This window comes from Paramormyrops kingsleyae, chromosome 3, assembly GCF_048594095.1.
Source record: "Paramormyrops kingsleyae isolate MSU_618 chromosome 3, PKINGS_0.4, whole genome shotgun sequence".
NCBI lineage: Eukaryota > Metazoa > Chordata > Actinopteri > Osteoglossiformes > Mormyridae > Paramormyrops > Paramormyrops kingsleyae.
This window is the reverse complement of record NC_132799.1, coordinates 25,707,191-25,851,369: the sequence shown is the minus strand read 5'-3', so window position 1 is coordinate 25,851,369 and position 144,179 is coordinate 25,707,191. Positions and strand designations below refer to the sequence as shown.

The following is a 144,179-nucleotide window of genomic DNA, read 5'->3' as shown; positions in this document are numbered from 1 at the left end:
TAGCAAGGAACCAAAACAAACCACAAACTCACAGGGACTAGAAACTGATAAATGAAACACTAGGGAACAAAATACAAAAACAGAGGAGGCAGGAGTTGCACACGCGACTGAGGGGATTACAGGTAGCCACATGCTTAGCTCATTGAGCTAAAGACTGACAACGGGGATGACAGGATGGCCAGCGACACCTGCTGGCCAAATGGGGAGATGACATGAAAGACTCGGACAGACGGGTGCAGACCCTGCCACATGTCTTACAGTCCCATGATCCTGTATTGGGTATTAGGTTATGGGGAAAGGGTGACGGATGCGCAGGGCCTGGATATATGTCTGGTTTGGAGTCTTGGGGGGGTAAATTGACCCAGTTATAAGAGGTGTTGGGGTAGTGGATGGGTAATGCTCCACAGATACCAAACCACATACCACAGGGTGACGCCACCGTGGTTTGGGTCCGGATGCTGCCACGATCTACTATTAAGTACCCAACACACGAAAAACACTCACTGGCCACAGTTTATAAATGGCTGCACGTCAGCAGCTCGGATTTTCTCTACAACAAATATTCAAGTAGCATGGTCTTCTGTGTATCTCCACTTGTGTTTAATAAGCTGCTTCCCCATTGATTTCACTGTGTAATTGTGTGTTTGGACTTCAAATTGTACTAAATCAAACAGAAAAAGGTGAAAGGTTCTCTATTTCGTAATGATATAGAGATTTGTGTGGTAAGGACCGAAAAACACTGTAGTTTAAGGGGGAAAACGGTGGTAAAGTGCATTTGTAATATGCATTAATCATGTTTATGTATATTGTGTTTTTTCACCGAAAGATCTCGAAGTTCTTTTGATAGGCAATTATATAAAGCCCTCCTGTCGATATCTGAACACATTAGTGTGCCCAGGTATCACCATGGCGACCGTCCGTGGCTCGAGCTCACGGCGCATGCGGCAGCCGGCTCCATCAGATTGTCTTACTCGTGTTATTTATGATTTCTCGTGAAGACAGTTAATTTAATGAGCAACTAATGGGAAATATAATTAGTCAGATGAAGAAGATTATTTCTGCATAATTAGCCGTATCTGTCTTCTTCGATTAAAATGATGTAAATTGGGAGTTTATCGTCCGGTTGTTGACGAGAGCGGACTTCTGGGTCTAAACCGTAATGAGATTTTGATCAGTTTACCGGGTCCAGATGAATCTGCGAAAACCTCAGCTGAGAACCGTCTTGTTTCCCAGCTGGGGTTTTGCCCGACCGGAAACACCTCGCAGGAACTTATTAAATGTGAATCATTCACGAATTTTTATTTTTAATATGTTTCGTAATTTAGAACTGCGATCCCAGATTATTTTCTTATCATATTACGAACTGAAGATCGCTCATAATACAAAGCAATAAATCCAAGACTGACAGAAAACCTTAATTACACATTCAACAAACAAATCAAGCTAATCCTAAAACGGAAAACTTGGATTTCAGTGCTGAAACCTTAAAAGGCAGAATCCCTTCCATTCGCCACCTCCCAAAATAGCTGCGCTAAAAAACTACGCTCCGCTTTAATAATGAAGGAAGAGATGAAAACCGCAAAACTTGTGCATACATTTTGCTTCTGTCCTTGGTTAATTATACCCTTAAATATCTTCAAAGACAATCTGCAGCCAAACGAGTCCTGTGAGGTGCTGATTACTTACACATGGTTAGTGTAGCATCCTATAACTCATCATGGGATGGCGATTCCCCCCCCCCCCGCGTCTGCTGTTCATCCATGACGAGATTTTTATAGCAGATTTTAAAAAATCTGTAATTGCGTAATTACTCGCTTTCAGGTTGGTAATTGCTGTCCGTGTGAAAGTGAATAAAGTTGAGAGGATAATGACTGTAGTACAAAGTGACTTGTTAAAAATGAACTGGTTCTTTCCTTCTTATCCCTCTTGTAAGGCCTATCCTCTGGGATTCAGGGACATCTTCATCCATCGGGTCAGCTGCACATTGCTCCAGCTTGCGCAGACTGTGTCCTTCTCAAGTGCCAGTAGAAACTTCTGACCGCTTTGGAAACTCAGGCAGGGGTGCCGTAGAAGTGGGTGGAGGGGCTGCTGAGAACCATTCCCCGAGCCCCTGAGTGACAGGGGCCCTCAGAACATTGGAACATAATATGATTGGTCTGCGTTGTGGGTCCAATATGATATGCTTTCATGGGGCCCAAAATCTCTAGCGGTGACCCTGACTCAGGGACAGCAGTCGTGTTTGCCACCATTCAAATTATACATTTGCCTGGGGCCTCTGAGGTTTGAGCCGCCCTGCTGGCCACAAACAGTCACTACACTAAATATTAAATAAACACCCTCCATATTTAGGAGAGGCTGAAGCAGCATGTTCTGTGAACCAACTAGCAATAATCTTCTAACTCTACTTGCTGGGTATTCATTTAGTTTTTGGAACATCTAGTAGGGGGTGAGTTTTTGAGTGAGACCCCAGAAACAACAAAGCCGCCTACGGCTGCACTAAGGCCCACAGCTGTGACGTTTCCCCATCAGCCCCAGAAAAGCCCCCATTATTGCCCAATCAGAAATGTAGACAGTGTGATCAGTATCCCGAACCTCCGGTAGCTTTGCCATAGCACTTTACCACAATTGCATTGCTGTCAGGTGAGTTGTTGCTCTGGGTCGAACTCCACAAAAGCCCGGAACATTCCAGCCCATTTGGGTGTCCGTTCGGACTCCGCCCCTCGTGAGCCCCCTTCATTCTCATGGTGCCAGAGTGGGCATTTTTGCCAGTGCTGGTCGTTGTTTTTGGCTCACTGGGTTTTATGTTCATTTTGTGGTATAATCTTATTGCGGTTGTACCAGTTCACAAAATTAACAGTTTGGTACAAGCCTCAGTTTTGGGTTCGCAGTTCGGTGCAATTTTGGTGCAGTAGGGAAAACGGATTTATTATTTATTATTAAAACTGCAAACATAATTAGAAACAGTTGTAAACCACAGACAATGTGCCTGTTGAGGTATCTGAATAACACAACCTTAGAGATGTTTATTTGCACATCCATCCATCTATCCATCCTCTGTACCTGCTTGTTCTATTCAGGGTCATGGGGCGTCTAGAAGCTTTGGGGGCAAAGCAGGGGACAACCCAGGATGGGGCACCAATGGGGGGAACGTGCAAACACACATGGAACCCTGGCGGAGACCCTAACCCTGGTTCTAGAGGTGTGAGATAGTCTTGGCCTAATCTGCTACTCTCTCATTTATTGGGAAATCAAAATACTGTCAAACTGCCAATTATGACTGACCATAACCAGTGTTAGTCATACTTAGATCACCACAGTCAAAATGACCATATTTTGATTTTAGGTTCTGCCCATGTCAGGAGATGTAGTCATTAGTTTCATTGCGCGTTCCACACCGTGTATACTGGTGTAACCGAATGCTGCGTGATTGATATGTGTACAGTTACGACCCTCATCTTATACTTTTAGACGCCATGCAGCACAGAGGGGCATTGAGGCCCTTCGTCCCTCTTCAAATCCTCTAGATTCAGCGTTTCGTGTTTTGACAAAATGAGTTTGTCAGTATTTATCCATACATTCATCCATCCATCTTCCCGCTGTTTATCCTGCTTACGGTTGTGGGCGGGTCTGCATGCTACCCCTGGCTGGGGTACACCCTGGACGGCACGGTCTGTGTTACTGCCAGGGGCAAATAAATACTTTTATTTATTTAATGTAATTATGTGTTTGTGCATATGGAAATGGGGGTGTTGAGACTGCCCCCCCAGGCTGTATGATTATCCCTCTGTGGATGGTGGTCTTTTACTGTCTGTCCTTTGCATGTTTGTGGCTGGCAGGGCTACTGGTGTGTGTGTGTGTGTGTATGCACATGGGTTATGTATTTCATTGTGGGGACCTTTCTTTTCCAGCCCCCCGAACAGGGAAACTCAATTTTATAAAAATCTGTGACTAAAAATGCCCAAAGTCTTGTATTTTGTTTGGTTACTTATGGTTAAGGTTAGGGCTGGGTAGGGGTTAAGGTTGTCATTACTGGGATTAGGGTTATGCCCATAGGGGGGCTGCATAGAGAGACAGAGACAGAGAGTGAGAAAGAGAGAGAGAGAGACAGAGCAAGAGAGAGAGAGAGAGAGAGAGCTCCACAGGACTGGTGGATTACCCTAGTCCTTGAGATGCTTGAGGACAAAGCAGTCAATACACACTGATTAATGGTAATGACATGCAAACTGGGCAGCTAATCTTAAAGCTCTTTTATCTCGAGAACAATTGACTTAAAAAAGGGGGGACAAAAGCAGAATCCTCTAGCAAACAGAAAGCCAGCGTTTTAAATTTTAATAAATGTGCATTGTGACGAGTCAACGTAGAGCGTCAGGCATTAACGTGGAGTCACGAACGAGGCGGAGAGTGGACGTCTATCAGCGGGGAGGCTCTCGTTTACTTACAGCGAGATGTTTGAGGAAAGTCGGCTCTTTGACAGCAGGTCCGCTTGTAATGTGCCGTTTGCCTCACTTGTGTGTCGCTTGTATGTCTGCTAAATTAAAGTAAATGTGAATGAATGAATGAAGTGGTTTGAGTGGCAAACACTGCGGCTGAGCTAAGCTCAGAGGGAAGCTGGAGCAGGTGGAGTTCCTCACTTCCAGTTACATAAATGTAACTCGAGTGACAGCGTGATGAATGGATGAATGAAGTGTTGGTGAACTGGTGTTTGGCCTCGAACACACACAGATAATCTCTCCCCCATACGTACACGCTGCTCTTTTATCACTTTCAGTGTCATCATTAACTGCTGCTATGTTCTGCTCTAGGTTACTGCACAACTGGGAAGGTCACTTAGAAATATGAGCTTCTACATATTTTCTCTGGCAGTAGAGAACAGTACTTGGTAGTTCAATGGCATCCCTGATTGGACAGCTTTAAGACGGGCTCTTCCACACCCACAGATGTTTTGGTCATAAGCTGTAAAAGCCCTTTGGTTGAATCTCATACTCTGTAATCACATTGGTTTGAACACTGTGTCACTGGCCCAAGTCCCAGCATCAACCCCCTGGTGGGGCCAGTGCTTATTCCTAAAGGGGACCACCCACCCCACACACACATTTTTCAAAATAACAGTGAAATCATGCACCTTTGTATAACCAGTCAGACCTTGCGCCCCCTGCAGGTTGAGTGTGTAATGCAGGCGCCCTTCATTGCCGAGGTCAGTGCCCCAATCTCGTGGCTTGTCCTTTAATGGCACGTCTGCTGTTAATACCCTTTCAGAGAGACACGGATTTGCACCTGGTCAGCACCCCTCCCCCTTCCCTCCCAACTTTGGGGTTAATTGTTTAATTAATTTAGGAACACAAAAGACATCTCGTTGACTTATTGAATCCTGAGCAGCGTACAAGTCCGATCGATGGGCCCGGAGGGTATTTGTGCAGCGATCGCTGGGGGGGATTTGACTCGTTGTCGTGGCTGGATCAATGACAGCATTGCTGAACCAAGATAAGGCAGGTGGGGGGGGCATGTTTTTCGTGGATGTCTCATCTGAAGACGCCTTTGTTTTCACTGTGAAAGAACCCCCCCCCCCACCGACACACATACCCCCGGGCAGGCAGGGACAGTGCTGGGAGTCACGCACACGTATCTTGACGTGCTAGTGGGCTCGAGTGGGACCGCTCTGAAACCCCGACGGGGTCCCTTATCACAAGGCTGTCTAACCCGCCGTCTTTCAGACCAGTAATAGACACCAGCAGTGACAGAGACACTATCTCATCATTCATAATAATAATTATTATTAATTGCAATGGCATGTATCAGAATGCAGATGCTCACACTGCTGTCTGTCCCGTATCTCGCTGCTGTCTGTATATTGTCCCCCCGCACCTGTCCCCTCCCTTACAACTCTGGCATAAGGGTTTCACTGTCTTCCGCTGAACCCATGTGATAATAAAACTTGAAACCCCTAAGTGAGTGAAACAAAATGCAACATCTCGAAAAAAGTAAAAAAACTGCGTGGATGCTGAAGACCCTGAACCTCTCACAGACCCTGAACCTCTCACAGACCCTGAACCTCTCACAGATCCTGAACCTCTCACAGACCCTGAACCTCGCACAGATCCTGAACATCTCACAGACCCTGCACATGCGCCTTTTCTGCCTCTGCTCCAGCCCCAGCTCCTCCCTCACTTGCCAGTTGACTATGTGCCATACCAGGCCCCGGGGGTAGTGTTACTGTTGCTCGGTGCCATCGCATCATCAATGGCATGGATACCACCGCCACACCCCCCGGACCCGCATGACCTGCACACACGCAGCCGGCGGGAGAATCCTCGGCTCAAATTAGGCGAACGTGGAACTGTCAGCGGAGGCGGCGTTACAGTAGGAGCTGAAAGGTCAGCGAGTGTGCAGTGCTGCTCTCCACTCGGCGCGGGTGCGAGCGCAAAAGATTAATTATGTCCCAGAGAAAACGACTGACGAGGCCTCGCACGGGGAGCAGTCCATCTGGCTGACCTCGCCCGGGGTGGAGGGGTGGGGGGGCTGCAGTCACCTGACCTTGATCCAAATGCAGCCCGTTTAGCTGAGAAGCCCGCCGAGACCGTGCAAGAACACGGTGTTATTACAATGAAGCATCTGTGCGAAGAGAGAACTGCATAACAAGGACATCGCGCGGCCAGTCGCTCCATGAAAAGCCAGGCTATTGTTTATTCCTCGCTCGTGTGCTGACCCGCGCGGATCCGAATTACTCTGCAGAAACTCCACCTCGCGGAAGGGCAGAGAACGCTCCAGTTCCCAGGATAAAGGCTGTCTAACAATAAAACCACGGAGTTCTCAAAAAACTGGGAAACGCTAAATTAGTGAATGTTCATTAAATATTTATAATTACTATTTTAAAATATTGCAAAATACAGTTATATACAATTTCCAAAGTATATAATTTATAATAAAGATGTTAGGTATTTCCTGATGGTTTTCCCTAACTGAGGATGTCATCATGACAGGAATAAACGATTTCGAGTGTATTCACACCTTCTGCTGGACTGGGGGTGCAGCTCTGGTGTGTCTGTATCCCACACGGCCTACTCTCTCTCCGGAGAGCCTTTTCATGCCTTTCCAAATGTCATGCCGCAATGTGGCGTCCACTGCGGGCCCGGGGGGGTTGGCCGCGGCCTTCCCCCAGCCCCCAGCGGCTGCCCAGCACAGATGGGGCACGCTCTCTTATTTATGCGCGGTGAAAACTTTGATCCTCCTCCAGACGGCCCCCGGCCCCTTTGACGAGCCTTTATTCCTTTCCATCTCCCCCTCATTGCCTCCCTTCCTTGTCTGATTCTTCCTCATCTTTTATTTATTCCATCCATCCATCCTCTAACTCCTCGCCCTGGTCAGCATGGCTGAATCCTATCCCAGGGGCTGGATCCTATCCCAGGGGCTGGATCCTATCCCAGGCCACACAGAGCATGAGGTTGGGGTACAACCTGGACCAGTCCATTGCAGTGCACACAAGAGCACACACAACCTCTTGCTACCAGCAATTCAGATACAGTGATTCACCAAACTGTACATCTCTGCAATGCAGGAGGAAGCCAAAGTACTGGGATAAATCCACATGGCAGGGAGAACATGCAAACTATACACCTACAGAAGGGGGGTTCGAACCTGTAACTCGGGAGGTGTGCAGGGACGGTGCCACCCACTGACCCCCCCTGTCTGCCTGTCTGCTTATTTATTGGTTGATCATTTTGTTTTCATACATGCCTTGTCCTGAGTGTGGATTCAGCGGGCGTCGCTCGTAAGCAAATTGCGATTTATACGAAGCACCGATGGTCACTGAAGAATTCCATCTTCCCCGAAATTGCAACGTAGGTAACAACAATTATGAGCTGAAGAAGACCCCTAAAATCTGGGATCAGAGACATGGCCCCACCCGCCGTCCCCCTCCCCAGGAGGGGAAGTGGAGGTTTGACTGACAGCTTCCATTACTCCATCTGTGGGGGGATTGGGACAGGCGCAGAGGATGAAGCACTGAGTTGTTTGTGACTCATCAATCTTACTTGTGCTCTTAAGGTCTGCCTGTGATTGAGATAGCCGGCGTTTCCCTGACACACAACACCTGCCCCCCCCCCATAATCCCTCATCTTCCCCAGCTTGACATAGACAAAATTAATTGCTCGCCCACTGACACATTGTGCTTTTTTTATTGTCTCATTCCAGGAACTCCATACGCTCCCGAAGATACCGGTTCATAACCTCATTCCAAAGGGTGTCAGAAGAGGTTGTGCGCTGTGCCTTTATATTAACCCTATCCACACAAGTGTGAAACCAGCGATCAGATGGAGTCATTCTGGGCACTATGTGCAAGTGGTCTGCGCGGAGGTGTCACGCACAAACTCCCCAGAAAGCTTTGAGTGGTTTTTGAGAATAAAACTGGGGGTTGCCGTGTGGCTCAATGTATTAGGCTTCTGTGCTTATGACCAGAAGGTTGCTAGTTCAAAACCCACACCGGGCACTGATGTCACCATTGGACCCTTAACCCCCAAATGCTCTAGGGACTATCTGACCCTGTCATCAAAAAATGTACATTGTTTTGGTTAAAAGAATCTGCTCAATCAGAATTGTGTAAGTTCACATCATGGGGGGGTGGGCAATGCACAGAAGCAGAATTTGATGTTTGCACTTGGGGGCAAAAAAAAGACATCTTACCTTATGCATTAACTTGGGTATCTGATGCACACATAGCCTATTACTTTCTCTGCTATAGGGTACCGACAAACCGCTTATGCAAAGGTACAAAGTGCCAACGCAGAACACAATTATATCCTCACAACACACTGAATTCACTGAGCAGTGATGGTAAACAACTGCATTTGAACAACTAACCAAAACAAACAACTGCTAAATCCGTGCATAATCCCCTCTGTTAGCTAGCCAGGTAGAAGACATACAGTAAAAGGCGATGCAGTGTTGCTGATCACTGCAATGCTGGTCTTGCCAACTAATTCCAGTGTCAACTCAGGAGACTAGGGGGAGCTCAGCCAGCCCCCCCCCACAAACTGCAGTTTCTTCCTCAAAGTCACATGACTTTTATACTCTGGCCAAACTCGTAACTCACATGTTATCTCGCAGAAGTAATAGGCATTACTCTCCCATAAGTTTGGCTGCCTGGTGTATGGGCAGAGGGCATCCATACGAAACTAACAGTGCTGGTCCTGTCCTTCTGGCAACAGGAAAATGTGTCCTTAACTCGTGATGGAGTCGGGGGAGCAGACGAATGCTGCCCGGCGGTGTCATCGCGTGTGGCGTTGCATGGGAGGGATCGTTGCTGTCACCAACGTCCCCTTGTGACAGATCGGCCGGGGGTGGGGACCTCGTCCGTTCCAGTCCGTTCACGTCAAATGAAACCTTGACATTTTTATTCTGACTGCTAAGTATGAAGCCTCTTGTATCTGCGGAGAGAGCGATGAGCCGGCCCTCATCCGTTGCTAAAGGGTACGGCCGTGTTAATTCCTCCGTACACACGGAACAGCGCTTAAACGGCTTTTGATCTCATTATGCGTAATATAATAAGGGTAATCAGAGTGACATATTCCTGCGGTTCGAGCGGCACTAAGGTAGGAAGAGCACAATGGCCCTCGCCCCATTTAACAGAAGCTCCTTCGTTAAGCATGTTTATCATTCACGTTGACCTGGGTTAAATGTCTCGTGGATTATATTTAAAGCCAAAGGCCTTGGCAGGTAATTAACAACAATTCATTAGGGCTGACAGGGCCCTATAGGGGGAGAAGGAGCAGGGAGGCAGAGATTTCACGGAGATTAGCCAGTAATTAATCGGTCGCACGTGGCGCCTCTCGGCTCTGCTGGCTAACAGCCCCGTTTAAACGCTGCGGCCGCGGTGATGCCGCTTTCAGGCGTATCGCCGGCGTGACCATGGCTGGTTTTTATGTTTTCGTGCTGTTTTCCCACAATGCCACTTAAAAGGCTATGCGGGCCCTTCATCTCAGAAGCTGTCAAAGCTTTTGCTCGATTTCCTTCGACGTCGCCTGGATACGAAGTGCTGGTGGCGATTTTGAATTGTGCTTTTTCTTGTGTAGTTTTCTCTCTCCCTGACGTCGATTAGAGAGTAGAAAGCAGACAGATATTGCTGCCTGTTGCTTCTCTACCCCTCTACTCTCCTGTGTGTGTTTGCTGAGCTGAAATCAGCTGGCCTCCCTTGCTTCTCGACTGCTTTGCACCTGCGATTCCTGCCGGACGCGGCTCCTGTTCTCTGACTCGTAATGGAGGCCTGTCCGTTGAGAATGCCCAGGCAGATGCCAGCCCTGCCCTCTCCGTTGGAGCACCACCCTGTCTCAGTCAGTGATTTTGATAAAGTGCATTGCTGTAAATGTTACCCCCGATCTCCGGCGAACTGGTCGACATGCCCTCCCTGCTGCTGGGTTTGCTGACGGCCTCATACCACAGCAGGATCGCTTAATCTGATGGCCCCATGTCTAAACACATCTAACCGCTGATTCCCTGTCTTGTCTGAAGCTGTAATGCCCTGTTTATATCGATCATTTAGCCTTTGAGAGAGAGGTACCATGCTCGAATGTCGTTTGAAGGAAGAACTCTCCTAACGGTGGAAATGACTCTTGGGCAAGATGGACTGATGGGGAGGTCTACATGAGCTGTAAGGAGGCAGTGTGTGGCTCAGGTGGGTTACAATGCTGTACCTGTGATTGGATGGCTGCTGCTTCAAATTTTTAATTGCCATTGGGCCCCTCATCAAAGCAATCTAAGAAAAGTATGTAGTTTTGGATAGAAGTGTCTGCTAGATAAATAAAATGGAAATACTGAAACTATTTGATTCTCCCAGTTTCTTGGTCTGAATAAACACTAGTGATTAACAAAATGATGCTAACCAAGCAAACCAAGAACACCGTCTAGTGGGGTCAGAAAATATAGCAAATGGTTCATGAAGCATCATTTTATCGAGCACTAGTGAACATTTCACCTGGGCTCCGGTCTTCATAGAGGAAACATACCTACATTTGAATGCATCGCTGCCAGATCTCTCCTAGAATGGCCCCTCCTCGCAGAATAGTGGCCCCTCCTCGGTCAGTGTGGGACTTGGGCTTCCTGTATGACTAACGCTATGCAGTGCAGACACATGAACATGCAGAACATAGAACCTTCTCCGTTTTTGCAGAAACAAAACATTGCATGTGTCGCAGTTAAATCAGTGACCAAAACCTCTTTTGGTCCTCGTTGTTTTACACGTGAAGCCGAGAGTTTTGGTTACTCCAGGCATGTTTAACTGCATGTATGAGTGCTGGAATTACAGCCTCAGTTTCAGTTCAGAGCTGTGTTCACTGAGGCGCAGATGGCGCTCTGGAACGCGGTGCCTGGCTAATGCTTCTGTTACAGCAAGGATGGTGGGAGTCTCCGTAGGAAGAGTGTGATCGTAATTGATTACTCAGTTGAGGAAGAAAGTGAACTGCCCCCCCCCCCCAATGCCCCAGCTGTATGAAATTAAATGAAAAATTGTTGAGTGAGTCACACAGATTATCAGTAAAGGTCAGCCTGTTGCTGAAGGTCTGTATCTATCTGACAGGCCTTTTAAATGACGAATAAAGTGAGAAAATGAGGGTGAGGGAATTTATTTAATTATTTTTCATTGTCATTTGCCGTGATGCTGAGTCGATGCCACTGGTCCTTTCTGAGGCTAACGGCTTCATTACAGCCTGGGGGGGGGGGTTATATGGAAAGTGACAGGTCAATGCAGGAATATTAAATGTGAGTTAGGAGGCCCACGGATCTGCTTGTCTGAAGGTGTCGCTCAGCCCCGTCTGAAGGGATGTCTTAGGACCTGCGTCACTTGGGAAAAGCTGGGGGGGGGGGGGGGTGGTGGCTGAACAGGATGGCACCACACGAAATACTGCCAAACAAGATACTAGCAAATGAAAGCCAAACGAAAAGGCCACCAAACAAAACACTGCCAAACAAAACACCAGTAAATGAAATACCACCAAACAAAAGATCAGACATGTGACCTCTGACTTTGTTTATATGAGGTTTGGGGGACCAGTGTTCCGGTCTGTGTGGGACATCTTGAATAAAAGTTTTGCTGCATCCTGATATTTTGAAGCACATGTGTCATCCCATTCAAAGGCACTGTGGTCCGTCAATGTGTCACATCTCACAACCAAGGCAAATGTTTTGGAATGCTGCTCTCTGGCCGCGCCGTTAATCCTTCTTGCTTGGAGGATTGTTAGCGCGTGAGCATGGAACGGAAAGCAAAGCGCAGCTTCAGCACTTACACCGTAAATTAAAGCAGCTGTGCTCCTGTTACCTTCCCCAGGAAAATCAGGCTGTTAATAATTGATCGTAATCCTTCGGACGGGGACAATCGCGTGATATTTAAATCTCTGTCTTTATTCGTTCAGATAGAGGTCAGTCTACCCAGCTGCGTCCCACCTACAATTACACGGCGCCTCAGACCTTGTCGTAATTTAAGTGGGACGAATCGTAAATCGAGGGGGAGGGCACTTTGCTGTGGAACGGGCGTTGAACCAGACATGAAGAGCATACAATCTAATGCCTGAATATTTGTCCATAAAGGCAAAAGCTCACAGATGCATTCAATCATTGTACTACTTGAATTTTATGGGATTTTTCTTGTTAAAGTCAGAGGGTGCAGGGATTTGGTGATTGCAGTGATGCCATTCCACCTGAGACGCTGTCCTAGTGACCATCTTTCCTGTGTGGTTAGTGTTTAGGCAAATTCGTATAGTAAGTGCTCATATTGATGGGTCTGATACGGAATCATTTGACTCCGTGTGGGAACATGGGAATCGGAGAACAGTATTGGGAATGGTGCGACAGGTTGAGCATACAGGAGTGAGAGCAAGACAGGTGTCATGGTGCACAAAAATCCAGAGGGTTGTGGGGTCACGACAAGGCTAGAGAGGTGAGATTGCCTGGGTGTTAATGAAAGCTAAAATTATAAGGAAACATTTTCATTAAATAACATACAAAACAGAAAAATTAAATAATAAACTAACTTAACTGAAGCGGAAGTAATAATTTGTCTCTCTTTAATTACCATTAATAACACCTGGAGCATGTTTTGCCTATTTTGAGGACATTAGTAATAATGAGCACCACGTATTCATGTAGCATATTCTAAACATCAGACAGATTCAACTTTCAGTCTATCCCTAGAAATAAAGTCATAAGATATATAAAAACTGAATAGAAATATAGTTTTACAACAAAAACAAGTAAAACCACACAGCGATGACCTCACAGGCAGCCTGCTACTCTGTAACGTTTCCAGTGGTCATGTGACTTAGCGTCGACGGCTGGATGCATAAATGTGGGAGCTGCCCACCCGGGGGACTGGGGTCGGCCTGTCCAAACCTTGACGACCATTTTGAGCAAAAACTATAAATACAGTATACTATGGTGACCCCCCCACCCATAACAGCCTGCCTGCAGACCAGTCGTGTCAGACCTAATTAGCGTGGGCTATGCTAATTTGATTCTGTACCACCTGACAGATATTCGATTTTAATTCTGTTCTGTGTGCAGCGTAACATTTTTCCTCCTATGTAAACACAGAAGCTAATCAATTCTCATATAGCATGTGCCGTGGTTGCAGGAACGCACTCTCCGCACGGTGCCTCTTCATAAATGGGACGAAACGGTGTTGACAATTAAAACGGAAGAGCAATAGAGAGGTCAGGACACAGACATCCCGTGTGAGTACTCAGTCTTCACGTATCGTTAGAGATACTATTGTTAATTAAAAGTACCCGGACAAGTGAAGCAGGCTTTATATAGTCACACATGCCTGCTTGTATCGAGCATTATGATGCTCTCGGCTGCCCTGTTTAATTGAAGTGTTACTGTTAAAAACGCCCTTGTGTGGTGTCCGTTTGCACCGGTCTGCCAGGCAATGTATATTTCTGACTTCAGCACGGCTCCTTGGCAAAGCCCCAAGGGGACAGGATTCTGGTGACAGTCCACCATGCTGCCCTTCCAGTAAGTTCGCCCCCCCCCCCCCGGCTCACCTTTCACCTTAGAACTACTCAGGTCATTCTATGGTACCAAGGTTCCAAGTTTTAAACAAATGAAATGCATTGCTATTTTTTAAATAATATACTAAAACTCTGTGATTTCTGTTTTTAGTGTCCCACACAAGGCCAATGTCCAATATGTACCCTGATACAGATTCAAGCTTGTATGCACGCATACAGACCTGCTCAAATTAACATGACACGGTTTTTAATGAGGAGGGAGATCAAAGCTGCCTTTCCAGAAGGTTCCGTGGCGCCTTCTTCGTGCATTCAGTCTCCCGTGTACAGTAAACAGTCCTATCCACCCATCAAATAGGAAAATTAACAATGCAGATGAAAACGAGGTCATCCCCCCCACCAGCAGACACGATCCCCCATTTAAAGCGTAGATGCAAACCCTGGATTCCGCTTACGATTAATCAGCCGTTCAGGAGATTTTTACGGCTCTGTAGCGGACGCTATGTTGGGCTGACCTATGACACCCATGCTAGCGGAGTGTGTGATCATCGCCAGGGTGCGCTTAGATAAACCCGCAGCAACATCGCATCGCAGTCGCTTCTAATCGGCGCCGCCACGGCCGAGGGGCACGCCCGTTGCTTTTCCAATTCAGAACTCAGCATGCGGCTGAGTCACCCCTGCAGCCAAGGTGCATAAAAACGATTATGTCGCGGTGATCAGTCTCTATCAGTTGGTGAGTTATAATTAAGCCAACACCTTGTACTGGGTTTAGACAAACCTGACAACGCATCTGTCAACGCGAGAGTTCAGTGGAGAGGGACCCTGGGCCTTTTCGCTTCGTAATGCGGATGCATGTAATGCTCTTCTGTAATTTAGCTAATTGCAACCCCTGCCCCTGGACTGGGGCCAGAAGACTACAGACTGAAAGGCTTCCTACGGCTGCGGTGACGGACGGAAAGGATAGATGGTTTGCAGTGTTAGAAATGTTGTCGTAGCTAGTAGCTTGTCTCCAGTGCCGTGTTGAGTGCGGATAGGGGCCTAAACGGCTTCTCGCCGTGCTTTTATCGCCTTGATTCTTGGTCCCTCCCTTCCAGATGTTCCAGCAGCAGCATGTACCAAACCTTGCTCTCTGCCCAAGAGGTCTGCGGCTCCCCTGGAGCTGAAGAAATACTTTAAAAAAATCTGCTTTTCACGTACAGGAGCCCCTGAATCCCACTGGTCAGTCTGCATGTGATAATAGGCTATGCGCTAATAGTTAGCGACCTAAGAGCATATGGCTACTTAAAAGCCGCACACATTCTGTTCTCGCAAATCTATATTCCCTCCTTCAAAAAAATAATAAAAAATCACACGCCCCGAGGACACAGGTGAATTTGTTATGTTTGATATCGTCAGCTGAGATTTTTCAGGGCCCAGCGAACTGAGAGAAAACGACGTTTAATTACTAGCGAGCAGTCACGCAGTTCTGCTAATTACACTCCCCCGAGTTCAGTCATCATACCTAATTAACGTCTGCGCTGCTGAAAGCTCGGCGCTGTTCTGCGGCGCCCCCTGTTCCACCCTTCAGGAATATTGACAGTGTTCACATATTTACTCCCAAAGAATTGTTTATTTCTTTCTTTTGTCTCCCCTGAAAACCCACTAGCCACGTAGCTCACAGCAGAGGACACGAGGTCAGCTGATCAGATTAATCTCTTTCATGTTCCCTTCAATGACACAAAAGAGTGAGGCTGTCGTTTGGTTGTTGTTGGTAGCAATTACGTTTGTCTGTTATGATCTTGTAAGGTACGAACAACAGATACAGGGCAAGTTTTTTCTTATCTGGAGCTGAGCTCAGTATGATGCTTTAGGGATCACTGCAGAGCATTGAATTCTTCTGCATTAAAAGGTCATCTTCTGGTTTGGGTTTAACATCTCAAGATCTTTAGAATAAAATTAAATGAGTCCAGGCAACACAATGCAAGAGTTTACAAACAGACAGGGGAAAAAATAATGATAAAAATAAGAATAAACAAAAAAGGAAACAATCAGAGTCTAAAAGCAGAATTACGTTATTGCAGTGTGTTCATAAGATTTATTGCCTTAGGAATGCAAGATTCTTTATACACTGCTTTATTTACGAGAACTATTCTTTCACCTTCTTCAGAATGTTTATCAAGCAACAGGAACGGTTACCCAACCCAGAGCTGGGCAGGAGGCCCAAACAAAGTTTGTTTGTCACAAAGCTCAAGAATGAATACCAAGGCTGCTTCGAAGGTGGGCCTGCTGATGTGAGCGTTTTTTCCAGGGAGGGGGGATCGATCGGCGTTCCGCTGGGATTCCACGTCTCCCCGCAATAGACTGGACTATTTGTTGATTGAACGTCCTCGTCGGGCCTGGTCTGCTTAAAGGTCACTCGTTGTCGTTGGATGGGACGCCCTCTTTTAAATACTAAAAGGCTTTCAGTGCTTGTCAATGTGCTGGTCAGTCAGGCTCAGGGCCGAGGGAATTCAGTCCTGTGATCTTCACAGGTATGAACGTAGAATAAAGTAATACAATAAAATAAAATACTTGGCATGATGTGGCGCTGTCATATGGAAGGGAGCAGGTTTGGGCTCGTCATTGGTGGGAACCAAGTCAGCCGAGTTTCAGGCTTGCTGAACATAGATAGATCACTAATGCACAAGCTGACTTACAGATGTTTTCTTGCGGGCTGAAGTTTCGACATGAGCCGACTACAAAGGTGATGGTGAAGCGAGACTTAATTACCAAACTGAGAAGGTAAAATGGCCCGGAAGCTTCTTGTCAGACAGCTGGCATTCAGCAAGAGCGACCAGAACTTACGGACCAAGTACTTGCTTCATGTACGTGACCCTTTTCAGCTCCAGCTAGCTGCTGAAACAAGGACCTGTATGGACCAGGAGATCCTGAAGGAACTGGGCATCCCCAAAAATCCACCCTCCCCTGCTACTTTGCCCACTCACACTGTACAGTCTTACTCTCTGTAAAATGCTGCTTAAGTGAAACTCATCTAATTTCTATTTTTTTTTTATGCTGGCTACAGTCTTGGTGTCCTTTGCTTGTTATGTCCTTGTGAAGTATGTGATTTCATGCACATACGGAGGGGTAAAATACATTATGATCTGTATGTTTGGGGGTCCATGCCTCCCGTCGGCCTATCAATCTGTTAGCGCGGTGCTATGGGGGGGCAATGAACAGCCAATAGTGTGCCCCACTAGTGAGCAGCCAATAGCGTACCCCGTGACTGAGCAGCCAATAGCGTGCCCCGTGAGTGGGGGACACGGCATCTTTCGCTACCTCAGCACCCATCGATCATCCTGAGGAGTCGGAGATGGATGGGGTGCCACCCATCTGTCAGGACCTGCCCTACCCGCCCCCGGCGATGCGAGGAGGTCGACTCGATTTAGCGGCGTGCTCGTAATTACCGCCAGGACGGAATCGGCCTCGTCAGGCCGCTGGTCCCTAATGAGCCATCCGCCATGAAGAGGGTCTATGCAAATGATGGGGAAGGAGTGAGTTGAGATTTAATGCGGCCCTCGATCTAATTAACGCTAATTAAGCTGCCCCGTTTCAACAGCGATCCATGACTGAAGCGAAGGCGCATCCTCACTCAGTCAAGTCAGGTGACACTAGCGGGCATCTCCCATCTGGACTGAGGCTCTCAGCATTTCCATAATTTGATAACGATAACTTCGGGTATGCAAATCCACGTTGAGGTGAATTAAATTGTCTACATGTGGTAATGAGTCGAAGCGGGACGAGGGGGGGCGCCGTGGAATTGCGACGTTGGCCACCAAGCGATCTTTTATGCTGTAATTATAGCTCTAGATTATGGGTGTGCATGCTTTGTGTGATGGGATCCTATCAGATGAGGATATCGTGTGTCAAACGTCTCGCGGGTGCTGGTCCACGCACGGCGGCTCGTTAGACAGCAGTCGGCCACCATATATCACTGGCGTGGGAGGGAAGTTACAAAAACCTCTCACAGATAGAGGGAGCGGATCAAGGAAGGGAGAAAACAAGGCCGGGTCAGTAAATGGTCGGAGAGAAACCGATGAAGATTGACACAGGAGGGAGGTTTGGAAGCTTCGTACAGCTTCGGATGGCAAGGAGAGATACGTTAGAAAAAAGACCAGCAACCACCTTGCACACTCAGAAGTCCTCTGCTTCTACGCTGAGGTACACAAATCATGCAAGATTTGCACTCGTAAAATTTTTATGAAAGCTGTAAAAATTATGCTCAAGTAAAACAGCGATGGGGTAAACTGCAGCCCGAGGACAGCTTTAGCATGGCGGTCACGTTCTCCGCTTTGTCTCCTTCATTTGATCTCTCATCCTTTCTTTCCGCTCTTTCGCTCTCTTCTCTTTCTTGTACCGAGTTCATTTCCTACCCACGTCGTATCTGCAGAGTTTCCTCAGTCTCTGTCAGGTTGATCGGAAACGTTGCAGATTCCACAGCGTTCGTTAAATGCTCGATGTCGGAGTGGCGCCTTCAGAGCCCCGGATGTCGAGGTTCTCGTGGTTCTTCTTCACGGGCCTCCAAATAAGGGATTTTTATTTTAACAATGACAGTGATGAAGAATCCTATTGTTGGCGAGGGGGAGAGATTACATGACTGAATTACATTATAACCCAACTGGAAATTTAAGATGAGACACAAACCTTCTGGAAATGAGATCTCTGAAAGTCATGGACATCGTGAGAATTCAGTCCCAGCTCGTAATGGTCTTGAATCGGAACATCTAAATGAACCATTTACTTTCATGGCTTTTAATCTTTAATACTTATCACACTTTCTGGCACAAATGAAATGTGATCTGTCTGGTTATACCTGTGCCTGAGAAAGTAACGTTTTCTATTACCTCAGCTGGGTGCAGGCAATCTTAATAACTTCTTGGTTAATTTCGGTTTAAATTGGCTGAATGGCAAGGCATTACAATAGATGCCTTCAAAGCCGAGATTCCTGCTCTGGGTTTTATTTCAGACTGGCACCACTTAGCTCTGTCAGGCCCCCTTGCCTCGTGCAGGATAAAGGTCAAGTAATCAGGCATCTGGAAGGACAGCTCATTTGTCATCGCCTGATAAATGCTTCAGTGGCTAATCTTGTGCGCGGGATGATACCGCCACCCAGAGAAAAGGTTAAAAGATTCAAAATGCTGGATGTAACCACAACAGGGGCATAATGATCCCACAGAGCAGAAAATTACATTTTTATTCAATTGTTTGGAAGGATATTTGTGGTTTTTTGGGGGTCTAATTGCCAATGCTTTTTGCTGTTCACCTTGCTAAATGACATTGCGCCAGGGCCCGAAATCAACTCGCACGAGAAACCACGACGTGCTGCGACACGGTCCCCCTCGGCGCCACACGGTCCCCCTCAATGCCACACGGTCCCCCTCGGCGCCACACGGTCCCCCTCAATGCCACACGGTCCCCCTCGGCGCCACACGGTCCCCCTCAATGCCACACGGTCCCCCTCAATGCCACACGGTCCCCCTCAATGCCACACGGTCCCCCTCGGCGCCACACGGTCCCCCTCAATGCCACACGGTCCCCCTCGGCGCCACACGGTCCCCCTCAATGCCACACGGTCCCCCTCGGCGCCACACGGTCCCCCTCAATGCCACACGGTCCCCCTCGGCACGGTGGCTCCAACAGGCCTCTGTAAATGTTCCGGGTCCCAAACAGGACTCTGCTTCGCCCTGGAAGGTTGTTTGGTGACTGTCGCACCTGGGGCTGCAGGTGTGCAGTCAAGTGGGCTCTGGCTGTGAAGGCCTCACACTCTGGAGGGTGCCCCCCCCCCCCACATTGTTTCCCTGACTCAGCTGTATCTCTTTGGGCTGTCTGACCCCTCTAGACACACCTGGACAGTTCTTTCCGTGCTTCTGCCATTTTAACCAGCCTCGTCTTAAATGGTAACGTGACTCTATTTCCAGGTGGCACATTGACTCAGACCCACAGGGTTGTGGGCTGGAGTCCCCCCTCTGCTCTGTGAGGAGTTTGCATGTTTTCTCAGTGTTGAGTTCGGTTCCTCCCGGTTCTCCGGTTCCCTCCTGCACTCCAAGCGCGGCCTCTCAGGCTTACTAGGTGCTCTAGGCTGCCCAAATGATTGCGTGTGTGTATCTGCCCAGTGATGGACTGGCATCTCGTTTAGGGCATACCCCAACCTCATGTCCTGGGATAGGATACAGCCCCCCCCCACCTGAGCAGGGCACTGAGACTGAGCTGGAGAAACAGTTCAGAAGTACATAGGTAATGTTACATGTTATGCATTTATTCTTTTTCTCTTGTTTGACTGCATTCGTTCTTTACAGGCGTGACTGTGTGATATGCCGTCTGGTTTTTGTAACACAAAAAATAATGTTAATTTCCCATCTGAAGAGTCCCTGATTAAAATTTCACCCAATCAGCTGCTTGGCTCAGCTGTCTCCGACTCCCAGAATGCCCACACGCAGAGCACGTGCGGGCTGCCGCTTCTGGGGTCATGACCCCGATCATCACGACGCAGCAGGTACTCATGCTGCAGGCTCTGCATGAACTCCTTTCCGGAAGCTCTGCCATCCATATATCCGGAGCGGAGAAGCTGTTTTAGACTATTAAAGGAGGAGAAGGTGAGTGTTACAGAACAAGGAGTTCGACACCATCAGGAGGGGGGTTTGAGGGCACGGTAAAGCCCAACCCCCCCCCCCCCCCCCCCAGGACCTGCATCGCGTCCTGCATAAGCACTAACCTCGATTGTCTGTTCCCATTGTGTTGCGCTGCCTCACAGCCCAGGCTCCTGTCATTCACCTCCCCCCCACTGTCGCTTCATTTCACACCCCCTCCGGCCCCCCCTGTGGGCTGATGACGGCGAGCGGGATTGACAGGGGCGCGGTGGAGACGCTGACATCCGTGGTGGCCCAGGCTGCGCCGGCGTGCTGCGTTCCTGGCTCGCGTCCCGACCGCCGGGCTGTCCATAAACCCGCCGCGTCCGGCCGTTTAACAAAAAGCACTGCCTCCTTTCATTAGGGCTCTGGGAACCGGGTTCTGCTCAGCATTTGGCGTCAGGAGATGGATGGGGATGGGGGGGGCGGGTGGTTCTCGAGGGACAAGGAGCCGTCGAAAGTGCAAATGAGTGCTGTGTCACGTACAGGAGGATGGGGCCCGAGGAAGAGGGGAGGGACCCAGCAGTAATAAACTGAAACTCCTGCAGAATTGTGTGTTCTCGGTGGAAAGTACATTTAATATAAGCTGCGTGTCCAGTACAGCGCAGTCTCGCCGCGTTTTTCATGGTGCTAAATCAGAATTTGGCTTATTATTCCCGGTACAACTCGGCGGTTGGACTTCACTTCCTACTTATAATGGCTCCAGAGCTGCTTCTCCGCAAAGCCGGACTCTGCTGGCGCTAATTAAACCTCCCTTTAAGCATGCCGGTCAGGTACAGGGGTCCAGCCGTCTCAGTCCACTGAAGATGAACAATAATCAGGTTACGCCGATGGCATGGCACACCCCAGGCGGGCACCTCTGCTCCTCAGAGGCGGAGGTTCCAGAGGTGAGGCACAGATGGAGGTCTCTGATTTAAGGAGAGAAGGGCTGTGAGAGGCGGGAATGGGCCAAATCAGACCCCACAATGGGTTATGTTTGGGTTATGTTCTGTCATTGGGAAAATAACAGTGTGTGTGATATACACGCGAGTCGGCAGAAGAAGGCCCTTCTCTTCAGCTCATTCGTCCCCCTAAACTTCAGCCGTGCTCAGTAGTCTTATGGGGGTGGGGGTGATAGAGAGAATGGGGAGATACTGGAGCTCAGCTAAGTGTGAAATGAGTGCAGTGATTGGACCAGGCGGGATGTTCTAGTACATTCCAAAGGCTGTCATCAGCTAATAAGGAGGGCCAGGTACCGGCGAGGCTTCTGTCCTCACGCTCATCATGCTATATATAGGTGTTATTTATATATTAATGTCATTGTGTTTTTACATTGCAGATTTTTTAATGGAATATCCTGGTAAGATCAAAACAATATGAAATACAATACAATTTGAAATGGGGGGGTGGGGTTAGGTCTTTGTGATCAGAAGGTCCTTGGTTCCAATCCCGTCGGACCGTTGAGTAAGGTTCCTAACCCCCAGCCCCCCCAGTGTACCTCTTTACGTACAAATAGCAAATAAATCATTTTATTTTTCAAATCATTGCGTTATTAGATCATAGTTTTGTCACAATACTTTTATATTGTTTTTGTATACCATGGGGAGAGAAAAGCACTATGAAATGCAGAGGACAGGTGACTAAAATGTACCTCACGCATCAGCAGTTTGATTTGGAGGGGGAGCGAGTTCAGAGCCGATGGCGCAGGGCTGGAGTTCCTGTGTCCGCGCTGCTCCGTCTCCGCTGTTGCCGCTTCTTGCTTTGTTTGTATCTGTCGTCTAAAAGCACCGTCCTGCTCTAAAAGTCCTTCAGTCATTAGCGGTTTCCCTAGTCAGTGACGGTCAGCTCATTAGGCGAAGGGGTGTCGACTTAGCAAGCCAATTTCACTTTGTCTCGGACGGCGTGGTGGCGAAGCTCGTCTATCGCTCCACATCGACTGGCACTGCACCGAGTCACAGCCTTTTGATGATATGAAAACCATCTTGTCCTAGGGGCACAATCTTTTCACAAATTTACACGGGTATAATAAGCTTGTACATTAAACATTTGACATTAAATCAATGTCTGAGTGAATCGGAATGACGTTCCTCTTGAAGGGCATTGCCACGTTACTCGACGATGCTTCCTGCAGAGCGTAGATTAAATCCGTGGAAGACGGGAGGTCTTTGATGTGTGAAGTAAATAAAGCTGACTTTAAAAGCACTACCCCAAGGCCTAATTGGTAGTACCTCAACGCTGATATTTTTTCATTTTCTGATTTTTAAATTGTATAATTCATCGTGGAAGTAATCTGTCATGAAATGGACCCCATCCTCCCGCAGAAATTTCAGAAGCAAAGCTCTAATGATTTCAATTATGAGAATATTTCTCCGCCACGCTTGGCACGATTGTGTCAAGAAACTGTAGTTTGATATCCTGAAGGTTTGCACGTATCTGGTAATGGTGCCTAGGGAGCGCCATTAGACACCTGGAAATTTTCTGCGGGGTGCGGGGCAAAAGAGAGCAAAACAAGCTGAACCCACTGACAGCAGTGGTACAGCCAATAGGGGCAGAGCAGGGTGGCTCCGTCCCCCGGGTGCCCCCCCCCCCATTTTCATTGGCTCTTGGAAATACAGGTCATAGAACATGTAAAGCAGTTTTATCAAACTCACGTATGTAAAATAACTGTTGTGTGTGTGTGTGTAATGTAGTGATGACGGTTTAGTGATCAACCGCTGACATGAATCAAAAAGCTTGGAATAGGATCATTCCTGTACAAATACTGTTTAAAAAATGTCCGCATACAGTGTTAATTTGTGATCTTTTTATAGGCTACATGATGTCATACGGGAAAAAATGAGAACTATGCTAATTCTTTTTTTTCTTAACTTTACAGTGGTACCTTGGAATACGTCCGCTTTGGAATAAGTCCAACTTGGTATACGTCCTGTTTGGACGCGAAAAATCTTGCTTGGTATATGACCTTGGTTTGGAATACGACTCACGTGCTAGAACTTGTATGGGTCAAAATGAGTCACGACACCGCGCGCTACCCTTGTTTACCTCTGGAGACAAAGCCACGACTGCCCACGAACATCAGTACGCCAGTAGCTACCATTTAGTGAACAGCCCGCGCTATAGCTCTTCATTTATTTCATCTAATTGCTTTTGTATTTATGTATTTTAGTATTAAGCAGTGTTTAAATTATTTTACACAACCCCATCAATGTATAATATGCCAATAAAAATATATTTTTTTTCTTGGGAACGGATTAATCATTTTCCCTTTATTTCTTAATGGAAAAATCATTTGGTATACGTCCAAGTATCTGGAACGGATTAAGGACGTATACCGAGGTACCACTGTACTTCACTTTGATCGTCTACTTTGCATTGCAGTTACTTCTCTGCTTCTGGCTAGCTACCTGATGCTAATGCTGCGCGCACAGAAAATATTACGGGAAAAAGAAAGTAATTTTCTCTCAATTACAAATATACAGACTCATCAAAGCTTATAAGCCGCCAAAAACAAGCCACCGAGTTGCAGCAGCAAAACCACAATAATCTATTTTTATTGTACAATATTGTACTGTATCCAAGCGCCGCGCAGACCGAGGGGTCGCTGCGGCGGCGAATAAAAACGACGTGATAAAGAGAAAGAAAAAATCAGTTATAATAATCATTCGCTTATAGTAATCAGTTTCACCCAGACAGATGTGATCAATATAAGTGGATTCCACTGTATATACACAGTGTGTGTGTGTATAATGTACAAATCATTGTAGCACAATTTAGAAAAAACGTTCTTTTGTTTTTCACTTGACATACTTCATATTTCATCTTAGGATGCCCCCTCCGAGCCTCAGTCACTGACAGAGAGAACATTTTTGCTGCAATGTGACATCTATATTTTAATTTTTTTTTGCAGCTGTTGGCTTTTTCAAAAGGGTCCTGCTCTCTTACATTCGCGAGCCAAAGCCAGGTGAGCGCTGTGATTAGCGAGCAGCTAACCAGGGAACGCAGCCCTTGTGATTTCCCCAGCTCTGATTCACGCCGTCCCTTTGTTCCATACTGAGAACGGGAAATTTTCGCTCCTGAGATATTCTTCTGTGGTGTTCACTGTTTGCTTTCAGGAAAATCGCAGACTCCCTGTTTGAATTCATACTGTTTAAAAAAATAATAAAAAAAAACTGCTCTAGAAAACATTTTCAAAGACAAGACTCCAGTGTCTCCAACCGAGCCGAAAGGGACCAAGAATAGTTTGTGAGAAACGGAGTCTGAACAGGAAATTTACACTTAAAAAATAAAATTTAAAGGGTAACATGAAAGCCGTACTCCCCACTGCCCCAAAGCAGGGAGTGTCCCTATCTCTGTCCGCTCCAGCTGAAATTAAATCATCGCAGAAGGTTCCAGTTGTCAAAAACCTTCATGCATTCAGAAAGCAGCTTTCAAGGAAATGAGCAAGCCAAGCGATGGCGCCATCCATTTATCGCTACTTAATTAGCGAGCTTTCTAAACGAATGTTTATCGTTTTGTGTGCCCGAGGTTGGCTTCATGAGGGGTGAAACAGCCCAGCTTCTAACCTGCCATAAAATGGATGATAAATCTGAAGCAGGCCCTGTGCATTATTCACATTATGCTGAATTACTTTAGAGCCGTTTGATTCCCTTTTTTAATTATTCGTCGTTGTCTTGTTTAGGGGGTTTTGGCACGTAGAGGCTTGTGGTCACGCTTGCATGAAAAGGGGACTTTGTGTTTGGAGACAGTGATTAAAGGCCAGGATGGCCATTGTGTCCTTGTGTCCTTGTGCTCTACAGCGCAGTCTTTTAAGTTTCAAGTTAGTGCCGCCTTTCCGCAATTCCCTGATACAGGCCTCAATGTTTATAAGGGCCTTCGAAGCGCGTGACGGTGTTTTTCCTCACCGGTTTTCCTCGATCGCGCTGCGGATAGGAAATGCGTGAGGTGTACGTCTCCGCTGTCTCACGTCTCCGCTGTTTCACCTGCGTGATTTGTGTGAAGGCCCCTTCTGATGGACCTCAGTCACCTGCCCCGGACTTTGGACATCATGAGGCAGATTGTGAAAATTAAAACATAATGGTAAATATATTAGTTGGTGCTTTGCGGCTGTGCCAGCAGTTATAGAAGTACGAAACGCACCGAATTAAAATAGGCATCGGTTATTAATTGGATGATATAGCCATGAACGGCAGCTAAGACTCAGGCTAGTGGCTCCGGCCCAGACCCCCACATGCATGGTCAGCAGCCACAAGCACATTCCTGCGGTTGTTAATGGGATGCGGATGGGCGAGGAGGCATGGCGACCAGTGAGGTTCCCTCTACCAGATGAGTCTATGCCGAGGTTGGCAGCAATCACAGCAGGGGATACTGCCACATCTCATTTACCCCAAATGTCGCCGTTACCAGGGGAAGAGACGGCCTGGTGACTTGCTGGCCACGACCCCCAGGGTTTTTCTTCAGTTGACGCTTGTTCTTCATCATTTACAGTGAGGCGCATTCATCTCCCTGCCGCCCGACTCAATATATTAATTTTTTATGACTACGGCAAATGACAGCAATGATAGGTTCAACAACAAGTCGCATCGACCTTGGCAGCAGACCCATTATTCTCAGCGTTGGCCTGAAGGAGGACAGTTAATCTCCGCTCGGCTCCAGCTGGGGCCAGTTTGAGTTGGACTCAGCACCACCGGTCAGAAACCCTCTCCATGACGCTCTAGGGGGTTTCCATTGGGATGCCACCCTTCACTGAATCTAGAAAGTCCAGCCGGGTATCTTCTCAAGATGGAGCTGTCTGGTCTATCACTTCAGCAAACACTCAGTACTGGTGTGGGCAGCCCAAAGGTGTAGCAGTCAGTGTGAAGTGTCATCGTGGCTGAAAGTCATCACCAAGGTTAGTCTCATGCACTGAAGATGCAGAAGAGATTGCTTGTGTTGTTTGACAGGTATTAATCTCGGTCACCCAGTCCACCTACACCATGGATCATCCCTGCTCACCAGTTTTTTAGCTTGTTCTTCCAAGTTCCTATCTAAATGGCCTTCATGATGTACACTAGGGGGCAGTAGAGACTAAAAACAGTGGAAAACTGCTGTATTTCCCAAAAAAGCATATTAAAAAAAATACTATTATTGTTTTGCTGGCAGTTCCAAAAAGCACTGATTCAATTATGTAATTATTGTGAGACAATTTTTGTTTGAATTTAGCAATTTGTGTGAATGGTCAGATCCCCTTCTACAGAAAAAGCTCAGCCTGTGGATGTTTACGCAAGAAAATCTTATATAACAGATACTAAACAAAGAAAATATTACACTTATAGACAGACCCCAAGAGGCACCAAAGAACCATTTGTAATATTTTTTAAATAAAATAGAAATCCAAAAAATAAAATATAAATGTATCGTCCCTGCAGGTCGTCTTATATTATTATAGTTTGATCAGTTATGCGTATTGACGGCTGATTTTGTCTACTTTCTGTTTTTACATTCGCAGTATGATTTTTCTGTGCCTCCGAAGCTGTCCTTCCTGTCCCAGTGCACTCTGGGTATTGGTAAACCTCTAGGTTATCCCGGAAAGCTAAAAATTGAATCGTGGCAAAATCCTCTGTGTGGAAAAGTCCACAGCAGGCTACTTCAGAGCAAGAAAGCCGCTGCACATCTCAAGCAGCAGGACGGTTCCTGGGCTCACAGCGGTCTTCGGATTCTTACTGTTAGGCTACGTCAACGGGCTCTTTTCATGTTTATGGCATGTGTGTATACGCACAGAGTAACCCAAAGCCATTGTGAGCACCGATTGAGCCCTGGAATCACATTCCCGCCTCTCACATCCCTCCTCTCCTTAAATCAAAGACAGCTCTGTCCGTTCCTCACCTCTGGAATCTCCGGCTCTGAGGAGCAGAGCTGATTACTCTTCATCTTCAGTGGACTGAGATGGCCTCTACCTGTCCAGCCTGTTCAGACAGCTGAATTCGGCTCTGGTATCACCATGTAAAGGTGTATAAATCTAGGCGTGGATCTTTCTGCTGAGTTTAGTTCCTTTTCTTCATCTTTCATGTGTAGCAATGTAGAGTACTACTGACCTCAGAACATCATGGCTATGCAGTACTGACCTCAGAACATCAACTATGGTCTGGGGTCACATTTGGCTATGCAGTACTGACCTGAGAACATCAACTGTGCTCTGGGGTAACGTCTGGCTGTGCAGTTATAAGGAGTGAGGAAATGTCTGTCTTTGATGTGAAGTCCGAACGTTGTCATATTTAACAACGTTAGGTAGCATGTCAAATGTATGACACTAAATCCCACTGTCTTCACATAACACATTAACCTGTGCAGGCCAACCTGTTAGTGGCCATGGTTACCATTCTAGTTCTGATGAATATCTGCTTTATCCCCCCCCCCCCCCCATACACTCACTAACACACACTGACTCACACAGAAACATACACCCCATACAGCTCTCTGAAAAAGCTAATCTTAAGAATACAGAGAAGCAAAGCGTAATCAGCCCGCATGGTGTGATCTCTTTCAGGTTCATTACCTGCTGTGCTCCTTAGAGCAAAACAACGCCCCCCCCCCCCCAATCTAACGGCACATCCACCCATGACATGTGTTTTGATAGTGAAAGAATCGTGTTTCTTATTCCACTGTGTGTAAATATTGCCTTTCTCGCCAGAATCACTCACTGCCTTTTCATTAATTGTGAAAATTAAAACATAATGGTAAATATATTAGTTGGTGCTTTGCGGCTGTGCCAGCAGTTATAGAAGTACGAAACGCACCGAATTAAAATAGGCATCGGTTATTAATTGGATGATATAGCCATGAACGGCGGCTATAAAAAGCCACAGTCTGAGCGAATATTTATGAAGCCCATTAAAGAAACAGGAGAAGGCCTATTTACCGCTAATGAGCATAAACACTATGGAAATAAAGGCTGCACTATGTTATGTTCCATGCCTGAGAGTGACAGGCCTATTAAAGGGCTTATTGGACTTGGGCGAGATGATCTTTGATGGGTGGAGTGTCCACAACCTTCACTACTGTCTCAGGTAATGACTTCTTTTTTGGCTGAGCCAAAAACCTAACTCCGTGTTGATTTGTTCAGTCAAGGGCATATACTTTTGTGCTTTTTTTTTATTATTGTTTTTTTTAAACCATCATTCTTGCCCACAGAGAGGCTTAATTTGTGCTCCCGGGGGTTACAGGGGATCTGGATTGCTCCTGCTGTGATCTCAGTGCATTTTCTTAATGGGACATAATTGCACATATCGTGTCTTGCTATAGAAAGATTTTCATGTTTTTTAGTACTGAAGCTTTCAGCTAATCTAGTCCCAAAGAATTACAGGTGGAATCGTAATGGCCCCAGAAGATAGCTATTGGTTACGTGTGTGTGGAACAAAATTACAGGGAAGACCAAATTGGTGTTTACACCAAGCCTCAACTGACGGGTATGTACTCAACCTCTTCATATACAGGCTTCCAGTGCTAACAATCAATCTTACTAAATTGCTGAATTTAAATGATTGTTACTAATAATTAAAATGGAAATTTCAGTAGCAAACAAAGTTGCACACTGTTAAATATCTTCAGCAGCACATACTGGTTAGAAGTGGATGGCAGGTATGCAGCAGAAGACCTTGGTCTCAATACCAAGAAAACAGAGATCGTACTCAGGGTCTTGGCAAGAGCGGTCTAGGTACCTTGCCTTCCAAGAATGAACTTGGGGTGCAATGAATCATGGGATTGGTCTCGTTCAGCTAGGATGCAACAGATGTATCCTTGATATTTGGGAAGGGGCAAGAACGACATCCAGGGATTTTTACCACCCTTTGTGTTCCTAGTATTGGGACTGGTCTTCGGCAGTGGGAGATGACGTAAAACAGGTACGCAAAAACACAAGTACGGCCAAGTATACGTATTGAGAAACTATTAAAGATTTTGTTACAGCCTTTATAACGGTGCCCTACCCCGGAAGTTGATGTTCATATCTACATGCCCGTGGGTGTCACAAATCTAGATTATGACCATTCCCCCCCCCCCCCCATTTTAATTACAACAGTAAATTGGAAAAACAAAATTACACTGAGAAAATCAGTCACTTTGATTTTTATTCTTCCATCTTTCAAATGATATTTGAGACCCAATTATCACTTTGGGGAATTTAGAGAAAGTTAGAGAAGAACTTTGGAAATACCTTTATCCCTGGAACCCGGAAGCCAGAAATAAATGAGAGCCATTAATCAATACATCCTCTTATAAGTTAGTGAAATGTTATGGCACATTTTCTCCAGGGAATACTGTAAGTCACTAGGTGGCCACTGAAATATTCTTGCCAGCATTCCTGAGTGTTTGTTAAAATGCGAGTGACTTGAGTGAGTGATGATCTGTTACAATCTGAACAACTGTGGCTGAGCTACAACAACAAAAAAGACTTTAATAAAACATCAGACCCGGCGGAACAATTTCTTAAACTGCCAGAAGAGAACCGTGTTAAATCTCACGATGTTATTTTACTAGAGCGTAACAGTTTGAAAACAGAGAAATCTGGCAGGGCACATTGGCAGGGAGAACAGCAGCCTTCCAATAAAATAACAGAACCCTAAAACAAATCTGTGCAAGTGGTCTGTCTGCTGGGAAATTTAAAAAAAATCCAAATAACAGGTTCCATAATGTCAGTCGCAGAAATTGGTACCAAAATACTGTGCTCTCCTTTGAAGTTCTGTACGTGTGTGTGTGTGTGTGTGTGTGTGCACTTTTCCTACCTCTGAAGACAGCCCTGCACAGCAACTCAAGGATACCTTGTCTCTGTAACACAGAGATACCTGGTCTGTGCAGTAGCACAGAGATTACTGGTCTCTGCATTTACACTGAAATATCTGGTCTCTGCAGTAGTACAGCTCTAGATTCCTGGTCTCTACAGTAACCTAGAGGTACTGGGTCTGTACAGTTATACACAGATATACCATTGATCTAGAGTAACACAGAGATAGTGGGTCGCTATAGTAACCCAGGCATATCTGTTCCTTACTGTAACCTAGAGATATGGGGCCTTATAATTTCCCAGACACATCCGGCATGAAAAGTGTGCAGAATGTAAGACTCGTGCTGGCTTTGCAAAAAGGGGTGTGGTGGAGGTGTGGAGATAAGCGACAGACCCCTTCGCTGGATCCGCAATACGCACCCCCACCCACCCGTCTGGCCCGCCATGTCCTTATCGCTCACAAGGACAATAACTTTCCCCCCGCAGCGATTAATCCTCACCAGCTGACTCTAATCACTGCTTAATTAATAGGATTGGTGGCATCCAAAAACGCCGCCGTCATTAACCTGAGCCCTATTGAGTTTTATTATTTTTAAATTATTATTATTTCTCGGTGATACACGCACACACCACACAGTGGCTCGTAAAATCACATGGCGCTCATTCAGACTCAGTTATGATTTCAGAAATATCAGTTAAAATGATCATTTCTGCTGACTGTAGCAGTACAGGTGCGAGTGTGTCACCATGTGTGTTAACTGGGACCCACTTTATCTTCTGGATAAGTTAAGGTACAAAGGAAGGGCCTTTGAAAAATGCTGGCCACAGCTGGATTTGACTGCCGGTGTCCCCTCTTTATCTCCAAGCCCTGCCACTCCCTACCTGCCTGACTTTTCTCTCATGCACGTTTTATGCCCGATTGGCTTTGGGGGTATCTCAGAGTCACACGAACTTTCAATGTGAGGAACGTGAACAATGCGGCGAAGCGGAAGGTGTGAAAAATCGCCGTTTTGTCATGAGTCACCGGCAAAGAAAGCATGGCAACATTGTCATCAGTGTAATCCCACCGCAGGGAAACTACACAAGCGGCGCATGCAGTTACGCGCCCTATCATAATATTTTGAAGTCGGGTTAAGAAAGTTGAAATTTGATTTTAAAAAATATGCGCCGTGTTCAGTCTGCTGGGCATGACTATCTTTAATATTTATCTCTGGGGTTGGATATCCTTCGTTTTAATCTATAAAAAATGGCATATATATATATATATTTTTAATATATATATATATATATACATACATATTAGTTATATATGTACAGACACACACACACAAATATAAATATATATATATATATATATATATATATATATATATATATATATATATATATATATATAGGTGGTGCATACACATAAAAAAATTTTAAGCGGCTTTTCTGCTTACTCATAAGAAAAAAAATGCAAGGCACGATGATTTCTCAGTTTTTATATGCTGCTCTGTCATGCAGTAAGACCGCAGGAGTGGACACTTGATTTGCACTCGTGAATAATCATGTCTTTTCCAGCCGCCTTCATCACAGGAGCCACAGGCACTGGGAGATTATTTGCCCCCATCAGCTGCTTCTTTTTCGAAATCAATCTCGTCGCGTCTCCAGCTACGTCGAAATCAGTCCCTCGCCTTTACACAAAGTCCCGATAGCAGCCGCAGACTTTGAGAAGCAGAACGTGTTTGTCGTGGGTGAGTTTGATCTGCGGACTAAATGGCCAATGGGGGCTTTGGCTCCAGTGGGGGCCGGCAGGCAGCTGGTGCCGGTGAAGGACGTACAGCGGCGAGCTTATGGTGGGTCTTAGGCTTGGGGTCAGCCCTGACGTCAAGGGTCGATTTGAGTCTCGGCCAGCTTTGGTTGTGGGAGACCCCGCGATTTGTTGGGGCACCAGGACACACACATCGTCATCAGCATCGTGAAGATGTTCATTCTCTCTCCCATCCAGCGACCGTGGGGGCGATCGCTTCTTAGTGCCTAGGTTTACGTAGCTGTTTGTCCGACGGCCCTCCAACTCGAAAGCTACCATGCAACACGTGTGTCGAGGCCTCCCCATGAAGAAAAAAAATATCCCCTATTTAGTGGGTTTAGTGTTTCCAGGGCACAACAAAATCACTTATGGACCTCTCCCCCAGTGCAGTGATAGTTTGTGGCCAATAGGGGGCAGCATACAAATGGATGATTTTAGTGGCGGTAAACACCAACGCTGCTATTCAGTCACGTAGGCGAGGGTCGTATGAATTTTAAGCGCCAGTCTCTGCGGCTGTACTTCAGGAGTGTATCTGTGTGTCCAACTTAATTTTCCATTTTCCATTAAGGCTCTGAAATAAACCAGTTTGATATTTATTCCTAGATCATTGTAGTTAACTGTTCTTGATGCACACAGATACATACAATTACTATTCGAATTCCCTGGGTGCATAGTATGACTGTATTCATTTGTACGATTATGTTGAAGTGAGATTTTCAGACCAAAGAGTCCATAGCTATTAAATTCTCTGTCCATCCATGTTCTATACCCACTTATCCTATGCAGGGTCACGTGGCTCTGGAGCCCATCCCAGAGGCTGCAGGGAACAACTCAGCATGGGGTGCCAGCCCATCGCAGGGCAAACTCACACCATTAGCAATTAAATTCTTAAAGTAGAATTCATTCATAATTCATTCATGACATATTCTTATAAATAAGGACTTTGCTCTTCTGGTTCATGGTATATATTTTAATGTCACATTGAACCCTTTTGCTGGGTGATGAATCAAATGAATGGAAGTTTCAAAATTTAAATCCACTAAACCACTTTGTCGGTTTGTGGTCATGTGACTTGATCCCATAGATGACGACCATCACCTATGGTGGCTTTTGAATTTTGCAGTGAGGTACGAGACATGGTCTGGTTTGTAGTCAGAGATACGACAGGATGTGAGCTATCTCCGAAAAACATTGGAAGGAAACAGCGAAGAAGATGGAAATGCTGAGTGCTGGATTTATACGGTATTAAGAAACGGTAACAAAAACACCATAACTTACAGGGTTTGAACTAAATCTGTCTTCGTGTTCATTGGCTGCTGGTGGTTGATCTTGATGACTGATGCCTTTAATTGAAGATTGATAATGGAAGCAACACCGGGTGGTGGGGGGGGAATATGAATTTAATAATGAATAATTACCAAATGTTATCCAATTATTTTAAACTTTTTTACTTTATTCTCTCCTTCTTGCTTTTTTTTTTTTAATCTGACAAATAGTTTTGTCAATTTTATGATAATTTATCATGAAAGTTCAATCACACTCAGACGTGTGATGTCGGTCTGGAATATTGAGCGCAAAATGAAAAAGCGTTTTGTGTTTTAACGCCGTCTCCATTTGAAAAGTGTTAACCTTCATTTGGGGGTCATCAAAACATTATCGGGGCAGTAGCTCTCGTCGTGCGTCGGGGCGTGATGAATGAGCTGTCAGACGAGCGAGCAGATGTTAGCGACGTGACCTCGCTGGTGACGAAGCGCTAGCGGCGCTAAAGACAGGCCCCACCGTCGGCTGGAAATTGGGTGTCATCGTCCGTAAACTTTAGCATTTAGCGTTCTCCTGTTTGGCAGGTTGGCTTATTCATTTATATTTATTTATTTTCTTATTGTTTACATGTCTGAGCAGTCTGAGAGTTTATTTCTGAAATGTAATCTCTAATTAGAATCAGTCACAAATTTCGCACTGACTTTAGAATTGTATGTGATAATTACGCTTTATGTAACTTTCAGTTTCGGGTAGCTGAGGAGTGTGTTCACTCTGGATAGGAGTGATTGAGTCTGCTTTTCCCACAGCATTGCAGACTATAGCTGTTGTAAAATGATCACCGTTCACAGCTGGTAACCGTGGTTTGACAGTACAGCACCTTCCTCTTGGCATCAGGGCTGAACCTTGTCTGTCCTTTACTTTAAAAACTCGAGAAACGGTCACTCTATTCCTCGATTGCTGTTAACTAATCTAGGGTCTGTTTTTCATCCATTCAACTTCTAAGCACTTATCCTGTTCAGCGTCATCCAGGCACCAGGGGGCACAGTGCTGGGTGCACCCTGGATAGGAAGCCAGTCACTGTTCTTCACGCCAAGCATTTATTCTTGTGACACGGGATAGAATCCCAGCTATGCTGCCTTACCGTCAAACTATTTGCATCTGTGCCGAAATTATCTTGCCGGTGAGAGCAGATAACTTGGCACCCCATAACAAGCCATCAAACGCTATGTAAATAAATCCCCTACTTCGGTCACATGTGTCTGGTTGATGGGTTACGGTTTACAATGTGTTGAAATGGGCCTTTCCAAGGTAGGGAATGAGCCTTGGGTCATTATCATCGCAAGGCGTTGAGGTGATATGAAGCTGAAGAGGCCCAGATGGGCAGGATCCTAGGGGCAAGAACGATCTCTTAGCGGTACATCATACCATCGTTATCAAAGACGTTAGATTTTCACTCAGACACATTAGTCACACTCGACACACACTTACCAATTAGTAACTTAAACGATGAGGCGTATGTCATGATGCATTCTAGTTTGTAGATTTTGGAGCGCTTGCTACGTCTTTGATCTCTGACTGAGTCTGCGGAGGAGTTATGGCCTTCTGGGTATAGTGTGAGAGAAAATGTTCATGAATCTCATCGAGAATTAGCTTGACGTGCTGTGTGGTCCGAGCATGTCATCAAAATGAGTCAAATTGGTGTACAAGCAAGAACCCTGCCTTTCGGTAATTGTAAATCTGTTTTTCAGATTGCCGTAACATGGTGTGCATTACTTTTTTCCCTCCTCATATTTGCCCAGTCTGGAGGGGCTAATTACTCACATCATAGGACTCCACCCCTAAGAGCGCCGACCGTAGCGGCAGTGAGCGCTGCGTGGATCTGTGAGGGCTGTCAGGCGCTCGCTTAATTTCCCTCTACGGGAGGTGGACTTCATCAGGAAGCGTGCAGCTGTTTGCGGACGGTGCGGTTCGCTAAGTTCTTGTCATGGCCCTGTCAGCGTCAAAACTACCCAAAAAGCCGCCAGATGTCTGACTGAGGGAAGGCAGCGCATCCTGGGTCACCTCTGGTTCTCCTCACCCTGGATCACTAAGGTGACACATTCAGATCAAACCAGGCTACCTAACTGTGACCAGAACTCCACCGTGCAAAAATCAGGACTTTAATTGAACAGCAGAGACATACTAGTGCCTAGGTTTATGTGGATGTAAGTGAAGTCTAATTTCTTCATCTTGCATGTGTTAAAACTACGATTGTTAAGCAGAGCTAATTTAATTCATTTGATTGAGTTACTCGTATATTATTTATAATTACTAACTTGTACTAAATTAAGGGAGATTTTAATTTGTCCCCTTTCCTCAGGTCGATCTCAGGAAAATGCAGGAGTGGAGAAACCTTCTGTCTTGGTCCTCAGTCGAGCAGAACATCCGGCGAGGTCTGGGGTTTCAGAGACAGCTGGGATGCCTGACAGAGCATCCTATTAACTACAGATTAGCGGTCACTGACCTTTCTGCAGCTCCACGCCGGCCCGCCGCTCCACTGTCACTCAGAAAGCGCGCGGGCCGTGACGAGCGTGTCGTTCCTGTACCGCGGTCATTAGGAGCTCATGCTCGGTTACGGCTGGGGGGACAGCAGAGCCACTGAGGAGGACGTCACAGCCGGGTGCGCAGTGTCGCCGGAGCAGAAAACTGGGGTGGTCAAGACTCCTATATGTAGCTGTCATCTCACAAGTGAGTAGGTTTGCTCAAAACCGGCTTTTGTAATGCAGTTTTAATGGAAGCCCACCGAGATACATCTGTTAACGGCAGTTTTTGCTGATTTATCATTTTTTAGCCTGTTAGTTCATGATTTAACTATGACAATAAGTCTCCTTTTAATGTCTGGTGGATGAAGTTGGAGGTAGAGACAGCTGGGGATGCCTGGGGAGTTAACATCTACACCACCTTCTCCTGAGAGGGGAGAGATCACGCTCCCTGGTTCCCAGCTTTGTTTCCTGATTTTTACTAATGTGCCGACATCCAGAATATTAATTGAGCATCTCTGACTGACATGGGAAACTGTACCTCCATCCGTCAATGTCGCTCAGGCCTATCGCAGCTCCTCGCTAATTATCCGGTAATTGGAACGACACTGAAGCCAGACTTTGAACTAGACATGTCTGGTAGAAACATGAACATATTCCATGCATTACTTACGTTCCTTTGATTTGGGGAGTTGAACTGTATTATTCTCTCCTATCAAGACCAGAGATTGATCAGCTGTCAGTGAGCCGTTTCGGCCTTGACAGAGTGGTGGCACTTTCCCCCGAGCTTGTCATCACGTACCTGTGGTTGCAAGCCTTCTATTTGGGTCATAGACCTTCAAAGTGCAACGTCTTCTGGCTCTCGTTTATTGAACAGATTGCGTGGGGATTTTGACAGAACGCCTATTTGGCAGTACAGATTAGGCAATTAACCTTGATGTCACTGTAATTATTAAGACACTTCAGTGAAAATGAATAAATTTCCCTAAAGGTGGTGGAGACAAGATCACCCCCAATCCACATTGTCCACCGCAGAAGCCGAAAGCCGGAATTGGAGAGGGCGGGACAAGGACTCATACTTCACTAGGGTATATCAGTGTGTACGAGGGACCCTGGTTTCATTGTAAATTTCATATCTCTTGTCAAAATTCTGCCTTTTGAAACACAAAACACGGCCCTGTAGGTTAAGAGTCATTTTATAAATCAGGATTGGCTGATAAAGCATTGCAAATTTACAGGGGACAAAAGTATTATCACGGTGTGACCAGTCTAGTGGACGTGAAGGTAGTAATGTACCCTCCAAGAAAATGGTACATTTAGTGTCAGGTAAACAGCACGTGTCCTGGGCCACTGAGATTCGCTTCACGGAGTCACGGGTTCTCTCTTCCTCACAGTCCTCAGATCATCTTCCTACGACGTGCAGCCTTGGAGCTACCTGGCCGCTCCTGTTGTTCCGGGAAGCTGACTGGCCGAGCCGAATGCGACGCTCCCAGCTTCCCGAGCCGAATGCGACGCTCCCAGCTTCCCGAGCCGAATGCGACGCTCCCAGCTTCCCGAGCCGAATGTGACGCTCCCAGCTTCCATCAACACTAAAGTTCGCTGAGTTTAGGGGGTGGGCAGTGTTAGGTGTTGGTGACCAATGAATATGTCTTAAGCTATACAGTTATCTGCCCTGTGTAACCCCTCCCGCCTGGGCCGTCTCCCGTGCCGCCCCTGGTCAGAGACAGCAGGACCAATGAGTGCTGTTCTCAGACCTCCTCTGCTTAATTCAAGTAAACATACTCATTTAGCGATGGACGCTAAGAGTGTTCGTGTCGGCCATCGTGCGATAACCGGGATGGCTGTTTTTCCCGCGTATTCGTTATCAGGACGCTGCTGGGGAGGAGGGAAGCTTGTCTCATAATTGCGCGTAGTTTCAATTAGTATGCAAATTTCACACGGTGACTGTTTTCCACAAAGTATTTCTCCTGTGGCATCACCATTAAGCCAAGCAATTTTATTATGAATTTAAGAGACATAGACGTATGATATGATGTAGTGGTGCAAGAGTGTTAATTAAATGTAGTGCCCCCCCATTGGGGCTGATTAAATCCTTTAAGGTGTTCACGCTTAAGGATGCTGGCCTTCAGTGCAACTCAACTGTTATAATGCCCTCAGTTCCTCTTACCCCCCCCCCCAAAAATGTCGCATGTCTCAGACTGTGGGTACAGACTGTTATGTTTGTCCTTTTTTGGGCTCTGTCGCCCCGCCGCCCACGCCTCTTAATAACCGTCTCCGTGTGGCCTTGCTACCCGGGATTTAAATGTAAATAATTCCAGACGGCTCCCTTAGCCGGGATATCAATTTAGCCCGACAGGCCGCAAATGAAATTACAATAAGCTGAAATATCATTATATCGACTTCATTAAAATATTTTCGAGGGTGCAGTGCAGGGCCTGTAAATGAAAGCTAGCTGCACGGTATTGACACTGATTAAGGGGAATGTGCTGCAGCACCATTAGGGTGTACGGCTGTGGCGACAGACTCCGGGTTCGGACTGTCGGTCTGGGGGGGGGGAGGAGGACAGATGGGGAGCGGCGGACCTACTGGCGTCGTCGCAAAGTGTCTTTGCAGATTTACTCATGGTTTGTGTGTCGGCCTCTTTCCCAGGAAGAGCCCATCTGCCGGGGCTCTCCATCGCTCCTGTTTATCTCCCACGCTCCCTTATTCGTTGTATGTAGTAGGTAGATGCTCTCGGAGCAAATGGAGAGGGCGAAGAGAGGAACGTAGCAAGAGACACGTTGAGTCTAGTGTTCAGTCGCTTGGTAGGTGTCTTCATCCGCAGTGGTTCACCATTTTTACTTTAACCCTTTGTGCAAGTAGCCACTAAGTGGCCATGTCTAGCCCCTTGTCCTAAATTAACGTGGCAAGGTGACATCTTATCATCGTCGGGAGCCTTCGGATCGTGTGACAATCCCAATACTTCTGGTGAAAATCCCAGCATTGCCTGTCTTGTGTGACATCACAATTCATCTCGAATTGTGACACTTTGATGCCATCATTCTGTTGCGCATCAGATCTGACAAAACAAACAGCTTCTCCATTAGTAACTGTCACTGGTATTTTTACAAACCAGGTTTAGACACCAACAAGCTGTAATTAGTGCTGAAAAAATACTGTCGGCAACCATATTGGAAAAACTGAAAAGCCGTATTGCAAAATACGTATCAAATGGAAGTGAATACGAAAGTTCAAACAAGGAGACCTAATGAACGCCAGCGTGTCCAATCACAGCGGTCCAGGTTTTATATAAAGATTAAGTCTAACCCACTTCTTTGCCGTTATTCGTTCTCCCACCTCCTCCCCTCCACTCCCCGTCCTGGTCCGGGATTGGCTCCTTCGCCTCCTGCCTGGTCGCCCAGCCAGATCTGTCAGCTTCAGAGTCGATGGAACCAACGACCAAGAGACGGGCTTCGCCAAATCACTGTTCACATACTCATTTAAATTTGTTCAACAAATAAACACTTGTCAACTATCTATTGAGGTCTCCTTCGTTGAATTACGTTTTTTTGTAAGTATATGGAGGGGGAGATCAACTTATCTGGGGGCCCTAGGCTGACATCACGGTCATTCAGGTGTTGCTGATTTAACTAACCGTTCCAATTTTCCTGAGTTGCCTGTGCAATACTTCCACCCTGAGTACATGTGTGTCAGGAGGAGGGAATTGGGAGATTTTCTTTTTATTCAAGTATGGGTGGATGTTAGGGGTACAATCTGCAACATTAGTGGGCCTTACAGAGTGCAGACGCTGTGAAGGAGCCCAGCACCCCCTGCAGGCAGGGAGGAGTTCCTGCATCGCAGCGCTGGACGGGATGAGCTGAGAGAGTGTTGTTGGTTTTTATCGCCAACCGCGATCCTGGGTGATTCCCCGTGCCCTGCGGAGAGGGGCGGGGTAGACAGGGCGGGGTAGTGCTGTAAACAGGGTACCTTGGGGGCTTCAAAGGTGCCCCGGAGACCATCTTAGACCGCAAGGGTGGGAGTCTTGGACCAAATCGACATGCCAGATGGGTGGAAGGGGAGGCAGAGAGACGCTGGACGGGGATCAGACTAATGCAGTGTATAGGGGGCGCTCTGCAGTGATTCATCATTCATTATAATCTTCCAGCGGAGCAGGCCGGCAGGTGGCTCTGATTTTCTATGCATGATTTGTAGTGGCACTCGTCGTGAGATAATAAAGGCCTCGTTAACAGCGGGAATTTGTTCATTAAACACAATGGGTACTTCTGAAGCATGACAGAGGGAAGAAAAACAGGATCTGATGACAGGAAGATGTGGCCACCTTTAAACCTCTGTCTCCATCGCCGTCCTCGCAGTGCAGCCCAGTGCCCGACCCGTGCACCTTTATTTGACTAATTGCTCCATAAATTGGCTCATCCACAGAGAGCCCACATCCCGTCCCAGTGAGACCCCGGCTTGGGGTCACCTGACCATTACCACCTAGCAGTATGATATGCTAGCTGGTGTGGGTAGCGCCCCCTGCAGGTCAGCACTCGCCTTCTGGCACACACGAAACCCCTAGCTGGGCCTGGTTTCGAAAAATGCGGTTTGGAAACCCATGAACCAGATTTTAGTCGGAGGACAATATTTTCGTCTAAACATGTTTCCATGCCGAAAGCGTCAATTTGGCGGGAAAGCAGCCCTCGGTGGACAGAGAGAGAGGCGAGAGAGAGGGGTTTCTGACAGCGTCTGCCGTCGTGACCAGCAGCTGCCTGGAGACGGGCAAATGGACACATCTCCGTGTTCTTTTCCAGCTCACCTCTTCGTTCACGACTGCATATCCACCTTGGGACAAACGGACACCTACATGGTCATATTTACCGCTAAGCATCTCCGGTTCGCTTGACCACTGAGGTGTGCTCCTTTTTTTTTCTGGTGACTTATAATTTGTTTATTTATAATTGTTTATTCATTTATTTTGATCTCTTTATATTTACCGTTCATATAGCTCCCCGTCTGTTTGTTTTGCCTGGCAGGAAATAATCTGATAACCTTGCGTTCTGTTTTAACAGGCATTAATTAGCATGACTAATAAGGGCCGGATAAAGAGAGGCGGCCGGAGGCTATGGCATTTCTGAAATTCAAATAAAAGTTCCCAAGATGCCGTGTGAGATTGGACCTGCCCACGCTCACTTTTCCAGTGAGCTTCACTTTAATATTTACATTCATTATAATCTTTATTTTCCAAAACACTTGGTTAAGCTTCCTGTTAGCAAAGCAAGACGCCTGTAGGCTTGTAAACAGTACAACTGAAGGAATGTCGCCGGTCTCCGAACTAAACGGCTGCGTAGTGCCCAGCCGACACTCGGGGCCCCCTCCCTACCCGTATGTGTGTGTAACGACATGGGGACCCAATTCAAATCTTGCTCAGGGCCCTGAAAAGCGTTGGGAAAACCAAGGCTTGGCAAAAGAAAGCATGTTTCGGGTGTCAGAGCGTTTGAATGTTGATGAATGCCTCTCAGGGAACCATGGATGCTATGAGCTCAGCTTGTCTCTATCCTTGTCTCTCGAAGGGGGACCCCCCCACACACACACACGCACCTGCCCCTCCCCCACATACATCTTGCTGCTTACAGGTCAACAGAGTGCAATCTAAGTGCAATCTGAGCGTCTGTTCGTCTTGTATTAATCGCCAATTACTCGCTAAAGACGGAGAGGTGCATGTTGCTAGATGTAGCTGCTCTGATAGCTGCTAATTATGGGCTGTTCTGTCGTCCTGGGTGATACAATAGCACTCGTAATGACAGTGTTTTTCCAAATGCAATTACTTAGAGTAATAACTGCCCTCCTGTGAAATGACTTACGATAAACCTTATTTTACGAACGGCGCTCTCAGGCATGTAAGGGTGGCAACGGGACCCGCATCCCCACCGGGAAACTTCATGTTTTTATATTACATTATGTTTTATAACCATGCTTTATAGTAGTTTTTATAATTATTGCAGGGAAAAGCGTGCCGGGTTTATTTCGTATTTTTTTTCTATGTCAGATGAAGTTGGCTGTAAAGTTTGATGCTGCATTGTTCTACTGACAGGTATTTTTGAAATTATTCTCTTAACAAAGGCTGAAACAAAAACGGGCGTGAAATGATGAAATGTTCAGAGGGTCAACTGTTTAGTTCAGCTGAACATGTGAGCAACATTTTATGCCACCTAATGAGAGCGCGCAATTCTGCATTTCCAAAAAAGGAAAAAAAAAAAAAAACATTCGAAATAAACGATTTCCTTTTTATTTGATTAACTGAAATAGCCTTTTGGACCGTCGGCATGAAAAGGAATAAATGAATATAATTATTAGAACAAAGACTGTGGCTGCAAATGCTTATTTTTTTCAGAAATAGCTTGATTAAAAAGAAAGAGGAATGATAGATGATTCTGCCACATTATTCAGATGGGTAATGGTGGGTGCGGGGGGGTAGGTGGCAAAGCCAAATTCCTCCGCTTTATTTTTCAGCATGAATGCGTCTCTAAAACTCAGACAGATTGGCTGATTTATTTGCTGGGCCGTGAACCAGATGGGACTGCGTCACGCAAAACGTGCGACCCCCCCCCCCGCCCAGCCTGAGGTCCATCGCGGATTCCTTGGGGGGGGGGCCGCCCTTCCTCCTCTATCAAATACGCTTGTAGCAGGCAGCATGCTTATCCATAATGTTTACATTTAACATATTAATTATCAGAGGCGAGCTGTACAGGCTGGAAGCTAATGTAACGTGACGCCTCATGACGACGGCCTGTTCCACTGCAATGGTCCCCCCCCCCCCCCAACTGCATCTGACAGACTAACATAAGGGGCTTCCTTTCCTTTCCTACGACCAGGTCCATAAGTGAGAAGCTGCCCCTTACTGGTATTTCAAATGGCAGATTCAGGGGGCCACTGTATAGGGGCCCCAGAATCGACTGTGGGGGCCGCCACGCTCAGCAAAATCTACCGAGGCAAATTCCATCTGCTGTGGGCCTCATGTCTTTGGACTGAAAGGGCTAACCCAAGCAAGGGGGTGGGGCGGGGGGGGGGGAGCAAGGTGACATTTTGTCAGGGGCCCAGAAGTTCTAGCTGCGCCCCTGATGACATGCCCCCCCTGGAAAAAAGAGGACCCCCCTGCCCCGGTGGTACGGCCCCGTGTCCCGTCTGCTCCCAGTGTAACGCGCCTGCTGATTTCACCCGCTACCTCCTCCCTGCCTGTTTGGCTGATTGGTGGGTGGCGGTAACACATGGGGGACGGTTTCGGGCTGTTCCATGTCTGCTTTGGGGGTGGCTGAGCTGTGAAGCAGCTCGCTTCCTCCACTTCACTGGCGTCATCCGCAGGACAGTTGCCAGCTGTTGTGGATCACCAGGCTACGTGAAGCGTCTCTCGTTGCGGACTCGTGATGCCGGAAATTAGCACGGTGACCATGACACCGGCGCCGTAGCCTGTGAGAATGAGGCAGTGGAGTGTGTGCGTGGGGCAGCGAGCTGCATATGGTCCCACACACGGCGCCCACCATAACAGATTGCAGCCTCTTTTCACACGCCGACGTGCGCTCGGCGATTAAAAGCCGCCGTTTCCCTTTTTCGGTCCCAGCGCCGTGAACACAAGCTGGGGGACTGGAGAAAATCAGCCCATCCCCACCCAAAAAGGCAAATCTATTAGGACAGAGGCCACCAAAATGATTTGCCACCCAGAACTCTCTCCCCTCCCCCCGGAAAGACTTCACAAAGTGGTAATCCGGACCGCGTGATTATTTTTAGCCGTTTGCGATGTTTGTCATCGTCTCTTAATGAAAATGGCGCCTCACGCATGGAGATGAAAAGATTACCCAGTGAATGTCGAACATTTCCATATCTCCGACGCGTCCGTGTTAATTAAAAAGCGGATAATGTGTGGAATTCCCATGATTTTTCTTAGAGTACGACAAGCTTAAGAGGACTCAGTCTCGTTGTGCTGACTCATAATTTAATGACCACTCATATTATTGCCTTTTAAAATTAATGTTCAAAATCCATTTAATCTTTCTTAACACGGCGCAGTAACAGGATGCTAATTGATATTAGCGGGAAAACACGTGTGAGTAACTCGACTGGTTTGGGAACGTCTAGTATGCGCACGGCTAATGTGGATCCAGGCATGGGCTTGACTGGCATTGTCTGTGTGTGTCGTTCATCTTCTAGAATTCAATTGTCCAAAGAATGTGTGCTTCCTTTTGGGACACTTACGGCAGGCACTGGATTAGGATTCTGTACCTATGATTGGTAGGTCGCTGATTCAAATTCCCAGGCCTGGCAAAGTGACTGCCCCATTGGGCCCGAGTCCCTAAGCAAGGCCCTTAACCCCCCACTGCCAAAGGAACTGCCGCCTCAGTTGTGCGTCACTTTGGATAAAGGCATCTACTGAACAAATAAAATGTGTCGTAGAGTGAAGGCCACCTGCTGGTGGACCTGAGAATTGCATCCACTGGGTGGGCAGAAGCTGGTCAGAATGGAGTTAGTTCACCTTGGATTCATGATGAACCACAGCTAAACCTTTTCAAGTGAGAGGGGAGGACTTCAGATGTTGATCTGCTAGCCGCTAATTATATTCCACCTTGTAATTCAGCATAATGGAAGTTGTAATAAGAGAGCTCTTCCAAATATCATCACATAGAGTGATGACAGGCCTGCTGTAAAATGGTCTTTCAGGCCTTGTGCTTATATACTGGAGTCTGTTATTGATTTGTACCTAGAGTTTAAAAAAACCTACACAGTCTATTATTTTTATGGCTTCACTGCCTATGGAATATATTGCAGCCCTGTAGAGGTGTTCTTTTATCTGTGGCTGGTTTTATTTGTATTCTTCTGGACCTGCTGCCAAATCCTGCCCCCCCCTGTTTCTGGGCTGCTGGCTTCCATTCCACACCTGAGACGCCTGGATTCAGCCACAGCTCCTCCTTCTCTTCCTCCTCCTCGTCATCCTCGACAGCCGCCGCGAGTCCGTCACGCTGAGCCCGCACAATGACACGCTCCTCGCTGGCCCGCCTGCCAGCCCCCTACCATCCTGTTCCTTCTCCAGCCTGTATCCCAGGGAGCTTGATTAAAAAGGCCGGGGGCGGGGGGGGCACATTTCTTCTGTGCTTCATCTCCGCTTGACTCTGCAGACCTTTTCATGCCATGTGAGCACAGGAAGGTTCTTTAACTAATATTGAGTAACCCGCTTTCATGGAAGTGGACTCGCACGGTTAAAGGACCTGGAGTTTGTGGCTTGTGAGGTGTTTCTCTGGCGTGAGGGGCGCTGGGGGCATCTTTTGAATTTAAATTGCCGGGTCTACGTCAAGATGAAGCATTTCAGGTTTACCTAAAAAGATTCAATAATAATGGGTGCTGATCCGGATTCCTGATACATGGAGAACGATACATCCCGATTTGATTCCGGAATAGACTCCCTGATAAGAGAACATTCAGTCCTTTTGAAGGACTGAGCATGCTCCAAACTGCCGGATAACGAAAGTGTGGCCGCTTAAGGACCTCATTATCGCATCAGCACCGTTTCTCTGCATCCACTGATCGCTGTTGGATGGTAACCAGGGCGACGATGTATTTCCTTCCGTGGTCTGTCACGTGTGGGAGGAGCTTGTGGGCCGGTGCCGTACCTCGGGCAGTAATTAGCGTCACGGCCTGGGTGGGTAACGTGTGCCAGTTGCCCCCCGGTCGACCGGCGAGTCGTGATGGACGCCGCAGGGCCCAGCATCTGCTACTCCGCTCGCTATCACTGAGATGTCCTGCAGGGGGCAGACACGCATCCTGTCCCCCCATTAAGCTAACGAGGTCGCCAGCTGAGATGAGGCAACAGTTAAAATAACTGTTTGCGAGGTTAAAAAAGAAAACAGATTCAGCATTCTCCCTGACCAGTACAGGTGTACGGAACACGAGAGAAACGGAGCAGGGTCCCAGAAAATGACCTTCGCAATACAGGGCTTAAGGCTCAAAATGAAACCAAGCTGAAAATGTTAGAATTCCCAAGGTTTCTGACGCCTCTGACAAGCACTGTGCTTGCAGACACGGCCATCAAAGGCCTCTCTGCAGCTGTACATGGTCAACTCCCTGGTGAGACCTCCAGCAACACATTCTTCCAACTTAAAAAAAACATCAAGTGCAGGTATTTTGGTCCAAGCAAGGGCCCCGAATCTGGGACAGTAACATCTCCTGGTTAGGTGTCATGGACTGACACTGAGAATGACATGCGGACACATTTTAACCTGTGAAATTAATCCTCAGAGAGGCAAATGAAAATGAATGTGATGTTCCTCAGGTGGCTCCATGGTCAGCACCGGGCTGTGTTGGGCTGTGTTGGGTTGTGTTGGGCTGTGTTGTGGCGCCTCCTTTGTGTGTTAAGGTGTATGTGAACTGAGCGATGGATCTCCTTCCCGTTTGCCACGTGCCCAGGACGTCCTGGGATAGCCCCCGTATCTCTGCACTTCTGAAAATGAATGGGTAATCCTGAGAGAACAACTATGGAGAAGATTCTCTGTTTGCTCTCCATCTCTCAAACATGGGATTTTTAAAATTACACAAGTTATTTTTATTTCTTAGATGAAATACAAGTGTATAAGTTCAAACTAAATAATTACATTGAGAAAGGATGCGGACTAGATGTCCTCTAATGTTCCACAGCTTCTGAAGAGGTTACATGTGTTCAGTCTGGTATCACCTTTTCTTAGCACGAAGTACAATGAGCACACAGTGCCCTGCCTGTCATGAAAATGAAGAAGATCTTGACCTTTATCTAAATTGGTATAATTATATATTTAACGATCTGCTTTGTCAGTCTTTCCTTTTTGGTGCAGCGGCGAATGGAGGTTAATGAGCCGCACTTCCCGCTTTTCTCACGGGATTAATCTTCAGTCTTCGCCGGCGGTTGTGACAGGCTTCCGCGTCTCACTAAAGGCCCCGCCAGTCTGTGTCACTAATGATGCACGGCTGATGCTGAATCCCTCCACTGCTGTAGAGGATGGAGGAGACAGAGGAAAAGACAAGCCAACCATGGGGCATCGATCTTCAGGGTCGCTCTGCGTGGATCAGAACATCAGTGCTGTTTGCAGACAGGAACTATTCCTCAAGTTCACTTCTATCCTTTACTTGGTCTAGGTCAGTTTTCTCATCACACAGCATCCATCCATCCATCTTCCATACCTGCTTGGACAGTCGAGGGTCGCGGTGAGCCTTTCTGGGTAGCTTAGGGCATAGACAGGGGGTGCCATTGATGGGATGCCAATCCATACATATGCAATAATATACCAAGAGCAATTTAAAGATGTGAATTCATGTGTTTTTCAGCTGCCAAATAATAGGAGGAAACTCACGCATGGGGAGAAGATGAAAGCCCCCCCCACACCTTCAGGCCTGGTGGTGTGACCCTGTGCAGCTGGTCTCAGCACCTCACTTCACAAAACGTAGAATTAGTTTGAGGGCTCAAGGTTTTCTTGTGCTTAAGTGTTGATAAGTGGGTTAGTTTAATATTTTTCTCCCTCCTTTTATTGATTTGTAGTCTGGACCGTTTTACGAAAAACAAAAGTAAAACGTACGCCGGAGTGGAAATATGATTTCCGACTGTTGCAGCATATTAATATCATGCAATAATTGAACTGGATTGCTTGTTGTGTTCATTTTCTCTTATCTCGGAGAAGGACCACTTCTAAATAATTCCGGGACCTCCGTTGGCGCTGGTTCAGTCGTTACCGATCCCATATGGAGATTTTATTAACGGCGTGATGAATGTTTCTGTAACTCTCAGCCGAAGGTCGGAGATTAACCGCCGTTCATCAGGCTCCCGGCTAATCCCGAAAGGGGTTGCGAAAATGTGCTTCCAGGCAACAAAATGCATATAACTAATGTGGCTCTTTGTAAGTGTGATAATTTATAAAACCACACACAAAAATGGCGCCGTAACCTGTCTCCTTATTCCTAAACATCGCAGTTTGTCAAACGGGGGCCGATTTTCATCTGCATAATTCTGGCCCCGGGGATAAACTATTCTGTTATTTGACAGCAGTTCATAGTTGGGTAGAGTAATTGTGTAAAAATTAAACCGAAGCTACTGGTGAGTATGTGGAATGGTCCCTTTTGCATTGTGGTAATACGGTAAACGACTCCCCAGTTGAATTCCTTTTCCACACTTGTGAGGAGGTATCTTTACACTGACAATCGCTTAATGTCATCCCTTCTGTACCATTTACTAATATTTAATTCATAGTCATGACTGAAAGGGGTGTCATGGCAGATTGTACCTCAGAATTCACAGACTGAAGAGTTTATGCTTTGAAAGCGGATTCAGGCTTTTGTCAGCTGGTTTTAAATTAATCTGAATGTTAAATGGTTGAGCCCTTATCAGTGCACTAAGCAGAGGCTTGGCGGGGCCTAGTCTGCGAGCGGCAGGGAGAGGATCCTGATGCAACATGCGGGAAACACAGCATGCTGGAGCCTCTCGATGCCCCCCATGCACAGTGTTTAGTGATTTTTTTTTCGATGCAGGTGTGTGTGTGTGTGTGTGTGTGTGTGTGTGTGTATGTGGTGGGTAACAACCTAAGACTTACAGAGCCTGTTAATACCGTATGTGTGTATGTGCCGCCACGCTTGCTAACTCTCACACAATAGCGGGGGAGGGCCGGCAGGCTGTTGATCATCTTATTTATCAGATGTTTTTATCTAAAGTGATGTACATTTTTGAAATAGCAGGGGTCAGACAGTCCTTGGGGTTAAGGGTGACATCACTCTGCTGACCTGGGGATTCAAACTGGTAGCAAGTCTGATCACAAGCATGGTGCTCTAACCCACTGAGCCATATAATCTAATCAGACCTCTCTAGAAAAGCCCCAAATCTTTAATAACCACACAGACGTTTCCAGCTTTCCTTTCCAGTTTGCTTATTTTCTTTTAATTTCCCCCATATTTTTCTGTGTGTGTGTGTGTGTGGGGGGGGGGGGGGGTGGTTGGCAGTCTGAATCACCTGCTGTAACTGCAGTGATAGTAATGATATCAGAGATTCGGTTTTGCAGACGCACCTGGGTGGGGAATTGAATTCCCCGTATTAACATTTGGCGGCATCTCCACTAAAACAGCGATAAACAGACCCGGGGGCTGGTTTTAATAATCTGTGCCCCGAGCATTGTGATATTTAGACAAAACAAAGCTGTTCCTCTGATCTGATTGGGCGGGCCGGTCCTGTCAGAGCCCGTCTGCTCTCCGCTGTGCTCTGTCGGTTGTTTTCAGCCGCATTATGTCTCCTTAAGCACACACCCTTCTCACTCCCCTGTCATAGACCCCCCCCCATTATTAATATATATAATTGCTAAAGGGATAAACTAAAACTCAGCCTCCCTGCCGCCCCCCCACCTCATTTGTGAGGTACAGAGAGATGCTCAGGATGTTTATACTTTAGCTGCCAGCATCCCCCCCTCTGTCCCTATATCCCCCCCGGCCGATGATGGCATAGCTTAGGGACAGCGGGGGGAATAATTACCAGTCCAACCACAAAGCGCAGTTTGTAAGATCAGAGGCAGACTCCCTTGCACTGTGTTTTGCTGCATGAATACGTCACAGATGCAGAGCTGAGAACGGGACGAGGGTGGGGGGTGGCGGAGGGCAGCAGGCGTTTTCAGACGGGACAGGATCAGCCTGGCTGACAACGGCACGCCAGAACATCCACGCCCCCCAGCACAGCTGGAGCCCCCGAAAGAACAGAGGCGGAAACATGGGCCTCTTTAGTCAGGAGAATAAAATTGCTCGTTCAGGTCTTTTCAAATTCATTCCTTGGACAGAAACAAGCGGCTGAATGTGAAAAAGAGTCTGATACACAGAAATATCAAGGGAGCGGCAGTTAAAGAAGGAATGTGATGAATCAAGTACACAGCTGGCTAAGGCGCGTTACCCGCATTCGCCTGTAGGGGGTGCCACCACCAGCTTTACCACTTGTTTCTCCATCCAAACTGTTTCCGTGCCAACCAGCCGCCTGTCCTTCACTCTCGGATGGAAGGAACCTAACCTTACCTCTCGTAAAGCTGAACGTTAACATCGGATCAGTGTCAGTTCCAGTGTTTTGTTCGGTCTGCTCTGTCTTGTCGTCGTGGAAACGCACGTGGACGCCACGATGTGGAAGACGAGGGAGAGAAACGGCGGCCGGCCACGCAGGCGTGTGAAAAGTCACAGTGTGAACGCCACCCTGTTAGCGACTTGTTTGGTGTAGCAGTAGAAGGTTCTTGGGGACAGTGGGACACCGGTGGCCGAAAAAATGACAAAAAAAAACTCCCCGCTGCCAAGAGGCTGGAGAATGCGGGGGAGCTGATGGGGGTGTTGAGTAAGGGTCTGTACCCCCCCATGCACCGTGAACAGAAAAACGGCAGCTACGCTCTGCCTGTCGGTCACAGGGCCTGCTGATTGGCCCACAGCTTGTGTGTCTGATTAGACCAATCAGAGCGTCTCCAGCAGCCACCTCCCCTGTCAGCAAAGTGACAGTATAGATCAGACAGCTGGAATCCCTCCACCTGCTGAAGGCGTCCCCGGGCTCTTATTAGAGCGGCCCCCGCCTGTCTGTGGCCCTCACAGGGGGGGGGGGCGGCTCCTGTCTGTGCAGTCTGTGAACTCCAGGCTTCACCGGGGGCGGTACATTCAGCGTGTCTCGTCTGTGCCCCCGCTGTGTCTTGGTAGCTAAAAAGGGGTTTACGTAATACCTCAGGCATTGGCTGCGGGGGGAGGGGGGGCCAAGACTGATCTTAAGAACAGCAGAAAATGAGGTGACTGATCTGCGACTTTCACGTCCTCATTGGGGGGGGGGGGGGGGGCGGCGGGGGGGCTACCTCCTCTCGTGACATTTAACTGGACGGTTTTGATAAATGTCACACGGCGTACGCGAGCCTGCCCACTGGATGTTTCATCAGCCGCATAATAACCTTTATAAATATCCTCCCACAAATTCAAATCACATGTTTTTTTTTTTTATTCAAACAAGTAGACACGAAAACACATGAGCGCCCCTCGGGGTCGGCTTTGGGCCCCCCCGGAGTATGCCATGTCCTCCTGACCTGCGACCTCACAGAAATACGATGCCCCCGCCCCTTAGTAAGGAGGAGTGTGACGCCCCCCAGTGGATGTGGAGTGCCAACCTTAAGGAGGCGCTGATGCTCCCTGTGGAACCATGTGCATCACGGAGGGTTAGCAGATGTCCTCTCAAGTCCCCACAGGCGTACGGTGCCACATGTTCAGCAATGGCCGCCTGCCTGAAGCGTTCACACCAGGATTTACAGTGTGCAACACCTTCTAATCGTGACCCAGGCGCATGTGGAGGATCAGAGTCACATCCGAGGGCCCTTGAGCATTATTGCCACGATGATCGATCTCTGAACACTTAGCCTGTCACCCAGCCGTTGGCTCGTAGGTGCGATGCACCCCGGGACCGTTAGCGTGGCCGTTAGCGGAGCCGCGCTGGAGTGGATTATGCTGAAGGAAGCTCCAGATCGCTCCAGTCAGCAGAAAGAGGGAGGCGGAGACACCTTCGGGGTGCCAAGGGCCAGCGCCTCTCACACAGGGTGGAATCGTTATCGACAAGCCACCGAATACGTGCCGGAGTCCTGTGATTTGCATCGCAAGAATGTTTGGGCGAAAACGCCAGTCCCATGCAAGTCTACTTTTAAACCCAGGACTACATTTTTAACTTTTAATATTTTATATATATTATATATATATATATAAAATATATATTTCATTTGTTCTACTTGCTGGACATGCTTGGTAAAGTATGTCAGGCTACTGCTGACTCTCTGAAGGTATGAAATTCTCACATGGTGCAGGATTTTATGGAGAAACTCCACAACCACAGAAGATATAAAAGTGTGGGGGGGGGGGGTAAAAGAGGGAAACCAGTATCAATGTTACATCAAAACAGACAAAAGCGAAGCAGCACTGATTATTGATGAGATGTTAATCCGGTTAAGTGTTCATGAGGACTGAGAGCAGCATGTAGCTTATTTTATTGATTACTGATTATTACAGTTCACACCAGGTGGGTCGTTGCAGTTGCAAAGCCAGAGCACATAAGTAGATTCATGCTGCCCCGTGTTTGCCTGCCTTTCTGTGATTCAGCCGGATCGGCGAGTCCAAATTGCCTGCTGCTTGTCCCATGAAAAAGCAAGGTTCACCGGGGTAATTCTGCCACTGATTGTTAATTGACCATTAATCAGGACAAAAAGCAGTCTGTCAGTGAAAACCTGGTTCACCCGGCAAATTTCGGTCCTAATTCAATGATGCAAGAGATTTATATTTTATTTCACAAATTGGAATCAGTGTTTGATCTTCTCTTTTGTATGTAATAAATTGTATGAATTTCTCTTGACAGTTTAATGGCGTTAGGTAAACGTGGCACTGCTGAGATTAGTGTATGTGCAGGTGTACCTCCACCCGCGGGGGCCGGGTGACCGAGCGCCCGCTCCGTGCGGAATCCATCCGGCTCCTCTCCACGTTCCGCCTAATTGCCTCTCCTGAGGAATTCGTGGGGGACAGAATGAGCCCGCAGGCTCCGGACTTCACTGGGATGGTCGCTGCTCTGCTTTCCTCCCCTCGGCTGACGATACAATCCAGCTTCTCCTTTCTGCTGGCTAATCGCCTCCTCTATTTATTTTCTGGACTTCCTGAGAGTGGAATGGCTCAGCCTGGTCCCCAGAGGGGGGATTTGATTCGTGCACTTTGTCCATTGCCTTGTATTTGTACCAACAAAAGCTAAAACAGTAAAAGACTTTAGTTTACTATTTTATCTGCACATATAATGTCCAATAACGTGTATGCAGCCACCTTCTGTCAGCCGTTGTAGGAACCCTTGAGTAAGCAGGTACTGGGGCTAAGGATACCAGGATTATTTATGTCTCAGCAGATCATGTCCTACTTTAACAAGACTCAGGACACGAAACCATTCCGTGTTTCTGCAGTAGAGGACACGCGTGACTTTAACATGCTCTCCCGGTCGTGTTGTGTCATGCAGCTCTTTCAGCTGCTGGGATCGGTGAGTGGGGAGCGGGGCATTGCAGAGGATTCTGGGATATTTCGAGGGAGATAGAGGCCTGCTTTCTCTGGGGGCGTGTGCCCGGCGTTACAGTGACACCGCTGACCCCCACACGTTCCTGTGAATGGTGTGTCTCTATTGTATGCTAATCAGTAGCTTAGCATGCACACACGGGACTGGGTACCCCCACTGGAACGCAGGTGAGTCTGCTGGCATCACGCGAGGTTTCGGCTAAGAACACTGCAGTCCTCTGTCCCCAGAGACGCCCCCCCCCCCCCCCCCCCGCCCCCTCACTGGGACCTATGATAGATGCACACTCTGAGCACTCTGTCTGTCTCAGGGGTGGCTGCAACGTGTCAGGGGTTAAACTGTGCTCAATAATCCCCCCCTTCACCATCCACATGTCTTCGTGAAGGATCACATGGGCTGTAAAAAGTGCAGTCCATTTCCTTTCAGCAGAGGGTTGCTAAGAGATTATTCCAAAGCACGTAGGTTAGTGCCTGAAATCTGGCGCATTTCCTCACATGACGTGTAACGTGATCAGCCACCAGTCAAATGACAGGGCAGTACAGCAACCTGCTCAGATTTTAATGCACTTCTAAGATACCAAGTTCCTTAAACATCGCCGTCCCTCTCAGTGGTTAGGAGGATGGATGAGGCTGAATATATTGTACATTTAACTTTACTTTTTGAAATTTCAATGTGATGCTGATGTTCTGAGTCATCACCAGTACCTAGACCAGCATACAGAGACACAGAGATGCAGAGACACAGAGATACAGAGACAAATAGACGAAGAGACGCCGAAACACAGTGACTCGGAGACACAGCCCCCAGCAGTGATGATTGGTAAATGCTGCTTGGTCTGCCGCTGTATTTTGGTGAAGTGACATGTGGTTCAGTTCCACAGCCTCCATAGTCTTTCCTTTTTTAAACTTTAGTCAGTATCACCCTTCCAGCTCTTTCTGAATGAATCTTGTCATTCATCTACCAGTATGTGTTCCCAGTTCTCAACTCACAATATAAAGCAAAACAGACATGGTCTGCCATTTCCTGCCCCGTGGCTACCTGTCCCCTCCTTTACTGTTCCATGGTTTCCTGCCCCCAGTCTTCCTCCCCTTTTGTTTCCAGTTCCCTGGTTTGCTGGTTTCCTGCCCTCAGACTTCCTCCTTTTTTGTTTGCAGCTCCCTGGTATCCTGCCTCCTGGCTTCCTTGCCCCTACTTCCCTGTCCCACAGCCTCCTCTTCTGTCTCCTCCTGACCGTTCCCTGGTTTCCTGCCCCCTGCCTTCACCCACCCTGCTGGTTTTTCTACAGCTATTTTTTTGTTCCCTGTCTCCCCATTCCCTGCTTTCCTCTCCACATCCTGCCCTCACCTGCTTTCAGTCTGCTGAGTACAAGGCAGACTCTCTCCGAGGTCAGGAAAATTAATGAAATCAGAGAATTCACACTCCCACATGTGACACTGATGCAGATGTATGAAAAACACACGCCACAGTCTCTCTGCTATAAATAGGTACACGGCTCTGTCTGAAGGCGGCTCTCTCCCAGCCGTCGGGCTTGCGGTGCAAACAGGCCGCCTGCCCAGAGGTCACACTGCTCTCTGTCTGAAGGCGGCTCTCTCCCAGCCGTCGGGCTTGCGGTGCAAACAGGCCGCCTGCCCAGAGGTCACACTGCTCTCTGTCTGAAGGCGGCTCTCTCCCAGCCGTCGGGCTTGCGGTGCAAACAGGCCGCCTGCCCAGAGGTCACACTGCTCTCTGTCTGAAGGCGGCTCTCTCCCAGCCGTCGGGCTTGCGGTGCAAACAGGCCGCCTGCCCAGAGGTCACACTGCTCTCTGTCTGAAGGCGGCTCTCTCCCAGCCGTCGGGCTTGCGGTGCAAACAGGCCGCCTGCCCAGAGGTCACACTGCTCTCTGTTTGAAAGGCACAAAAACTGGGGCCTTAATGAAATGTAAAAGTGAGCCGCTCATGCAAGAGGCCTCTAATTGGGCCTGGGCTGCTGCAGGGGAAGAAAAGCGGCGCAAAAGTAGGCAGAGGCATGGGGTAGCCAGGAGCGCCCAGAATGTCTATATGGACATTCAACAGGATCTTTCCTACAATAATGCCAAGTGTAATAAGAAGTCTTCAGCATTTGTATCTGTTGCATCTTTGTGTAGTCAAATGTAGTTTTCAGAATGTCAGCATGGGACTTCATTTGGTGACGTACCGTCCTGCAACCTGACAGAAGGCTGAAATGCGCACGTTGGCACGGTTCACCTTGAATCCCTGAAATACAAGATCTCCCACCTGGTTCACTTTTCGGAGTGTCAGATCCGACGTCGACATGTCTCTCGCGTTCGGCTCTGGTGCACTCACAGATCCCAGCACGATTACCGGAAATGTACGGCCTCGGACGACTGCGATTCTCCGGCTCACTGCAGAGAGACACGGGAAGGCATTTATTACGCTGATGGATGGAGAGAAGTGGACAGGAGCTGGAAACCGTCAATACAAGAGCACCTGCGCGTTAGCATTCTGCCAGAGTACAGCAGTGTTAATGAATTATGGGAATTTTAGTATCTTACATAGTTATTGAGGCAGCATTCAATGAGTAGGAGTCTAATGAGAAGTAGCCTTAGTTAAAATATCATATTTTGCTTGCATGTACAGATTGTCCCCGTATTACAAACTATGCAGCTTGAAGCCGTCACACATATGACCAAAATAAATAATTAATTTAAAAAAAAGAGGAAAAAAAGGTAAATGTACATAAAAATAAATTGCGGGCAGCCATGTGCCCGTCAGAGCCCAGCACCCAGTATGATAGGGAAGTGCAGCATATGGCACAAGTGGTGCATTGTAATAAAAATGATTAAGAGAAACTGCAGAATCATATATATATCAAAAAGTCTAGAGCGTCTGACATGTTTGCTGGGTTCCACCAGTGGTAGGGTATGCATTGAGGGGGGGTTTATGGAGGAAGGTATGTAATCAGACACTCCTCGCCATCCCAGAACACCATCAAGACCACCCAGCCCGACAAGAAGAAAACGGAAAGGATCTTAGCAATATGAATGAACTCAGAGCAGTGTGGGCTTGTAATGTCATTTCAACAAACAACATGTGTGTGGACCCCAGTCAAAAGTCAGTGACTTTTTCGTGTGTTGATAGTAACATAAGAGATCTCTCCACCTATGGTAACCTAAAGGAAAACCTGATAATGAGGTCCAAGTGACCCTGACTAGATTAAAAATCTAATAAGGGCAGAGGAGGAATGTCACAAGTAACGTCTCTGTGTTCGCTATATGTGTGGAGTTATACTTGTGTTGGTTTTATTTTGGGTTTCAGATGTAGGGTTACTCTTTTTCAATTTGCAGGTCTTGATTGAAATACTGGTATTTATTAGTAAGAAATAAAATGATCCGAGTCTCAGAATTGTTAAGTTAATGCTTAAATAGATGCCGTCTGACGTTGTGTGTATCATGTTTGTACCTGGGAGGTCTCAGTCGGTATGATTAAGAGGCAGTGCAGTGAATCCAGTCGAGTCTTTATCGTTATCGGGCCGTGGGGATACCGTGTGATGCCGTATGGTCTCCGGATTTCCATACAGGCTGCTGCTCATCCTGTCATCCTCTGAGGGCTGGCTTTGTTTCATTTTTTCAAAGAGAAGTGACACATTTATTCACTAAACATCCATCTGCTCTATGGAGCCACGGCGAAAAATTCCTGTGAAAGTGGGCATCACGTGTGAGTTTGTTTTCGGGGGGGGGGGCTCGCTAACAGGCCGAAAGGCCACACGCCATTTTTCTTTTACGGCTGGTTTTGAAGCAATTCGTTAAATCAGCCGGCAGGGTGTGAGGCAGGTCATTTCAAAGCGGAAAAGTGCCCTGGTCTGGTGCTCTGAGGCAAAGCCAGGCCTTCGTGACCCAAGCAGGGCTCTGCTTTCCAAACCCACACTTGCTGTGCATTGATTTCTGCAGGCTGGCATGAAATGGAAACTTTGGGTTTAAAATCGCATCTGTTGATCCAAGGCAGAGCAGAGCACCCTTAGTGAAGGCCGATTCACCACCTCTCCTTATGCTGTAAATGTTATGTGGTACAGTCATGTGAGGCCGCAGTCAAACCAGATGTAAAGGAGGAATGTACTCGTGGACTGTCATTGGTGTCTGTATGAAACATACATGTTTGTGCAAAAACACGTTTGCAAGGGCTCTCTCCTCCACCACATCTCGCCCTCACTGCGGGGGCCCAGAATGCGGCCGACCGACTGCTTTGTTTGGGGGAATCGCAGCCATCGACTTCCCAGTCTCCAATTTGTCCGCATCGGTTTGACGTCGCCACTCCGGAGAGCGTCGGAGCAGTCCCAGCAGGAAACAGGGTGTACAGGTGCCGTGTGGGATTTAATCAATGGAAAACATGCCGCAGCGGGCCGAAAGATAATATACGTCTGGAAAGACCCCAGGCCCTGAACATATGTTAGCATGTGTTACGGTGCAGGTATACTCGCATCACATGATGTCGCATCTCCCCCAGGAGAGGGGCTGGCTTGCCTATTAATTATTATTTTCACACTGGTAATTCAGTAGGCGTGTGTATGCGCTCTGACACCGTTCAAGAGCGTGTCTTGCATATTTTTGTTTTCATGCAATACTGCAGTAGGTGCTGCGACGGATAAATGATTCGGACCACGTGCCAGAACGTGAAGTCTTGTAGTCCATCTGCAAAAAATGCGCAGCTCTGATCTGTGCCGCTGCAGATGAAAACACGGGGTTTAAAATGAAACTGGGAGTAAATGAAAATGCACTCTGACGACCAGCACGGCGAGACTCGGCGCGGTTGGCAGTTTTGTTTCCCGTGGAGCCAGCGCTCTGGAACCGGAATAGAGTAGACCTCAGCATGTGTAGCCAGAGCTACACACTGGACCCAGAACCCAAACACTGCACCTTTCATATGTAAATATCTAGCACACCGGACTCACATAACCAGGGGCGGGACTACAAGGGTACTGGCCTCATCTGAAAGTTGATTGGCCCCATAGTGCGTCCTCCCCTGTCACTCGCCGATTCAAAACACATCATTGGCTAATGATAAGGTTGGCCCTTCTGTGTGAATTAAGGCCCCCCACGTTAAAAGAATCCTGGAATCGCCCCTGCACATAGATGTATAGATGGGCTATGTACGCCATTACAGGTAGTGAATGGGAATTATGGCGCCCCGTGTGGTGGGAATGCAGTGACCGTTATGGGGGGGCTTCTAGCTGAATCCCCCCCCCCCCACCACCACCAACTTATAACAACCCATAAAAAATATGATAAATAACATGTGGATAACCCCCCCCATCTATTGTTAGCTTTCCCGCTGCAGTGCATCCCTGACCGCCAGGCATCTAATCTGCAGGGGAGGAGCAGCAATGATTCTCCATGCCGATCCAGCAGCATCTGGGGGTGGGGGGGGGGGGGGGGGGCGCTGTTACCATAGCAGTGGCCTACTCTATCCTATACTGCTCGATGAAGCAAGTTTGGTACTGCAAGGAAGGTGGAACTTGGGCAGAGAATGATGGGTAATACATAGCAGAGAATGATGGGTAATACATAGCAGAGAATGATCAGTAATACAACTGAGAATGACGGGTAACAGACAGCAGAGAATGATGGGTAATACGCAGAGAATGATGGGTAATACACTGCGGAGCATGACGGGTAACAGACAGCAGAGAATGATGGGTAATACGCAGAGAATGATGGGTAATACACTGCGGAGCATGACGGGTAACAGGCAGCAGAGAATGATGGGTAATACATAGAGAATGATGGGTAATACACAGCTGAGAATGATGGGTAGTAAATGGAGGTCTGCGATGAGAACTTTAAACCGTGCTAAAGATGAATAAATCCAGAAATCTGGACTGACATGTGACCCACACAAAAATGGGAAGAAGTGGTCTTTAATTTCTCGGGAGAAAGATCAGACCTAGCATTTAAATTCATAAAGTGTCTTTGTTCTCCGTCCTGCTATTGCTGCTGGACCAATAAATATCATGAAAAAGTGATTTAAAATGATATATCAAGGAGTCACATGAGAAGTAATTGAGATTTTAGATATATGATGAATGGAAGACAGGAGAATTAATGCCTGAGATCTTTGCTAATCTCATCTGCGGTGGAGATAAAATGAGAGTCTTCTCATCTCTGGCGATCTTCTTTTATCTGGGTGTGATGGAGCTGAATCTCTCTTTACATGTTTCTCCATCTGTTCAAAAACCAATGTTAGAAATACAGAAGTCAGGCAAGATACTATATTAGGCTTTCGGCTGAATCTACGAGTGTAAGTGCTGTTGATTGGTTGTGAGTGAGGTGCTGGGAGGTGACGCCGTGACTCGGTGGCAGTGCTGTGGTCTCAGGTCTCCAGCTTTGGGGCTGTGAACCCATCCCACCCCAGTTCGCATTTATTGCATGTTTTTGTGGGTTTTCTCCAGGAGCTCTGGTTTGCAATCAAAGACACGTGGCTAGGCTAGCATGTGCAACCAGAGACGCATGGTTGGCTGTGTGACAACAGCTTAGTTCTCCCCAGTTCTGTGTTTGATTGTGGGGGTCTGTAGTCTGTGCCCATGAAGTCTTAAGCCTGGGCAGCTGGGGTAAGTCCTGGATTTTTTAAGGCGGGGGCATAAGAGGGGCCAAAAGTTATATGGAAGGGCCAGCCTTACCATTAGCCAATGATTGTCATGGATGGCACCGGAGAACCCCCATCGGCATCTCAGCCACGCCCCCCTGGGGATTCCGGTCGATAGGGCTTCCCCGAGGTTTTCGCACCCTGTCGTCCAGTCTCTTGTTTTACCAGTTGCTCCCATCTCGGACACTCCTCTCCCAGCTGTTCCTAGTTTTCCCCGGTTTCGGTATTCTATATCTGGCAGCTCGGTTTTCCGATCCGTGCGAGATCATCATGGTGTGCCCAGAGTTCGAGCCGTTTCTCCTGTGTCGGATTACTGGTGTTCTGACTTCTGCTATAATTCCTAGACTTCAAGTTCTTGCCTGCCCCCTTCTGTACCGACGCCGATCGCCCGACCCCTGCCTTTAATAAAGGGAAAGACCTGAAGCAGATCCGCGTCAGTGTCCGTCTTCTTGTCCATACAACAATGATATGTTTTGAACCAATGAGTGACGAGGAGGGAGCACTCCAGTAACCAATCAGCTTTTAATTTGGCCCTGCCCCTCCTAGCCAGGGCACCAATCCTCTCTCTCAAATTAATTTTGTTTCTTTTATCTGACACTTTTCTCCAAGGCGTCTTTCAGTAGGGAAGGGTTACAGGTTACATATGCTCCTTGGGATTCGAACCCACACCCTCCATGTTGTTAGTATAGCTCCAGGACATCAAGTCACATGAACGTATGAGGGACAGCTGAACCCGGCCCACACAGCCGCGTTACCACAGTGGGCCCCGGGGCCAATGCTGACTAGGGCCCCCTGACACCGTTCCTCTGCCACTGGAGGTAAATGAAAGTCTGGATCTGGGAGAAACTCTAACAAAGGGGGCTTTAATCAGCCCCGTGTCTCCCTGACCCCCCCTCCGGACAGCCTGTCCTTTTAATGACATTCCCTGATCAATTCTTTTTAATCACGGTGTGCGGCTGCTGGAGAAGCTGCTCATTAATTGATTGGAAAAATATTTGAATATGGGGAAAAGGGAAAACCTGTCGAGGGAAGGTTTGTCTCTCCCTCCCCCACCTCAGAAGGGCTGCAGGGACGACATGCTGATAAGGGTAATTTGTCTTGCGAAGGGGCCCGGTGAGAGCCCCCCACCCGGGACGCCGCTCCGTGCCACCGCCTGTGCCAGCGACAGATTCAGGCACTGCAGACGAGGATCTACGCAAATTCAGCGTACCTTTGGAAAGCGGGTTATCCTGGTGAATGACCCTGGAGCTTCCGGCAGAAGAACAGCGACCGTGAAGGCCTGGAGAGTTACCCAAGGCGAGGACACACTGGTAGTGTTCATCGAGCGCAAACAAGCTACTCAATCATGCCTAACACCACCTAAATGTAGAGAGGAGTAATCACACATCTTATGATCACTGATTGTAAAAGAAGTTGATCGGGTTGGGGCAGACACTGAGGTCATAACTGGTGTGCGTTTCTAGTGATTCTCCTGCAGTATCAAACAAACAATCTGGTTTATGAGCCAGCGAACCTCATTCCCACATTCTGCGGTCACTTGAGCTTGAGGACGTCGGAGTCCCATCCCGCCCCCGGGCTCGGATCATGAAGCTAGCTGCAGGTCGACACGCCCATGCATGCTGGCATTCCGGGTGCCTGAGGTCTACGCTGCTCCCCAGAACCAAACATCATCAGTCTCTTTCACTACCCCGCTATCAGGAATATTAATACGCTGCGCCATTTAAATCAGTGAAATACAGAAAATTGGTAGGGCTCATTTTTTCAAGTTGTCTGAAAGTACTTTACAGTAGATTTCTCTTAGAGGAAATAATGAAAAAAAACACACACACAATGCACAATATAGGAAAAACTGAAAATTGTATCTGGACCCCATTCAAAGTGAGCAATCGAGCAAAAAAAAAAAATCGTCTTTATCTATAACCATACAAATCGCAAGTATAATTTCCAAAGACACGTGATGCTGGTCATGTGATCAAGTATCTAGGCTGGGTTCTGAGCTGACTGAGGCCGTTTCTCTCTGTGTGGGTCCAGTTGGTGATCTGTGAGCTCGGGGCCAGATGGACCTGAGCAGGAGGGGGAGGCTTGTTTTGTTGATAAATAGCGTGATTATAAAATGTGGGCCGCAGAGACCATGGAGAGCAGAGCAGGACTACATCAGCTACGGAGAAATGACATCATCTGCATGGTTTGAATCATTCACATGCAAACACACACATTCAGTGTATGCAAGCCATACATAACAGCTGAGTTTAGTCCATGACTCATTCTGATGGATCTTTTCTGATGGGTTATTTTACAGACAGTGACACAGGCTAGCGTGCAGATGCTATTAAAGGCATGCGAGTGTTGTTTGGTAACCTTTTTATTCAGTGAGACTTTTCCTGTAAATGTTTGTTAAGCACACAGTCCTCAGGCCTCAAGTTCCGCTTAAGTGACTCACCCCGTCAGCGTGGCAAAATCTCTTTGCTGTGTCTTATTCATCGTTTGCACGTTAATCTGCATCTGGAAAGTTGCAAAAGCCATCCCCCCCCCCCGGTGATAACTGGGTCTAACCCCCTGGGTTTCTCATTAATTTAGACAGTTAAAACTACAAAAAGAACAAAAAACATTTGCATAACGACATTGTGGTTTTAATGGAGTTACCAAGCACGTGCTGAATTAGCGCTCTGCAAATGACTTGTTCAGAAACACTGTACACTTTTTTATCCTGTTCAGTCGGTGTCTATCCTACAGATTCCGGATAGTTCTGTTTATCTCCGTAATTAATGCTGTGAGATGGACTCTGCCTGCGCGTCCTGCTTCTGCTCAGCCCTCTTTGTGTGGTTTGCTGATTAAGTGCTAATCCTAGAAGAAAAGACTCATTTAGCTTGATTTCCTTCATTCATTACTGCAGGATTGTTATATTGTTACATGGCCAATGAGACCGCAGTTCTTTCCACACATTTTTACTGAATTCTTTTGCGAAAGATGTTCTACTAGAATTGAAGAATTTATGGAAGAAATAATGAGATCTTTGTGGCCTCTTATGTGAAGCTGAAATCTTCTGGTTTATTGTCTCACTGTTATTTTTTTTCACAATGTATTCAAATTCAGGTCAAACGATGGTGAGTCAAGCGTGCTGAACAGGACGGGTCATTTCTGTGCCGTCTCAGTCCAGCGTGGCGTGTTTGCCGAGTCCTCCGCCCTCAGACGCCTAAATGCTCTCTCAGTTCACACTCATAGTGAAGAGGGACATTTATCTCTGCAGCAACGATGATATGCAAAGTGCATTCTGTCTCGGCCAGCTGTGGGGCCTTCTAAATATGCGGTATGGACTCCTCAAGGAGCTGGCCTGTGGAAATCGAGTGACGGATTTATCAAGCTTTCATCTCTGACACGTGTGGCAACAAGATTTATTGAGATCTGGCCGTCTCGTAAAAAAGAAGCCGTCGTCTCCCCCATCCCAATGTCGAAGCAGCTTCGTTGCTGTCGCCCATTACAGGCTCACGGCCCGTTTCCCGTCAGCACCCAAATGATAATCAAAATAGAAAAAAAGAGGGGAAAAAATGATAAACACTTCTGCCAAGGAGAAAAATAAAGTGCTCCCTGCGATAGCGAGGTTATGGATACAGAGTGACAGGCTGTTGAGAGAGACATCAGCAGTAAAACACAGGAAAATAACCTCATCAAGCAAATAATTGCTCTGAGGGGGATTGCACACGTGCGAGCTAGGATCCCTCTTCACAGATTTGTACTTATTCCAAAGGTTCCTTATTGACAACAGGGTGTGTGGATTAGAAATCTGTTCTGTGATCGGAAGGTTGTTGGTTCAAATCCCCTCGTCAGCAGAGTGCTTTCTTTAATGAGTGTTACTTCAGATAAAAGTGTCTGATAAATAGACGCGATGATCAAAGATGCCCAGTCTTAGGCAAATGAAATACATTTTTGACAATCAATTATGAAAATCATGAGGATCCTAATAGATCTGTTTTTCAAAATCACATTATGCACCAATTGTCCAAAGAGCGGAACGTTTGGGGACAGAACAGGTCTGTAGGTTTGCTTTCAACATTGAAAAGGACCCTGAACCCCCCACCCCCTGAAACACACATGGTGCTCCCACAGTATTGGCAGGGATGTGTCCCAACTCCCCAGACCCAAATCTACACCCTTAAATCAGAGAGCAGAACCAGGGTCCAGCACCCCTGCCACAGTTAAGGGCCTTAATCCAGAGTCAGACACTGATACATTTACTGTATGGGTCACGGGATTCAAACCCACAACACAGCCTAACACTCTGGGTTATGCACCATTCCTTTTACAAAGATTATAATTCTGCTCCGGATATGAAAATAATAATGGAATCTTGATTTTTAAACCACAGGGGTCTTGTCTTATTTCATTACTTTGCACACTGTACACGGTGTGCTCCATCCAGTTTTTTCATTTTTAATTTTGCATGCTATATCAGTTCAGTTTAGCTTCACCGGGATGAATAAATCCTCGCCGTCACACCAGGCTCATTCATTAGCCCCAGCATTTCTGTAACGCCAGGCCCCGCGCTGGTGTGCTAATAGCAGAAAGCACATGCCCGGTCCTGTTAGCGCTGATCAGCACGGTCACTGTGCCTCCCCGCTGTGCCCTGATCCTGTTGTCAGTACACGTGTTCATCTGCGGATTAAGCTGCTGAACCATTTGGTGTTCTTTGCAGTTTTTTTGTTTTCAGAAGTCACTCTGCACTAAGACCCCTAAGAAGAGCGATTAGGGTAAAAGTTTCCCCCGTTGCTGGTTATTTGATCGGAATCAGCTCCTGCATTATTTCTGGTTTTCCTTGTTAGCTTGCGTCAACGTCGGACAAAAAAATAGTAATTAAATTCTTTAATGTCTAAAGGCGTGCATGTGCATGGTTGGCGATGGGTTGGTGCCCCTTCCTGGGTTGTTCCCTGCCTTGCGCCTGTACCCACCGGGATGGGCTCCGGACCCCCTGCAGCCCTGAAATAAGATAAGCGGGTACAGAAGATGGATGAATAAATGAATGAATTTTTAAAGGTGCTATTTTTGTTTTTGTTGTGCTGTTGCTTGTTGAGTGTCAACAGTTCGATTTGTTTGAAAGTGACAAAATGTGATTATGGTGTTTGTACGCGATGAGGGGGGGGGAAGCTTTTGGTTCATCTCACCCATCACAGGGACCATGGCAGCTGAATTCCTGCGTGGAGATCTCCAGGGGAAGCCCTGTCAGATGTTCCACTCTGCGGATCAATCAGCCTGACCACATGATGTTTATAGTCTTAGAGAAAATCACGGAAGATGCATTGATTTTTTTTGTGGCTTGTGGGATGTTGATGTTGCTTCTGTCTTGTATGGCCTGCAAGCTCAGATCAGCTGGAGATCCTGATCTAAGCATGTCTGAGCCGTTCCTGGAAATCTGTGGGATGACTCCGTTCAAGAGGTAGCACTGATTTCGGAGAAGCTGAATATTTATTTCCATTGTCCACGAAATGGCCATGGATGCAGGTTCACCCGATACGTGCTCGATAGTGCTCTTGTAAGAAGCTGCCACTCTTGCAGAACGCCGTAAATGGACATGGCTATTTTGGTTTGCATTGGTATTTCTGTGTGCATGTGTGTAGGGGGCGGAGGTTGTAATTAGTCATATTCAAGCCCCTTCATCGGTAACATACTTCTATCGGTTATATCTGCTTATTTGTTTGATTGTTGTGTGTGGGGGTGTCGGATGCAGTCTGTGAGCTGACCACTTTCTGGGTACATGTCCAAATTTTTTATTTTTAAATAAATTAAAACTCAGCAAAAGGCCTTAATACTGACACACACTCAGCACTAAAGGACATTTTCGACTCTAGTGATGGCTTTGTTTTGAAGCCTTTTTTTGTGTGTGATGAAACATTAAAAATGTATACGCCTGTCTCTTGTTCTGGTGAAAGACATGTACACACATAATTGAATAATTTTGGTTTTTCCAAAGTGCTTTTTACTGCTGGTGACTTGGTCAGATCGATGTATTTCAGCGTGAGACGGCTGCATGGATTAGGGAGGGTTTATATAAACAGACCAGGCACGGCTGAAGGTCGAGCAGGCGGCTGTGGAGATTTCAGGAGCTCGTGCTGGTGGGTTTCAGAGATGCCTGAAGATGAGAGGCACAGGGCACACATTCCTCTGACCCCCCCATGTTTGGTGCTGAGGACGCCTGACCTTGAGCAGGCGGAGAGTTTGGCTAACCAGGCCAGAGATGAGCAGAGGTCCTTACGGTGTTCCAGAAACTCAACGATGTTTGGGGGTCACTCTACAGCCACGTTGACTTCTGGGGAGCCTAGGGGCTGGATTCACAGCTGGATGTGGGCAGCAATGTTAAGGAGCTCCCAGCGGACGGCGTGACCGGGGAAGGAGAGGGCCAGGGGGTTGTTGGTGCTCCGAAGTTCCCCAGGCGACGGGGAAGATCAGAGCGAGATGATTAATGACTGCATGACAAGTTCCGTGACCTAACTGAAGGACACGTTACGATTACACACACAGCAGGGGCTAAATAACAGCACAGAGCTTGGAGGGGCCACCTGTTGCTTGTACATGTGGGCCTGCAGCACGTCCTTAACTGATAAAACAACCCGGAGGCACTGACCAAAGGAAGAAAGGAAGTCTCGCCCACTTTTTAAAAATAAACTCTATTGGTGTTGGCACTCCACAGATCGGTGAAATTTCAGGCCAGAACATTATACATACGCCAAGGCAGAAAGAACATTCTCTCTTCATTAGATTTCACCTCCAAGATTAGATTCGAAATGCCTTTAGACTTCGTTTTCCTTACCCTGGCCTTTCACATCTGCTGAATTCTCTTTTGTGTCCAAACATGTATGATTGTAAAGGATTTTACAGTACAAGGCAGAAATTGCGCAGATTTAACGTACTTAGGGAAACAGTGAGCAGTGTTAGCAGTGTAAAGTTTGTAGGAGCATTTGGATTATAATACATTAGATTTTCTGCTTAATTTTCATGGAAAAACGCTGAATAACTAGGAATGCCATTATACCATTAAGCTGAACCAAAACATGGAGGAAAAAAGCGGGAAAATCACATTTTTGGTCACGATTGAAAGCAGGCGGCATCGTGGAACAGTGGGTGGTCTCCTGCCTCCAGGGTTGCCAGTGCATTTTGGGAGTTTCACTTCCTGCCTGTGTCTGCGTGGGTTGCCCTCCCACCGTCCTGCGGCAGAATACGCCGTTCAGATGAATCCGTGCTGCAGGATTGTCCTTGATGTGCGACCGCATGCTGACACCCTGCCGCGGACCAACGTAGACCTCCTCTTTGCTCCCTAAGGAGGTCAGTTCCAGATTCACCATGACCACCACTGGATTTAGGACAGCAACGCAATAGGCAGAGAGCCACATACACTGTACAGCAAACTGCCAAAGAGAACCGTGTACTGGAGAAGCATGATGTTTGAGAAACACAATAATTACTCTCATCTCTCAGTATTTACAAACAGGGAAGGCAGTAATCACGCACCACGTTTCCGTTTCTGTGGATTAACTAGACTCTCTCTTTAGGTCACTGGATAAAAGGAGGTGACAGTGGACTGTCTCCTTCCGTTATGGTGTCCATCATAAACAAGCTCAGGAGTGTGAGAAACTGGTGTTCTACAGGGGCAAGTTTGTCGTTTCAGGGGCCACACTCAAGAAGTCTCTTTGCGCCCCCCCCCCCCCCAAGTCTAGTGACAATTTGTGGCCTACAGGGGTCTCTCAAACCTCAGGGGGCCCAAGCAAATGTGTGGTTTGAGTGGTTTTTTAGAAGCCTACCAGTAGAACCTCGTTCTTGAATGGCACTTAGGGGATCTCCAACCTGGAATCATCAGAAAGGACCATCGAACACGTCAAGATTAGCATGGGGTCGTCGGCATCTCTGTGACAACTGGGCGCCGGCAGATTGATGGACGTGCTCGCCAGAGTTATGCCTGGTGCCAGGACGGGGGCAGTACACGTTGTGGAAGGTGTCGTGTCCTGTGTGGAATATGGGGGGTGGTCGTATCTGCTTTGGAGTGGTCTGGCTGCCCCTGCTGACCGCAGTTAGCGGCGAGAGGTCTGTGAAGTCAGGGCTGCGCCCGGTGGCTTTCTGGGCGGAGAGGACCACAGCGAGATGATCAAGTGAACAGGAAATCAAAGCTCGTTATTGGCCGTCAGAATCTCCAGGCCAAGGAAAAAATAGAGACAAACAAAGGAGAGACAAAAGGAAAGCGAATAAAATGAGCGCAGAGAAGCGGCAGTCTGACACCAGCCCAGGGGGGGTGCAGAGGCTGACTCTGGGGGGGTTCAGTCACTTTGCTCTCTTTTACCTCTAGTTTTTTTTATTGTTTGTGGTAAAGTTCAACTTATTTTATTAAAGTTAAATTTATCTGAGCAGGCTTAAATCTTTTCTTGGCAGACGTGTGCCCTGTTTACATTAAATTTTGGTTATAATGTACATTTTTATTTATATTTTTTTTATTTATCTTCATAAAAATCTGTTATTTTATGTGGATTGTATAATCAGTTATTTTGAAAAAGGTGTAGTGTTTATGTGAGAAAGCAGAGTCTGTTTCTGGATCAATTGGGGGTTAAGGGCCTTGATCAGGAACTCAGTGGTGATGTCACTCTACCAACCCCGGGATTTGAGTTGACGACTTTCTGATTCCAGGCACGGCCTTCGAACCCGCTGAGCCACACATGGGAGGTACCATGTGCTTGTGCGATTAGCAGTTAGCGTTGCATTTAAATTAAATAGAAGCATCAAATGGACAAACATATTCATCCTGGGGAGGAAATAAGCTGCGATTTACACTCACTGAGTGTCCCCCCCCCTCCCTCCCTGCCAGAAGGTAGGAGCTGGCTGCAAAAACAGAGACATGGTCACCATAGTCCGTGGCTGCACTATTACCTGCTAACATCTAGAGGGCGATATACTTCACTGCATACAACCTTTATTTCAAACTGCTGGATAGACTCTTCTTACATTCATAATCGCAGAAATAACTCTGTGCTGTACGGGGTCACACTGACCCGGAACCTGTCCCCGGAAGGGAAGCGGGCGAGGCAGGGGGGGCCCTGGACACAGAGGTACAGGAGACAGACACAGCAGTGCCAGACTCCCCTTCCTGAGTAATTCCCCTGAAAACCACATGCAAGGCCATCCAGGGACGAGGCTGCTGCAGGTCATGGGGTCGAATGCCAGCAGGGGAAGCCACATGGCACCGTTGATTATGCCAGCTCAGTAATTACCCCGTTGTCTAAAAGGATTATGGGTATAAGGCTCACCGTGTTCACACACCACCGCATAACACTGTCTGACGGCTAATTGCTCCGTGTTTCTTGAGCACCGTAACACTGAGGTCCCCAATTCCGATCTGCGGAACTTCTCCAGGTGTCTCCTGACCGCTAACAACTTCCGCGCCGTGACAGAGGGTGAATTTAATGCAAATATTGTTCGTCTACATGACTAATTAGCTAAAGTGGACACTCTGGCACTTGACGAGTGGCACGAGCAGTAATTAAAACTTGTATGCGAGGTGGCCTGTTGGGGCAGAGGATAAGGTACACCCCTACGTGACATGGGGATGAGAGCCAGCGTGTCGGAGGGGAAGCAGGCCGAAAGCTTCTGTCCTTGAAGCATCCTTTCAGAGAGCGCGCTCTCTGCATTTCACAGGAGTACAAGGCACAACCTTGACAAGTTCAATTTTTTAGGTTCTGGGTAAATGACCTCACAGGAAGTCAATCATGCCAGCAAGAAATGAAGGGGCAATTGTACTCCCTATCTTCATTTCAGACTAGAGACAATTAAACGACTCTGCCTCTGCTTTCAGTGGAGAAAGTGGTATTTTCGCTTGAGACTCTTCGTGATTAACCTCGCCCCACTCTTATACCCAAATAGCATCCCTCTTCCTTCTTCCTGCCCTTGTGATATGTGGAACTATTCGGCATCCTGCCGGAGTGTCTTCAGACTGAAAAACAATACTTTCACTTGAAGACCCAAAGATTTGACCGTAGACCCTGAGGTTTGACTTTGGATCCCCAGAGATTTGTCCTTGCCCCCCCCCCCAGAGATTTGACCTTGAATACTCAGAGATTCTTTGTTAATTGCTTTAGGGCAAGCATGCTAGAGAGAGGTGATATGCAAAAATAAATTCTTCATTGTTTGTTTCATGTGGAATTAAAAAAGTGTTCCAGCACTGCTGTTCAGATACATTTTATTGACTGACAGATAATTACCATTTTGGCCTTTTATCCAAATTGCTTATAATTGTACCAGTTGTACAGTGGATATATTATTGCAGGGTAGGTACCTCCAGTGAGCAAGGTTGAAATGGTTAAAACCCACCATTCACCCCACAGCTGAAATTTCCATATGAAAGATTGCTCACAAAACAAACACACACACACATCTGTGTATATAATGCTATGCAGACACACACGTATATAAATGTGTGTGTCTGTGTATTTGTGTATAATGCTATGCAGACATTCATAAATTACTGTAGCCACAAAAAGCAGCCCTGAAGCATAGTATTTCTTGTCCCTTGTGGACTGTAATAAGGACAATTTTCATCATTTTTCCCCTTACATTTTAAAAACTGCGGCATAATGATGAAAACGAGTGAAAAAGGGAGCGAGCGCAGCAGACGAACGAGGTCAATCTCCCATTGCTCTCATTATGAAAACGCTACACTTAGAGACTCATTGCTCACACACATTAAAGGCGCCCCCACCCCGCATTTAAAGTGCACAATGAGCCGCTCGCCTTCAAACGGGCTGCTCTGATGGCCACTAAGGCGCGCGCGTGCCCTGCTCCTTTCCGCAGGCGTCGCGCGACGCCGGCACCAGCTGTGACAGTCGGATCCTTTCGCCCCCCACACAAGTTTGCTATTTACGATCAGGTTCGTGCCGGAATGACGCGACTCGGCGGGGACTTGCAAACAAATTTTCCAACTAACACACGCGTGCATGAAGGACGCAGCCAGTACTGAAGGAATAGTTTTTCTGTCCTCGGGGGTTAAGGGGCTTTCATACTCCATGAATCAGGATGCTTAAATTGGCCTCGATTGCGAACTCGACGGAATGCTGTTCCCCATGATCTTTCTGCTCCCCAGGGTGCTTGTAATGCCCCTATCGTCCCGACCCTTCTGTGTGATAGCCCCCCCAATGTCTCACTCGCTGGGTACGTAGCTGGGTACGTAGCCGGGAAGCAGACACGGTAGTCGGAGAATTCGGGTGAACACGGGCTTCAGGAGCAACACACTTACTTAGGCACACGAACTGACATCAATGACGCTAAAGACTGGACTAGGGAAACAGACTCTGGCACGGACTTATATACACCACAGTAATCACAGGACTCGAAACAGCTGGGAACACGAGGATTTCACACGAGGTAGAGAGGGGGGCGTGGCACACAGAAGGGTTAGGACGATCGGGGCATGACAATGCTCCTTGCTGCCAGTCATGCCCGTTTATATGTTATCATCTGGAGACATCCACCTGAGGAGACTTTAAAAGATTTTCTAATATGACATGATCACGTCACATCTGAAACGATACTTAGTGTTTGTACATACATGATGCATATATGGTGTTGCATATATATTAACTCATTATTTAATGAAACAGTCAATTATCATGTTACAAATATTATTATTTTTTTTTTTGCTTCTTTTCCATGTGAAAATCACAATTCCCCATGCTCACTATCATTAGGCTCGGCAGGTAGAAGCAGGATTTAAAACTTCAGTCCGAGTGTTCCTTTTAGGACAGCCTTTGGTCATTAGAAAAATCGTTACTGTCTTCGATCTGATCTTATGTTATGGTTGAAGGACACACTGTATTGTTATTCAGTCTGATGTCTTTATAATGCTATTCAGATTTTATATACAGTAGCAACATGTCGTCTATGCCATATATTAAAATAAGATCATTCAAAAGATCAATAATTATGGAGATCAGCCCTTGGCATGTGGGGTGCGGGTGACGTCAGGTGACAAGTTCATTCATTCTCCACACCTGTGACTCATTACTAGTCATGGAGCATCTGGCTTTGGTTTCTCCTCTCAGCCACAGCAAACTCATGAGGAAGAGCCTTTTTCCCCAGGCCATTTGGATCATTAATGAGCACAGTGTTAAGGACCTGCACACCGACATGTACACAGTGCTTAGGACCTGCACGCTAATGTGTTCATGGTGTTTAGGACCTGCATACCAACATGTTCACAGCGTTTAAGACCTGCACACCAACATGTTCCCGGTGTTTCAGACCTGTGTACCGACGTGTTCACAGTGTGTAGGACTTGCGCACCAACGCATTGACAGTGTGTAGGACCTGCACACCGACATGTTCACAGTGTGTAGGACCTGCATATCAATGTGTTCACAGTGCGTAGGATCTGCACATCGATGTGTTCAGTGTGTAGGACCTGCACACCGACATGTTCACAGTGTGTAGGACCTGCATATCAATGTGTTCACAGTGCGTAGGATCTGCACATCGATGTGTTCAGTGTGTAGGACCTGCACACCGACATGTTCACCGTGTTTAGGACCCGTGTACCGACATTCACAGTGTTTCGGACTTGTGTACCAAAGCACTGACAGTGTTCAGGACCTGCACACCAATGTTCTCAACAGCCTACTCAACTTACACAGGTATGCTTACATATGTAAATGCTTATTTATGCTTAGATTCTCTGCACTACCACCTGTCACTTTACTACCAGTTGCACACTATGGATATTTGTAATTATTGTTTAATGTCTACTGTTTAATGTCTGGTCTCTTCATACTTGTTTCACTGGGCTCGAGCTGGGCAGTCAGGCATTTCACTGCACATTGTACTGTATAACTGTCTGTGACAAATAAAACTCTGACTTTGTGCTGTCCCTGAAATGGCTCTCTGCTGTGTTCTGTCCGTCCCCCATCTCTACCCAAATAGAGTGTCTCTTCCATCTCCCCCGTCCCTGTGTCACATGGTTCGGCACCCCATCTTGCTGGGTGTGACCCTACAGCCTCCAGACTGAGTTTGTGTCATTCTCTCATGATACTTTCAGTTCACTCACTGCACAGAACTAACAGAAAAAAAACTGCGTCATAAAACTTAGGGCACTGTATTTGTGACCTGAAGCTTGTCAATTCGAATGCCATCCTTGGCAGGTTAGGTGGATGACTCTTTTAGGCCCTTGAGCAAGACTCCTAACCCCCCGAAATGTGTCACTCTCGCCTGAGTATGTATGTATGTCTTAAAAAGGAGAGCATGATGGGATATGTGAAAACGAAAGAATTCCAATCTGTACTCGCACTAGCAGAAATGGCAAATAAAGTTTTGTTTGATTTCATTTCAGTTTTGTGGTACGTAGTGGGACATATTTGTATTTAAAGTCCTTTAAAAAGTGGCCCAGATGACGTGTTACAAGACAACTTAAACTTATCAGTCCGAGGACGTCACTCCATGGAAACCAACCCCCGCCCTCCCCCCCAGGAACTGTGAATATGGCCAACTTCTGAGAAATTTCCCAGTGGCATGCTGATATACTAATTAACAGGTACGATCGCAAACATTTAAAACATTATCCAGCCAACTGAGAAGCAGATCTGGTATCCTGTGGCAGCCAATTGGGGTCCAGTAGATAGTGAAGCACCCAAACGCTGCCCCCTACTGACGTGTGTGGGGTGTTGGGGTATGGTGCGGGGGATGGCTTCGCCCAGATCACGGACAGAGATTATAGATTCTGATTAAACAGCCGGGTCAGTTCTGCTGCAAGCACTGCGTGGCCCCTAAAATAGTTTCCTGAAAAAATCTGAGCGTGCTCGCGGAGAGTTCAATCAGGCCTGTCATCGCCTCCTCCAGCGCTGACAAGCTGTCCATCACCCGTCCCCCGCTGTCCCCATCGTCTCGGTGAGTCTGCCGAAATCCTCTCATCCCTGGAACTGCAGGTTTCATTATGGTAACACACACCACTCGGGCTAAATGAACGATAATGGGCATATCTGATTGAGATACTCTGTAAAAGAAATTAGGACTATAGAATGGGATATGCTCACCATTATACGTGTGCAGCATTCTGCTTCTGTTCTCCTTGTTCGTTTTTGATAAATTTATTGCTCAGATTCATCTGAGACCCAGCAATTTAGTTTGACATTGTAGGGACACGACAATGAGGCTCAGTAATTGTTGTGCAATTAAGGGCCTTCTAATTGTTGCCGATTTGAATTGCAAATTCCATTAGAACTCTTTAAATGGCCTTTGGCAGCCAGGAGCCTCTGATGATTGACAAGTGACAGCATAATTGGAAACCCAGCCGACTTCAGGTTTCTGATTGATTCACGGTAATGACATGCAAATAGAGATAAATATTTACTAACACCAAGTCAGATGTTCATTATAGGACTGTAGTGAGAGTATTGGAACAATAACAAACATACATAAATTCAGTTTTAAGTACATTTAAAAATGCATTAACCAGGTTGGGGAAATAATTACAAGGTATTTATTTTGGGGGGAAAAATTAAGTAACCATATTGTTTGCATTCACTTATGATTCATTTTCTACTGGAAATGAAGAAAATAAAAAGTATCATGGGAGCTGCTACAGAGTGTTCTATATATTGTAATTATTTTTAAAATGTTAGTTTATAAAGCATATTTAAATTGGTAATTGAATTGGGAAAATCTGTGCTTTGTGGTAACTGCTAATGTTTTGAATAGAGTGTCAAACTGGGCCTGATATTAACGATACGCTGCGCTGTTGCTGCCTGCGCTTAGACGATATTCACCCTTGTGAAGAGTTTACGGTACGCTGCATTGTTGCTGCCTGCACTCAGACACAAAGAGGTGTTTGTAACAGAGGCCTTGGAAATGCACCCGCCGCTGGATGGTGCTGTGCTCACTGTCCCTCGACGAGGCTACCTGCCCAGGATTCGGCATGTCACCCCCCCCCCGACTGCTGGGGGTTGTTTGGAGGTGCATGCAGTCTCCTGTCCACATGGACTGTCCCCATCCCTAATAGAATCTGACAGGATGTAAATGAGTATTTAAAAGGACTGGCGAAGATGGTCATTTTCTCTACATTTACTGGCCAGATGAACTGGAGATTAGCAGCTGTGCAGGTTCTCCAGACTGGGTTGGGGGCTGGATGCGATTTGTGCCCCTCTGTCTGTGTACCTATGTGTGGTACTGCAGGTGTTTTGTGTAGAAAGGGCAGCTTGTGATTTCAGTCAGCACCGTTTTTGCCAAAATGTACTGTTTCCCATCAGACAAGAATAAAACTCATTAAATAAAACCACATGACTCATTAGATAATAGCGGCCTTTGTGTGAACCGAAGTTTTATACAGGATCCTGCTGTTTACAAGAATAGACATCTAAGAAAATCTGTAATTCACTGCAGGTTGTGAATTGAAAGTGAGTTTTGATTATATTAAGAGAGCTGGATTTCTTGAGGTGATGTGGCTCTTTTTTACTTAGAAACATGCTCAGATCCTAATAAAATTGGCCCTGACATGTAATCCTGCTGCAGAAAAACAGAACTAAGCCTAATCTTCCCTCTTTGCCAGCGCGGCTCGTGGTGCTGGGCTTGATTGGCAGTACTGTCATGACGACACAGAGTCCTGACAGCTGCTATAACACTGTACAGAAGTTTTCAATTTTCTTTTATTAGTCTGCCGTTCTAATCATTCTCATTTACAATTTATTTAACTTTTAATGGGTTATTATATAGCATGCAGCATATTTTGGGATTAAATGGTTCATGATATTCGCTATTGAACTGATATCACTGAACTGATATTCCCAAAAACAATGGATGTAAAAATTATCATATCAAATTTAAGAAAAAATGCTAATTAGTTACAAGCTTCCAGTATTATCCTCCTGTCAGCTTCAACTCCACTCTTCTGTCACTTCTTTTCATTGGTAGTACATGCAATTACGCAGACAGTATTATATATATATATATATATATATAAAAGACATTCATGTTATTACAATGTAACAGTAAAATGATATTTCTGTATACTAGTGATTTAGGCCTGTAATGTATGGGATGATGAATTGAGTGAAAAAGGGAGCCCATAAAGGCTGGGGGGGGGGGGGGGGGGGGTTAGGCTTAGCGTTAGGGTTAGGCTAAAGGCTAGGCTTAGGGTTAGGCTTAGGGCTAGGCTTATAGTTAGGTTTAGGATTAGACTTAGGAAGAAAATGGCTACCCCCCCCATAAAATGAAAGGTGACAGCCCCTGACGAGGACAAGGTACACAGGCCATCATGTCTGCTTGCAGGTTTTCAGATTTAGTCAGCCTTTATTTTAATAAGTTGATAATTAGGACTAGGGCAATGATTTTGATTGGGTTCAGGTTTGAGGATGGGATTACAATTATGGTTAATTTTGTAAATGATCGGTTTACCGTCAGGGCTGGAGCTTGCATCTGGGTTGACATTGGGGTCAGGAGTATGGTTAGAGGTAGCACCATACACGTGTTAACATTCATATTTTTTAATTGCTTGGGTGACGTTTTTGGTCAAGGTGACCAAAGTGGCTATAATGCTGAAGTTCCTGTTAACTACGATTCTCAGTACCCCCCGGTGACATGAACCCTTCTACTGACAACGATTAAATGTCACAGCTTCTAAGCCACTACCTCACCTACTGCCCTGCCTTCTGCTCACACACGGATGATCACATTACGCCATGTGAATTCCTTCAGTGGCATCCTTCTCCCCCATGAGATTTGCGCACTAGGGTCCTGTTGTTTTGAAGGGTTACTACTGTCACCTGGAGATTATTGGATTTCAGTTCTAAGGAAGCAAAAAGTGTTGCTTGTGCCATTTCCGGCCGCAGCAGTGCAGCTGGGCCCCTTCACTGAGCCGAACAAAGGCGCTCAGCTGTCAGTCAGGGTTGTACAGTAAGTACATTCAGCGTTAAAACAATTAGCCCACAAAGCATTTACCTCCTGCCGAATGGCAACGCTGGAGTGTTCATCATATAGTAAAATGATGAAAATGTATTTCCAGCATAAGAAACACAAACGATAAAAAACAAATACGATAAATAGCTTAATGGACGTATGATGTCACCAGTAAAAGATAAACAGTCAAAGACAAAGGCGGTCCTGTGGCATGTATGATCTGAGGTTTGGTCCTTGGTGGGGAGTTTGAGTTGGAAAAGCATCTTATCTCCACTGCATTGCTCATTTTATTTATTACCCTGTTTCCTGCTTTTAATATGCTGTTGGGAGGCCTGAGGACCCAGATTGAACATTTGGGAGAAATTCCCCCTTATCCTTGCTGTCAGGCGACAACATCGGCTAGATGTCCCCGATAGTAAAAATGAATTCCCCTCATACACAGCTGGGCATTCAACCTCTGAAGGTTGACCACCTAAACCAGCAAGATCTCTAGAAAACTAGTATCATTAACGTTGCGGCACTGCAACTTAAAGTAATCCTCGGTCCATAGCGGTACCTAGGCAACGCTAACATGCTCCTGCTAAAGATGGATTTTAATGACTGCTATTCCCTCGTGACTCTTATTCCGCGATGTGATTTTAGGGCTTTTTTGAACCCAAACAAAGAGCTGCAAGGTTTCCTTCTGGCTCCGTAATTAATCGGCCCCTCCCTCCAGCAGGAATGAGGCTGGGTCTGCGTAACTCTCAGCTCGGAGGGGGGGGGGGGGCATTTTCCTCAGTGACCCTTACACTTTATATCCATCACCGCTGCCCCCGTGGGAGCCCCCCCCCCCATCTAGGGCCTTATGGGCATCAGACACGGGTTCCAGCACCAACACTGACAAGGAGGGAAAAGCAGAGACAGCATGTTCACTGGATGCACAGTGTAAAAGACCAGTGCCCCCCCCCCCCCCCCCCACCAAGAGAAAAAAAAAATCTGATCACCTACACAAATTCCAAAAGGTCACAAATTAATCCGACGCCATTTCTGCAGACAGGTTTGTAATAAGAGCTTAACTTTTTATTACAGATAAAATGCTTATATCTATATGTCAATAGCCTTCATGTATAAAAGTACTGGAATATTAGATATTTGCATATCAGTCTCTGTATAGACTACCATATTTATATATTTATTATGCAATTTAGCCTGCCAACCTTGCATGGCAAAAAAAAATAAAATAAAATAAAACAGCAGCTAAAAATAAACACTCCTTTGAGACGGCTAATGCTTCGGGACGTTTCACCTCAAATTAAAAAGCAGATACAGCACAAAAATTAACCAAAAAAAAAAAACAATAACCTTCAAGCCAGACACAGATCGAATATTTTAATGAGGAACCCTCAATACCGGCTTAGTGACTCTCTGAAATATGCGCTCAGTGTATTTCCTTTATTTGATGAGAAACTTCTGTGCGACCGTGTCCCTCCCGTCGGCTGCTGCTGCTCTGAGGCCGGCGCTGTGCAAGAGAAAGAGAGTCGAGCTAATTTAACGCAAAGTCGAAAAGCTTGGCACTTCACACTGATATATAATACAACAGCAAACATCCGACAGGGCCAGCGCTATGAGACACACAGACTAGTCACTGCAGGCTTTTAGCCTCGCTGCGTTCGTCCCGTTTAACGTCTGCTATGTGGGCTGGTCATGAGTCGCACTTTAAAAAGCGTCAACGGACGTTGAAAAATATACTTCAAGAAAGCTGAGGTGACGTAAAAGCGGGGAAGCAGAGCGGTGTGTCCGTGGGCCAGGCGTCTCCCAGAAGCCCGTCACGGGTGGCGTGACGGCACCATCTCTGTTAAATAAGGGTCTCTACAAATGTACCACATATAAAACTGTTAAATATATAAGTTTAGGCCTTTTTTGTTTAAAATACATTTAATGATATTTTTCCAAAACCAGAATCACCATTTCCTTGTCTGCCCGTAAATCGTTTGCTGTCTGCATGCTTATTGCAAATTGTCCAAATACAGCGTTTGAAAAAAATGCAATGTTGATTATTATATATATTACGCAGGAATATATATAATATCTGCACAGAGTACAGTGGTGCCTTGGAGCCCAGGAGTGATGACATCACCGCCTTGGCCTCTCCCTGCTCAGTGTGAGCATCCCTGACGATGAATTCCTGTCCCCTTGTGTGTCCGTCCTGTCCACCCAGAAAAGTACGGTCCTCTTTGGTCTATTGAATGGAAAAAATGCTTCAGGCACCAAACATCGGCGCTGGCAGAGGCCCAGTGGACGAAGCTGGGACGGTCGGTCTGTTTCTCCACAGTAACCGGGTCGGGTCAGAGTTACGGGGGCAGAATGCCGCCACGCGGGGTCGGAGTCCTGCCCGTTCCCGGGCTTCGGAGAAGCATGGAGAACCACCCTCTGTGGTCCGTATCACGATGCACGGAGATGGATGGGCGGACAAGTCAAGCCGATGACAGATGACGGATGATTCGACGGTGGCGACCACGGAGTGCGGGAAGCAGCGAATCGCGATCCACATCCCCTGCTGGGAGGCCCTGTTGCTACACTAGTCAGGAGACCTGGCAACCAATAAGAAGACAGTACCTGTTAGAGGGCAACCAACAAAAGGACAGCACCTGTTAGTGGGCAACCATTAAGAAGACAGCACTTTTTAGTAGGACAGCATGCAAATTACATCAGGTGACATGGCACCATGCAAAAAATGCATTATATTGTGCAGGAAGGTTTTAACATTCAACAATAAAGGTAACTGATCATCTCCAGATGACTTACAGTGTGCATATAACAACCACTGATTTCAATTTCAATAGCATTTTAAATTAAATAAGCTTTACATGTGATAAAAACCTTGTAAACGCACAATGGTTAAGCCATAAAATTTAAGCACTATACTTAAATTTGTCAGTCTGCGAAAATAATTATTCTGACTGAACAAGACTTCAGGCAAAACGATCAACCTTCTCATGTGTATTTCATTACTATAACAGTCTCAGATTCATTGGTCCTGTAGAAAAGTAACTTACACTGACGTTGCGATATATTCGTATACAAGTACTGAACTCACGTGACCACTTCAAAACTCTTAGATGTGATGGTAGAAACTATACTGCCCTCTAGTGACTCAGTGGTAATCATTTGAATTAGCAAGAAAAAAATAACATCTTCCCAGATGCCTCACTCACAGTCTTCAGGGAATTAAAATGTAAATCTGTAGGGGGCACGAGAAACTCTTATCTCATCTCCCTTGATCTCAAATGCAGCACAAGTCTTGGTGGTAAACCTTATCTGATATGAGAATGAATAGTGATTTATCTAATCAGGCTTCCACAATTACAGTCGTGATTTGACGCTCCATTAACATCCTCGTTAATTTGGAAGCGCTTTTTTAGACTAAGAAGCAGCTCTCTGTTAATTTATTATCTAGCTCTCCCTCTGACCGTTCAGCCTACGTTATATAATGAAAGGCAGACAAAACAATGCAAATACATTTAAATGTTACTCTTGCTAGAGCCGTATCCCCACGTTCTAGGATACTGATATCGTTCACATTTGCTGTACACCTCTCTAACCCTCAGGAAATCCCAGGATGTACAAGGTTCTGCTCAACCAAACAGGCCAGACGAGAAGCCCGTTTCAGAAAGCGTCCAAGGCAGCCTTGGTTCAGCTAATGAGGGGGCAGGGGGCATTACCAGTGCTGGCCAGGCAGGGGGGTCCGTGGGGGCCCCTTCCAGCTGGGATATGGATACGAGCAGCCGCACCAGCAGCAGCAAAGACCTAGAGGAGCTACTCCGGGTGCTGGGCTTGGGCAGCCAGGTTCAGGAGGTGAACCACACGTGCAGAACAGGCGCTAATGAGCTGGACAACGAATCTACTGCTTTTTCTTACTTTCGTGTCTTTCTTGGAAAATCTCATGGGCTGAGTCTGCCCGTCCAGCTAAGGGGAACCTGCAGGGGCTGTATAACAGCCATGTAAATGTGTGGTATTCAAATACAGGCACTCTCAGCCGCCTCCGAATGAGAAACACACTCGCGTGTCTCGCAGCTAGGGGGCCTTAATCAACCTGCTGAGGCCCAGATAAGAGATGTGGTCCACGGTGGGCACCTCAGCCCGGTGAGGGCTGGTCAATAAGTCCACTGAATAATACAAATATCTTATTAACTTACTGAAACGGAACACAGCTGAAAAATGACTCCTGGAGCCGATCCTTTAATTACATCCTAACAAAGTCATCAAGACTGACTCCCTGTAAATGCGGCTAAGCTGATTAACAGCGGTGTAACGGCCCAGAATGAACAAAAAGCTCAGCCAGTGTGAATGCATGTGACTACACATTAGTGAAGGTGGTTTGAAGATGACATGAATGAAGTACAGGTACGTAGGGCACCCAACTAGCGTGAAGACAGCCTGACAGGCTGTGAGAAGATGGTCAAAGACGTCATGAATGAATGTCAGGGTTCAGCCTGGCACCAAGCGTCTGCCCTGCCTCTGCTAAACCCTGCCCTGCATGCATGTGCTATGGGGTCAGAGTTGATCATCATTAAATCAGCGTGAGATCCGGCATACCGAGACCCTCTGTGGCCTGTATCTGATTGCCAGGGGCTTCTACACGACCCCCTGTGGACAGTAGCAGTATCGGAAATGGCGGAGAAGACGCAAACATGAATGCCCAGACACACATACACACACGCACACACACACGCGTGCATACGCACACACCGCACCATATGTCCATATACGAAAATGGCCAGTCACCGACTGTGATACACACCCACAGATGCCGTATCGATCTCAGACGCCACTTTCGCCCGAGTTCACGGGCCATCTGAAATGGATTGCTCTTACAAATAAGCTGCTTGCTTACCCAGACTCTCTATAACAGAATAATCAATTACGTTCATTAGGACATTAAGTATGTGAGCCTAAAGGCTGATTAAAATGCTGTTTTCTTATTTCGAGGAAAATAGGCCCTTACAAGAAATTCACTTCATTACAGCACAGAGGCTGCAGCGGTTAGCACCCGCCAGCCCCGAGCTTAACCGGTCAGGCGAGGCCATCGCCAAGGAGAAATGCTGAACGGGGAAAGAAAACGGAGGGTGTTCAAATGGGAATTAATTCCGGACTGTCCCCTCAGGTGAGCGACAGCTCTTAGAAGCGTGTTCAATGAAACATAGCCTCTATTTAAGCCTAAAACTAATTATTCTCGCTGGGTTGCAATTGCATGTTGAGCAGAAGTAGTAACTGTGTGTTAATTAAAAAAAATAAATCTGAGGCCACTACTTTAGCTTTTTTTAGCAGGGATCAGAACATTAGGTCCAAAATGCCATCCAATTAAACCACAGGGAGCGCAGAAGCCATCCCAAGGTGACTTGGCGGTTCAGACAGCTGTCGCTTTTATTGTCCTCCCGCGTGACACCCTTGAAGCTTCCGGAGACGGCGGCGGCGGGGGCAGAGCGCTTTTAAAGCGGCGTAATGTGGCAGCGGGCTCGCGGCAGTAACAATCAGACGCACGTACCTCGGTCACTGGTGGGAAAACAGCGAGATACGTAATTACGCGAGAACAGGAGCTCGCCATTTAAGCAGCTAAAGCGGGACAGCCAGGAAACATGATGGTTCCCAAGCTGTACGGCATGTGAACGGCAGCGGGGAGCGGCCTGATTCGCCCCAGCCGCTATTCCGGGGGAAGCTAAACGTGGCTTGGGAAGCGATCCAGTCGGTTCACCTGTGGGACCAATGCAGGGAAATGAAGAGAGCCAGGCCGAGGACTACGGCGGCTGGGTGGAGGCGTCTCCAGCTGGGAGAGGCTTATTCTCCACATCATGCTGGCTATCATGCGTCTAGCCCGGATCTATCACAAAGTGGGCCCAAAACACGTCTCAGAAGCACTGCACACGCATCCATTACGGATGCCGGGCATCAGCGGCGACTCATCGTCTTGAGTGTTTGCGTGCCGTCGCCCCTCCCCTCCCCTCCCCTCGCCGCCGTGAGCCTGCTTTACAGCACACGGCCGCTTTGTGGTCCCCGTCCAGGTTTGACAGGTGGCGGATTGCAAAGCAGTGCCAGCAAAGCAGGCCGACTGGCGAAGCTCTGAGCGACTGAACTGCGCTCCTGTGACGGGCTGCCGGGAGGCGTGTCTCCACGTCTGCCTGCCAGGCCTGCCGATCGGCCGCTCCCTTCGGAAACTTTGGAGGAGCGGGAAGAGAGGTGATAGGCTGGGGGTGGAGGGGGGAGTGAAAGGGAAGTGTGGGGAGTGAGGAGCTGGACAGGGGAGGAGCAGGGAGTGAGGAGCCAGGTGGGGTGGGCAGGGAAGGAGCAAGTAAATTGCCACATGGGGGACGTGTAGGGAGCAAAAGGCTGGATGGGAGAGGAGTGGGGAGCGAGAAGTTGGATGGGGTAGGAATGGAAAGCTTGGGGCAATCGGGCCGAGGAGGAGGTAGTGAAAGGGAGGAGCAGGGAGCAAGGGGCCAGATGGAGGAGGATGGGTGAGCAAGGGGCTGTGGGCAGGGAACAAGTGAGAGGTAGGGGAGGAGTGGAGAGTGAGTTGCAGAGCAGGGGAGGAATGAGGAGCGAGAAGCTGGACAGGGGAGGAGTGGGGAGTGAAAGGGAGGAGTGGGGAGTGAGGGGCTGGGGAGCGAAGGGGAAGAATGGGAAGCAAGGGGTAGGACAGGGAAGGAATGGGGTCTTTCCCCGTGAAGGAGCCTCTGCCTGATGGAGGGACCTTTGCCAAAAGCTATGTGGTCAGTGTCTCTGGACACACAGAGCAGTTACGTGTCAGGCTACCCATCTGCTTTGAGAGCCTGGGCACTGTCTCACAGACGATGGCTCGGAGGCCGCAGCACACACCCTGGTATAAGATCGATGCCGTCTGGGCACTGCATGACTGTTCCCCCTAGAAGAGCCCAGGCTGGGTCAGCAAATTAAGGAATACGATGCCCTTTGTCACTCAGGTCTCCACATGCCCCACACCTAGCACAATGGCATCCAAAGATGCCCCTCTCAAGGCAAGAACTCAAAAAAATACAAAACCCAGCAGCCTGGCAGCAGATTGAGTACAGAACCTGTGTGAAGCTTGGTTCCTCACATGTCCATCTCGCAGGCTAGATAACCCAGCATGTCAAAAGAGGCCAGAGGTCTATAAACTGCATGGACGGGATCTGCACTCTTCGTCTTACGCAGCAAGGGGGCGAACGTCCCCCGTGAAATCATACTGTAGGTAATTTAATTCCTGCTGTAACCTGACAAGAATTCACTGACGATGCTTCAGATTTTCATGCTCCGGAGGCACGAGTTGAGGAGGAGGGCGTCGTTCGTTGGCTGATGACTGAAACGCAGGCATTGAATTAATGATTATTTACACTTAACGAAACTCAATCAATGACATCCGGTTATGCGAGAGTGGAAGCTAAGGAGCAATCTGTGACGAATCTCCTAAAATGATGCGCTTTATTCGCTGATGGCAATGGGCTTTGCTGGGTGTGGATGCCATGAGGGCGATTAGGGGTAAGGGAGGAACACAGGGTCACTTCGCCCCCCGCAGGTCTAAACCCTACCTTGCCAATTTAACAACAAATTGCAAGCACCGGGGCCTGACAGACCTGCCCCAGCACAGTCACCTTTCTCCCTCATCCCAGCAGTTATTTTTCTCCCTTTTCCCTTTTCTCCCAAGTCACCTTTCTTCTTCCTCCCTTTCTCCCAGCACAGTTGCCTTTGTCCCTCATCTCAGAAGTTGCCTTTCTCCCTCCTCTCAGAACAGTCACCTTTCTCCCTCCTCCCTTTCTCCGACCAGTTGCCTTTCTCGCTTCTCCTTTTCTCCCAGCAGTCACCTTTCTCCCTTCTCCCATTTGCCCAGCAGTCTCTTTCTCCCTCATTCTATCAGTCTCCTTTCTCCCAGCAGTCATCTTTCACCCTCCTTTTCTCCCAACAGTCTCCTTTCTCCCTCCTCCCTTTCTCCCAGCAGAGCTGCCTTTCTCCCTCCTCCCTTTCTCCCAGCAGTCACCTTGCTCCCTCCATTTCTAATAGCAAGTCACCTTTCTCTCTCCTCCCTTTCTCCAAGCAGTTGCCTTTCTCTCTCCTCCCTTTCTCCTAGCAAGTTGCCTTTCTTTCTCCTCACTTTTTCCCAGCAGTCACGTTTTCCCACCTCCCTTTCTCCTAATAGAGTCGCTTTCTCCTAGCAATTCGCCTATCACCCTCCTCCCTTTCTCCTAGCAGAGTCACTTTTCTCACTCCTCCCTTTCTCCTAGCAATTTGCCTTTCCCTCCTCACTTTCTCCCAGCACATCTGACTTTTTCCAAACTCTTTCTCCTAGCAGTTGCCTTTCTCCCTCCTCCCTTTCTCCTAGCAGTCGCCTTTCTCCCTCCTCCCTTTCTTCTAGCAGTTGCCTTTCTCCCTCTTCCTTTTCTTCTAGCAGTCGCCTTTCTCCCTCCTCCCTTTCTCCTAGCAGTCGCCTTTCTCCCTCCTCCTTTTCTTCTAGCAGTTGCCTTTCTCCCTCCTCCCTTTCTCCTAGCAGTCGCCTTTCTCCCTCCTCCCTTTCTTCTAGCAGTTGCCCTCCTCTCTTTCTCCTAGCAGTCGCCTTTCTCCCTCCTCCCTTTCTCCTAGCAGTCGCCTTTCTCCCTCCTCCCTTTCTTCTAGCAGTCGCCTTTCTCCCTCCTCCCTTTCTCCTAGCAGTTGCCTTTCTCCCTCCTCCCTTTCTTCTAGCAGTTGCCTTTCTCCCTCCTCCCTTTCTCCTAGCACAGTCACGTTTCTCCTTCTTCCCCTCCAGAAGACTTCAAGATTCAGCAACAGCTTCCTACAGAGGTAATACAAATGTTAAATACACGCTGAAACCTCGCACTGTTATCCCAATCACCACTGTCATTTATTAACCACTGTCACTGTAACCTCAGCACCTTGCTGTCCTAATGCATATTACTTGTATATTGTATGTATGTTATTGTTTTCAGTATTCTGTTACTTGCTATCTATTGTTTTTCATTGTTATATGTTTAAGTTTACAGTGAGGCACACAAGAAAGTATTTCATCCTACTACAAATTACAATAAAGCTTTTGAATCCTTGAATCCTTTGAATCTTGTTTGAATCAGGGCTGCTCTCTGCTGCGCCAGAGCATAGTTGGACTCATTCCAGCCTGGAGAGAGAGAGCGATCCAAGTTGGCAGTGGTACGAGGCCGTCCCGGAGACCGCCTAGGTTCCTGCGGAGATGGCGACCTCATAGCCACCACGGAGCAGTGGACCACCGCTCTGAGATCCGGCCGAAAATGGATCCGGCCGCTTATGCTGGGGAGGAAATGAGAGACTTCCGGGTGGCCCAGAGGGCCATGAAACTGAGAGAGACGGAGGACGCGGGAAGCAAGAAGCAGGGACCAGAACTTACCGTGGTGGTCTTAACTCTGCCCCCGGGTTGAGTACAGGTCCAGCCCGACTTGTTCACCAGCAGGTTACAGCCTTCATTATCCAGGCAGGGAAGCATCTCACACCACTGCTTGGCCCGGACGATGCGAGCTGCAGGTGATGAGGAGACAGGGAACGTCACAGCTGAGGTGGGACAGACAGGTCAGGCCGTCCATCTGCAGCTTATGACCTAGGGGGCATCTTCAGATCCCGAGGTCCTGCCTTTCTGAATCTCCATATCGCTATTCCGGATCTAACGCTTAGTTACTCCCATGGCCTCTCACTTAATACCTTACCTTTGAAGTGGAATCAGATGGAATATTAGATAAATGGGAGAAAGGCTTTAATTTCAATGCAGTCATGAAGCTTCTGTGGCTTGGGGGGAGGGGGTGTCTGCGTGGTCGGGAGGAGAATCATGCTAAGGTGCTGGTGGATGGCCAACCCCCCCCCATCACTCCCCCCTATCTCCTGGATGGGAGTAAAGAGACTGAGCAGGGCATCTGCTCCATGCTGGCACTGGAGCAAAGCATGCACGCACACACACACGCGTAGACACACACATGGCATACATGCACACTAACACCACACACACACACACACACACACACACACACACACACACGCGTAGACACACACATGGCATACATGCACACAAACACCACACACACACACACACACACACACACACACACACACGCATGGCATAAACACACACAAACTCATACAAACACACACACACACACTTGCTCACACACAAACACTAACTCTCACTGAACCAGGTAGATATGAACCACAACTGGGATATAACAGGAACGAGAATATTAACTATGGGTTCAAAGTCCAATAAGAGTCTCTTAGACCAGGGTGGAGCTCTGCTTTAACATCAACATCCTCAACACTCAAATACCTATTTATAAATATCTAGGGCATTCACTCAGTTGAGTTTGGTTGCACATCAGGAGAGTTGGTGGGGACTTTTATTACAAGGCTTCATTTTTTTTTTGTTTTGAGGGCGCAAGCTGTTGCCAAGGGTGGGGCAAATGTTGCTGGGGGTGGGGCTAGTATTCACTGGGGGCGGAGCTAGCTGTTGCCAGGAACAGGGTGTTTATACACATGCACAGGATGCCGTTGCTTCTATTCAACTACTGTGGCATCGCTGTCCTGAATGGCACGCTAAGAGGGACGTCACCCACACCGAGAAATGTACTTCTGTGGGACACGGGTGCCTTGGGATCACTAGAGACCCCAAACTCCATGCAATCGCACACCCACAATAAATCTGCATGTCAAGCAAATGTCGTCTACTCTGCGATAAAATGAGATGTCATTATGCCTCCATATTTTGTGTTTTGCCCCCTAATTTACTTTAAAAATACAACATTTGTGAGGCATCTGAAACCGTGCCAAAGGACACAGTATCACATTAGACAGCCTCCGGTACGTTCCATGGAGGAACAGCTGAGAATTAGTACAATGGAGATTAAAGCACAACAGAGAGCGTTTTTTGAAGGGAATTAAGTCTGTTTCTACTGCTATCAGACACCATTTCAATGTTAATTAAACTGACAACATGAAATACAGCCCTCTTATGGAGACTCAATGCCATGCAGGACGGAGATCGTTGCACATTTTAAAAAGGCTCTTTAAAAATATATTTAAATCAAAATATGTCACTGAGACTAACGAATAACTAAAAAGATGTGGTATAATAATAACGTATCACTCCTAATTATCCTTAGGCCCAAAGGCTGTTTAATGGCTCGAAACGAAACGTGCGTAACGTCACAGCGCGTCCTTCCCCAACATCTCCCGGGATGCTGCACACAACTAGACATGCTGCTTAACATGGGTCTTGAGGGCGTGTTGAGTTAATTCCTCCTCAGCATTAGGAGGCCTAATATCCAACCAGCAGCGTAGTGCATAACTTAGTTAGCGTACAGCCATTTCAGAAAATAAATTCAGCCCAGCGTGCATCTCATGTCACGGTTCAGAAATGTCTGTATTAGGAGAAATTTAAGCCAATATAGAAATACCACCAGGGAAAGAAACAGGTGACGTGGAACAAACCGAGGGGATTGTTGCACAAGCATGTGTTTATATACACGTTTCACAGCTGAATATAGCTGGCTAAGAAAACACCCCCTTACCTGCTTTTATCTGCCGACTGACATATACTCCAGCGTCAGGCAGTCTAAAAATTGTGCGAAGCCATATTTCTTCGCTAATTTGATCCTGCAGGTTACTCCTCTCACATTTAATGGCATGGAGCCGATTGGTATTCACGCTCGGAACGTTACCCCTTTGAAAACCACCGCCATCGCCCTAAATGATTATTAATGCGTGTCCTTGACTCGTAATACCGTGCACCTCTTCCGACGGACAGAACGTCTCCACAAATGATCCTTTTATAAAGTCTTAACATCTCCTCGCCTTCACAGGTTTTTTTTTCCTTATTATTGAGCTCAGCCAGTTCTGCCTGTAAAATCACATATTGTGTAATTATGCAAATAACCATCCATTTGTCTCTCGCTCTGCCAGATTAGATACGTGCGTGTACCTCAATATATTTCGACCAGACGGGAGATGCGAACATCACTGAGATATCGTGGCTCGATCTGGCAAATCAGACGCACTCGTACTTATTTTAGATATTGATTGAAACTGACGGCCGCGTAAACATTCCAGAGTAGCCCACACCCCCACAGTTACACCCCCTGCTAATTGGAAGCTCGTTGTACATCAGAAAGATTTAAAACCATGAATAACACTCTCATCACGACCTTAATGTTGATTTCCGTTATTTCCCGGGGAACAGCAGCGGCAAAGCCTTGACAGGCTGAGTTATTGCCATCCTGATGTCCACCGGGATGGGGTCTCCCTGGTCTGATGAGTCTGAGGGATAAATCATTCCAGCTCAGCAGACAGCTTCATTTCCCCAGCATGAAGTCGGCGTTTTTAACATTGCTTGGCACGGAAGACTTTTCTGGCTAGAAAGAGGAGTTTTGGATCCCCTGAAACAAACGATAGTTTAATTGGCAGGTTTTTGACAAACGGTGTCAAAGAAGATGCCGTCTCGGTCCCCAATCCCTACTTGATGTCTATGGGCCCTGATGGTTACAGGACATCAACCACACGATGTTTCAATCTTTGCTTGGTTTACCTTTGTTCATGGTATTCATCTCCGTTAAACTGCACAGGGTCAGTACTAGTGTATGAACCAACGTGGCTTCATTTAAACGCGCATAAAAGCGTATTAACAGACGAAAAGCTTGAAAATTCTGCCATTGTTAGACAAACCACTATCATCTGATTGGCCTGTATTCTCCGGATTATTTTTAAATGTTACTTTTTTCAGCTCCTCTGTGTTTCTTTTTTGAGACAGATAAGCTGGACTCCTTTTCTTTTTTTGTTTTGTTTTTATTTTTACTACATCGATGCACTTTTGGTTGCTGTTGATAAACTTTTTGCTTATTTCTGCTTTCAAACTATTGACCTACTAAAAGGCAAACTCTGGATTTTAAAAATACTTTTTGAAACACTGTATTAGGCACGATTAACTCGTCAGCCTGCTAGAGACGGCTTGGCCAGCTCCCCAGTGAGCCACACTTCCCCTGGTCGTCATTTGTACTTAACCGCGCATCAACAGTCAAACAAACGAGCATAAGCGTAACAGCTGCCACCTGAGCAGGCAGTAGGGGGCCCTCCAGAAGCTGGCAGCAGAGCCAGCTGGCTGTGCCGTCCACCTCTGTCTGTACTACAGAGCCAGCTGGCCCTCTGAAGTGTTTGGAGGCTTCTCTGACAGGTAACGGCTAAAAAAAGGTTCACCGTCGGCTCCCAGACTGTCCCCTTCCCCCCGCTGGAAGAACCCAAAGGTTTATTTTGATTGATTTTTCAAAGCCCAAGTAAGTCCGAGCAGGATCTATAAAGAGAAGGCTGAATCATTTCCTGCCTTAATTGGCCTCCAAAGTCTTGAGCCTAATTATGGTTTGATACGAAAGCAGAGGACAATAAAGAGAATTAAATGTTATACGGCAGATTAATGAGTTAATGTGTCCTTCTAGGCTGTTTTGCAGGCGTCAGTGTGATTGTGCAAGCCTGTTGGTTATTAATCCAATTTACCATAAAGCAGGACTAAGGATTGTGTTTCAGGGCCCAGAAATCGGATTAATTCATACATCTGGCTCACGATGCACGTGGAAGGGGCCTGCGGCGTTAGCCCTCGAGGCTAATGACGTTAGCGCTACATGAGGCCCGTGAAGACCCTGCAGATACCACCGGCAGCCATGTTGAGATGGTACGAAATGACACGGAAGCTAAAATTTCACGAGTTCTTCGGGATCACAATAAAAGTCGCCTGATTTTAATGCACCTCTAGGAAGGTAACTGCGCGCGGGTCATCCTGCAGGTGTGGGTGAGGAACATGACTGTCACACGCTGAGTGGGACTCTGTGAGATACTACATCAGCAGCTGGGAGGCCCGGGTAATACCGGCAGCGTAGCGTAGCGCGGCGTAGGTGGCAGGCTCCGCTGCACGCGACTGGGCTTGAAAACCGCTGACTCTTATGGGCTGAGGCCTCCTTAGCAACCGCCTTCCATATGCCTGCTTCATCACAGGCACATGACAATACTCACAATCAGGTTCTAGATGCATCTAGTTCAGAACTATAAGTTAAACATAAAATACTACTATACATTGTTCAAATTTCAAAATAATCTCAACCTGAAATGTCCCTGTTGCCTCTACACTTCTTTTTGATTTTGAAGATTTAACAGCCACTAATGTGTAAAACCATGAGTCACGTTAATCCCCTGACTACAGTGAGGCATAAGCCCAACTAAACAGCAAACATTTATATTCAGCCTGTTTCTTCAGCAAGGTTGTCTGTTCTGTGCACGTATACACAAGCCCTACACATAAAAACAGAATATTCCAGGTACTTCCAGGAGGGGCTTAGAAACAGCACGTCTGATTGTCTGGGAACAAACTCTCCTTACACGCTGAGTCACTCTATTAGGGTTATGCAGTGCCAATTAGCTTTGCTGCTTTTCAAAACCCCATTTATGATCTTGTAAAGACTAAACAGTGCGATGGAAACAGACAGAAACCCAACTAATTACATACTTGTGAACTGATGATGGTACGCAGCCTGAAAGCTTCTTCCTGAAGTACTGAACACAGAATTCAGATTACCCAACGCTTCACTGAACACTCAAAACACGTTTTTTTTTTTTTAAATTTCGACAAGCAGCTCATTCAGTATAACATATTAGCTGTCAAAAGGCCTGAACAATCATTTTATTGTATTATTCTATTAATAGTTGGCTACATTACATCTAAATACAACAGTTCGCACTTTTTAAATTTAAATACCTAAATTATACAATGTTATCTGTCCCCCCCCCCCCCCCACAAAGACATATTCATCCCCTCTTTACTTTTAACTAAAGAGTATCACAGCCATATTGATTAACATTGACTCTTTTACCCAGTAATAAGTCAAAGCCATTTCCCTGTGGACCATTTCACCGTACGACAGACCTAGGGAGAAAAGTGTTTGAGGAGAATCCTACGAGGATGACCTCTGACCTCCGCCAGGGGCGCACCATTCTTCAGGCTGACATGTCAAGCAAATGCAGGCTGTCCACACTGCTGAAGCCTCTCTCTGCGCCTTGAGCGCCTCCGCATTCTATAAGCTCTATATTCTGAAAGAGTGGCAATCAGGATCATCTCTTCACCTCTATCTTCCATGAACTCCATCAATCTTTATCCATCTCTGTGTTTTCAGCCATACCTTCCATAGTCTTAGTCATATCTTTGCTCAGGAAAAAACACTGATTTCTTGGCTACGTTGTACTAATACGATTGATAATGATTATAATTGAGCTGACGTCAGACTAGTGAACACTAAATCGCTCAGGATGTGTTCATGACCACCCAATTTCAATTTATTCTATTCCAAGGTCAGAATGTACCATCATCAGTTCCGTTCCTCTTTATGTAAATCCAGTCCTGATAAAAGCCCTCGCCTCGGGGTCTGGGATGCAGGAACCACACGGACGTCATCACACAGGCTTCTCCTTCTGGGGAAATCTCACCAACGTTATTTGCCTTCCTGCTCTCTGTCTGGAGCCAAACAATTTTACCCCGGCGTTTGACGAAAGCGGACTGTCCCCACGGTAACAGGCGTGACAGGATACACCCGGAGACGATCCGGCTCCGCACTCACGGAGACACCGGCAGTCCATGCTTCCCATCGTTCTGCTAATGAGGCTCCTTCACTGCCGGTCTAAATGCCTGTCGAGCAGCAGCGGAGCAGGTCAGACCAGGGAGAGGGGCTCTTCCTTTGGCGTCAGGCATCCTCAAATCAATACATCAAAGTGTCACGCACAGCCTGATCTTGCCGGCGATGGGGAGTCCTCCAATGGGCGCTCAGCACTAGCTGTTACGCTGTGTATGGTAACGATGCTAACGTTTCCCTTTTTACACTGGATGCTGTATTTTTTTGTGCCGTTTTCCACATTGTGCAGAGCGAGCAAACCAAATCGAACAAAGAAAGATGTACTATCCATGGCTGGGAAAACTCTTTCGTTGAATTTTAAGCATAAACTGTCATACTTGATTTATAAAATTGAAATGAAACATTACTCCCATTTTATTCTGAGAGTTGGGGAACCTTGGTCAAGCATGGCAGAGAATTGATGGTGATGCAGTTAGTGGCCTGTCACAACTCTAGCAGTACCGGTGTGCGGGCAATTAGACGGCAATCACGGCACTACTGATAATCATGTTTGGGTGCAGCAAATGCTCACTGGAAAAGCTGCTTTTAGAGGCCTTCAGATGTGGTTACTGGGCAGTCATAGTGATGCTATTAGTAACGTCCTGGCACAGTTAGTCGGACAGTCATATTACATTACTGCCACTAGGGGCATTCAGACACAGCTAATGAACATAATGCTGTCATTAACATTGTTCAGATGCAGTTAGCGGCAAGTCGTAGCATGGCCATTAGCAGCTTTCAGACACAGTAGACAGTCATTAGAGGCATTCAGACCCAGTTAACGAACACAGCACTGTCATTAACGATGTTCAGATGTAGTTAGCGCCCAGTCATAGCGTCACAGGAATTCAGACACAGTTAACGAACACAGCGCTATCATTAACGGTGTTCAGATGCAGTTAGCGCCCAGTGGTAGCATCATTAGGGGCATTGAGACACAGTTAACGAACACAGCGCTGTCATTAACGGTGTTCAGATGCAGTTAGCGCCCAGTTGTAGCATCATTAGAGGTGTTCAGACACAGTTAATGAACACAGTGCTGTCATTAGTGGTGTTCAAATGCAATTAGCAGCCAAGAGTGGCAGCCATTAGCAAGTTTCAGACACAGTTAATGGATATAGTGTTGTGATTAGAAGTGTTTAGATGAGGCTGCATATTAGTGGCATTCAGACACAGTTGGTGGGCAGTCATTGTACTGCCTTTAGCTGACTAAGACGGAGTTAGCGGGCAGCCTTAGCCATATTGCTAATGGCACTGACAATGTTAGCGGGGGCCAATAATTCTGCTTTTAGCTACGCTCAGACACAATATGTAGGCAGCCGCGGCAGTACGTGCCGTTAGCAGCACCCAGACTTTAGCAAGCACTGCTGGCTGACTGAATGCCTGGGCTGCTCTGTGCTATACCGCTAAACCGCTAAACGAGCTGCATTCGGGTCCTGATTTTGCGAGGTCTCAATTAAATGTGAGTGACGTGCCAGGCCCAGCTGCGTGCCGGCACCGTTGCGGAGCCCGAGTGGAGGCACCGGTCTCCCGGGCCCCAGTGGTCTTGACCTAGTTAAGGCTGGCAGGCTCTGACGGATGGCCGGCACCCAGACCAGCTGACGGGCTTTATTGAGACAATAAATGAGCGGCCCAAGAAGCGGTGGAGGGCATTATTTATATATTTATAGTAATACTCCGCTAAGCTTCCCGCATGCCGGTGCCCACGGTGCCGGGCTTTTGGGTTCAGGAAGGCGCCGCTGCAGGTGAACACAATCGTTCTTCAGAAACGCTGAGTTTAAGAACACTGCCGTCTCCCGGATCATCCTTCGAGAAGCTGGCAGAGGGTTTGACGCCGGGCGCTTTCTGCCTGTCTGCCTTTTGAGTACGCCATCATGTGCGATCGATACGCCATTTTTTTTTTTTGCGTTTTAAAGCCACACGCTAGTCGTCGAAGTTTAAACGGCCAGTTTGAATGGTGCTATGTTTCCTCTCCTGCTTCGAAAACTAAATCTTTGCCGCGAAAAGCCAGTTTCTTAACCGTTGACCTCGACTGACAACTTTCAACACAGAGGAGCCCGATCAAGCTCAGTTCTTTTAGCTACGTGTCTTCAAGTCAATTTTGAGCGCCGGCCACTATATAAATAGCACCTGCAGACATCCATATCAAGCACAAAAACGCCAACAGGACCTCAGAAGTAGGGGGAGGGGCTCATGGCACACCTCATCACACGCCTTTCAGAACGCCGACTGATTCTGACAGTCAGCCGTGGGCGGTCCTAGAGCTCCCAGGGCCAGCCGCTAACGGGCTAACAGAAGGTCGGCGCACGCGGGCAGCTGTGGCGCTGAGCCTGATATTTTAAAGAATCAATACCGCCGTTTACAGAAATGTCCCCCCAGGGGCTGGCCGGCGCTAAACAGAGACCGCGCCATCACGGACCCAAGTCGATCGGGCTGACGCCGTGAATTTGGCATCAGTCGTGTTTCAGGACATTTCGGGTGACATTTTAACAAGGGCTAAATATCAGCGGGGGGGGTGGGGTGGGGGGGGGGGATTAGCTGTGATCCATCTGCAACAAGGAAAGACACCAAATATTAACTGGAGCTTTAAGAAGCTTACAGCAGCTCCCACTGAGTGAAATGGCTCAGTCTGAGTGTGACCTGAATTTCAGGTGAACGGTACAGGTGTCAAGGCGTGGCTCACAAACAGATGTGGCCCCGCCCCACCCCCATGCGGCTCCATCAAAAACCTTCCCTCCAGCGGTCCATCATGGACGACCACAGATCCAGTCTTCTAGCTAGTGAACAGCGGATCAATACTCCATTTATCACCGGTGGATATGGAAGCAAGTTTGAGGCCCACTGAACCTGCAGAGCTTCTGTCACGGCCAAAAAGACAGAATAACTCTCCCTCTCGTTCACCCAGCTGAGCTTCTGATGGTGTTTCACACCCGATCCCATGTTTAAATGGACAGCGGTGTCTTTCCTGACGGTCGCACCTCCACTACAAGTATCAGCATCACCCAGGGAGAAACTCAGACATCTCTCTGCACTCAGAAAGGTGTCATGGACGACACTGGCTTTAAATATCTCCCTGCACTAAGAAAGATATCTCTTAGACGACACTGGTATTAAACATCTCACTCCAATCAGAAAGGCGTCTCGTAGACTACGCTGGCATTAAACATCTCCCTGCAATGAGAACGGCATCTCATAGACGACGCTGGCATTAAACATCTCCCTGCAATGAGAACGGCATCTCATAGACGACGCTGGCATTAAACATCTCCCTGCACTCAGAAAGGTGTCTCTTAGACGATGCTGGTATTAAACATCTCCCTCCAATCAGAAAGGCGTCTCGTAGACGACACTGGCATTAAACATCTCCCTCCAATCAGAAAGGCGTCTCGTAGACGACACTGGCATTAAACATCTCCCTCCAATTAGAAAGGCGTCTCGTAGACGACACTGGCATTAAACATCTCCCTGCAATCAGAAAGGCGTCTCGTAGACGACGCTGGCTTTAAACATCTCCCTGCACTCAGGAAGGCGTCTCATGGACGACACTGGCATTAAACATCTCCCTGCACTCAGAAAGGCATCTCATGGACGACACTGGCATTAAACATCTCCCTGCACTCAGAAAGGCATCTCATGGACGACACTGGCATTAAACATCTCCCTGCACTCAGAAAGGCGTCTCATGGACGACACTGGCATTAAACATCTCCCTGCACTCAGGTAGGCGTCTCGTAGACGACACTGGCATTAAACATCTCCCTGCACTCAGAAAGGCATCTCGTAGACGACGCTAGTATTAAACATCTCCCTGCAATCAGAAAGGCGTCTCGTAGACGACACTGGCATTAAACATCTCCCTGCACTCAGAAAGGCGTCTCGTAGACGACGCTGGCATTAAACATCTCCCTGCACTCAGAAAGGCGTCTCGTAGACGACGCTGGCATTAAACATCTCCCTGCACTCAGAAAGGCGTCTCGTAGACGACGCTAGTATTAAACATCTCCCTGCACTCAGAAAGGCGTCTCGTAGACGACGCTAGTATTAAACATCTCCCTCCAATCAGAAAGGCGTCTCGTAGACGACACTGGCATTAAACATCTCCCTGCACTCAGAAAGGCGTCTCGTAGACGACGCTGGCATTAAACATCTCCCTGCAATCAGAAAGACGTATCGTAGACGACACTGCCATTAAACATCTCCCTGTATATATACTGTATATACTGTACATGGCAAAAACTGTCCCCCCAAAGCAATGAAACCATCAGTGACACAAAAGGCAGTTTCAGGGAACCTGTGTAGCAACATCATGCTTTTAAATTGTTAAATATCTGCTTAATTTATACAAATAAACCAGTTTAACATTCTATAATGTGGGAGACCAGCCACAGGATGTCTTGAGCAAAAGCTTCAGGTTTACAGTTCATGCTACACTCTACAGTGCGTCACGATCCGTCAAGCCAGCGTCTGTGCTGCGTCTGTGGCTATAAAAAGACGCACCCAACCCTGGTAACCTACACGCCGTAGAGTAAAAACGCCTCGGTGTGTGGAAAAGGGTTTCATCATACAGGCCGGCCGAGTTGTGAAATGCTCCTTCAGGCTAAACCCTCCATCCTCTTCTTTATTTATGACGTAACTGCGACTCTCGGCGGTGCAGTACTGAGCCTGTGGAGAGTCATTCAGCTTCATCGACACACACACACACACACATGCACATGTACGCATACACACACTCATACACACACATACGCAGACAGACAAACACACACGCATGCACACGTAGACAGACACATACACATGAACGCACATATGCGCGCACACACAGAAAATGTCATGGCGCGTGGCTGGGCTCAGGTGCCTGTCTGTCGGTCATGACGCGTTTGCAGCTCTTTGGCGCCACAGTTAAGGCTCTGGGCCCTGCTGTCCATACACACGTAACCTGCAGGCACCCAACTTGTATCTGGATACACAGGCGTGACAAAGCAGGCGAAGGAGCAGCCTTACGTCTGCTAAACAGCGCGAGGAGCGGACAGGGAGCTAAACTGCCGCTCTCAGCCTTACTGCCCCTCCGGCATGGACAAGCTGCTCATTAATATTATTTTAGCTCTGTGCAAACGTGCCATTAATATTAATGACAGGTGTAATGACAGTGACAGGCCTCCCGCCTTCCTCATACAGCTGGAATCGTCTCGCTGTCGATTTGATGGGGAGTCGCTGTGCCGGAATTTTCTGTACCCCCCTCTCCTGCAAGTGAGGATGACAGCGGCAGGCCTGACTGGACGGGGAATAGGTTGAGGTCCTGGAACCCCCCCCCCCCCCCCCCCTCCACTGCCGTAGTCATCATCTGGCCAATGGCAGCGAAGGTGTCAAAGAGGCCTTCACATGACTCATGGCCGATCTGCACCATTAGGCCACCAGCGCAAAGCCGCTCTTGTCCGCAGTTCAGGGCGTCCCGCTGTGAGACAGGACGTAGAGGGGGGTGGACAGTCTCATTAGCGACGGGTGGGTAGGGGGCACTGAATGCCTCAGCGACGCAGAGCCCAAGAGCCAAAAGAGCAGCGACTGGGCCGGATCTCTCTGGAATGACGGCAGGGGCAGCACCGGATGACAATAACGATACAGATACGATAAAGATACGATACGTAACACAGTCGACTCATGATGGGTTTCAGCACGTCGAGAGCTCCAGCGTACAGGCGGCTGTCATATTTTAATTAGGGCTATTAAAAACATGATATGGTCTTTTTTCATGCTTGCAAAGTTTCAGGGATCTCGTGACTCAGCCCTCCATTCTGCTGCCTTCCTATCGAGAAAGACATCACGCGTGTCCGATAACACGCTACTGGTGCTCATGATGATGTTTGGTGGGGTGATGCCTGCATGCATTCCCACCCCTTCTGGGTGTCATTGTGTTTGACGTTTGGCTAAATAACCTGCCGTCTCGCCGATGTCACACTCTGCTGAGCACAGCGACGCACGCTGTCTGGAAAATGTCTGGATTCATTAAAGGGGAAAAAAAAAAACCCTTTCTCTCTGCAAGGATATAGCAGGGATCCAAAAACAGGATCCATTTCCCAGCAAGGATCTGGGGGCATTCCGAAACTGGGACCCATTTCCAGCATGGATGTGGGAGCATTCCAAAAACAGGATCCATTTCCCAACAGTGATATGGGAGTATTCAAAAATGGGATCCATTTCCAGTATGAATCTGGGAGCATTCCAAAAACAGGATCCATTTCCCAACAGTGATATGGGAGTATTCAAAAATGGGATCCATTTCCAGTATGAATCTGGGAGCATTCCAAAAACAGGATCCATTTCCCAACAGTGATATGGGAGTATTCAAAAATGGGATCCATTTCCAGTATGGATCTGGGAGCATTCCAAAAACAGGATCCATTTCCCAACAGTGATATGGGAGTATTCAAAAATGGGATCCATTTCCAGTATGGATCTGGGAGCATTCCAAAAACAGGATCCATTTCCCAACAGTGATATGGGAGTGTACAAAAATGGGATCCATTTCCCATTTTATGTTTCAAAGCATCACAAAAACAGGGCCTGCTTCCCAGCATGGCCCGCGCCATCACCTTGGATTGCTATGAGATGTTACAGGGAAGTGTGATGACTTCACGCACCATTACAGCCATGCTAGACCTCGTGGCGACCCTCCTCAGCGAACATACTAATAAACAAGCAAACCGCTCAGCATCTCCTGGAAGCGCCTTAGCTCCCTGCATTTCACAGACTCTTCACAATATTTTTAAACATGCAAATGTTAAAAGGCAGTGCAGCTGAAAACACTCCATTCAAAAGACTCCTTCATTTACTGTGGAGTTACGCTCTGCTGTGGCCTCACCTGTTACCAGGGTAATTTAATTAGAGGAGCGAGCTTTCAGCAGGACTTTAAATAGAGCTCTGTTTGTGAGGCAAAGAGATGCAGTTTGTTTGTAAAAATTTGTAAAAAAGGGTCATTTACCATTTTGTTTCAAAAATAAAACTAAATGTAGGAAGAACTCTCAGTCCCCATGTCCCCAAAACCCTGTCCCCACATACCTGACACCTTGTCCCCATGTCCCCAACATTCTGTCCCTATGTCCCTGTCCCCACATCCCCAACACCTTCTCCATCGTCATATCCGTGACACTCAAGCCCTCCCATCGTAACGAAATTGTTAATGCTTGTGCTCATTATCTCATTATCCCATATCTGTCTTGAAGCATGACGCGATTTGCCGTGCTGCAGGGTCAGCGTGGGAGTATGGATTTTCCGCTGGCTGACCGCAGAGGATGTGCTGGATGCTGATGAGGTACTGGCTCCCCGTGCTCTGGGCCCCGTATCCTGACACGATCTGATCGACATCGTTACTACTCCGCTCCTCGGCGATCAGAAACGTTTGACGTGCTGATGGTCACGTTATACGGAAGGGCTCAGGCATCGTTCACCGCGGGATAAGTGGAGCACCAGCATGAACGCTCCGCTCCTAATGGCAGCCATTGAGACTCTGGATAAAGCCGTCAAAATGAATCGACCAAATGGGCATTACACGATCGATGGCAAACGCGGGGCTACGCTAACACGTGTGGCACACTGGGGCCGTCCCCAGCGTACAGAAGCAGCCCGAATTCCCCCTTAAAGGGAAATGAATCTCTCATGGCTGCAGATGATCGGGGGCATTATAAAGGCATAACAGTAGATAAGGAGACATGCAGGGAGCCGTTTCTGGGTGCTGACGGTGGGGGGGTGACGGGGGTGAAGGTAAGCAGTTGTTTTTTTCTCTCCTGCCTCACTGAGAGAGAACGATACATATACCCTCATATACACACACCAGTGGACACTGGGGGGTAAAAAGCCCCCCCTCTCCCACATGAGGCTTTTGGTGACACATCCGTAGCCGATCTGTATTCCTGGCCGCTCACTTAATAATGTGAATAGTTAATGGATTTGATGGGGATGGGATTAGCCCCGTTACCGCACGCAACCTCCTGGCAGGCGGCCGCAGATGGCGGGCGGGGGGGTTGTGTGGGGGGTGATATTACCCAGAGCTGTGAGGCCAGGGGATTAGAAATAACTGAAATCTCATTTGTAAATTTTTCCCCTTGGCAGGACTAAGCCGTGCCCCGCACCCCCACTCGCCCCCACGCATTCCGCATTTATCTCCACCTCCATGGCGAGCCAAACCCAGGTTGTGCTGGGCACTCCGGGCCGACAAAAAGAACCCAATAACAACAGTGTGAGCCCCGGTGTGAACCACGTTCAGGAACCACGGCGATGAGCGGAGGGGCGGAGACTGTGGACGCCTCGCCTCTCAAAACTGGGGCTTGGCTCTTACCTTCCACGCACGCCGGCCGGGCTCTCGTGGTGCCGGCAATCTGTCCCTTCCGGCACGCGCACCTCGCTGTCTGCCGTGCGACGGTCCTCCGTGGTTGGCTACTGTCCCGGTCCAGAGTGACGATCTCGCATGTCCCCGCTGCCAGCTGACCTGAGGGCACACAGACGGCGGTGGGACGTGACATCACAGGAGGGAGGGGGGGACAGGCAGGGGGCAGGCTCGCAGCACGCTGAAAGAGGCCCCCTCAATGGGAGAAAATCAGGATCGATATGAAAGGAGAGATTCTAGGAGTGTTAATCCTCTTCCTGTGACACCGTGGCTCTCGGCATTAAGACGGCCAGTGGGAACAGATAGGACCGCTCGCCAGGACGGACTCTGCTGCAGCACTGGCATCCCGCTAGTGCATCTAATTAACAAACGGCTGACCGTTTACACAGAGCTGGCGCTCTTTGGGATATGAATGGATGCCAAGGAGATCCAGACCGGAAGAGCGGGGAAAACAGTCCAAGGAACACCACACAATGCTCAGGTTACGTTTCAAGAACGTCACACACAGATTGCATCCTGCACGGACAGGCCCCAGCATCCCAGCCCCCACCCTATAAAACACAGAGAGGAGCTGAGCAATCCCACAATGGAATGCTCCATATATTTTTGTTTACCCAGAATCTCCTCAATTCTGAGTGGATGCAAAAAAGGTGCATGGATTTCATGTTGGAGTTTATGAGGCAGGATCGCACACAAGACCACTCCACTGCATCACCTATTCAGTGAGCGGTGAAACTGCAGTCGTGTGGGTTTCAAAACAAAAATGGACAAATATTCCATAAAAAAAAAGCATCCCAGGTCTCTGGCATGGAACTTGTAGGACAAGGTGTTACACCATCGGGGGCCACATGCAACTATGAGAAAAGATGCCCCCACCCCCCCCTTTTTCAGAAAATGACCTCTGTATAAAATCAAGAGCAAAAATTCCAAGCAAGTATCTAAAGTAGCTTCAGGCTGGACTAGAAGCTGCCCTGAGGAGCAGGAGCCCGTGAGGACATTGAGCACATAGCAAGAAGAAGAAAGAGGAACAGAGGGAGGGAGAGAGGGAGAAAGTGAGGGGGAGAGAGAGAGGGCTACAAACAGAAACATGCAAATGTCCAATCATAAAAAGACTGTCCCATTTAATGCAGCACTTCTTTAACGGAAAGTATGGGCCCAACTCTGGGCTTCAGAAGGCACATAATAATCCTGCAACGCCTCCCTGAAAGAGCAACATAAACAGCAGCCATGACATGCGGTAATGAGGACTCAGGCCTCGTTATAACAGCATGGTTTTAATGAAAGGGGCGTCAGACACAAACAGATGGAGAAGTTTCAGTTTCCAGGGGCAGCTTCTTCATTCTCGCCTCCAGCACGGCAGAGACACACCGAACCGAACACCACGCCTCAACACTGTAAATAGACTGAGGACCATCAAGTTAAACTCAACCTTGCATTTCGAATCAAACAAAATTAAAGGGGTCGTTGAAATTAGCATCCTTCCACGAGACATGGATTTCTTCAAAACCAGAACCCGTTTTTGGACCAGCATGTCTTACAGCAACCTGTGTCAGAACCCCTGTGATGGAGCCAATTTGCTCAACCACTCAGCTGGCCAGAGTCTCACCCCCTCCCTCCCTGTTTGGGGGACACCGACATGACTGGAACATTCTTTCACAAGATGTGGAATTATCCGCAGATGAGCATTTCTACACGTTTCTAGTGGGCCATTTCCTGTGGGCTCACCGTGGCCGATTTAAAACCAGGAAAATGAAGGCATCCACGACATTTCCTGAAGACCAGCCACGCTAATTGCCAGTCTACGTCCGGTCATGGGGCACTGACTGTTCCGTTTGAGGCGCATACAGAAACGTAGGAGCGATGCGCATGCCGCAGATTATCTTAGCGACACAGAGGGCTGCAGCTGTGGGAAGACCTGGTGCTTCGGGATGCTGTGCATTTCCCAGGATCTCATCTGCCTTATGGAAGCTTTACCCACATGAGTCACATGACCCCAAGTAATAAAAGAGTTATTGTTCTACATTACAGAAAATCCTTATTTAAAGCTTCCCTCCAACAAACAGAGACAAGCAGCAGGAAAGAGAGGACGGGGAGGACGTTATTTGGGGTAGCAAACCCAGTGGGAGGGATAAACAGGCTTTGGGTTTAGGAAATGAGTTGGGGCCGGTTTAGTCTGAGGCTTACTGGAGATGTGGCATGGACCAGGAGACCGGAACTGGCAAAGGAGCCAGACCTGAGGCGGACAGGGTCGCAGAGGAGCCGTTTGCACATCACCATCACTAACTGGCAGGAACATCTGGCCAGTCGCGCCCCACCCAGAGGTTCCTTAACGGGGACTCGACACACAATCTGTTCCTGGTCATCAGCCTACAAAGACATTTCAATCAAACTGGCGCCGGTCCAAACTGCCCTCTCGTGTTTTGTGGGTACACACTGCACCCCCACTGCAGACATTCACTGGCAGAGGGGAAATGGCCATCACTGGCTTACTGCCTCGGAGACGTGGGAGGGACCTCCCGCCGTGATCGGGAACGTGATCGGAACCACCACCCCTCCCACCCAGAGTCACTGAGTCATCGCTCAGCTTGATAATGCAAAAACACGTCTGTCTGCTCACTGTCACAACAGATCCCAAGCATACAGACCTGCCAGCCTACGGAGGAGAAAACAATACAGAGATAGACGTCCCCCTCGTACCAGCACACTGAGCCAGGGGGCACCAGTACCTCCTGGCCTGTGGGTAAAACATCCCTGATGTCGCCCCCTTCAGTAGGGACTTGCCTGCTGTTGGCAGAGGCTCTCATGTGCCTCCTGGCCTGCAGGTTAGACATCCCCATCATGGCCTCCTTCGGTAGGGAATCGGCCACTCTTAGTGGACACTCCCACGTACTACCAAGCCTGTGGGTAAAATGTCCCCAACGTCGCCTCCTCCGGTGGGGACTCAGCCACTATTATTGGTGGATGTTCCTATGCACCATGGGCCCTCTGTACGCTGACTGCTTGAGACTGCCGTGGCCTGAGGGGGTATTCATCGGAGCTGCAGAGGAATATTCTGGAGCCTGCTTCTGCCTGCTTTCATCAGCAGCAGTATAACTAATTTCTTCCGAGCTGATTTAACCCCCTTTTCTCTGAATGTTTAACATTATTGCAGTGTTCAATCTAGAGCGGCGTAATCACGCCGTGTTATGGAATAACATCGGCTCATCATATCCCGGATGGAATGTGGATGCTCCAGGCTGGTTGCTGCCTCCACCGGGAGACACATTCAACCATGTCTCCAAGGGAGTTGCTGTTTTGGGCGACGGGGCTACACCCTGTTTATCATGCACCCACAATTCCCAGAATGCACCACTCTGCCCATTGGTCAGACATGGGCTTTGAATGCCAGCTGCCTTCGCCTGACGGAGTCTAGTTAACCTCCACCCTTGCCTACTCACGTGCGAGGATGGTCACTGCTGGATGCTCACCCGGGGGGATTTGGGGGGGGGGAAGTCCATGAGGCCATTCATGGGGGTGTCATCAGCATGCAGGCAGCACGCCCCCCCAGATCACAGTGACTGAATGCAGTGCCCCCCCGCCCTGCTTTCATCTCAGCTTCGCAACAGAGAGCCCTACACCTCCCCTTCCGTAAAACTGCCCCACCTCCAAAACGTTTTGTTCTAAGCTGAATTCCGGACCCATCCGGGAAGCAGACGGTGGGGTGGCGTGGGGGGGCAGGCCACTGAGAGGAAGAAACAAAACGTCACACTTAATGGCTGGTTACAATTTTAACATCGAGCCATGTGACTCTTCCCAGCCATCAGGCTCGTTCCCAACATGAAGGGCTCTCCATTTCAGTCATGTCGACAAGACAGGAAAAAACACAGAGCTGTGCATTGGCTTCTTTATCAGAGCGCATCAGGGCTCAGCAAGACTAAAATAATCCCTTAATGCTTCCCTGAAAGAAACACAAAGCAGCGGTCATGATACGCAATAGCAAGGATTCTGACCTCATTTTAATGACGCAGTTTTAATGACGGGCAGCGCATCAGACACGAACAAACAGACGGGTGGTGAGGTTTGGGATTCGTACTCCCCACTGATGTGGCTCAGAGCCTGGCTCCAGTGAACAGAATGCCATAATCGCTTTGTTTTTATTTTCTTTCATCTGGTAATCTTGATGTGGGAGACGTGGATGGATTTTCGAAAGACAAAGCCTTTGAGAACGTCACCTGCATGGGGAAAAGCTGCGAAGTGGTCACTGCTGAGGGACTGGATCTAAAAAGGACTGAATTTCCACGCAAACTGGTGAAGCTTGACTGGGGCAGCAGCAACAAACACGAGGGCCTTTAAGAGTCACTTCTGGGGAACCAGGCCACTTATTGTGAAGGCAGGAGGTGGACATGATGGACATGGTGAATGCGTTCAAGAGAACTTTACATGGGACTGAAGATGGGTATTTATTCAAAAGGGGGATTAGAGATGAATAGGTTCCCCCTTGTCATCATTATCACCATTTCAGAAGATACAAGATCTCAGAAGGATTAATAAGTGGTTTGTCATGAGCATGTTGAAATGGTAGGTTTGTCTGTTGCAGCAGGTCATTCCTGTGATTCTCTATCACCTAGCTGTATCCCAGTTGGCCGCACGAATACTGTAACATGCTACAAACCTCCACAGCCATCTTCACAACCCATCTGCTGACGTAGGCCTTTCACCCTGAAGCTGCAGCCTGCTTAGCATGGTTTCCCTGCAGTTAAATGAATTCATCTGACAGGCTGAAGGACACGGACATGCCCTCCGGGGTGTACCCCTGTGGTGTGCCCTGAGCAGACCCTCCCTCCCCACAACCCTGTACCAGAAAAGCCGTTCGAAAACAGATAGCTGGATGGACGGATCAAGAATAAGTGAAAGCGTGCTTTACAGATCCCAGACCGAGCTGTGTTAAGGTCTATAAACACCAGTCCTTTTAAAGATGCCAGACCTAGCTGAACTGAGGTCTTTAAACACCAGCCCTGTTGCAGATCCCAGACTGATCCCCTTTGAGGTCTATAAACACCAGCACTGTTACGGATCTCAGACTGACCCCTGTTGAGGTCTATAAACACCAGGCCTGTTACGGATCCCAGACTGACTCCCGTTGAAAATTATAAACACCAGGTCTATTACGGATCTAAGACCGACTCCTGCTGAGATCGAAAAACACCAGCCTTGTAACGGATCCCAGACCAAGCCCATTGAGGTCTATAAACACCAGCCCTGTTACGGACCCCAGACTGACTCCCATTGACTTTAATAAACACCAGCCCTGTTACGGATCCCAGACCAACCCACGTTGAGGTCTGTTACATATCCTAAACCAACCCCCATTGAAGTCTATAAACACCTGTTACAGATCACAGACAGAATCCCATTGAGGTCTATAAACACCCGCCCTGTTACAGATACCAGACCAAGCCCCTTTGAGGTCTTTAAACACCAATCCCAGATTGACTCCTGCTGATGTCTACAAACACTAGCCCTGTTACAGATTCCAGACTGACCCCCTTTGAGGTATATAAACAGCACCACCATTAGGCTGGTACTGCTGAAAGTGCAATACACTCCTTAACAGGCTGCTTGATGTTTAAGCTGGAGCTCTAATGGCTCCGCTCACCAACACCTTTGTTTACACTTTGCTGTGATTTGTACAAACCTCTGGCTGCTGCTGCATTAATGCATATGCTTTTTCTACACACTCCATTCTGCCAGCCCCAGCCCCCCATCCTGTCTCCACCTCCTCTTTGTCCTCTCTCACTCTCCCTCTCTCATTCTTTCATCAAATCGCTACAGTGCTGCAGAAATCACATAAGCATGGTCTGGACACTCAGGAGTAGAAGATACTGTCTGACCATTTTCTAGATAAATGAGTCATTACTGAAATATCGCTGGTAATTACTGGCTCTCTGGGCCAGTATCCCTGCAGCCTGCAGGGGGCGACACACGTGGTTGGACTACAACCTCCACCCCCTCCTGCCTATCTTCATCCAACAGCCCGGCAGGTATCTGCTTCGCCATGGTGACGGTCTCTGTGACGCTTGCACGCCCACCGCGGATGCTGTCCCCCTCTGATTACACCAAGCTCAGGTCGTGGACTCAGCGTCGTCAAAAGAACTGCCCTGTGTCTAATGTAAACCTACACGTCCCCAGCAATTCCACGCGTCATATGTCCACATCATACATACTGTTGTCTGTACAGATTTGTATTTGGAAAAATAAACCAAACACAAATTCTAATTTCAGTTTAGATGCCCCAGAAACGTGTCCAGGACAAGCGGCTAGATGACAGATAGATGGGATAGATGGATGGATGGATGGTTTCAGATGTGTGTTTAATGTCATCGAGACAAGTAAATTTGTTCTTGAAATTTCGCTGCCTGAGGTGTCAAGAGAGGCTGTCCTGCAAGGAGCCGTTTCTGCTCACAGCACGTTCCTGTCACTGTGCCGCATCGCTGGAGCCCCTGAAGGGCGGGCGCGCGCGCACACACACACACACACACACACACACACACACACACACGCACACACACACACACACACACGCGCACACACACGCACACACGCGCGCGCACACACAGACACACGCACACACAGACACACACGCACACACACACACACGCACACACGCGCGCGCACACACAGACACACGCACACACAGACACACACGCACACACACACACACACGCACACACACACACGCACGCGCGCACACACAGACACACGCACACACAGACACACACGCACACACACACACACACACACAAAAAGGTGAGATTCAGGCCCACAGTCCTGGAGGTGCAAAGCAACAAAGCCTGAGCTTTTTAATCAATATTCCAAAAAGGAACAAACACTTTAATTCCCCTGCAAGTGCCTCATGCTTCCCGGTGCTGTAAGATGAAGGTAACATGCATTTGGTGACGTACAGCAGCTCTATGCGGCCCCTCTGTGTGGCAAACTTTCAAAAGCTCAAAGTCACTCACTTTTTCTGCACATATTTTCACATTCATTTAGCAGTTGCTTTTATCCAAAGCGACATACATCACACAAATCAGGGTCAGACATTACCTGGAGTAAATTGGGGGTTAAGGGCCTTGTTCGGGGACCCAGTGGTGAAGTCACTCCAGCCCTGCTGATCACTGGTCCAGCATCATAACCCACTGAGCCCGTCCCCATCAATCATAAACATATTCCAGTCGCACACGCCAGCACTGGGTGCAGTCCTGACAGCATGACCATTGCCCATAAACATGCATGAACGTCTCCCTTTCACGGGAAGGCTAGTTTTCGGGCCCTTTTGGCATGAGTGACCCCACAAAGTGAGTCGACGGGGAACTCATTAACTGGACATAAACAAACCACTGGCAATGGCTCGGACACCGTCAGTGGAGCCTGTGGCCCATGAGGATGGTACCTTGATATTACAGAGCATGCAGCTTCGTCATCTCCCCCCTCACTCACCCCACCTCCACACACAACTCCTTCCACTTCCTCCTCATCCACTCCACCTCCACACACAACTCCTTCCACTTCCTCCTCATTCACTCCACCTCCACACACAACTCCTTCCACTTCCTCCTCATTCACTCCACCTCCACACACAACTCCTTCCACTTCCTCCTCATTCACTCCACCTCCACACACAACTCCTTCCACTTCCTCCTCATTCACTCCACCTCCACACACAACTCCTTCCACTTCCTCCTCATTCACTCCACCTCCACACACAACTCCTTCCACTTCCTCCTCATCCACTCCACCTCCACACACAACTCCTTCCACTTCCTCCTCATTCACTCCACCTCCACACACAACTCCTTCCACTTCCTCCTCATTCACTCCACCTCCACACACAACTCCTTCCACTTCCTCCTCATTCACTCCACCTCCACACACAACTCCTTCCACTTCCTCCTCATTCACTCCACCTCCACACACAACTCCTTCCACTTCCTCCTCATTCACTCCACCTCCACACACAACTCCTTCCACTTCCTCCTCATTCACTCCACCTCCACACACAACTCCTTCCACTTCCTCCTCATTCACTCCACCTCCACACACAACTCCTTCCACTTCCTCCTCATTCACTCCACCTCCACACACAACTCCTTCCACTTCCTCCTCATTCACTCCGCCTCCACAATCACTCCTCCCACCTCCACCTCAGTCACCCCGCCTCAACAAACACTCTTCCGACCTTCTCCTCAGTCACCTTGCCTCCTCACACTCCTCCCACCTCCTCCTCAGGCACCCCACCTCCACAACGCACACTCCACCTCCTCCTTGGTTTACCCCCACCTCCCCAGCTCTACCTCCCTCCCCAGTCAACCTTCATCCTCCCCCTACAGTGAGCAGACTAAACAAAACATTAACAAGCATTATTTCTTATTGTGAATCTGATGCGAGTTCCGTGCATTAGCAGGAAAGGTATTCATTCAGCAGGCTTGTGTGAGCTCCCTGGCAGAGTTATTAATCACACGCAAGTGGAGTGCTGTGCAGGTTTATTGAGTTAACAGTCACTGCTACCGCTGAAGATCCTAAAAGGAGCTTCAGGTCATCCAGAACGTCCCGATCTCAGCTTCCTATTGGACGTTGGCTTGCAGGAGGGCCACGCCCCCTCCCGCCCAACAACACGTGTCTGCGCCACTCTGATTATGTGATACCATACTATGCAGTCAGGCCACATGACGCCTTCAGCAATTATCATTCTTAAAGAGAAAAAAGATCCGAGTCTCCATGGCAACTCCTCGAACGTTGCCATCTGAAGCAGCCCTGTGGACAGTAGCTGCACCCCACGGCTGCTCAGCCGGCGTTAAAGCCAGTCCGTCCGTCCAGCTGGGCAGCCTTACAGCCACTGCTCTTCCTGACCCGACGGCGGGACCCGCCAGGCAACCAGATCCCGGCGACCGCGCTCCCTGTTAACCGCTATCGACAGTGACAGGCATCACCTAGGCGTCTGCTGCTAATAATAATCATTTCATGAGCCGGCCACTGCAAGCCATAATGCAGCCCTTCAAGGCTCCCTGTCGGTGCCTGGAGTCACATGAGGCAGAGGGCCATGCACAGGGTCGAGGGATAAAGGTCACCCGGGTCTGACATTTTATTTTAGAACGTCATTGGAGGTTCACTCCCTGCGAAGGGGGTTAATTTACATGATCAGCAGGTGAGCAGGGGGTCTTGATCATCATGCCGGTTTACAGTAACTGTGGCTTTAAGATTAATCCGTGGACATCCTGGAATGGCCGAGTTCGACGTGTCCCTGGGACAGCAAAGGATTGGTTTGTGCTGCATTTCTTCAGCCAATCACAGTCTTCACTATATGACATCACCACATTTGCCCATTATTTTCTCATTATGAAACTCAAGGCTTCCAGCCATCCAGCCACCTGCCCCGGGGTGGTCTGTGGCTCGGCAGGTCCAGCCTTTGCACTCGTGATCAGAAGGTTGCCAGTTCAAGTCTTGCTATTGTTATGATTATCACCTTATAAATAAAGACGCGCCCTTACATTGCTCCCCACAGCCTCTGCCGCTCAGCATATTCCTATGTTTGTATCTATGATATGACCTTTAACAAAAGGCCTACACGATAAAACAGGTACTTTAGACATCTGTGCACTTTGTCGCTTAACAGAAAACACTGGTTTTAATTAACGTGGTGATGTCATACGATGAAGACGAAGTGATTGGTTAAAGACGTGAAACGCAAGCGCCTCCCTTGTTGACCCAGGGACATGTCGAACTTGGCAAAATTGCGACGCGCAGGGGGTCACAGAGGATGGAGGAGCGCATGTTTATGCCGTGACCTCGTCGATCTGTCAGGAGACACGCAGCTACAGCGCTTGTCAGGGACTGAGAGATGCGGGGGTGCGTTTTCCTCGCACCGGGTCAGAGGTCACCCCTCACTTATCCTGACAAGTAGAACGGAGGAGTGAATGCTGCAATTAGCGGCAAATGTTTGCAAACATTACATAACATAAAACATGATCATTTCTCGGATATTGACCCCCAGAGTGAAGTAAAAACATACACAGATTGGTCGACGTAGTTGGTGACGTCAACATCGATATTTTAAATTGACGCATAGTTTTTCTTATTACTTTAATTAAATTACCATTATGATTTCTAAAATGCTTCAATTCATTATAACAAATGTTTCCGCAAAGTTTTCTGGCTGCTACCTTAGAATCTCCATTGAATAACTGCTTGAGAAAATGTTTAGGCTAAAATCTGGGCCTTTTCCATGTGGATTGATGGTGCCAGTGTGTGTTCGTGTGCATTGGGCTTGTTGGGACCGGTGCTATTATCATAAACGAAAGAGACACTAAATAAAAGAAAATAATTTGTGAATTGAAATAAAAATGAAAACTATATTTACAAAATAAAATTATAAAAATAACAGACTTGAATCTGCAAAATGTACTTCCATGCCGCCAACATCTTTATGTTTAATCGCAGTATCTCCTCTTTTAATAGATGTTCTGGGTGTCCCTTCCATCATGACTTAAGTGGTTATCGCTTGTGTTGCATTTGGCATGCTCCGCTAAGCATAAGGATACGACGAATTTATACAGATTACTAACATTTGGGTGTCACAATACACTTCTCTGGGGTACAAAAACCCAGAACGCTAATTAAATAGCTCTCCACCCTAAAGCTAATCCAAAACAGAGACCTGCTCTCCATCCTATAGCTAAACCAGAATAGAGACCCAGTATCCACCCTATAGCTAAACCAGAATAGAGACCCACTATCCACCCTACAGCTAAACCAGAATAGAGACCCACTATCCACCCTATAGCTAAACCAGAATAGAGACGCACTATCCACCCTATAGCTAAACCAGAATAGAGACCCACTATCCACCCTATAGCTAAACCAGAATAGAGACCCACTATCCACCCTATAGCTAAACCAGAATAGAGACCCACTATCCACCCTATAGCTAAACCAGAATAGAGACCCACTATCCACCCTATAGCTAAAACAGAATAGAGACCCACTATCCACCCTATAGCTAAACCAGAATAGAGACCCACTATCCACCCTATAGCTAAACCAGAATAGAGACCCACTATCCACCCTATAGCTAAACCAGAATAGCGACCCACTATCCACCCTATAGCTAAACCAGATTAGAGACCCACTATCCACCCTATAGCTAAACCAGAATAGAGACCCACTATCCACCCTATAGCTAATCCAAAACAGAGTCTCGTCCTCCATCCTTATGCTCTAGATAAACAGAATGTGCACGTTTTCATTTTGAAACATGGTTTTGCTCCATCCACTCCCTGGCTTTTCATCTCATGGGCCACTCAGCCGGGCGACCAGCTCCAGCGTCAAGCCAAATCTGCTCATCACCGCGTGTAATGGAATTATAACACCACCGGGGGTGTGGGTTGGGGGCGATATTGCTCTCCACCTTCCCGGGGAGTGATGCGCGCTTCCCGGTCGCGTTCGCCCGTGATTAAATCATGGCCGGCATGCAATTTATTCAAAGATCGGGGAGTTAGAGAATGTGACAACTGCAGTTATGAGATGTTCATTAAATGTCATTTCTTTTAATTCGGTCTAAATTGAAAATAAGAACAACAATGTAAGAGTCCAAGGTATGGGGTCACAGAGAATGACAATCGTCTTGTTTAACTTTGGGTCTGGACAAAGAAATAATCATCTATTTGAAATTACTTTTGACGCGGTTGGGGGCCGAGACGACAGCCTGGCGCCCCCCGGTGATGATCGTTATTATCTCCGCCGCCCAGCTCTGTGGTGACGTGCCGTTTCTTGTAGTACACAGGAAGCCCTGATACGATGTTTAAATAATCTTGGGATTTTTATGGAAATCAGCACCTCTTCCTTGATGGCCCAGGATGGTTAACAGATGTTCTGCAGGACAGCACTTGACTCAGTGATACTGAATAAGTCTGATCTTAATGCACATGGATGAAACCGCAAATATGAAAGCTCATATGGAGACAGGAAGCCTGAATGCCCTTGAGTGCGTCTGGGAAATGCATCTGAGCATCACGGTTCTTTTGTAAACGGTTCCTAGTTAATGACCGTAATGCAAGGAAATTGGTTATTTATTCACATTTCCTCCTTTTTTAAACTGTCATGGCTGACATCTAGACATGAAAGCTGGAGCATCTTGCCGCTGAGGGACATGCTGACAGGAAATGTCAGACAGGGATGGGTCTCAGACGCGGCACCCCCACCCCCACCCCCACACACACCCCATCAGACATACACCCCTCCATTTCTCAAGGGACTCCCTACTGACTCGCATTTTAATGTAATTAATGACTCCCATTCCCATGAAAACAATTCTGCCATGCTGAGATTTCTATTAAAAGAAGGTACACCTTTGTGAAGACATTTTCTCAAAATTCATCCTTGTTTGAGGGCAGAGGGGTTCCTTGCTGTCCCACCCCTGGTCTGAAGATGACCCGCCCTACACACATCCCGCTGTGACCTGGAATGAGGGCGCACCCAGTACCCAAAAGCTCCTCTGCTAAACAGACATGGCCTCCTTCCATACACACTTCACATGGCTCCTTTACGAACCTCAACCAGAAGCTCGTCACCAGCTCACATGTGGGAGATGAACCCTCCTAAAGACAGGGTACAAACACGAGAACGCTCACACCGATGCGAACCTTCACAAGGTTAAAATATCACACCGCAACGGCGCAGCACCTTGTCAACCTATCAGCAGACACAGTTTAATCATTTTCAACAATGTCCAAACTCATAAATCTTACGGCCAGGCAGCCATGCGGATCGCTTTACCGTACTCGCTCTGTCCTTGACGCAAGGCAGCAACCTCGGCTATGGCAGCTCGACACCAAAGGAGTGCCGAGCGGAGAAATGCATGGTGCGCAGGTGTTTATGCATGGCCGAGCTGGGGGGCGGGAGGTGCTAATGTTTAGAGCTTCTTCAGCCCCAAGTGCGGCTCCACGGTGAAACTGCCTGCACTGTGGGTCAGTAATGCACTTCGGTGGTGCTGCATATTTACTACAGGTGTCGTGGTCGCCGCTCGTCGGCTGACATCACGCCATTAGCACGCTGCGGGCGCTGACGCCTTCCGTTACAGTGGCTCTTTGTGATTATTACAAATGGTGCTAATCATGGTGGAAGAGTTGTATCCTTCCTCCAGCTCTGAAGACAGCTTTTTGCCTTTGGGCCAGATGTTTATAAAAAGGCCTCAATGGATTCCATAGATGCACCCCTCCCCCGTGCCCTCAAAATCAAACAAATCAGAGTGTTTTGTAAACGGTGATCTCAAAGTACACTTTACTCCTCATGTCACTGACTTACTTGGGGTGCTGTAACATCGGGGAGATGGATTTTAGGGTATTTATGGGCGGGTTATTAACTGGTTCCAACAAGTGACTGACCTGCACCTCAAACCTCAGGCAGCAGTGACTCAGCCAAGGAATAATAGCATCAAAGCAGCTATTTGCGGGTAAAATAAAAATAAAAGAGAATCTCAGTCCGTGGCCGTCAAGAGCTGCATTTGGCCAGTCACGTATTCCTGAGTGGTTATGAATAAAAGCAAATCAAACCCGATGAAATGATACGTCGATTATACATCGGGACTGGGATGATTTCCCTGGAATCTTGGCTGAAAATCTGTATAACCTACCGATCTATTAAAAAAACAACAACAAATATTCAAAGCTGATTCATTTACAATTAAAACACCACTTAAGCATGATTTCACCAGCGCAGCCGAAGCAAACAGGGGCGACGCATCATCCTATGATCCATGGAAACGGGGCGAGGCGCCTCGGCATCCCGGCGGCGAGGGGTTCCATGCCCCCCGGCACGTACAGACGTGTGCAGAGGCGATGAGTGAGAAAAATCAAATCAAAAGCTATAATCTAGAGTAAGGGGAGGATGGCGAATACGTATATGCATCTACAGGTTCATACGTGTTATTTATATGCGATCTGGTTCATTGACAGTGCGAGTCGATCTGGTGACATTTAAAGCAACACTTATCATCACGTTGCCAGATATGTGAAATGCTTCTGATGAAGTTGGGGGTGTCTTTCTCTCTCTCTCTTTCTCTCCCGGATCCGTTTTTCCTTTTTTCCGCCCCACAAGGTGGGTTCCGGGTATTGAGGGCTCTTGATTTGGCCACAGGTTGACCCGGAGCCGCAGACAAAGCAGTGAGTGTGCAGGCGGGGGTCTCTTTCAATGAGGCCCCTCACTGGTCCGGGAACAAGCGGCGATTGTTCATCTCCGCAAGCCGGCTCGACTGCATCCAGCAGCGGCGGCATTACAGAGACATGCGTGCGGGGAAAAGCCAAACCGGGTGTCAGGAAAAGCATTGCATTTTAAACTTATTTAAGTTCGAAAATAAAAACGCAACGAGGTTAAACGAAACCCAAATGTTTGTAAACACGTGAAAAAATACTTTCACTATTGTAATTACAAAATAACCATAAACACTAATGTGAGACAGATCGTAGCTCATTCCAATTTTTGTTTATATGGTTTTGCAAGATCGGTATTACCTCCGAAATTTTACTGAATATGACACCATACGGCTATTATAACGTTACTTTATGCCACAGTTATTGAATTTACCCTATTTATAGCGCGCCTGTGCCAATATACAGATTATTAAAGAAATTACCCGGATTGACGCTTTTTAGTGATCATATTAAATTCAAAAATATTTAAATAAAATTAAATGATCTTTAAAAGCTTTGAAATTCATTATCCATCGTAATTATTTTATGATCAATAGATTATTTTAGATCTATACGGGTCTGTTACGCGCGTGTGTGTGTGCAGCCCGCTTAAATTTACCCAGCGCCAAGAATATGCCTCAGAAACGCGGATAAAAAGAGGGAAATAATTACAGTTTGACCCTGACACTGGCCCGCAGCAAGACTCTAGTGCCATCTATTGAAAACCCACACAATATATCAGCACTTTCTGCCGCAAAGCTACCGTTTTTTAAACTTCAAGACGTAACATTATATCAGCGGTGATTTAGTCCGGCTGCCGAGGGCGAAACGCAAAGGACTGAAACGATTGCTGTACCCGGGCGATTAAGTGTAACCTGTTGAGATTAATACACCGCCTTTAAGGCAGTGCTCCAGCCACTGGGATGGGCATTACACAGTTTTCACATTCCGTAAGTATTTCGTTGACATTTCAGTCTAAAAAAGTGGTCTGGGAATAATGCTTGGGGCAGGAGCGTGTTCATTATACACTGCGCAAAAGACGCACGCAATGGCGATGCAACGGGGAGACATAAATGCAAAATTAATGCCGTGCATTTGTTTAACGCCACGGATGCGCCCGAAATGCCCGCATATAAACGAAGAGGAAGGATAAAAAAATACACGATTTACCTTCCTTCATGAAGTGCGAGTGGAAGAGGAAAATAATGAAGCAACATATCGCCGCTCCGGCGAAAGCCCAGGCAACTCGGAGCAGCTGCATGGTGGCGAGAAAGTCGGGCAAAGCCGGGGGAAGGAGCCGGCGATCTTCAGCGAAGCAGTGAGACATCCATCCCGTCCGGCGTCTTCACCAAAGAAAAGTGCGCACGGAGAGCCCGATACTCCGCAGCAAAGCGGCGCCCTCTGTAAACCACCGGGAAGCGACCAGGACGCGGACAATCCATGGACCAGAAACGGGCGCAAGATCCCGCCTTAAAAAGTGGGGAAGGTTCCCGATGTGCCACCGGCTCCAGAGCCCAATTTTCCGGGAAACTTAGCGGTCTGGGTGGGAGCAGGGCGATGTCAGCTTCACCTTCTGTCTGCGCAGACCCTCATTCCCCGCGAGCACAGACCCAGCACTGTCCGGCAATGTCACGCCGATCTCAAGTGCGCCCCTCAAACGTGTATTTTAATTTAATTGTCCTGCATTTTGTCCATTAAGAGAAAAAAAAACATGATCAATACAGCACGCATTGCCTTTTTGCATATCCCCGCGCTGTAGTCTCACTGATCGCTCTCTCGCATTGAAATTTCTTCGGTAAGACGAGTCCTTTAGTGTTTTTTTTTCCAAGTGAGAATTTAAAGCCATGAAAAATACCCGGGAAAGTGAGGTTTAAACCCTACAGTGCAGCATCACGACCGTGCCGCCCCGGGAATAGCCTGCAGGGTGTCGAGATCCGGGACTAACAGCAACTTGTAGTGTTGGGTCAGATGGGACCGACAACATCCAGCATCTCCGCAGACCTGCCCGTTTTCCCCAAAAGCCGCAGACGGGGCCGCGCAGTGACGTCATCGCCCCCCTAGTTGCACCCCGGGGGTGGGGGTGTGGTGGGCGGTGGTAAATCGTTTCATAAAATCGGTGGGCGACGTTTCCCGGTTTCCTGTTTCTTAAATCAATTATTCTCCGCACAGCACCCCAATACACTATAACTGTATTTAAAACGATGAGTCTCATATAGTCTAAGCAGCCGCAATAATACATTATATTATCATTAAGGACTTATTTTTTACAGAACTTTCTAACGTTAGTTTGTACAGAAAACAAGAACAGTTCTCTCAGTATGAATTTCATATATATTTTTACTACTGTTCCATATAAACTGTCTACATTGCACTACATTACATAAATATCCACACTGCTTTTAATTCTTTATTAGTAAACACTGTCCCATCGACAGGTTACATTAAAGAATGGGGAAATCAATCAATTTATCGATATGATGCAGATAAATCAAATAAACAAAGTAAGATACGTTTAGGTTAAATTCAGGGCCCTAACAGTATTCATTATTCTGGCTGGCTTTTATCAAACGAGAAATTATACCGTAATCAACGACCTGTCATTCTGCCGCCTTCCGTTTAACATTTCGCCAGAGTCCTTTATCAGTCAAAGGTTACCTGCGTTTTGCAGCAATTTTAACATTACAATAACCATTTTCCAGAAATATAAAAGCAATATAAATCGAAACGAGTTTACTTTTTATTTCACTGCAAAGATCGGCTCGGTAAACATTAAATTTGGATTGTTGACCTGCGGCTTGGGCTGAATGACTTGATATCTGGACGAATTTCTGAAAATAAATGCATGCGGTGTTGGGCAATGGGCGAGGAAGGACCCTCAGAGGCTGCAATTGGGTCAGTATTTTTACAAGGCGCTCTGCCGGGCCTCCACTCATGTCCCAGCAATGGACCGCAATGTTCTCCTAAATTTATAGTGCGAACCTGGATCTCAGGAACATGTTTATCGAACCTCAGCACTTGCAAAGAGCCGCAGAACGATGGCAAATGCTGCTGTCTGTCACCAAAGCCGCCCATATATAGCACATTATGCGAGTGAGATGGCTTTTCTCTCTCTCCTCTAAACTCCTTCATCCCTTTGTTGTTCACATAATAGTGGCCTCCTTGCCTAAGGAGGATTTACAATCCTCACCAAGGTCTAGGTCCAGCTCCAGGTCATCTGTCTCTGGGAGGTGAGCTCACTGCACAAACTCCATCAAATGAAATGCCCCCCCCCCCCCCATGAGATGTAAAGTAACGAAGAACAAATACTTCGGCAGTGCAGACCTGCTTAAGTAGGTTTTTTTTTACGGATTTGTACTTAAGTAATTTTAGTTGTTGCAACTTTTACTTTCACTTCGTTATATTTCTTAACTGAATAACAACTTTTTACTCCAGTACCTTCTGTACGACTATTGTAATCCTCACAATTAAAAAATATAGGTGTAGCTTACTATTGCATACAACGCACCTGATAAGGGCTGCACGATTCTGCTTAAAATAGCTCTATGAATCAACTCCGGAGCTAGAGCGCGATATTCTCTCACGATTCAGGAGCAGTATTTCATTCTTTCTATTATTATTACTATTATCTTGCATTACGTATTGCCTTTTTGAATGTATTGAACAAGCAATATGTAGAGATGCACGACATATTGGGCAACATACCGAAACTGCCGGTGTTGATATTTTAACTTTATCGATTTTCGAAGTTAGCAGCACTAGAGCTACTACTGAACTCAAGCATGGTGATAGCATTGGACGATCAGTCGTTTTCCGGACCCCCATCACCATGAATAGGACAGGCAGTTACAGGAAATGGATGGACGGATGGATGCATTTTCGGTAGCCTATTGAAAAACTCGAGTTTCTGTTGGATTATTCACCACTTATAAGAGCTCTGTAAGTAGGCTACTGATCTGAGAAATGTTTGTGATTCATTATTAAATCTGGTCCATAGATCGATCTTTATTTTTCCCCAGAATAAAATTCATTCTGCTAATCTGCGCCAGCAAGCACGGCAAGTTTACCGGTTTTTCTGAATAAAGGAATTATATATATGCGAGTCAGTTCTCCTTACTGTGCTGCACTGTAGCTTACAATGTCAGTTATTTAAAAGAATAGGTTGTTTTTTTGTAAGATCAATAGATTTTAATGCATAGTAGTTGTTACTTAAGTACTCCAAAACAGTATGTTTTTTACTTTTACTTGAGTAGTGTTTTGGTATGGAATCTACTTTTACTTACGTCCTTCCATTATTCAGTGGAGTTCGTTAAACAGAGACTTGGGGGGGGGGGGGGGGGGGGTTATTCATTTTTGAAAGAGTTTTGCCTCACTTATAAACAGCGGTTACATTGTGAGCAGATTAATCGGGTTTGACTTCACGTGAGTTATTGTTTCTATGGTAACAGCAGGTAGGGACATATGACGTCCAGCTGTACTGAGAAACGCGGGTGTTTTTGGGTCCACATCTGGCCTGGTGTGTTTCCCGCCTGAACACAGCAATGACTGACGAGGAGATACGCGAGTTCAAACAGCTTCACGGTCAGAAGACTTTACCACTTGCCTTATTGTAGCTTGAAAAGAAGAAAAACCTCAATTTAAAGCATCAATTTCATATTTACTGTAAAATGCACAACACCAGTGTCACTGGGGCATTCCAATGAAAGTAAACTTGAGGAATGGCATATCTCCATTTACCAAAATAGATATTAAACATAATTAAAACTGTGGCCTATGAAAACACATTTATTTGTATGCCAGTGGTGACAGTGTGTGATAGGTAATGAATTTAGCTTTTACAGCTATCCCTCCCGTCCTGCAATTACCGTGACGTCTCCTTGAATTTACGTATACTTACATAGGGCTGGTTTGTTTCATTGTGTGAGATGACAACAAGCACAGAAAATGCGGCCATTACTTTAAAAATGTTGCAAAAATTGAGGCTTTGGTACATTTTCACTGCAACAACGCGAGGTGTCCTTTCACGAGGATTCACGGGACAGAAAATGTGTCTTTGTGAAACACGGCAATGCATATAAAGATAATTATTTACATTATTTCGTTACTCTGGCACCTGCTAAGGGTGCCATTTTATGTCAGGCAGGTGAACAGTCAGTTCTTGAAGTTGATGTGCTGGAAGCAGGGAAAATGGGCAAGTGTTAGGATCTGAGCGACGAGGTCTAAATTGTGATGGCTAGACATCTGGGTCAGAGCATCTCCAAAAAAGCAGGTCTTGTGGAGTGTTCCTGGATTTCAGTGGTCGATACCAAAATATCTGCCAAAAGTGGTCCAAGGAATGCCAACCGGTGAACCGGTCATAGGGTCATGGGTGCCCAAGGCTCATTGATGCACGTGGGGAGTGAAGGCCAGCCTGTCTGGTCTGATCCTACATGGGAGCTACTGTAGCATAAATTGCTGAAAAGGTTAATGCTGGCTGTGATAGAAATGTGTCAGAACACACAGTGTATCACAGCTTGCTTTGTATCTGGCTTGGTAGCTGCAGACCAGTCAGAGTGTCCTTGCTGACCCCTGTCCTCAGCCCAAAGCGCCTACCATCGGCACGAGAGCATCAGAACTGGGCCATGGAGCAATGGAAGAAGGTGGCCTGGTCTGATGAGTCACGTTCTCCTTACACCATGTGGCCGGCCGGTGTTTTTGCGTCATTTAAATGGGGAAGTGATGGCACCAGGATGCACTATAAGAAGATGTCAAGCCTGCGGAGGCAGTGTGATGCTCTGGGCCATGTTCTGCTGGGAGACCTTGGGTCCTGCCATTTATGGAGAAGTTACTTTGACACTTACCACCTACCCAAACATAGTTGCAGACCAAGTACACCCCTTCATGGCATCGGTATTCCCAATGTCATTGGCCTCTTTCTGCCTGATAATGCACCCTGCCACACTGCAGAAATTGTTCAGGGATGGTCTGAGGAACATCAAAAAGAGTTCAAGGTGTTGACTTGGCCTCCAAATTCCCCAGATCTCAATCAGACTGAATATCTGTGGGATGTGCTGGACAAACAAGCTGTGGAGATCCACCTCACAACCTACAGGATCTGCTGGTAACGTCTCGGTGCCAGATACCACAGGACACCTTCAGAGGTTTCATGGAGTCCATTCCTTCCTTAGCAGCACGATGGGGATGTACATAATACTAGGCAGGTGATTTTAATATTATGGCTGATCGGTGTATGTTAACAATGACAACTATCCAAATGCGCTTAGCAAGCAGCCTGGTCTTCGCATCGCTTCAAACCCGACTTCGCTACAAAGAACATAGATTCAAATGAAAAGCAAAGCAGAGGAGCCAGACCAGACCAAAGATCACGAAGCTGTCATGTGCCTTTCAGCAACATGCCGATTCAGTTGTCAGAATGACAGCAGAAAAGGATCTTAAAAATACAGCTGATTAAACTCAGTATTTAAGCCAACGAGATATTTGTCAATTTCACGATCCCTCCACTCTCCAGCTCTCTGGCTTTAGCTAGTCCTTGGGTAATTATACCATTTAAGTCCAAGAAAAGACATTTCTCTGTGTAGAATATGCTTTGATGTAGACAGACAGATTTGTTGCGTGTGGATGAGAGTTCCCCCATCTAATCACTGCCCACAGTTGTGATACTACTTCCATTTAAATACCGCACACAGTTTCTAAAGCCACAGCAAACATTTTTCCAACTTTCTAATGACCAGCTGGTACTTCATTCCCATGTAATATGCCAAAGGCCTGGATATATTTCACTTAAATTAGAATGGGAATACTTTTAATTAAAATTTGATGTGATTCCAGTTAGGAAGCTTGTATTTTGTAAGTGTTTCTGTTTCATTCTCCCATTTTGTGGTGAAACTCTCCTGAGGACAGAAACAGAGGTAATTATTTCTAAATTTACTCCTGGACGAAACAAACCTTTATGAAATCTACTTCTCATTTCCTGTTGGAAGTAATGATTAGTCTATGTTAGTTTTATTTTTCTAGCAGAAGTCCTGTGTTTACCTTTACAATAAATATTTGGGGATGTTTTTAAAGCGAGTTCATGTTTTTGGTCATTAGAGGTAGAGTGTTCATTGGGGGGGGAGGGGGGCACGGTGGTGCAGTGGTTAGCACTGTTGCCTCGCACCTCTGGGACCAGCATTCGAGTGTCTGTCATGGGTCCATGTGCGTGCAGTTTGCGTTCTCTCCCCGTATCATCATGGGTTTTCCTCTGGGTACTCTGGTGTCCCCCCCAACCATCCAGAAAGGTGCCTGAGGGTTATTGGAGTTACTATATTGCCTGCAGGTGTACTTGTGTCAGTGAGTGGTGTGTGAGTGGAACCCACGATGGATTGGCGCCCCATCCTGGGTTGTTCCCCGCCTTGCACCTGTAGCCTCCAGGAGAGACTACCCCCCCCAGGACCCTGAACCAGAAAAGCGGTTGCAAAAAAAAAGATGTAATTTATTTATGCTGAAACAAGTTAACGTTCTGAAAACACCTATAGTTATGAAATGCATGTACACAGTGCATCTCAATGGAAATTCCAGAAATCCCTTATGATTTAAGGACATGGATTAATAGGCTAAATTTTTATAGATCATTCTTCATTCTTGCTGTGCTTTAACGGAATTGGTTATCAACACAACCCTGTATCAGATAATTCAGAATGGAAAGATGGATGGATGGATGGATGGATGGATGGATGATGTGATTTCCAGTTTTGTCCAGTCCCTGGGTCATTTGAGTGCCAGATGCTGTTCTAGAGGACAGCAGCTGTGTTTACAACCACTCAAACCGAGCATTTGTATGGGGCCCCTGAGGATTGTGGCCCCCTGTTGGCCAGAAATACTCAGTACAATAGATAGTAAATAAATGCAATATGATTAAACCGCACATACTCAGGACAAAGAATAAAAGCAAACCTCATACACACTCTTAACGAGGATAATGGAGGACAGTCAAGATGGCAACGTGAAGTATATGCAAATCACAGAAGGCAGAGACGACAGGAATCAGACGCTTGAGGAGCGGGCTGCCTGAAATCCTGAGATACGAGACTTTTCCGAGAATCCTCGACCTGGCTAACTCAAAGGGGAATAGCATGGGAAAAGTTTGGGAGGAACGGAACGCCATTCCGCGGTTCAAGAAAAGCCCGAGACACGAAGGGAAATCTCAAAACACCCGGTTCATGCAATGCTAAATTATGCATGAGAGCATGCAGAAGAAGGTCTCAAAAGATTGAAAAATAAATTGAACAGCTAAGATTGCAGGGATGAAAATGAGGGCTTTATAGACTACAGACGCTGTCCTCTATCACTGAGGCCCCAGTCCTGAAAAAAAGTGATTTACAAGCATAATGTGCTGTTAGGTTACAAACACCTGAGAACAAAACTAAGTCTCTTTAATCAAGACCTTTCAACTAATAATATATTAATCTGGAATATAATTAACTTAAGCAACCTTTTTAATGGCCGTTCACCACACATCGTCACGGGAATTCAGGCGTGTTGAGTGTCTTAATGTTTGATCTTCCACACTTTGTTTCCTGAGCTACCTTCCTTTAATTCCCGAAACTTCTGGACGATCCTGCAGGTAACAGCCGTGTTCAGGCCGCATGTTCTCCGGCTGGTGCCATCCGTGACCCCGCTGACCCCTGCTCTGATTGGCAGCTCCCCCTACACCCCCCGCCGCCTGTCATTATTGCTATAAACATGGAGCCTTCGTGTGCATCTGTCTGGCTTGATAAGGGTTGCTGTGTGGCACCGTACTGGGGCTGTACCAAACCCCGAAGAATCGCCCGGGATGCATCAGATAATAAGTGAATCCTGAATCCCAACCAGTAATAATCCTGGTATCAAATATCTTCATCCACATTCTCTCCTTTCTTGTAATCCCTTGCTATCTCCAAATATTGCCATAATTACCAACAGGTAATTATAAACTTAACTGTTAATTATTATTTTTTATTTTTATTATTATTTTTTGATTGAATGGGGACAAAAGCATCTGCACAAGGGTGCAGAGGAAGCAGCTTAGATTTGGTTGGGATGGAAATGTTCCGGTCTCCATAGGAACATACGAAATCGCCGTGGATACAGAATCCGGCCATTTACTTGGTGAAAAGCAGTCGGTACAGAGCTGGGATATCGGACGTGGGAAAATGGAAAACGCCAAACGTCTCTCAGGATGAGGTGCGAGGAATCCGGCGACGGAAATCAGGGTACGGCCAGATGGAAACAGCTGGTTATCTGCTGCTAGCTGGCCGCTCGCCTGGGTCGTGGTGTCGGGGAGACCTCCATTCTCAGGAAGATAATGATCCCAGCACTGCCTCCTTGCCACAGGGCAAGCCAGAATAACAGCAAAATATTCCATGCTTGTGAATTCAGCAGGTAAGCGTATGCAGACTCCTGTTGTTACAAACTGTATTTATGAGTCAGAAAGCAGAGGTATAATCAATCATTCTCAAAATATCATAGGCTGTATAAGAAAGGGATGAGGAGAAGCTTCCAGGTGTGGTTACACCATGAGCTCCATCAGAAGGTGGAGGACATACTGTACAGCTGTCCTATCCCTGCCTAGACGTCCTCTGAAAGGCCCCGACAGCCAGCTCATGCTAGATCAGCCCTTGAAGAAAACAGGGCTGCATCTCTGCCCCCAAAGTCACTGACATTTCCAGGCCTGGCGACCTTCTCCTGGCTCAGACTAGCCCAAGGTCTTGGAAAGAAGATTCCGCAGCGCCATGGCTCCAGACCGCGTTTGCAAGATTGTCGGCCCAGATGGCCGGCCCTGACGTATCGCACATATCCAAAAAAAAACAAACGCAGCACCTCCCAGTGGCATGCGCCATCACTCTGCCTGCGGGGGGCGCTTTCAAACCCGCGGGGACACGACGAGCAGGCGTGTGTCCCGCAGAGTCACGCGCATTTACATATGAAACCCCGCGCTAACCCCCCCCCCCCCCGCCTGCGAGTATGCCAGACCGCTTTTGTTTACGTGTTTGTTTATTCCCGTGTGGTAATGTATGAAACGTAAACAAACCGCGCTGATGTGTAAATTGCCTTTTTAAGAGAACATTTCCATGCAGATTTCTTCCCGCGGTCGGCGGCTTGGCTGGCATGCGGGAGAGGCAGCAGAGCGGGAAGGCAGTCCCATCTGTGCAGAGAACACATTAGCCTGGCAGTCGATTCAGACCAGATAAAAGGAGCCCCCCACCCATTCCCATGAGGACATAAAAAACCAGGAGTAGATGTAAGGTGCACACCGCAGCCCCCTCCCCTCCCCACTGGTGGTGTCACGACTCTGGGGGGGAAGCCGAAGTGTTGAAAGCACTTTTAGGATATTTATTTAGATGTTTTGCACCCTCCCCCCCCCCATCCAGGAAATTCCCACACAGCCATTAAAAAGCCCTTGTCTCTTTTTTCATTGTGGGCTCCTGCTCGTCTTATCTTATCCTGGTAATTGTTACTATTACTGCTCATAAAAGAGAAAAAAAAGTACAATGCCTGTATGATAATGACTCTAGTAATAAATAAAATGGTTTAAAAAAACACGCACACATCACGTGTGTGCCCTTTAAACAGACAATGTCACAGAAATCAATTATTTGAAGTACAACCCTTTCTTATTGTATAGAGCAGGGTTCACTGCCGTTAGGGTCTTAACTCTGCTTTAAGCTCCCCCCCCCCCCCAAAGAAATGTGCCGTAATGTCAGCAAATCCTTATTGCTGTGCTTATCCCACCCACTCGCTGCTCCCTTGGTCCCACCACCGTGCTGCTTTGTGTTTACAAACGAATATAACAGGATGCTGGTGGACTGGAGCGTCAGGCCTCCCTCCCCTGAGAGCACGGCTCCAATGAAGTAATATTTCCTTTCCGTTCTGAAAAGAAATATGAAAATAAAAGTGACTGAGCCGTTGATCTTACACATTCGTGACTGTGGTGCCTCATGCTCGGGGGGAGGTCGGGCTTCTATTCAGTGTCGGGATTGAGAATGTAAGAGGATGCGCCTTCGCCCCCCAGTAAATAACAACAGCGGCATGTGCTGGGGCCCGTGATGGTGTCTTATGATGGTGTCGCCATCCCCAAGGCTCTGGAGGACCAAAGCGGGCTGAAGGGATCGTGGGTGGAGCCAAACGAAATGGGCTGAAGGGATTGTGGGCGGAGCCAAACGAAATGGGCTGAAGGGATCGTGGGCGGAGCCAAACTAAATGGGCTGAAGGGATTGTGGGCGGACCCAAACGAAATGGGCTGAAGGGATTGTGGGCGGACCCAAACGAAGCGGGCTGAAGGGATCGTGGGTGGAGCCAAACTAAGCGGGCTGAAGTGATCGTGGGCGGAGCCAAATGAAATGGGCTGAAGGGATCGTGGGTGGAGCCAAACAAAGCAGGCTGAAGGGATCGTGGGCGGAGCCAAATGAAATGGGCTGAAGGGATCGTGGGTGGAGCCAAACAAAGCAGGCTGAAGGGATCCTGGGCGGAGCCAAATGAAATGGGCTGAAGGGATTGTGGGTGGAGCCAAACAAAGTAGCTTTGATGACGTTTTCTTGATGCAACCCAATGAGCTCAAAGGGCTTGATAAGAATCTACCTCGACATTCTCTGGAGCTGCAAAGACTTGGTAATCAATGCTACCGGCTATGGAGAGTATGTGCACCCACATTGGAAGGGGCAGCGAGGCCGGGGGTGGGGGGAAGGCCCCTGAATTGGCAGGAAGGCCGACGGGACGACATGGAGGACGTGAGGCACACATCATGCCAGAGCAGACGTGGTATTTGCCATCGACAGCACGCTTGCCCTGCCGCACAGCATGCTGGGAGATGCAGCCTGCTCTTTATCGACGCCGTGCCAGGTGCATCCTGGGACCTTCAAGCTGTCCTTTATCAACACAGGGCCAGGTGCCTCACAGACCGGTACATCAGATGTGTCGTGGGGAGAGGATTGGGGGCTCCCTTAAGTCCCGTGTGACAAAAAAAAACAACCGAGCACTTCAAAAGGATGCAGGGCCCCTTTGGCAGACGCAGAATGCTAATGGCGCGGCATCAGAGCCGCACAGCAGCTCTCAGAGCCAGAACAGAGCGGACGGAGGACCGCAGCCCCGGACCGAGACAGACTGATGAACTGAGACGGAACGATGGGAGATGCAGCAGAAACATGACGGCTGCAAATCCATTCGGGCCGTTCTGTGCTTAGCCGCTTTTTCCTGGTTAAATGTTTCAGGCAGGCGGACCAACCAAGGGACGAGTCCTCCAGCTAGCAACACTGTCAATTTCACAGGGAAGTCCCAACCCCCCCCCGCGCGTAGGCGGGGATACAGCCACAGCGGCTGCCAAGAACCAGACAGAGCTCCGATTCCCAGCCAGTAATTCACCCTTAGTGTTCCGGCAATTTCCATTTATTCTTTCCAATTATTTCCCTTCTCCTGTGTGAGAGAGGAGCCGCTACGGCAAGCAGGCGGCTTAAATAGAACACGCAGACAGAGAAGGGGGCCCCCCAGGGGCCAAAAGGCAGCACGACCCCCAAAGCGCCAAGGCGCTTCTTGGTTTAATTCCTTGAGGAGATAGCGTGGTGCGGTGGCACCATCTGCGCTCCTGCTGTGTCTGCTCACATTCTCCACCACTTAGTGACCTTCTAAAACATGGAAGATCAAGTGGGCAGGACAAAAGCACACCGGGAAAAAGCATTAAGATAAACGCTCGCTGGTACAGGAAACATTAGCCAGTCTTATGCTGCCGATTGGGCCCTATTACACCGTAAAGCTGCAGGAGAAAGTGCTGTTTGGTAATAATGGGGAAGGCGGAGCTTTCAAATCAGTGGTTGGTGCGATTTACCTACTGCTGCCAGTCACTGCCCTATTGGATAAATAAAGTAGCCAATGAAAAGCATGTTCAACCTGTTGGCTGCAGGGGATAAAGTCCCCTGACAGCTTCTCACTACCACCTGTGTGCAATTCCCACCCTGTCTCCTGTCATGCAGAGAATCAGCAAACGTCACAATCAACAGCCAGCAAAAAAGAGGTAGTTGGATGCGACCAAGTATAGCCTGAAGCTCACAAGTAAAGAACAAATGACACAAGCACTCTAAGTCAGTGGTTCTTTTTTTGCACTGCGACCCAATTGTTACCATGCAAGCTCAGCTGTGACCCTACATCAAGTATAGGTTTAAATTAACGCTATGATGAAGCACGCAGTGCACCCTGAAATTCACCCCAATCGACGCGTATCGCAGGAATCTGATTGGATATGCCAGTGAATTTTAAATTAAGCATCTTTGGCTTGGCTTCTTGGATTGGTTGAGTGTTCAGTAGTTTTACGCTAATCATTTGCAGACCCAAGACCCATTTATAGAGGGTAATTGTAGGGTTGGAGCTGGCAAATCTTATCGTGGATCAGCATAGGAGCTTACTGGTTTTAAAGAAAACTTGTAAGTAACATTTCCAATTCTGCCTCGCGTCCTTTTCAGAACTTGCCGTGTCCTAAACCCGGGTCGTGACCCATGGGTTGAGAATCGTTACTATAAAGGAGCTCACGTTTGTGTCGCAAACCCTAACATTCTTTACACGCAGGGCTCTGATATGGCACAGACTTTATACTTGATTTATTGACAGAAAGCTATAGGAAGGGTATACGAACGGATTGATTAAAAGGATAATTGAAGGATAATTAAAGGAAAGAGAATGGAATATGTAAAAAGAACCTGAAAGAACTGGTAGAGGACACAATCGGTAATTCAAATACAGTATATATGTATTTGGGTTTTTTTAGCTGCAGTAGAGGTCAAGCAAGGATATAATTATCCCGATTTCAGTTAAATGCACCTCTGGTTCTTATGCTATGCAAGGCAGACAAGGACACTGCAAGGGGCGACGCCGTGAACCAGCAGTCACTGGCACTGCAGTAGTGGGTCTGGGAGAAGTAAATTCTCTTTGTGATGAAAGTATCACCTGTATGAGACTGACTACTGTTGGTCCTTCACGAGAAGGGGATGCGAGCTAAAAGCTCTGAGATGGAAAAGGAGTGGGTAGGAGACAAAATCCATCCATCCATCCATCATCCATCCATCCATCCCCAGTCCACACATATACACAAAAGGCAGTCCAGAGTTACCAGTTTGTTTGACTGCATGCCTCTGGAGACAGGAAAAGCGGTAAGGTAAATGCCAGAGAGGCCCCTGCCTCGGAAGGCCCCCCCTGCCTCAGGAGCCCCCCCCCCCCCCCCGTCTCGGCAGCCCTCCCCTGCCTCAGGAGCCCCCCCCCCGCCTCAGAAACCCCCCCACTTCAGGAGCCCTCCCCTGCCTCGGAAGCCCCCCGCCGCCTCGGGAGCCCCCGCCTGCCTCGGGAGCCTTCCCCGTCTCGGCAGCCCTCCTCTGCCTCAGAAGCCCCCCCCTGCCTCAGGAGCCCTCTCTGCCTTGGGAGCCCCCCCCCGACTCGTCTAATGGGGCGGCAGCTCAGGCGTGGCGGATCTGTAGCGCTTTCAGGAGCACTCGTTAAATCAGCTCACCATGCAGATCCGCAGGCGGGCCGAAGCAATGATTTACACACGCTGCAGAAGGCCTTCGCCATCTTCACACGTGCCTCTGTTTTGTCATGCGAGGACCCTGAGGTCCGCTCACCTCCGCGGACGCAAGGCCCCGCCCCCTTCAGGGGCTCCGCCTACCAGCCCCGCATCCCCAGCCCATTGTGGCTCTGCCCTTCACCTCCAGATATACCTGTGATCACAGCCTGGCTTTCTGAGATGGTCTCACTTCATTCCGGATTCACAAGGTCGAGGTAAAATCTGCAGAGCTGGACACAGAAGAACCGAAATTAAATGATTCTTAAAAAGCTAATCACCTTGGGGCAGACTGTACTCTAAAAAGTGATTCGGTGCCTGATTAGTGAAACTGTTATTGGACAAGCAAGTGATGGACTTTAATATATGTCTAAAAATACAAAAGACACTTAAATACCCCACACAGGACACTGTGTACTGTAGAAGATAGAATGAAGGAATGAATTACTGTTCAGGCACCTGTACTATTGGCCTATTATTACTCACCTAATCTAGCCAGTCTAATAATAACTCAGTAACAGTAACTCCACTAGCAGCATCACAAAGATTATCAGGACTATCCAATGATCTGCCACATGCAGTGAAACACGATGGGAATTTAAATAAAACATTAAACTGCACCTCCCACACTTTAACGTCACTTGAGATACACTTCGTGAATCCATCAGGGCTTCAGTAAATATGGATAATATGTTATAGGTATGGCTACCTAGAAAAACCCCAATAACCATTTTTAGGGGAGCCCGTCAGTTCGAATACCGTCAGGTCTCCGGCGCTTAACTGAAAATCGCCGCATTAAAACAACTGCGAAACAACATTTCGGATAAAAACCATCAGTGAGGGAGCTAAATAAGGAGAAGCTTTTAAGGAGAAGCTTTTAAAAATGGGGAGAGCAGAAATGATGCTCAGTCTGTAGCTTTAAAAAAAAAAAAAACCGGCGGGCACCCTGATCTGGTAAGTGGACTGTGCAAGGCTGTCAGTGATGTATAACTGAGACCTTGCATTTAATTAAGGTCTCCGCCACTTTTCTGCAAGTAGGCATAATAATTTCAACACCTCAATATCATCTGCTTAATGTGCTATTTTACCATACAGTTAAAGCCGAGCGATAAATCTCCCGTATCGTGTGTGAGACTGACGCGGACTGAGCAGCGAGGGCGTCGCATTAGCGACCCGGGGGGCGGCGCCCGAAAGCCGGCCCGCCGCGCTCCGCCTTCCGCCGCTCTTCTCTGCCTAATGACCTCCCCGACTGCCAGCGCTGTTCATCACCGCCCGTCCGGCAGGGCTCTGATGTATTATGAGAAAATAAACATAAATCAGAAATTAAATTCCGCATATTGTAGCTATATGCTGAAAGAGACGAAGCGAGACTGAAATCAATACTTTATAATAATATTCAATATTTTTCAGTAATAATAATGATCCTATACACATAGTGTATATGCTGAAAGAGACAGAACAGTCCATCAATACGTTATAATATCAATGCTTCATAATAATGTGGGCAGCAGTTCAGCGGGTAAGCCCCTGTACCAATGAACGGAAGGAAGGTCACGGGTTCGAGTCCCGGCCTTGGCAGAATAGTCACGTCTGTGGGCCCTTAAACCCCAGCTTATGCCCTTTGGGCATAGTGGGACATGGGGGGGTCGCAGCCTGGAGAGTGCAGGAGCGCGTCAGCAGTGAGTGAAAGCGACTCCATCCTGGCTTCAGCACGACAAGATGTCAAAACGCTCAAGAAGGCTCCAAGAATTAAATCTCATCAATATTAATGTGGTGAAAAGGGATCAAAATATATCATTTCTGTGTGTGCGATACATGAAGGAGACATCATGCATAATACATCGGTTCTGATACTGAAGAGTGGATCAGAGGGGGGAAGAAAGGAAAATTACAAAATACTGTTTCTGCTCGCTGAAGGATTCATACATAAATGTTCTTAAAAAAGGAAAACTTACAATACCTGCCAGTGCAAGCTGTAATTCGTGGTTTAATTAGATTATTCTCCCACATATTGCATTCATTTTGCTGGCTAAATAATAAAACAGGCATGAAAACGATTGAGGCGGTGGTGCTTTAATACACATTTCAGGGTCTCTTATGATTCACAGTGTATTGTCAGAGCCACGGTAAAACAGTTCATCACAGCACCTGTGAGCAAGGCCAGATTAAACGCAGGAGAAGCTACCAGCCAAATTTAACCAAACCCTTCTCCACGTGCTTAAATTAACCAGCCGCAGTTCTGCCTGAATTAATCTCTTTGGGCTCTGTGAGTTATTAGGATGACAGAAAGTGAGGTTTGGCCTCACTGCCTGCCTACAGGGTCCCGGGGCGCAGTGGAATCGAAGCCCGCAGACAGCAGGAAAGGCTAAATGCTAAAGGCACAGAGGTACCGGGTCCTGGGATACTGTAGAAATTAGAAATATTTTCGAGAAGTCACATGGATACAACACATGCTCTGAACCAGGAAAACGTCTTATCAGGTCCTGCTGAAGTAATGAGATACTTCATGACAGCTCTCCTGCTTCATAGACATCGATTACGCTTAACTGACAAATCCGAAGCAAATTCAAACAGGAGCTCCATTCCTGCAGCTGGGTGGTTTACTAGAGCAAATCCCCACTCAACCCTTCTCAAGGGTACAACAGAAAGACCCAGGGGACGTGAACCCACGACTTCCAGGTCACCATCTGCTGCCAAAAATAAAGACTTTCCTAAAATAGCCAGGGAGGCAGGTCCACGCTGCATGTTTCATACTTCACACCCGTGACAACATTCCTGGTCTTAGAGGAATGTCATACAAGGAAAGGTTAGTTGAGCTAAATCTGTTCAGCCTCAAGCAAAGGAGACTGAGGGGGGACATGACCCAGGTCTATAAGATTCTAACAGGTTTGGATGCTGTTCAACCGAATAGTTACTTCAGCATTAGTTCAAATACAAGAACTCGTGGCCATAGGTGGAAATTAGCCGGAGAACATTTCAAACTGGATTTAAGGAAGCACTTCTTTACACAGCGTGTAGTCAGAGTATGGAATAGTCTTCCTGATAACGTAGTGCAAGCTGAATCTTTGGGTTCCTTTAAATCAGAACTAGATAAGACTTTAACAACTCTGAGCTATTAGTTAAGTTCTCCCCAAGCGAGCTCAATGGGCCGAATGGCCTCCTCTCGTTTGTATAGTTCTTATGTTCTTACGTTCTAACAGTTTCACCAAGAGAATCAAACGTGTGTTTGTAGCAGGCAAAATGTTTAAGGTGTCATATATTCATTTAGTGGAAATGCACTTCTGAACTCTTCTGTCAACCTTCAAAGAAAGAAAATGCTTTTAATAGCCCCTCTTGCAACAGGGTATGTTGAATTTGTGAATGTTCGGCTCGGAGTGCTTTTGCAGATTAGATGTATAATCTTTCAGAAGGTTTGGCCATTTGATGTGAACCGACTACTTTTCTATAATACAATAACTTTGCAGTACATTCAGTGTGAAGTAGTTAATCTTTGGTATTTTAATACATTTAACTCCAATTCAAGGTATACAACCATTAATTCTGAAAAGAACTGGTACAAACATAAGTATTGAGTAAAATAATAGTGATCGATTCAAACAGGCACGCAAGAATTTCTTATTTAAGAGACTAGGCAGAAAGTAGGTCTGTTTTATGAACTTCAGGGACTGGTACAATCTTCATGCACCCTGGCGGTGAGGGGGGCGATTACCTGACTTCATCTTTGAGGCCTAACACCTGATTGGTGTCCCTAACGCAGCTGCCAGCTAAGAAAGGGTCCAGGGCCCCTTTGGGTATATCAGCCATAAGAGTTGGCAGCGGTGGAGAATCAGGGTAGTGTGGCCTGTGGCACTATTCCCAAATCTATCCCTTCTAGAGCTCCATTGCTCATCCCCCAAGTTAAAGACAGAGCCTTAGAATTAGCAAGCTACCCGATGGGAATCACACAAACAGATAAAATACAGAATGTAAAAGCAAAAACAACTCAGAGACAGAACTGAATTAAATAACCATGGAAAAGATACATGTTCAAACATTCATAACAACACCACAAGGTGTCCAGGCAGCCATCTTTACACCGTGACAATGCCACAGGCAGCCATCTTTACACCGTGACAATGCCACAGGCAGCCATCTTTACACCGTGACAATGCCACAGGCAGCCATCTTTACACCGTGGCAATGCCACAGGCAGCCATCTTTACACCGTGACAATGTCACAGGCAGCCATCTTTACACCGTGACAATGCCACAGGCAGCCATCTTTGCACCGTGACAATGCCACAGGCAGCCATCTTTACACCGCGACAATGTCACAGGCAGCCATCTTTACACCGCGGCAATGCCACAGGCAGCCATCTTTACACCGTGACAATGCCACAGGCAGCCATCTTTACACCGTGACAATGTCACAGGCAGCCATCTTTACACCGTGACAATGCCACAGGCAGCCATCTTTACACCGTGACAATGTCACAGGCAGCCATCTTTACACCGTGACAATGCCACAGGCAGCCATCTTTACACCGTGGCAATGCCACAGGCAGCCATCTTTACACCGTGACAATGCCACAGGCAGCCATCTTTACACCGTGACAATGCCACAGGCAGCCATCTTTACACCGTGACAATGTCACAGGCAGCCATCTTTACACCGTGACAATGCCACAGGCAGCCATCTTTACACCGTGGCAATGCCACAGGCAGCCATCTTTACACCGTGACAATGCCACAGGCAGCCATCTTTACACCGTGACAATGCCACAGGCAGCCATCTTTACACCGTGACAATGTCACAGGCAGCCATCTTTACACCGTGACAATGCCACAGGCAGCCATCTTTACACCGTGGCAATGCCACAGGCAGCCATCTTTACACCGTGACAATGCCACAGGCAGCCATCTTTACACCGTGACAATGCCACAGGCAGCCATCTTTACACCGTGGCAATGCCACAGGCAGCCATCTTTACACCGTGACAATGCCACAGGCAGCCATCTTTACACCGTGACAATGCCACAGGCAGCCATCTTTACACCGTGACAATGTCACAGGCAGCCATCTTTACACCGTGACAATGCCACAGGCAGCCATCTTTACACCGTGGCAATGCCACAGGCAGCCATCTTTACACCGTGGCAATGCCACAGGCAGCCATCTTTACACCGTGACAATGCCACAGGCAGCCATCTTTACACCGTGACAATGCCACAGGCAGCCATCTTTACACCGTGACAATGCCACAGGCAGCCATCTTTACACCGTGACAATGCCACAGGCAGCCATCTTTACACCGTGACAATGCCACAGGCAGCCATCTTTAAACCGTGACAATGCCACAGGCAGCTATCTTTACACCGTGACAATGCCACAGGCAGCCATCTTTACACCGTGACAATGTCACAGGCAGCCATCTTTACACCATGACAATGTCACAGGCAGCCATCTTTACACCGCGACAATGTCACAGGCAGCCATCTTTACACCGTGACAATGCCACAGGCAGCCATCTTTACACCGTGACAATGCCACAGGCAGCCATCTTTACACCATGACAGTACTGCAGACTGGCATCGTCAATAGCACAAAAAACAACTTAATACCATAACCAGACCACACAAAGCCATCTTTACAGACAGGGATAAGATTAAATAGGAGAGGCAGGTGTTAACTAAACATTGATCTGAAAAAATAAACATTAAACAAAACACAGGTACAGATAAACAAAAATACAAAGTAATGTATCATAGATGTGAAGCATAATAGGCCGACATTAATCTGAAACATTAAACTTTAAACAAAACACAGACTCCACCCACCCCTTATACTCCCTGAACTCTGTCCATTACCCCCCCACTCTGCCTCCTGCCCCTGGACAGTAATTTATTCACGGACTACCTCAAGAACTGTTTACACTCATATCTTTCAGCTGCTAATTTGAATTTGACTTATATGATTGCTACCATTTGCACTCTATTGTTCACCATTCGCATCACTTCCTTATCTATGTTTACCATTTGCACAACTACCTTAACTATTATTACCCTTTGCACAACTGCTTCTTCTACTGTTACCATTTGCTCAACATCCTTTTAAACTGTTATCATTTGCACAACTGACTTATATATTGTTACCATTTGCACTTTGTCTATATGTCTCTGGCCTTGTCAGTTTGTCCTGTGTCTTATCTGTCTTTTTGTATAGGATGTCTATAATTTTCCGGAAGTCCAGGAATAAGGGTAACACTTGGGATTTATTAGGGATAGACATGATCGGGAATGTAGGGAACACTAGCAACATGTAGACGTCAATGACCGAACTACAAAAGGCATACAGACATGGACTTAACTACACAGAACTAATTAACATAACTAGAAACAGCTGGGAACATGAGCTTCCACACGAGGTAACGAGGGGGGCGTGGCACACAGAAGGATGACACAAGCATGGCATGACGTCAAACATAATTGGACAACATTGTCATGAAGTAAGATTAAACAATATTCAACTCAGACAGTAACAAGAATGACAGTAAATTAGTAAAAAGTTGCCTGTCAGGATAAATCCAGGACTGATAGATAGGAATTAAGATCCTGAAAATGTGAGAATGACTAACAGGGTGACAAAACAATGATATGACTGTCCTGTCAGAGTGTAAAATATCCAGGCTTATATACACAGTGTGTTAGAGAGGTTAGTGTGTACTGACTGTTAGTGCGTTTGGCGTTACGAACCATCATGATCCACAGTCATAAACCATAATGACACGCATTGCGTCCGGTAACAAAACGCTAATTGATGGCAGGTGGGCTGTAATGGAGTTCATTAAAAATAATAGCACGAAGGGACCGTGTTGAAATACATCGTCATTAAAACTTTCAAAAAATCAGAGTGGCTTTAATTAATCTCCCATTTTGTTGATTTTGATCAGATATTACACGAATTTACGCTGTTGCAAAGCAAGCATACAGCCTGCACTGTCATAACTGCACAGTCGGCCTTTTATTTATGTAAGTAGGTATGTATGCTTTATGGATCGAGCTCGGTAATGATGGGAGAAAGCATGCTTGTCGCAATTAAAGTGAGACATCAATCAGCGGCTGGTTTGACCCAATGGGACCCGATAACGGCATTTCGGCGTAACCTAATGAGAAATACGCATTAATGTCCAATAAGTGTCCAACTCGCGTTGGAAATAGGTTTCCGATTATTACTGTTTTTGTAGGAGCCACGTGAGCATTCATAGTTTAGGCAATCTTAAAATTAAGAGATATATGAGCTTTAAAACATATGGCAAATGAACCGCGTTTGCGTCAAAAACATACATATACACACGGATACATGTACAGGCCGAGTATCAAGCTAGGATGGGTGACAAGTGTCCTCAGAGAAATGAAGGTGGATTGTAAAGTTAGGCTTGTAAGCTGGAAGCAGAAATAAATCAAAACTGTCCTCATGTCGTCCTTGAATGGAAGCAGGACTTCCAGGGTTCAAAAGACAAGCTGAGCACCATACACACCACCCACACCAGGAGCAGCCAGAGGGGGGCGCTTCTGTTGACGGACAGGAGCACCAAACCCCCAACGACTCCCAATCTACGCCTCAGACTTAGAGGGAAAATCACGCTGTCTCTTTTAATTTAATATTTGTTTCTTGTTCTAAGATCATCCCATTGATCCCTATGCACCTTATTCATTGTTTTAAGATAGCTGATTCCCTCGCCTGGAGATTGGCAGATTGAGCAATTCCATCCATCTGTTTTGTTTTTTTGTCTCTTTGTTCCAATCTTTTTTTAAAGCTTCACCTTCATTCCAGACCCGCTTTCTCACTGCGGAGCAGAATGGCTTCAAATTTATGTGTCCCTCCAGGAATTCAGCGCACCATTGCCATGTTCCTTCCAAGCAATTGCTTTTTCGACCATATTACAAAGTCTGTTTATAGACCCTCAAACAGGTTTTTACTATCCCCGTTTTTCAGAAGACTCCTCCACAGGTGTGTCGTTTTCTAACCATATGGGAACATTTCTTTTTTTTTGGATAAAATGTCCCCACAAGGATAGTAAACCTTGAAAAATACATCTTGAGGCATGAAACCGTGAGGTAAAATGTCTCTTATAAGTTCCTCTGCTGTTTTTTTTTATTTCTTTAAATAAATGCCAAAAAAATATATTATAAATTCTCAGCTGTGATTGACTTCTATTTGTTTTGGGTTTTAAGGTTTTAAAGTTTTAGTTGCGGTAATATGACAGGCAACAGGAAGTCCTACGGAAGCATGACAACCCCACCATCAGGATTCACACGCAGCCTGTGCCTCTCTTTGGCCGTTTGAGGCTGCGCTGAACCATGTCACTGCCTTAATGCATTTTAAGAAGCATGGTCTTTGAATCTGGCTGCCTTAGAGCTAAAGATGCTGTGTGCATTCATGTGTTTCACACGTTCTCTATTCAGCAAGGCCAGTAGATGAAGACAGAGGCTGAGGAGCCCTGCATGCTTGTGGTAAAGCGATTAATTGTCATTGCTGACAAACCTCAGCACACGACAACAAAGTGAGTCCTCTACATATAACCCATATGTGACAGAGCAGTAGGCAGTTATTATTTAGTGCCTGGGGAAGCAGGGCATGGGGGATAGCTTACTCAGGGCACCTCAGTGGTCAGGGATTCAAACCAACAACCATTCATTTACAAGCACGCCTCCCAAACCATTAGACCACCACCCCTGTAAAGAGGCTTGCTTACACCACTTTGATAAAGTCAGGACCAGCGTTGCAAGGCAGGACTGCGGAACCCAGGTTGGGTCACAGGGCCAAGTCGAACCGTGACCGGGGGTCAAAGCCCCGTTCTGCGGCACAGCAACAGGAATAGGCTGCTGAACCCCCCACCAGGGCCAGTCTAGAAGCAGGTAGGGCCCCCGGGGGCTCCAGTGACTGCTTTGTGGTTTAATGGATCTTACAGGTGAACTGAGCGCTGTGTAAAAACCCAACAGCATCCCTCCTTCCTCAGTAGCCCGTAAAAGAGAGGCATGGCATGCTGGAGTTTCATTGTGGTCTATATTATTACCAGGGACGAGGAGGAAGCAGGCCAGTTAAACAACGGCAGGCCACTGTGTGGTAACAGCCGCAGATATAGGAAACCCAAGTTAATCCCAATGAAATATGCATTACTGCCTAGTGTATCACATATCAAGTTAATTATGAGGAGATATTACTAAAGTGTATGTGCCCTCCTTGTGGATTTACAGCTTATGTACATGTAAGCACACAAACACTGTCTGGCGTTGCTCACAGACCCACCTGTGAGTTCCCAGTACCGTATCCACATCATCATTCACACAGGACATGGCTCCTCATCTGTGAGTGCAGGGGTAGGGCAGCCTGCTGGCCTTGGTCCCACACTGCTCCATTTTTCACCCATAACTACCTCCCTGTCACCATTCCCTCTTATTCAACCACTTCCGTCTTTCTTTCTTCATCACACTAACTTACTATCTCACACTAGGGGTCCTGTATCTCTCAAGTGATGCTCTAGATTTATATCCAATATATATATTTTTTTCTAAATCTTCATTTTGGGATGAAAAAAAAATCCATCCATCCAGTGTAGGGTCTATCCCAGACCAGGGGTGCAGTAGGGGCTTGGACACCCTAGCCGAATTCAGGGGGCCCAGCACTTTATCACGGCCCTTTAGTTTGTAAAGTTATATGATGCATGGGGGGCAGGGCGGTTAAAGTCATGTTACCAGGATGTTAGCAGGGGGCCCAGAGCTTCTGGCCAATGCCCCCACCCAAGGGCGTAGCGTTGGGTATGACTTTAAACACGTGCTTATAAATATTGTGGGAGTATCGTGTTTTTGTGTGTGTGTGTGGGGGTGGGGGGTGGGGGCTTGGGCTGATTTGGTAACCAACCAGTGTTTAAACCAAACCTATGCACTGGCCCCTGCTCAGGACACAGGACATGAGCCATGGGAAAAGATCCCAGTTAGGGAATGTTTATAGAAACTGAAAAGCAGATTATTTTAAAATCAGTGCTTTGAAAAAAAAATACCAGACAACATCAAGGATTTTCGTTCAATAATGATCTGACACTGTATATCACCATCCAAGCCATTATACAAAATATCAAGATTACTCCAGTAAAAATGAAATGGAAAAAAGAGAATCGCGTATGGAGTCTGTGGGGATCAAAACGTCAATGTCAGGTTTAGAATATGAGACGGAGGGGAATCTTTGTAATGACAGCCCTTCATAATTGCTAATGTGACAGCGCTTTAATAACTCGCAACTGCAGAGCTAGCGCTTAGAATGACCGAAGGGCCAGACGGCGCTCACGCACTCCGTGCCGTATGACTGGACACGCCGCGTCGCTCTCAAAGCAGCGCCCCGCCGCGCGCGACCGAGACACACGTGACCGCGTATGTCAAAGTCAGCGGGCGTCGCTCCATAAAATAAATCGAATCAATCACGCCGTATTAATGAGCTGAGGCAAAAAACTAATCAGTTTATACTAACAGAAAATAATTCATTAATTTTTATTAATTACCCTCCCTTAGTCATTAAGTGTTGCCAGTATTTAAAGGTCATCGAATTTTCTCAAAATGCTGCCACATCCTTCAGCGTGGAAACCCTATAAGTTTGTGATTAAAAGCAAATTAAGTAATTTACATGAAACTGGTCGTTTACTCACGACGTGTAATTTACATGCATGTCCATCAGCTATAATATCCACGAATCCATAGCCTTTGTTGTAACGTGTTTGAACCCAGGTTCGTTCCTGAATCGTTTGTATGTGTCCCAACTGATTTATCCATCTTGTCTTCCCCGGACGCCAGTACTGGGGCTAATATCACCGCGAGGTCCCACAGGCACATATGAGCAGTTTTCTTATCAGATTATTGTCCCGTGTTCTGGAAAATATGTTATCGATTCAGCGGCGGCAGACGTGCTTATGAGGGAAAATGGGACCCTCTATGGAGAGCCTGGTGACATGGGGAGGCCCCACCCACGCATTTTAGGAGGGGGGGGGGGGCTCTGTTATGGGGCTGTCAGAGAGGGAATCATGGCCGGGCCTCAGGAGAATGGGGGGGGGGGGGGCATTACATGGCTACAGGAGTAGGGGGAAATCGGGGATTTGCAGCTGCTGTGATGTCATCTGACGCTTGACTAAAGGACTGATCCAAGTTCAGGGCAGGGGATAGTTTTGTTGAGTGAGGACACTTCCACTGAAGCCCAGCGTATGAATAAACTATATAAACACACACACACACACACACACACACACACAAGTGGCCTATCTGTGTGCTCTGTGGTTTCATCATGCTCTCCCAGCAGCTAGTGTGAATAATAACAGGAATATTCCAACTACAGTTCCAGTTGCACCCAGATGGGGGAGCCAGCACACAGAAAAATTACCTCGGGCACTGAGACGCCTGTCTACCTTTATAATCCATTATACATCTGAGATAATGGGCACCTATCAGCGAATCCCTCTACAGGACATAATCAGGTCATCTATTAACTCTCCCTGACACCGTTCTCAGAGACAGGTTTTAAAGGGCCGAAATCGTCCCCTTCCCTGCCACAAAGCCACGAGTTGGACATTCCCCGGTCCTTGACCTGATGAGACACTTTGTCAAATACACCAGGGCCTTGGGAAGGGATCACATGTGCTCTCCGTGTGTGTGTGTGTGTGTGTGTGTGTGTGTGTGTGTGTGTGTGTGTGTGTGTGTGTGTGTGTGTGTGTGTGTGTGTGTGTGCAGGCTCCAGGACAGAAGGTAACATTATCTGCATTGAGTTGCTCTCTCTGTTGCTCCTTCCTTTTCGACAAAATCACCTGGATAAAAACAATTTTTCCTTAAAAAAAATATTTTAAAATGTCAAGATATAAGCTAAGGCATTGGAACCAGAAAATGAATAAAATGTGTCACGGGTCCTGTTAGGACAAAAAGAAAAAAAAAATGCTATTATTATTCCAGACCAGAAAAAAGCAGCAGATTCATGGACAGCATCCTGTAGCTGTGAGTCACGCTGTTGCTGACTATAACAGGCACTAGTCTGACATCACGGGTAACGCAAATACAGCAACGCTACCCTGACCAGTAAAAAAATATTAAGAAGTAAACCTGGACGCAGGCAGGACGTGGTTAGCACTGTTGCCTCATGCCTCTGGGGCTGCGGTTTGAGTCTCTGCTAGGGTTCCATGTGTGTGGAGTCTGCATGTTCTCCCCCTGTCGTCGTGGGTTTCCTCCGGTCTCCCCCCACAGTCCCAAAGCATGCTGAGCCTAATTGGAGTTACCCAATTGCCCGTAGGTGTGAGTGTGTGACTGAATGGTGTGTGAATGTGCCCTGCGATGGGTTGGCACCCCATGCTGGGTTGTTCCCTGCCTTGTGCCCATAGCCTCATGGATGGGCACCAGACCCCCCATGACGGTTATAGAAAATGGATGGATGGATGGATAGATGCATGGATGGATGGATGGATGGATGGATGGAAATAGGATGAATTAAAGCTTCCAGATTTCTTCTAGACAGGGGAGTAAGAGGAAGAGGCAAATATCAGAGCTTACAAAAGCCATCTTGGATAGAGGAGAATGTATTTCCTTCAGATCGCTGACCAGATACAGGAGGTGAGCTCATTGATTAGTCACAAACAAGGGATCGATCATCACACAGCCGCAGTGAGACTCCGCGTGGGTAAGGGGCAGCGTGACATCCGCTCCCATGAGTTCGCCACAGTCAAGGCTTATCCACAGGCTGTCACGTGACAGAAGACACGTCCCCGCAGCCCTAGACACCTCCGTCCTGTGTGAGGGAAGCATACAGCCACCCTGCATGTCGGAGAGGACGGTGTCCACGCGGTCTTCCTATCTCAATTCCTCGCACTGCATCCTTCATCTGATATTTTGGTCTTTACGTATCACCCCAGTCCGCCATAGGCAGTTTAAACACACAAGTTGCACCATGCCAACACGCTCAGATCCGTCAAAGAGAACGATGGAATGAAGTAACCAGATCATACTCCAACCCATCAATTCATACTCTGAAATCATACTCAGAGATGCATCCAAATGTAGCCTAAAAAGACATAGGTTACTACCAAAGCGTTTGATTTATGTTGTCATAAATTGACGGGGTGGGGGGGCACCAAGATGATAAGGTTATAAATATGTGGGGGGTTATGTGCTATATGTACTCAGGCAGGCTGTGTGATTGGGGGGGTTGAATTGCACATATTCTATGCAGGACCTGGGGGGGGGGGGGTACTGGTTGCTCTATCTAAACTCCACAAACTGTATCCTATTTAACATTTCACATGCTAGGTGCTGGAAGCCTCCTACAGACACACGTTTCCACTGTGTAGAGCACTTTCACACGCAGCCCACTTTGAGTTCGCGATGACATTGAACGAAACACAAGGCGAAGTGATGGAGGTGTCACACAAGCGTCCTTCACGTCCGGACCTGCTCCTCCGGCACCGGGGAAGGTCATTTAAACGGGAAAAAGCGCGTTTCGCAGCACAGGAAATCCGCAAGGGATCGTGGTACTTACTGCAGTGAATCAAGAGGAGGCTCGCCAGTAGCAGCACAGCCCAGAAAGTTGGGGACGTCCTCGGCCAGCAAGCGCCATCCTTCCTCTTACTGAAAGTGGGAGACGGAGCCATCGGGACCAGCTTCCCCCCTCCTTCCCCCGAAGCCAGAAGGAGCTGTGTCAGCTTCAGCAGCTGGTCCTCCGTCGGATGGAGCCACCTGTAATCCCTGCAGAAGCCATCCTCAAAATGCGCGACATGTCGCTCTACGCTCCGCGGCGCAGATCCGCACCGATGCGCATCAGGATCGAGCCGCCGATGCGGGGCGCTTCCCCCCTTATCCTACGAGTCAGTATGAAATTCGCACTATCGTTCAGTTAAATGCGCGGAAATGGGTCCGGAAAGTCCTCCCTGAGCGCCGTGGAGGGAGCCGCGATTCTCACTCCTGCAAACAGAGGAAAGCGAGAAATTCAGTCTTCGGAGGCAGCAGTGAGCCGCGCAAACCTCGACCCAGATCACAGACACACCTGGACCGGGAGGAGAACCGATGCCTGACGGTGCCAAGACATCGGAGGGGGTGGAGGTGGGGTGGGGTGGGGAAAGAAACGGGAGGAGGGGGGCAATGCTCTTCTCGCTTGTAAAAAAAAAAATAAAATAAAATAAAAAATCCGACCGCAGTTGGTTTGAAGTATCACACTACGGTTTATATATATATATATAAAAACTGTCAACAAATGGCATGGATTCACCGACTCTGACTTATGAACAAACTTAAAATGCCTCCCAATGACTGCGCCACAGAAACACCGGGGTGATCAAGCTGGTCTAGATAGAGACTGCCACGGCGGACCGGCTCATGGGTTTAAAGACTGCAAAAGAATCGGAGGCGGGGGTGCCAGAACCTTATTACAAACTTAACTCCTTGTTTCCTTGTAATTATGACGGCCAGACATGCAAGATAAAGCGATCAGAGCGCCATCTGCGAGGGGATTTGCCCAGGTCGCAAAGGCGTATGCGCATGTGTGTCAGCTCGGGTTATGTGGTCACAACCCGACCAAGCAGCGTCCGTATGCAGGAAATGCATTTGCGTCCCGAATCGAATTCTTTAGTTTGAAACCATAGTTTCACTTCTGTTTTTAAGGTAATGCTTTTAGTGTACCTGTTTTGGTGAAGGATTCACCGTTTCCTTTTCCTCTTCGGGTTGGACAACCTAGTCTTTTGTCGGATTTAAAATAATTACGCAAGCTTAAGATCATTTTTTTAGGAATAAGAACTACTGTCCGTTTTGATTAATCTGCAAATAATTTTTAATAGAGAAAATATCAATTCT

At 47.3% G+C, this 144,179-nt stretch overlaps 1 protein-coding gene across 3 annotated transcripts; it reads right to left on the bottom strand.

Moving 5' to 3' along the window:
* Positions 1-77,534: 77,534 nt before the first annotated feature.
* Positions 77,535-143,424, bottom strand: LOC111857205 (chemokine-like protein TAFA-5). Of its 3 annotated transcripts, XM_023837832.2 has the most exons (5): positions 143,377-143,424; positions 142,873-143,294; positions 100,515-100,664; positions 85,891-86,018; positions 77,535-79,081 (listed from the first exon to the last, which is right to left on the bottom strand). In XM_023837832.2, exons 2-5 carry the CDS (start codon positions 142,982-142,984, stop codon positions 79,073-79,075), a joined length of 399 nt encoding a protein of 132 aa, XP_023693600.1. In that variant the 5' UTR covers positions 142,985-143,294; positions 143,377-143,424; the 3' UTR covers positions 77,535-79,072. The 3 variants fall into 3 exon arrangements, with proteins under 3 accessions (XP_023693600.1, XP_023693592.1, XP_023693585.1); XM_023837824.2 differs by having other exon boundaries at positions 142,873-143,388; XM_023837817.2 differs by lacking the exons at positions 142,873-143,294; positions 143,377-143,424 and adding an exon at positions 115,952-116,783.
* Positions 143,425-144,179: the final 755 nt, after the last annotated feature.

Coding starts and splice junctions, on each gene's coding strand:
- LOC111857205 (XM_023837817.2), bottom strand. CDS start 116,108: ATGTCTCACTGCTTCGCTGAAGATCGCCGGCTCCTTCCCCCGGCTTTG. Junction 100,665..115,951: donor CTCGCACTTCATGAAGGAAG/GTAAATCGTGTA, acceptor GTGTGCCCTCAG/GTCAGCTGGCAGCGGGGACA. Junction 86,019..100,514: donor CCGGCCGGCGTGCGTGGAAG/GTAAGAGCCAAG, acceptor CATCACCTGCAG/CTCGCATCGTCCGGGCCAAG.